This window comes from Nymphaea colorata, chromosome 10, assembly GCF_008831285.2.
Source record: "Nymphaea colorata isolate Beijing-Zhang1983 chromosome 10, ASM883128v2, whole genome shotgun sequence".
Lineage (NCBI taxonomy): Eukaryota > Viridiplantae > Streptophyta > Magnoliopsida > Nymphaeales > Nymphaeaceae > Nymphaea > Nymphaea colorata.
The window spans coordinates 1,888,469-2,019,978 of record NC_045147.1 but is presented as its reverse complement, the minus strand read 5'-3'; the positions used below and the strand labels follow the sequence as shown (position 1 = coordinate 2,019,978).

At 38.0% G+C, this 131,510-nt stretch overlaps 3 protein-coding genes across 9 annotated transcripts; 1 reads left to right on the top strand and 2 right to left on the bottom strand.

Moving 5' to 3' along the window:
* Positions 1 to 10,547: 10,547 nt before the first annotated feature.
* Positions 10,548 to 60,173, bottom strand: LOC116263141 (GPI ethanolamine phosphate transferase 2). Of its 7 annotated transcripts, none has more exons than XM_050080145.1 (17): positions 59,898 to 60,173; positions 59,725 to 59,813; positions 58,010 to 58,056; positions 57,735 to 57,902; positions 57,560 to 57,644; positions 57,372 to 57,478; positions 56,240 to 56,320; positions 55,570 to 55,622; positions 55,380 to 55,482; positions 55,073 to 55,216; positions 50,341 to 50,437; positions 28,239 to 28,455; positions 28,074 to 28,164; positions 26,940 to 27,998; positions 12,242 to 12,334; positions 11,822 to 12,102; positions 10,548 to 11,025 (listed from the first exon to the last, which is right to left on the bottom strand). In XM_050080145.1, the coding sequence occupies exons 1-17, from the start codon at positions 60,020 to 60,022 to the stop codon at positions 10,899 to 10,901; spliced, it is 2,967 nt and encodes a 988-aa protein (XP_049936102.1). In that variant the 5' UTR covers positions 60,023 to 60,173; the 3' UTR covers positions 10,548 to 10,898. The 7 variants fall into 7 exon arrangements, with proteins under 7 accessions (XP_049936102.1, XP_049936103.1, XP_049936104.1 ...); XM_050080146.1 differs by having other exon boundaries at positions 58,010 to 58,054; positions 59,670 to 59,813; positions 59,898 to 59,955; XM_050080147.1 differs by lacking the exon at positions 59,898 to 60,173 and having other exon boundaries at positions 58,010 to 58,046; positions 59,725 to 59,815.
* Positions 60,174 to 63,357: 3,184 nt separating this feature from the next.
* On the top strand, positions 63,358 to 67,255 carry LOC116263410 (mediator of RNA polymerase II transcription subunit 20a). Its single transcript, XM_031643161.2, has 5 exons — positions 63,358 to 63,514; positions 64,568 to 64,710; positions 64,811 to 64,989; positions 65,833 to 65,922; positions 66,665 to 67,255. The coding sequence occupies exons 1-5, from the start codon at positions 63,501 to 63,503 to the stop codon at positions 66,887 to 66,889; spliced, it is 651 nt and encodes a 216-aa protein (XP_031499021.1). The 5' UTR covers positions 63,358 to 63,500; the 3' UTR covers positions 66,890 to 67,255.
* A 1,936-nt stretch (positions 67,256 to 69,191) lies between these two features.
* Positions 69,192 to 88,558, bottom strand: LOC116262227 (kinesin-like protein KIN-14A). Its single transcript, XM_031641380.2, has 23 exons — positions 88,180 to 88,558; positions 85,209 to 85,332; positions 84,835 to 84,921; positions 84,435 to 84,605; positions 84,170 to 84,276; positions 83,774 to 83,905; positions 83,488 to 83,666; positions 83,096 to 83,257; positions 80,990 to 81,081; positions 80,082 to 80,233; positions 79,830 to 80,003; positions 79,545 to 79,691; positions 78,835 to 79,026; positions 77,793 to 77,864; positions 76,375 to 76,430; positions 76,031 to 76,247; positions 74,858 to 75,049; positions 74,552 to 74,767; positions 73,989 to 74,339; positions 72,534 to 72,632; positions 70,937 to 71,077; positions 70,688 to 70,846; positions 69,192 to 70,021 (listed from the first exon to the last, which is right to left on the bottom strand). Exons 1-23 carry the CDS (start codon positions 88,384 to 88,386, stop codon positions 69,557 to 69,559), a joined length of 3,894 nt encoding a protein of 1,297 aa, XP_031497240.1. The 5' UTR covers positions 88,387 to 88,558; the 3' UTR covers positions 69,192 to 69,556.
* Positions 88,559 to 131,510: the final 42,952 nt, after the last annotated feature.

The window sequence follows — 131,510 nt, the reverse complement described above, 5'->3', positions numbered from 1 at the left end:
AGATATGGGCATTACGAATTCAGGGTCATGCCTTTGGGTTTGACCAATGCTCCCGCAGCGTTCATGGACCTCATGAATCGGATTTTCCAAGAGTTCTTGGATCGATTTGTTATTGTTTTTGTTGATGATATTCTGGTGTACTCAGAGAGTGAGGCAGAGCATAGAGACCACTTGAGAAGAGTGTTGCTTTTTTGCGCAAGTATAAGCTTTATGCCAAATACTCAAAATGTGAATTTTGGCTAGAGAAGGTAAACTTTCTGGGTCATGTGATCTCGAAGGATGGAGTATCCGTCGATCCGGCTAAGGTGTCAGCTATACAGGATTGGAGGACACCTTGTAGTGTGACTGAGGTTAGAAGCTTTTTGGGTTTGGCAGGATATTATCGTAGATTCATACAAGACTTTTCGAAAATAACTACACCAATGACTAAGCTATTGAGAAAAGGAGTGAAGTTTGTTTGGAATGAAGAGTGTCAGAAGAGTTTTCAAACTCTGAAGGACAAACTTACTACTACCCCTATTTTGACGCTTCCATCGGGTCATTCTGGTTTTGTGGTGTATACAGATGCTTCGGGGATCGGATATGGTGGTGTGTTGATGCAGCATGGCCGTGTAGTGGCTTATGCATCTAGGCAGTTGAAGGCCCATGAGCAACATTATCTCACTCATGATTTGGAATTGGGAGCAGTTGTGTTCGCATTGAGGATGTGGAGACACTATCTCTATGGTGCAACATTCGAGGTGTTTACAGATCACAAGTCCTTGAAGTATATATTCTCTCAAAAGGATCTCAACTTGAGGCAAAGAAGTTGGATAGAATACTTAAAGGATTATGATTTCACCATATCGTATCATCCAGGCAAGGCAAATGTGGTGGCAGATGCGTTGAGCAAACATGCCAAGACGACAATGTGTAGTATGTTGACTCGTTCCTGGACATTATTGCAAGATGTGATAGCTTGGCAGCCTTACATTTGTGATGAGAACAAGGCAATGATGACGGCCTTGATTCTGCATCCTTTGATGGAAGAATTTGTTATGAAGCAAAAAGAAGATCCAGAGTTTGCTAAGAACATGGAAGAAAGCAAAAAGACGGATTCTCTTTGGCATCAAGATGAAGATGGTTGATTGCGGTTTCAGCAGAGATTATGGGTTCCTAGAGATGAAGGGGTGAAGCGTCAGTTGCTTGATGAAGCTCACAAATCTAAGTTTTCTATTCACCCTGGCAGTACAAAGATGTTTCAAGATATGAGAAGAAATTTTTGGTGGCCTGAAATGAAGCATGAAATTGCAGAATATGTGGCAAAGTACTTAGTTTGCCAACAAGTCAAAGCAGAACATCAATGGCCAGGAGGCTTGTTGCAAAGAATAGATATCCCAGTGTGGAAGTGGGAAGACATTACAATGGATTTTGTGGTTGGGTTGCCTCACATCAGAAGACAACATGATGCCATATGGGTGATTGTTGATCGACTTACGAAGTCTGCCCATTTTCTGCCAATCAGAATCAGTCAGTCCTTGGAAAGTCTCGCAGAGTTGTATATTGGCGAGATAGTGAGATTGCATGGAGTGCCAAAGTCTATCATCTCGGATCGAGATCCGCGTTTTACCTCTAGGTTTTGGGGGCAATTACAGAGGGCTTTGAGTACCAAGCTTAAGATGAGCACAGCATTCCACCCCCAAACTGATGGCAATCAGAGAGGACTATTCAGACCTTAGAGGACATGTTGCATGCATGTGTCTTAAAGTGGAAAGGAGAATGGGACAAACATGTGAAATTGACATAATTTGCTTATAATAACAGTTACCACTCTAGTATTGGGATGGCACCGTTTGAAGCTTTGTATGGAAGGCCGTGCAGATCGCTAGCTTGTTGGACCGAATTGGGTGATGGTAAGATCGAAAACCCTTTAGTATTGCAACACTACACCGACCAAGTGCAATTGATAAGGAAAATGTTGTTGACTGTTCAGAGTAGACAGAAAAGTTATGCCGACATTCGTCGTAGAGAGTTGGTTTTTGAGGTAGGCAATCATGTGTTCTTAAAGATTTCACCTACTAAAGGCATTTTTCGATTTGGTAAGAAGGGAAAGTTGAGCCCGAGGTTCGTAGGACCTTTTGAGATATTAGAGAAGATTGGAGAGGTGGCTTACAAATTGGCGCTACCACCAGATTTGAGTCATGTTCATGACGTCTTCCATGTTTCCATGCTTCGAAAATATGTACCAGATCCGACACATGTGATTGATTTTCAAGGTATTCTAGTGCAAGATGATTTGACAATGAAAGAAAAGCCTATTAGAATTGTGGATCAGCGAGAGCAAGTGCTTTGCACTAAGAGAATTCCTTTAGTGAAAGTGGAATGGCAGTACCATGGATTGAAGGAAAGTACATAGGAACATGAGAAGGACATGCGGAAGAGATATCCACACTTGTTCTTGCATTGAGGTATGATCTAAATTTTGAGGACGAATTTTTTTTTTTAAGAGGGAAGGATGTAACGCTCGTCTTGCGCAGGTGAGCCGGATCGGGTCCTGACCCGGACTCGAACCTGTTGGTGTGAAGAAGCCCGACGCGAGGGCCCTCCTCCCTTGACTTTTCTTGTTCTCCTTCGTTGTGCTCCTAGGGTTATCCGTGCCAGCGCAAAGAAGAAGTGGCGGTGGGTGGTGGCGGTGGCTGGACCGGCAGCGGCGACAGCAACGACGGCGGTGGCGATGGCGGCTGCGTGGGTAAGCTGCCTCTCCCACCCTCTCTGTCTGCTTCTTCTCTTCCTTCCCACGCTGCCTCTCCCACCCCCCCCCCCAACCCTGCCGCATGTTCTCTTCCTCTCCCTCTCTGCTAAAGCTCCCTCCTCACCCCGTCTGTCTCCCCTTCACCATTTCTCCCATTGCCCCGCTCGATTTCCCTTCCCTCTGCCGTTTTACTTTTTACCCGAACCCTCCCTCTTTCGTTGTCTCCCCTCCCTGTCAGCGCCCTTTTCCCTCTTTTGTTTTAGCTCTTCCCACTACTACCGTGGGTCTCTCCTACTGGCACATTCTGTTTTTGAACTTCTTTTGGTCGATTGTTGACTCACGTATGGCTTTTGGGTCGGTTTGCAGCTAGGGGACTTGTCTTTCCCCTCATAACAGTGAATAGGAGACTTGGGAGGTGTTGACGACAGTTGATTTTTTTTTGCTGTTTGAAGATCGACTGAACGCTTGAGGTGGCTGTCGAAGGCGTTACAGCAGTTTGGACGCCTGTTTTGGGGTGAGCGATACCTAATCAAGCTCAAATTAATGGATATTATCTACTAAAGCATGTATAATTATTGTTTGAGCATGCTAAGAGCTTAGTATTGATTATTTGGAACGCATGTTAGTGATTTTGTTTTTGGGGGAAAGCTTAGGACTATTTTGGAAAGCGAAGATTCATACATTTGATGATCATTTAAGCATGATGGATTAATTTTCGAAGCATTAGGGAAGCATGGTAGAGATTGTGAGGTTGTGGGGAAGATTTAGAACAGTCTTAGGGTGCACGTAGCGCATGTTTTTGTGAACGGGTGTGTCATGAAGTTAATTGGGGAAAATATACGTATTTGGATGTGACTTTGGGGTTGATGTCTTAATTAAAGAACGTTATTGAGGAAGGTGTTAGTGATGGATTGATTGATGGTTGTGGGTTTTGATATTTTGTGCCAACGTCAAGATGTAAGGAGGAGGCCTAATGGAGAGCTTGTTGGTTGATACTACCCGTCGACCCCCTCTTGAGGCGATGACACGTGCCTTAATGATTCTGTTTGTATTTGTTTGAATTGTTTAGGTATCTAGTAGGAATCTTACCTTTGGTTTATGTTTACAGGTACACCGGGCACGTCCCGTCGACCTTGAGTTCGAAGCTCGAGGAGTTTTGAAGAATTTGGTGAGCGCGCCACAGGTATGGCGGCATTCCAGGCAAATCCCTGCCTGAGGCCAATGTGTGATTGTGTGTTCCTAGGATCAGGGGATCCTACGATTGTGATGTTAATTGATTGATTGCCTTGTGAATGAGTATATGTATGTTGCTTATATGATATGAATGGTTTAGAAAGGCTAATAGTCGTTTGTTTTGAAAATGTTACGCATTTGCATGTGCATGCTAGAATTGATAACCGTTTAGGACAGATGAGGCGGGGTATCGAGTCGAGTGTCTCCTCGACCCCAATTGTGCATTAGAAAGCATCATAGAATGATAACTGCATAGGACAGCTACGAGCCAACCGCAGATCGAGACTACTCTCTGTGGTTTGGCTAAGTCTTCAAAAGATGTGATTGATGTGATTGATAAGATGATCGTTATGAATGTGTATGTTGTTGCATATACATTGCCATGGGCAATGATGCAAATGGATGATTTGGAGGGTAGTTGTACCCATATGGTATGATGGCCAGCAATGACTGTTACTGTATGTATAGACCTCATGTGGAGGTAATTGGAGGTATGGGTGCACTCGTGAAGTGTACTAACCTCATGTGCTAGTCAGTCATCTTGTGAATGTGTAACTATAATGATAAGAATGAATGAATAAGAGATGAGAGGCCAGTGGGATGTGGCTATGTGTTTGGGAGTTGTCCTGCTTTTGCCACTGGTCTCGCCTGTTCGGAGCGCAGGCGGTGCAAGGCCCCAGGGTTCTGTTGTGTGATGTGCTTAGAGTGTAGGCTCCCGCCTTCTCAACCTGGGTGTCCTAGGGAAGACTGAGTGTCTCTCCTTGGAACTCACACATCCATGGATGAGTGCTCTACCGTTGCAGCGGATGGATGGATCCATACTATTTTAGGCGACCACGGGGGTTGTCTCCCTGCTGTAGGCCAGCCACGGTGTGCATGTGCCTGTGTTTGCACCCATAGGAACTGTTAATACACTGAAGTTAATGAAAATGTGATGTATATGATGGAATGCATGTAACTGATGTGTATGTGAATTATCTGAATGCAAGTGTTATGTTTAAGCATTCTTCGCATGTGATTGACATTGTGTTAGTGTGGCCATCAAGTGGCCTTTACGTGTCGTACTCTGACACGACATGATGATAGATGGGTTGATATTTGTTCTCTTATTTGAGCCTTACTTGAGAAGGTTTGGCATTTTCCTGGCTTGTTGCCGTACTGAGAAGGCTGAGCCTTCATTTGCTTTCTTTTTCAGGTTTTGGCAGAGCAGGGGCAGCAGGTGGAGCAGATGGCTTCACTCACGTCCTACTTGGGAGGTTTTGGGTTTTGTTTGTATAGTGTCGGCGCGTCTTGCTTCGTTTTTATTGATGTCTTATTTTGTTAGGTATCAATGTTAGGATTTTTGGGCATTTTTGTCATGTATAGGAATGTAATTTTGTGTGAAATGACGTTGTTCTATAAATGAAAGTTCGCCTCATTGTTTTGAATTACTTGACTCATTTCTTTTGAACTGTTGTGTAGTCACACCTCGATGTTTGATGTTTAGAACAAAAAAAAAAAGGTTGAATGTCAAAAGGTCGGGGTGTGACAAAGCTATTGAGAAAAGGAGTAAAATGTTTTTGGAATAATGAGTGCAAAAAAAGTTTCCAAACTTTGAAAGGCAAGTTTACCACTGCACTTATTTTGACACTTCCATCAAGTAATTCTGGATTTGTGGTGTATACCGATGCGCAGGAATCGGTTATGGTTGTGTATTAATGCAACATGGTAGTGTAGTGGCTTATGCATCTAGACAGTTGAAGACACATGAGAAACATTATCCCACTTATGATTTGAAATTGGGAGCGGCAATTTTCGCACTGAAAATATAGACACTATTAGGGCAGTGTTTGAGGTGTTTACAGACCACAAGTCATTGAAATATATATTCTCTCAAAAGGATATCAACCTGAGGCAAAGAAGATGGATTGAGTATTTAAAATATTATGATTTTAAAATATTATATCATTCAGAAAAAGCGAATGTGTCGGTCGATGCTTTGAGTAGACATGCTAAGACAATGATATGTAGTATGTTGACTCGCTCTTGGATATTGTTACATGATGTAATAGCATAGAAGCCTCACTTATGTGACAAGAACAGAACAACAATGACTGTCTTGATACAACATCCTTTGTTGAAGAAGCTTGTCTTAAAGCAAAAGGAGGATCTTGAGTTTTCTAAAAACACGGAAGAAAGTAAGAAAGATTCTTTTTTGTATCAAAATGAAGATGGTTCACTGTGGTTTCGACAAAATTGTGGGTCCCTAGCAATAAAGGGATGAAACGTCAGTTGCCTGATGAGGCACACAAATCTAAATTTTTGATACAGTCTGGCAGTACGAAGATGTTACAGGATATGAAACGAAATTATTGGTGGTCTGGAATGAAGCGTGAAATTGCAAAATATGTGGCAAAAAGCTTAGTTTACTAGCGGGTCAAAGCAGAACATCAACGGCCATGAGGCATGTTGTAGAAGATAGACATTCAAGTGTGGAAGTGGGAGAACATTACGGTAAATTTCGTGTTTAGTTTGCCAAGCACCAGAAGACAACATGATGTCATATGGGTGATTGTTGATCTTACGAAAGTCTTGGAAAGTCTTGCAGAGTTATACATTGGCGAGATAGTGAGTGTGAAAGAGAGGGCGCTTTTGAGCTCAATCAATACCACATAGGTGATTACCTAAAACTTGACACTCAATGAAAAGTCAAAAGAAAGACAAAATTTGCTTACATGGAGTGCCAAAGTCTATTATTCTAGATCAAGATCTACGTTTTACCTCTAGGTTTTGGAAGCAATTGCAAAAGGCATTTGTACCAAGCTTAATCTAAGCATAGCGTTCCACCCCCAAACTGATGGGCAATCTGAAAGGACAATTCAGACCTTAAAGGACATGTTAAGTGCATGTGTTTTAGACTGGAAACAAGAATGAGATAAATATATTAAATTGACAGAGTTTGCATATAATAACAGTTGCCACTTTAGTATCGGGATAATACCTTTTGAGGTCTTACATGGAAGGCCATTCAGATCGTCAACTTGTTAGATTGAATTGCGTGATAGCAAGATCGAAAACTCTTTGGTATTGCAACATCATACCGACCAAGTACAATTGATAAGGAAAAAGTTGTCGACTCCTCAGAGTAGGCAGAAGAGTTATGCTAACATTCGACATAGAGAGTTAGCTTTCGATGTTGGTGATTGTGTTTTTTGAAAATTTCACCTACTAAAGGCATTTTTCGATTTGGTATTAAGGAAAAGTTGAGTCAAAAGTTCATTGGACCTTTTGAGATATTGGAGAAGGTCGAAGAAGTGGCGTACAGATTGGCACTTCTACCTAATTTGAGTCATGTTCACAACGTTTTTCATGCTTCCATGCTTCAAAAATATGTGTTGAATCCTACACATGTAATTGACTTTCAAGGCATCCAGGTACAAGATAATTTGGCAATTGAAGAAAAACCTATTAGAATTGTGGATCAAACAGAGCAAGTACTTCGCATAAGAGAATTCCCTTAGTGAAAGTGAAACGGCAATACCATGGGTTGAAGGAGAGCACATGGGAACTCGAGCATGATATGCAAAAAAAATATCTAAACATGTTCTCACGTTGAGGTATGATCTAAATTTCAAGGATGAAATTTTATTTAAGGAGGGTAGGATGTAACGATTTTCGTTTTGGGCAGGTTGGATTGGATCGGGATCCAGACCCGGACCCAAACTCCATCGCTCGAAGAGGAAGCCCGACGCGGGTTCCCCTTCCTCGTCCTCCGCTCTGTCTCCCTCTTTATTGCCCACTCATTTCACAGGTGAGCATATGATGCAGAGAAGAAGTGGAGGAAGGAGCGGTGGCGGCGGGCTGCAGTCCAGCGGCGATTAGGGTAACTAGGTTTCTCTTTGTTCCATCTGTTTCCCCTACTTTCTCACCCTGTCTCACCCAAGCCCACTCTGTTTGCACTCTCTTCCTCCCGTGCTCTTCACTCGCCCTCTCTTCGTCTCGCCTTCAGTCCCCCTCACCCTTGCTCTCCTTGTTCCCCCAAATTGTGTCGTCCCTCTTCCTCTATCCCGAGATCTCTGTTCTTCTCCCCTTCCTGTCTACACTCTCTCACTCCCGCAAGTTCTCAGGCCCTCTCTCATTCACTCTCTCCCTCCTTCGCTACACTCTCGTCTCTTGCTTGGATCTCTCTATGCATTCTCTCCCACCAGCTCTCTCCCGCACTGTCTCCCTCCTTCGCAACTCTTCCACACTCTCTCTCTCCCTACCCCCAGTCTCACTCTCTCTTTCACTCCCATCCTCTCGTGTCCTCTCTCACTCATCTTCAGCCTCTCTCAACTGAACCGCCTCCCTCATAGCTACCGTAGGCTCTCTTGTAATGGCAGACCCCTCTTTTGAACTATATTTCACTCATTTTCACCTACTTACTGTTGTTGGGTTGGAATTGCAGCTTGGGGATGCTTTTTTCCCCTCATACCAGTGAATTGGAGGCATTGGTGGCAAGGGCATTCTATGATTGTAGCCACTTGGGGATCAGTCGAGCAGTTGAGGTGGTTGTCGGGAGCACTACAGCAGTTTATACTCTAAGAGTGGGGGTGAGTGAGGCCTAATCGAGCTTAAATTATTTAATATTTTTTGTTAGTGCATGAATAATTATTATTTAAGCATGCTATGCTCAAGATTGGATGATTTAAAATGCACATTAGCGACTTTGGTATTTTGAGGAAAGTCAATGACTATTTTGAGAAGGACGAAAATCTATTTATATAATTGTTTTTTAGCATGATGGGTTGGTTATTGAAGCGGTTAGAGAGTGTGGTAGAGATTTTGATGATGTTGAAAAGGTTTAGAGCCGTTTTAGCGAAATCGTGATGTGTGCTATTGTTGATATGCATACTACGTCACTTGTTGTGAAAGATACATATTGGAGGGTTTTATAGGTCGATACTACCTGTCGGCACCTTCTTGAGGCGATGACCTACGCCTCAATGATTCTATTTCAAACTTGTATAGATTGTAAAGCCAAATGAGTAGAAATCTTATTGCTTGACTTTATTTGCAGTACACCGGGCACATCGAGCTCTTGCCTTCCCAACCTAGGTGTCCATAGGGAAGGCTGAGCAACTTTCTTTAGAATTCACACATCTATGGATGATTGCTCTACCACTGTATCGTAAACGGATTCATATCATTTCCAGCCACCACGAGGGTTGTCTCCCGATTGCAGGTCGCCTGTGGTGTGCACGTATCTGTGTTTGCACCTACATGAATTGTTAGTTCACTAAAGCTAATGTAAATGAAATTATTATAAGTAAAAAGAATGTGAATGAAGTTAATGTGCATGAAGAGTATGTGATTATTACATGTGTTAAGTGTAGTCATTGAGTGGTCCCTACATGTCATGGTATATGTGTGGGGCTACTATGACAAGGTATGTGACTTCAGGCTACTATCATGATGTAATAGTACTTATGTTTTTCGTATATGTTGCATCTCAAATTTGAGCCCTTACTTTAAAGGGTTAGGGATTTATCTGGTTTGTTTCCATACTACGAAGGCTAAGCCTTTTATTGTGTACTTTTCAGGTTTTGGCAAACCCAGGATAACAGGTTGATCAAATGGCTCAACTCACATCCTACTGAGGAGATTTTACATCTATTGTAGTGTTCACGCGTCATGTTTAACTCTCTTTAATGTCTTGTTTTTGTTAGTCATCAATGTTGTAATTTTGAAGCATTTTTGTCACGTGTTATCGAGAAATGTGAAGTAATTTTATATGAACGAAATTTATTGTATAATGAAAAGTTTACATTGCTCATTTCCTTTTGAATTGTTGTATCACCTTTGAATTGTTGTATCACCGCACCTCAATGTTTTATGTTTTAATAAAAAAAAAAGTTATTTAATAGTCAAAGTGTTGGGGTGTCACACCCATGTGGTCACCCGTGCATGTTCGTACTTAGATGTACGTTAGAGAAGCTCAGTATACTTTCATCTTCACATTTATTCACGATATCATGACTTTTGTTCAAGTTATTTGTCTTCTAATAAGAATTCATTTCATACCTCTTTTCAAAAGAAATCTTCAGAATGAGATCCAAATGGTGACAAAAAACCATTAGCTCACACGGTAGGAGAAGACATATACATAAGCTTTCAAAATTTTTAGCCAATGCAAAATTGTCATGACCCACTCTGACACTTGAAGGACTAACCGACTCTGACACTTGAAGGACTAACCGAGGCAAGATTGACCAATTAATAGAGGAAGAGTTTCTCAGGAAACCAATCTATTAGGAAAATGTTGCCACCAACCTTTAGGGGACCTGCAAAATATCAGGAAAAAGAAAGTGATTCTATAGAAAATAGCGAGTACTATGGTACTTAATCATCTCATTGCAAAGCAGAATCTTTCTCATGCAGATCGCCACATAAATTTGTGCCCTCCGGTGCTTTTTCTAGACGCCAAAAGAAAAGTTTTTCTTTTAAATAAAAGAATATATCTGTTGCCACATGTTTCATCTCATTGCAAAGCAGAATCTTTCTCATGCAGATCGCCACATAAATTTGTGCCCTCCGGTGCTTTTTCTAGACGCCAAAAGACAAGTTTTTCTTTTAAATAAAAGAACACATGTTCATTAGTGAAGAATGGCAATGTTTAAAATTCTTACATCAATGCAATTGTTAGAGCCTCAAACACTCCAATCATGCAAAATTGATGATAAACCATAAGCGTGCTCGCCAAAAGCTACATGAATTGTCTGTGCCTCAGCAAATAACATTTGCAGAATCTGGTAAGGAATTGCCATAACCTTCATCAACTGTTCACCAAAGCAAAAGGATGACCACGTATTTGCTTCAAAGTTTCATGATCAACAGTTCATCTTAGTAGTGACTGGCAGAAGTAAGATCAATATCTTTACTTTTGAGACTGACTGTTCCATGGAGAACCTTGTATTCACCTTGTGTTCAAATGTAACCGCTTTGATCTAACAAAGATGACTAAGCAAGAATAAGCTCCAGTGCCAGCAATGATTGACACCCCAACCCATACACATACAGTTGTAGCACATACATACAGGTACCTGGTGGAAAAAGAATAAGAAATGTCTCCAAATAGTTAAACAATGAAGAATGTTTGGTAGTGGAACATACTACAAAGAAGTGTATACCAGCTGCTTCTTTCATTTGACATGCGAACATTCCATTTATGAATTTGGAGACTAGATGCATGTTTATTTGGCCTGATATTCCAAGCAATCAACATTATCTATATCCGTTATTAACCAAATAAGATTTTAGTTATGAAATTAATGGTATGTTTCAGGTCCTTTCCGAATAGAATTAGGTCAAGCAGTAGGCATACTTTAGTTAATTATCAAGATACGAAACATAACTTAAGAATGAACATATATCATCACACCGCCACTTTGCTATGCCTGTGGGAGTTATAAACCAAGCTGACAGGAAAGTTCAATCCCTCCCAATCCCAAGAGTCTAAGACAAGTGGCAGAAGGAACAGGCAGCAACACACTGACTTGGCAGGCATAGCCCCCTGCTCCTCACCCGCTTCATGTAGCTAACCATGAGGATCTCAGTGTGGGTAGCATGTTCTTTCCCATGTCCATTCCTCAATGTGAAACAAAGGATCCTGGATCAAAAGAAACATGGCTGGACATTCTATATTGAATAAAAAAAAATGCTGGAAACGTTTCAGGGACTGAGAGCATAAGCTTCAAAGTTCAAACATAATTTGGCCATCTTACGAACCAGGAAACCTTCCTCCAAACAAAAGCCAAGAATGCAGCAGATAAAGATTCAAAGGCCAATATAGTTAAGACCACACTAAATCTAAAAGGAAAAAGGTTGGCAAAAAATTACTTTGGCGAGAACACACTCCAAACAAAGAGATGATTCCTCATGATCAGCAGTACAACTGTGAATGCTACCAACACAATGGAGTTCAAGCTTAGTGGCACAAGACAGGGGAGACCCATCATTGACTTCAGAAAGGAACCAAGATCCACATTCTCCAACGGCAGCATATCAATGTCTCTCAAAGATATATATATCAGCAGGCCCAGAAGAAAGAGGAGCATGGAGGCATAGGTGATCATAAACGACAAAATGCCAGTTAACACTGCTGAATAAGAAGAAAGACCCTGGCCAACAGAACCAAAGTCAATAGGGATTTGGCAATAGTAAAAGAAAAGAAGAAGGTAAGGAGTGAAAAGGGATGGGGTATAACTTATAAGTACAGGGAAAGCATAACAACCACAGAAGTTGTGCCAGAGGAATTACCATGTATGCTCCAGCAACATCAACAGTAGCAAGTGTATTAGTGTTGCCCAACCCAAAATGACCTGCCATTCCCAGAAAATACAAGGCAGAAACCTGAACCATTTGTGTAAAGTGTATGAGAATCTTAATGAAATCCACTAAGCAGCTACAGTGGATAATAATTGTACTCGTGAGCATGATACTTTGTTGCCAACTATAATTGACAATTTCTAATTAATTGTAACCAAAAAAGTTGCATAGAAATGCATCATTTATACAATACAGAAACAATGAACATTCATGACAACTCATGTTAGCAGTAAAAGAGAACTATGGGATAGGGTGAAAATAAATAAGAGTTTGGCAAGAGCACAAATTCACTAATGCAAATTTCAGCTAAATCTTTGCAAGCCAAGCAAAATGTCAGGACTTACAAACTTTTCTATACTCATCAGGCTTCAGTAATCTGGCATTTAAATACAAAAGATATATTCAATGCCTTGTGATCAAGTTTTTTGTGAAATAATAATCTTTCTACATTTTTAAGTGACATGGGATCACCATGCTTCTTAAAATCAAGGATGTTTATTGAAAATTATATCTACCAAAAATTTTCAAAATTTCTTCATGTTAGAATAATGCTAGTTTATACTCACTTAAGAGTTATGACATAACAACACAAGCACCATTAAAAGCATTTTATAGGTAACAGGGGAGATCAAGAGCAGAAGGTATTATAGGAAAATTAGCCGCCACAGCAAGCCAGGTAATAAGTGCTTAAATGTACATGTGTTGTGTAACTGTGGTGTGTAATTGAAGAATTCTCTACTCAACTTAGTATCTTTGTTTATTTGAAAGTTAAATGGTCATGTGGTGGAAAAAACATGCAATATGTGCTCATCTTCAAAAAACTATAATTTGTATATCAAGTCAAACATGCTCTTCATGTGGTATAAAACCAAATTCACACTAAAAGAAGGAACAGATTGGCTCAAAAGAAGTTGAATGAACTAGTTTTGTCCATTACAATTTATGTTTCACAGATAGACACTAAAGAAAAGTTCTCTTGATCTAATCTCTTTGAACGATATATACACTTGCAAACACCACCAGATGTATGGTTCATGGAAGGAGTTTTAGATATACATGAGGTATAAATTTATTTGACTAGTATCTACTAGTATTACATACTATATTTCTTTTATTGTGACAGTTTGTATAAATTTATTTGACTAGTGACTATTAGTATTGTCCAACTTCCCAATATTGCAGAAACACTCTAACCAACTGTAAAGACTATTTAACAAGTATTATATACTATATTTTTTTCTTGTGACATTTCTTACATTTTTCAGTTGAATGTGTTTAGTGAATGAAGGGTTTCTTAATCGAACTAGGGATACAGGTTAAAAACTGTTGAAGGTTATTGGTATACGGGTCCAGATCTGGACCCGATCCAGTATGTCCTTATTAGGGCATACTTATAGCATTGTAACCCTAATCTTTGGTGTTAATGAAATCTTAAGAGAGAGAGAGTCTAGCGGCTAGTGGGCACCGGCTCCCCCTCATCCGTGGTTTTTTTCCCTCTAGTTGAGGGTTTTTTCTACGTTACATCGTGATCGTCGTTTTCTTTCTCTCCTTGTTCGTGTTTCTACATGGTATCAGAGTCTCAGAGTCAGGAACTCCAATTTACAGATTTTTTAGACTACAGGAAAGCAGAACCTCTTACTGTTGTTGATGTGGCTGAGAAGGAGCAAGGGTGTGACGCTGGTATTGAGAAGGAAGGCAATCGTTTGTTTGGACAGGTCTACTCTAGACGAGGTGCTCGGACAGAGGATGTGACTTGTGGTGCGAGATCTACTGCCAATCCCAATGCCACTCCCTCCTTGGATGAACCAAGTCCTACTTTGAAGACTCAAGATGAGGGTGAAAAGAAAAATGAAGATCTTCCCATTGCCCTGAGAAAGGGTGTCAGGTCATGTACTCAACACCCTATTGGTAATTTTGTATCTTATTCCAGACTTGGCAAGGATTACAAGTGTTTTGTTTCTTCTCTTTCCTTGGCTGTGATTCCCAGGACCGTTGCTGAAGCTCAAAGTGATTCCAAGTGGGCTGATGCTATGGAAGAAGAAATGGAAGCCTTGAGAAGAAACATGACATGGGAAGTTGTGAAGATTCCTGAGACGGCTCACCTAGTTGGATCCAAATGGGTGTATACCATCAAGTACAAACCAGATGGAAGTGTTGAAAGATATAAAGCTCGTCTTGTGGCCAAGGGGTTTAGCCAAAAATATGGAATTGACTACTTGGAGACCTTTGCTCCTGTTGCGAAAATGAAGACAGTTAGAGTTGTTATATCCCTAGTTGTGATGAAGGAGTGGAAAATGTACCAACTAGATGTTAAGAATGTCTTCCTCAATGGTGACCTCGAAGAAGAAGTCTATATGCATATGCCTCCAGGATATGAAGAACCAAAGAAGTGTTGTAAGCTGAAAAAGGCCTTATATGGCCTCAAGCAGTCACCTAGAGCATGGTTCGAAAGATTGAGACGAGTAATGCAACATCATGGGTACAAACAAGGGAATGGAGATCACACTCTATTTGTGAAGAAAAAAGAGGGCAGGGTCACTCTTCTACTTGTTTATGTGGATGACATGATAGTCACAGAAAATGATGAGGAGGAGATCATCAAGTTAAAAGGGTTACTAGCTACGGAATTTGATCTCAAGGATCTTGGCAAGCTGAGGTATTTCCTTGGTATTGAGATTGCTAGATCTAGTACTGGCCTTGTGCTAAACCAAAGGAAATACACATTAGACCTGTTGGAAGAGACTGGTAAATTGGGGTGTAGACCTGCTTCTACCCCACTTGACACAGGACACAAGTTGAGACTTAGAGATGGAGAGCTGCTCGGTGAAGAAGCTAAGGGAAGATATCAACATCTGGTTGGGAAGTTGATCTATCTTACTCTCACGAGACCAGATATTACCTTTGTAGTGAATGTATTGAGTCAATTTATGCATGCACCTACTGATGCACATCTGAAGGCTGTGGACAGAGTTTTATGTTACTTGAAGAGAAATCCTGGCAAGGGACTCTTGTATGTGAAACAAGAGACTGTTGAGATCGAGGGGTATTCTGATGCAGACTGGGCAGGTTGTGTTGATACTAGACGGTCTACTACAGGGTACTGTGTCTACTTAGGAGGAAACCTTGTAGTATGGAGGAGTAAGAGACATGATGTATGTTCTCGGTCTAGTGCAGAGGCAGAATATAGAGCCGTTGCTATGGGAGTGTCAGAGTTACTATGGTTGAAAATATTGTTGACTGATATTGGAATAGAGATTGAAGGACCTATGAAGATGTACTGTGACAACAAGTCTGCTATCAACTTAGCCAACAACCCTGTTCTACATGACAGAACAAAGCATGTTGAAATTGATCGTCACTTCATCCGTGAAAGGATTGATGCTAAAGAGTTGATCTTACCTTACATGAAGTCTAAAGACCAAACCGCTGATGTTCTGACGAAAGCTCTATCTTCAACTTCATTTGAGAGAAATGTATCCAAGTTGGGCATGTTTGATATGTATGCCCAACTTGAGGGGGAGTGTTGAAGGTTATTGGTATACAGGTCCAGATCTGGACCCGATCCAGTATGTCCTTATTAGGGCATACTTATAGCATTGTAACCCTAATCTTTGGTGTTAATGAAATCTTAAGAGAGAGAGAGTCTGACGGCTAGTGGGCACCAGCTCCTCCTCATCCGTGGTTTTTTTCCCTCTAGTTGAGGGTTTTTTCCACGTTACATCGTGATCGTCGTTTTCTTTCTCTCCTTGTTCGTGTTTCTACAAAAACATTAAAGAAGCTAAAGTCGTTGACTTGAGCTATTTACCTATACTGCCAACTTAGGAAATGAAGTATGGCAATAGTCATTGGAGACTATGACTCAAGTTTGAAGACATTTTCAGTCTGGAATATCAATTTCGGCTTTAAGATACTACACCTTGTACATTGTTTGAAATTTGATTTTTGTATATCAATATAGCGATATACATTTTATTTTGGAATCCGTGATGATTAGCTACTAACTAGTAAGTAGTAACTACTTAATTACTTAATTCCCTGATGTGAAATGTGAATCTTCTAACAATTGGAACCTAAAAATTTAAGATCATTGTTCACTTACTAAATTTGCATACTGCAAATGAAAAGTTAACGTTGATTGGGCTCAAGCATGTTTATCTACTTATTGCGATTTTTAAAGCATTGGGTTTTACTCTCAGAAGTTTGAAAGATAATATATACACATGTTGATTTTATTAACTATTAGATAGTTGTAAATGTTAAATATATTGATTTTAATGCTTGTTCTTGTTGTTTCTCATTGATATATTGATACTTAATAGTTAATACGCAATTATGCTGAAGTATGCAATTGTAGAGTAGCAACAGAAGCTTAATGCCTTAATTGTGAGGTTTTAAATTACTGTATGAGTAAATATAACGCAGTTATCTTATCTATGTCACGTGGGTCCAGGTATGATAGGGGTATGGGTACAACGATTTTAGTGCGGCATAGTGTATATGTAAAATATATTATATATATAATAATCCACAAAAATTCTCAAAATTAAAGAAAAATGAGAAAAAAATATAGAATCTTAGTGGAAGGAAAAAATGATCTCATGCCTCTTTTCATTGTAATCTTGTACAAACCCCTGTAAACCTTTGGCAACAAGACAAGTTTTATAATGCTCAAATGATCCCATCTGGTTTATATTTGATTTTATAAACTTATCACGACTCAGCAACATTCTTATTGTAAGGGTGAGAAAGGAAGGGAAAAATGATCTCATGCCGCTTTTCATCATAATCTGGTACAAACCCCTGTGTAAAACCTTTGGCAACAAGGCAAGTGTTATAATGCTCAAATGCTCCCATCTGGTTTATATTTGATTTTATAAACTTATCACGACTCAGCAACATTCTTATTGTAAGGGTGAGAAACAATGATCTATGTTTAGAACTGATGCATCCTCTCCATCTCTTCATTCATCACTTATAACTGTTTGTTGGAAATAAAAACATACGAAAACAGTTTGGATTCAGCCTCCTTTCCAATTGGAACAAAAACAACTGAAAACCCAAGTTGAAATTCTCATAACCAACCCATCAATAGGGCATCAAACCCTCTCTAATCTTCTAGAAAGGGCAACAATAGAAGCAGAATTGGAAGAGGAACCAGCTGAGGAAAAAGGAACCTATTGTCCTCTATCTGTAATAGAAAATATGTCCCTCATGGTTCTTCTGTAAACCTGCCAAAGGTCCTGCCAATACTGGAAGTTGGCCCTATCTTTCACCTGCCTGCCTCCTACCTTAAATATCTGAATCACACCATGAACAAACATTACAGCCAGGGTTCTCGTTCCTCTTTTCCCTTCTTATTCCTTTTTCTTCTTCTAAGATAGTTTTTATCTTCTTCTGTTTTTATGCACTTTTTTTTCACTTTTTTGTTGCATTTTATTTTGCATTGAGTATATGTGGATGTCATAGCCACAAATATCATGATATTTACGATAAAAACAAGAAAAACGAAAAAAAAAAAAAAAGTTTTGGCAACCAAGTCTAAGCCCTCATGAAATTCTTGATCCATTTTTACCCACCCATCCCAAAATAAGTGAGGATTTAAATAGGCTGCAGCAACATGTATTGGACTATGCAAATTAAAGTTCCACCTTCTATCAATTATCTTCCAATAGGGCATATACTTCTTCTTTTTATCTAGCTTGCAGTCTTTATGGCTTCTTTGGCTCTATCAAATGCTTCATACAAGCTCCTTCTCCATCTACCATTTTCAATACTTTCATTAATGGCTCAACTAACATGATTATTTCTCTTCCATTTTTCCAAAATTCTTCATTTTGGATGGGACTTGTAAATTCTTTTGCATCAACTTGTTCCGCTTCTTCTACATGCCTCCATTCATTAGAGGCAACCATGAACCTTAATCCTTCTTCTTGCTTTAAAATAGAATCCAAACAAATAAAATGAGAAGCAAATCTTGTGACACCTGGCCTTCTTAATTCCTTTCCCTTCGTATGCGTTCTCATGATATCCAAAGCTTTTTGCTTATTGTATATAAACTTTACAATCCACCTCGCATTGCTCATAATGTTTGCCACATCATCTAGCAATCAATGTCTTCAAGCATTAGGTCAATGCAATGAGCAACACATACTGTAGTAAAAATATTTGAATACATTTCTCCAAGAACAATTTTTGCCCTCCTGTAGTTGCTTCCATTGTCTGTGACAATTTGCACAACATTTTGTGGTTCTATTCTTCTATAGCAGAAGATAAGAAGTCAACCATAAACTTTGCATTTTTAGGGCCTTTTTCTATATGCTTTGCCTTCCAAAAAGTCATACCTGTTGGAAAGCCTACCAATAAATTTATGTAGGGCCCCGCCTCTAGTTGTATCTTTCCATATATCAGACATAAGTGTACACCCAGCTTGCAACCACTTTTTTTTCTTGTCTTCAACATATGCTAGCACATTAATTTTTGCATCATTTAATAGCTTTGTTCATGCTGTTTCACTACTTGGTAGAAAATATCCTTGGCCGTGATTAGAAACAGCAACAACAAAATTTCTGAAATTGACTGATCTCAGTAAATGGAATGGCAAATTAATCATTGCAATAGCTCTTAATAAGAGCTTGTCGATGTGACCTTTTTCTTGTTTTCCGAACATGCCCGCAACTGTTTGTTGTTGTCCTTGCCCCATACTCAATGAACTTGAAACAAAGACATTTGCTGCTTAACTTGATGAACTTGCAGTTGCACAAAAATGTGGTCTGCTTCCACTTGAACTGTTTAGGCAACTTTGTATTTTCCCTTTGTTAAAGTTTTCTAGAGTCTATTTGAGTCTTTCTGAAATATTACAGAGAGGACAAGGGTCTACTTATTGTTTTCTTATATTTTAGTGAACTGAAATTGTAAATATGTAGTCAACGCCCTAATCTCTTTTAATATGATATTAGGGTTACGTGAATGCTATCTGAAAAGTTTCCTCTCTCTCTCTCTCTCTCTCTCTCTCTCTCTCTCTCTCTCTCTCTCTCTCTCTCGTCCCTTTCTTCCTCCAATATTGAACATGGTATCAAAGCAACGGACCTAGGGCCGTGCGATCTACGGTTTCACGCCTAAGGTTCCCTCCTTATCTCATTTCTCTTCTGTTCCTCCAAACTAGGGTTTCACGCCTATGGTTCCTGCTGTTTACAAAACAAGCAAGTTGATTGTTTGGTGGAAAGGGGCTAATCACGTTTAACATGTAGAAACGTGATCAGCACCCTTGTGTTGCTATTGCCGTGAAAGACATGGAGAAACGTTGATGAAGTTGATGTCATAGAAGAAGATGGTGGATCTGATCAGGATGTATCAAATCTGAGTTTATGTTGCCGTGGAAGAATATCTATGTTGCTCAAATCTGATTATCTGCTGCCGTGGAAGAAAACCTATGACGTTATGTATCAGATCTGCCCTAAAGAGATCTGATTTTTTTTTTTCTACCGTGGAAGACAATCTTTGACGTGATATATCAGATCTGCCCTTTTGTTGTCACTGCATAAGATCGTGTGGGGCAGAGTTAATCTGCTGGTTGTGGGTATAGTGTGACGTGAGAAGTTTTTGTGTGTGGAGTCATGTTGCTGGTTGAAGATGCAGTTTGACTTGAGAAGCAATATCAGCAAATGTGAAATCAGTAAAGTGAGGCTTTGTGAGGTGTGAGCAGTCTTTTGTCGTTGGGTGAAGAAATTTCAGTCATCAGATCTGACCTTTGTTGCCTTGGAAGAAGTTCTTGGACGTTCAGATCTGTCTAGTCGTGTGGTGCTTGGTGGATTTCCATAGGCAAAGGTATGTCGTGATAGCAGGTGCATTGTTGAAGTGAGACAATTTTTTTTTCTGCTATCAAACATGTGCTTGTTTGCTGCCTATTATCGACATCAAAAAGTGCTGCCTGCTATCAGTATGCTATTTTTGTGTTTGTGTTCAACCTGTTGCACATCATTTGGTTGTGGTCTGCGTGTTCGAGTACAATTTTTTTTATGGCTGACGGTAGTAGGTCACAAGGGTCTTCTTCATCTACTGCAACTTCGTCACAGCCTACAGATGCTATGGTTGAGTCTCCTACCTGTTCTCCTATACCTCCATCGTATTATCTCAACTTAAGCTTGGAAGAATATGATCTGGTTCTTGCTCAGAGGTCTACTCCTGCCTCAACCAGCACAGCTGCTATAGACTCGGTTCTCTTTGTTGGTGCCCCTACCAGTGACCTAGGTATGATATGGATGATTGACTCAGGAGCATCCAGACATTGTTGTAATCAGCCACAGATGTTTTTATCATTTACTAGGTTCACTACACCACAGCACGTTAGGTTGGCTGATGGCAAGTTGTCCCCTATTCTGGGCAGTGGTGATATTTATTTCACACCTTTTGGCACCATTACACATGTGCTATATGCTCCTCAATTTCCTGTTAACCTGTTATCTGTTAAGCGATTGGCTAGAGATTTACAGTGTAGAGTCATTTTTTATCCTGGTTCATGTTCTTTTCAGGACTTACAAACTAGGAAGATGATTGGTGGCAGCCATAAAAGGGAGGGGCTCTATTTCCTCTCTGTCCCTGCAGATGTTGTTGCATCCTCTTTCACGTCGAAGCCTTCTCTTTTGCAGTGGCATCTCAGACTGGGTCATCCTTCTGTGTCCAAGCTTCGTCGCATTTTTCCAGATATTCCTACGTCAGAGTCATTCTTATGTGATGCATGCCAGTTAGGCAAGCATACACGTAGTAGTTTCCCTTCAAGTCAGAGTCCATCGAGTCAAAGTCCCTTTGATCTTCTGCATGTTGATGTTTGGGGTCCAAGTCGTGTTTCCTGTCGTACACGTTTCTGGTATTACCTTGTTTTGGTTGATGATTTTACTAGAGTCAGTTGGGTATTTTTGTTACGGGACAGGTTTGAAGTCATCTACATTCTTCATAAATTTGTCAATGAAATAAAAACTCAGTTTGGTGGTGTTGTCAAAAATATTCGCACTGATAATGCTCTTGAATTTAAATATTCAGTTATACTCCAATTTTATGCCAATCATGGGATTCGGCCACAATATACATGTCCCCACACATCACAACAAAATGGTGTTGCTGAATGCAAACATCGACAACTTCTAAATGTAACTTGTACCCTCATGTTGCACACTCATATGCCTGCCTATTTTTGGGGTGATGCGATTCTTACCGCATGTTATCTCACCAACAAATTGCCCTCGTCTGCCATCCAAGAACGCATCCTCATTCAAATACTATATCCAGATCGACCATTATTTCATATACCTCTCAAAGTATTTGGATGCACTTGTTTTGCACACATTTTGGGCTCAAACAAAAACAAACTTGTTGCTCAAGTTATCAAATGTGTGTTCATTGGATATTCTGCCAATAAAAAAGGCTATCGATGTTTTGATCCACATACCAAGAAAGAGATTGTCAGTGCAGATGTTACATTCTTTGAGTCTCATCCTTATTTTTCCGCTCCAAGTACCACTGTGTCTGAGCTTCCCGTGTTTGTTCCTCTTCCTATTCCCCCAGTATCACTTGAGTCGATCCCGTCCTCTCCACCATTGTCAGGTGATCGTTTTCTTGGTCCTCCAATAGTCTATACCTGGCGTCAAGGTCCCTCTTCTAACCGCCCACCAACGTCTTCTCATGAGGTAAGTTCTAATTCTCATGAGGTAAGTTCTAATGATAAGACTGACTCAGGAAAAAATGATGACTATTCTGCAGATGATCTACCTATTGCTATTCACAAGGGCCAGCGACAGTGGACAAGGCATCTGATTTCTAACTCGGTTTCTATGGACCATTTGAGCACAAGTTTGGTGCAGTTTGATCGAGCTATAGCTAGTCATACTATTCTGACCTCTCACCACCAAGCCTTATTAGATTCACGACGGAAGCACGCTATGCAGGAAGAAATGGATGTTCTTTTTTCTAGGGAGACTTGGGACTTGGTAGACCTACCGTTGAATTGTGATGTTGTCAGCTCTAAATGGGTATTCACCATCAAATATCATTCTGATGGGTCTGTAGAGTAATTCAAAGCTCGTCTTGTGGCTAAAGGCTATACACAGACTTATGGGGTGGACTTCTTTGAGACATTTTCGCCAGTAGCACGGTTAGGTACTATTCGCCTAATTATATCTCTCGCAGTTCAGCAGGATTGACCCCTTTTTCAGCTTGATGTGAAAAATACATTTCTATATGGTGATCTCTCTGAAACAGTCTATATGCAACAACCACCTGGTTTTGAACGACAGGGGGAGTGTTCTAAGGTATGCAAACTCAAAAAGGCTATCTATGGACTTAAACAAAGTCCCCGTGCATGGTTCCATAAGTTAAGTGAGGTTGTCTCTAAATGTCGATTTCGAAGATCCCAGCTTCATCACTCGTTGATTATCAAGTGATGGACTTCTGGTATAGTGATATTGATTGTATATGTTGATGATATTGTCCTCACTGGAGAAAGTACTCAAGAGATAGCTCAAATAAAGGAGTTCTTATAGAAATACTTTGTCACAAAAGATCTTGGTCAACTTAGATATTTCCTTGGTATTGAAGTGGCTCGTAGTAGTAAAGGAATTGTGATGTCTCAAAGGAAATATGTTCTTGATCTTCTGCAAAAAACAGGGTTATTGGGAGCCAAACCTGCTACACTTCCTATGAGTCCTCGAATTCATATGCATGAAGATGAATCAAAGGTTTTTGACTCTCATTCTTATAGATCTCTGATAGGGAAACTTTTATATTTGACCATCACTCGTCCAGACATCAGCTTTGTTGTAAATAAGCTTAGTCAATTCATGGAGAAACCTCGGAAAGTTAATTGGGAGGTTGCTTTAATGGTGATAAAATACTTGAAATCAACCCCAAGAAAGGGGTTATGGTTCAAAAAAAAAGAATGTGTGGACACAGAACCATATAGTGATGCTGATTATGCAGGGTCAGTAAATGATAGGAGATCTACTACAGGTTTTTGTGTCTTTATTGGCGAGAATCTTATTTCTTGGAGGAGCAAGAAACAGAATGTGGTTGCTAGATCGAGTGTTGAGTCTGAATATAGAGCTATGGCTCAAACGGTAGCTGAAATGTCATGGGTCAAATCAGTACTTCTAGAATTGAGAATTTCAGTGAAACTTCCTATGAATATGTATTGTGATAACAGAGCAGCTACCTACATTGCAAATAACTCTGTCTTTCATGAGAAGACAAAACACATTGAAGTGGATTGTCATTATGTTCGAGACTTGGTACAATGAGTCATTAGCACGATTCACGTTTCCTCTGAAGATCAAGCAGCTGATATGTTTACTAAGGCTCTTCCCATTGGAGATTTCTTGTGAGGATATAACAAGCTGAGCATGAGTGATATATATGCTCAAGCTTGAGGGGGAGTGTTAAAAGTTTTCTAGAGTCAATTTGAGTCTTTCTGAAATATTAGAAAGTAGACAAGGTTCTACTTATTGTTTTCTTATATTTTAGTGGACTGAAATTGTAAATATGTAGTCAACACCCTAATCTCTTTTAATATGAGATTAGGGTGACGTGAACGCTATCTAAAAAGTTTCCTCTCTCTCTCTCACGTCCCTTTCTTCCTCCAATATTGAACACCCTTCTTTGTTGGCCTTTCATTAAGCTCTTTACAAGCTTTGATCACCATTTGTTTGACATTTTCTGGTACCTCTCGGCATGGAGAAACATCATGACATTGTATTCCTCCTCAATGATACTTAAATCTAGTAATTTCATCTGAATATATTTCATGGAGTACTTGCAAATCAATTTCCCCTGGATCCCTTCTTCACTTGATTCTGCAAATGACCAAAATATATCTCTCCCTCTAGACATGGTAGAAAAACTACAAAGAGCAAATTGCAGTAACTTGTATATGCTTATGCCCTTGTTATTCTTAAACTGAAATTGAAACATAATAAACAAAATAAACCAGCAGCAAATAAGAATAATAAATAATAATACTTGCTAGTCAAAGCTATGTCATATAGACTCTTCAAAAAAGGGGCTGCACCCATGTCGATACGATGCTGGTGCTGGTGCTGATACGGGTATGGCTCCAACACGCACTCCACTGCATTCTTTCTTATGCTTGTTCAGAATATTTTCTATTCTTTTTTTTTTCTTCTCTTTGTCCCTTTCTTTCTTTACGTACAGTAATCAAAGTAAAAAGAAAGGACAGATTAAGCAAAGAAACAAGTTTATATATATATATAATAAATATATTATATGTATACACCCTCGCACTCAAACTTTTTGGGATATGCCATGCCGGCACCCACATCCGCACACGCACCGGCACCTGCACCCCGCACTCATGTGACATAGTCCCTAATTACTATTCAACAAGCTGTTTTCCAAATCAGCCATAAACCTTTTATATCCTATTAGGAACTTATCAATAATTTGCTCATTAACGAATGGCAAATCATTCATTGCATAAGTCAGTCTACTTGCAAGCACAAATATGAACATAGTTAATCACTCAAAATAATGCTTGAAAAAAAACAGAACATAAATTGAAGTAGGCGTAAGATGCATAACATGGACTTGGACAACATGAAATCATGTAGACATGAACTGAAGTAGGCGTGACAAAAAAAAAAAGAAACAGAACTTGAAGGCATAAAGCTTGCTGTTTGCTGCTCCTCTATTGAATAGTTAAAAGTTTAAGCTTGGGAAGCAATTCAAAGATTCAAAGATTGATGGATTACCAGCCTTATAAAGTTATTACTTATAAGTCTATCTGGGTAGAAAACAAAGTCATAACTTACAAGTTTATAATGTATCTGCAAAGTTCTTAAATATGACACCTAGAAAAATCTCGGACATTAAGTCTTAAAACTTAAAAGATAGGACAGCAGGTGGGAGTGAAGGAAAATTTAAAAAAAAAAAAGCTACAAAAAATAAAATCTACTGCTGGACACAGGTCTTCTTCTTCTCACATCTCCAAGTTCTTTGACTCTCTCAAGAGCAGCGATGACCAAAGGCCCTAAACCCTATCGTGGAGGGAAAAGGGCTTAAAAACCCTAATCCTCTTACCTTTTTCCATTTTTTCCATTAAAAAGAAAAACAAAAGTTCAAAACTGCCCTTCTAAAATTTTTTCCGTACAAAATTACCACTTTTAAAAATGAAATGGAGCACATGCAGTTAAAGTTTTAAAATTTTTCGAAAAAATACCAAAAATGCCCCTGTTTGAGCGCAGATTTAGACAGTGACGAAAAAACGCGATATTTATCTTTTGGTGATATTTTGAAAATATTGTGATATTTTGCCGTTTTTTTGTTTTCTTTTTTTTATCGTAATATCATGATATTTTCGAAAATAACATGATATTTGTGGCTATGATATATATATATATATATATATATAAATTGAAATCAGCTGGCTAGCCGAATGGTTTTTTAAATTTTGTGTCGTTAAAAAACTGTTATAAAACATGCATTCCACCACTAAAAACTATATCCAAGCAATTGTCGTTGGCAATGCACCTTTTGCAATGGCTTTTAAAGACACTAAATTTAAAATTTTAAGGAAAAAAAAAAAAAGCCATCTGGATGCAGAAGGAACCGATTGAGTTTAATTCCTCTCCCTCAATCTTTTTTCTTGTTTATTAGAAGTTAGAACTATAATAGAAGACAATCTTACAGCAAGTAACGTTTAACATAAAAGCTATGATTATAAAGGAGTTGTGTTCCCCTTTTTTAATTAAATTATGAATTTTAGGTTTTATTGTTTTAGAAATTAGTATTAGAAAGTTAACAGTTGGCATTCAGGAAATAATACAAGTTTTGCATGCTTTATAACATTGAAAAATACTGATGTTGACTTGCGAGCTTTTTTCTTATGCCACATAACTTGTAGTACCGACTTCATTAAATTTGATGTTTCAAACTTCTAATTAAATTCATTATCATGTTATAAAATGTTCAATATGTTTTGTTATTGTGCATTTTAATTTTTTTTTCACCGTTATAAGTTGATAGTTACAGGCACTTTAATAAAAACGGTTGGGTTTCACTGTCAATTTTAGCAGTCAGTATTGCACTTTATTGGTTTTCCTTTTTCAGGAGGCGACCATTAAGTGTGCCTAGTCCTACCTGAGCTCTAGCTCATTTAATCTTAGGCAGTGCCTAATATTTTTGACAATGTAGTCTTAACATAAATATATATAGTATTACCTTAAGAATCTTTATGTGAATGTAATATGTATTGTGCTTATATGTGACTATATATATAATAAAATCAGTGTTACATTTGATTAGTTTCTATATGTTCCTTTTTTTCTTGTACCACTTAGAGTGCCCAGGCCAGCCTACCCACATTTAGTAAATTACCCTTTGAACTCTGCTCATTGCGGAGGATCCACGGTCCACCTAGCACTTTTAACAACATAGGTAATAGCCATGCATCTTTTTATGCATTAAGGGATATAAAAATCTCATTATCATTATATTCCGATTTTATACGGTTGACAGCATGTGTGATAAATCAATTGAGATTTCTTGGGAGATCTCTCATTTGCATAAAGCAAGAAAAACTTTCATTTTTCACATAATCAAGGAAGAAATTCAACAAAATGAGACATACCTCAATCCATCTTTTATTATGTGTTCCAGCCGTTGAGAAGTAGTTTATGCTTGCCAACAATTGTGAAAGCAACAACAATATTGGCCCTGAATTTTCTGGTTGTTGAAGCAACAGCTGCAGGAGGCACCAATAGATAACAAATGTGCATCCAATTGAGTAAAGACAATCTTTGGCTGCAACATGATGAAACCAAGCAGGCAGACCTGGCAAAGTAGTAGACGATGGACCCAAGGAAGTTCCTCGGTTGGCAATTGGTATGGTCCACGGTGAAACCAATGCCATGACCAGCGTAACTGAAATAACAGTTGCATAAATGACCTGTGCAATAAATGTTCCCCAGTGATGGGAGCCTATTGATGTTTGCTTCTCATAAGATGCTTTACATAATAAAACTAATAATCCAGATACATAAACTAGTAGACGAACTAAACCAAAAAAAGGTGTTCTTAGTTTAACTCTAGAATAACAAAATGAGCCCAAAATGACCAGCAAAACCATAGAGACAGTCTCAACGAGTCGAACAGCAAATGTGCTCCTTTGCTCAAGCCACTTTGAAATATCTGGAAGACTGGCCCAGTTTACACCACCTTGGTGCCAACCCCTCAAAACCCTACCAGAAATTAGTACCATTATAATAAGAAGTATCTGAAAAACCTCATTTGCATACAACCATGGCAGCAAGTGGCTCTTAAAGAACCAAGCAAAGTAGTTGTTACTGTCAAAAGTATGGCGTTGATTCTCAATAAATGGGGCAGTTCTGCCTGGGAGAAATTGGACTGCTCTATGGAGAAAGAGAATATACAAAGTCGAAGTAAGAAAATGCCAAATGTACTGTTCCTCCTCAACCATGGAGCTAGCTCCTAGAGAGAAAACATGTATCAGGATTCCAATAGCAGTGAAGCTCTCAACCAACCGCCCCTTGCAATAATCGCTTTCCTGTGAGCAACAGTTCAGCGTTTGCAGAGTGGATTCATTGCATAATTTGATTAAAAGAATGAACAGAATTGAGGACGATACAACCATTACAAAAATTCCGGAACCAAGAGTTTTGAGTGGTTTCTGCACATTGAAGCACTTGATTTCAGTAACTGTTAGTAATATACATAGACATTACATATGTAAATTTGCACTTACATCTGTTGTTTTCCTTGACAACCATTCAGATGAAACCCGTAGAAATTGAAAATATGCAGCAGAAGCATGTTGGACTCTAGAACTGTCTGCACTGCATGAGCACAAATCATTATAATCACAGATACTTCCAAATTATTGAAGTATTTAATCCAAGTGATCCCTTACGCTGATACATTTAGAGATTTCCAGGACCGATGTAGAACAGCAGCTTTTCTGAAGAGGCAACATATCTTTGCCTCAAAACTATCATCACAGTCACCAGTATCTTCTTGTATAGATTCAGAGCACAGATGACCACCACATGGCAATTTTGGAAAGTGTGTTTGCACTAATCTCAGTAACTGCCAAGAGCTCAACTCCAGTGCTCGTAACTTCTGCTCATCTGGTATCCAAAGGAAAGTAGATAGATTTTTTAATAGAAGACTAATACCCTAAGTCTAGCAGGATGTAGCCACATAAATTAAAGGCACCAGTACTGATTACTACCACCTTGGAGACTGGAACATTGTCAGGCATTAGATAACTCGGGAAAGAAAAAAAAAAAACAAGTTCATCATGTAAGTGGAACTAGGAGTGGACAATAGCCAGGTACCCATTTGAATTCTTGGTTACTCGGTAAACTATTCAAAAAAGTGCCAAAACAATCAGCAGAACTGGAGTTTGGACCAATCCTGAATGAGACCCTCATACCCATCATTTGCAGATCTATATGTCTATAATTCTGCAGCCTATCCACCAACAATCTATCACCTCAGTCATTAATTTTTGGAAAGAGATGTTTTTTTAAAAGTGGTTTTTTCCTCTAAGAAGTGACTTTTTCCTATTTGTTTTACCAACCTTCTCAGAGACTCACGTTGCAGATCTCTCTCTCTCTCTCTCTCTCTCTCTCTCTCTCTCTCTCAACGTTTTCCTTTTTCTGCTTCTACTCCCCTTCCCTTCATCTTCTTTTGTTTCATCTTGCTCATAGGGAGTAAAGACCATACTCATGATGACACTAGAGCATACTTATCATCACCAATGTTGTTAAATGCGATGAAGCGAAGTGGCGTTGAGCCTGTCATGACACAAGGCATAGGCCTCAAAGCATTGAGGTGTAGGTTCAGGACTAACATTATAAAAGATATCATATCCACAAAAATAATAAATTTTTTGAAAAACTAAACTAAAAATATATAAAAAAAAGAACAGTATAAAAACAATGCATAAAATGATTTCTTTTGTTAAATTAAGAGAGATGTGTATATATTTTAATTATTTTTAATTATAATTATGAATTCATTATTAAACCTAAAAATTTAAAAGAACAATATATGCTAAAGCCAAGGACCATTGGCAGGACCATTACTAAACCATAACCTGACTCTTCTAAATCATTCCTATTCTCACAGGTGTTCAAGAGAGAGAGAGAGAGGGCCTCGTGACCATAAAAGAGAGAGAACAATGGCAAAGACCAAAAAGAGCCACGCCAAGCCTTATGAGAACAAGGCCATTAAAGGCTTAAGCAGATGAATACTTGAGAACAAGCGTTTTGTTTTTTCAGAAAATGCTCATTCTATAAGCACTTCATTTGTTTGCCAACACAGGTCTTGTGCCCCTTAGTACTGTATTGTATGTGCCGTTTTGTGTTCAGCATATGCCTGAAACATTGTGAATGATCAGCCTATCAGACAGAGAAAGAGAGAGAAGGCTATGTCACATGGGTATGGGCACGGGTTCCAGTGCGGGTGCAGATACTGGTACAGGTAAGAACAAAATTCAAAATCACAGGTACGGCTGGCCATATATATACAGTACACAATATGGAAAATAAGCATGGAAATGTATGTAATTAATTCTATGTTGTATATTGAACAGATAATTACAGACACAACAATATATAACAGCATGTGAACACGGCAGTTGTAGTGTGACTGTGATGTATAATGGAAGGACTTAATTGTTGCCAATGAAAAGTGGGAAAAGAAGCAAGGAAAAGTTCTCCTCTGAAAATTTTTTGAAGCATATGCGTCACACCTGGACGCATATAGTTTAATTAGCACTGACCATCACTGAAATAAAAAACATGAAACTAATTATACTTCTTAGGTGGTTGTCACTAATCAATTATCAGAATTAATCAGATGCAAAGACCCTTGACATTGTTCCATTGTGAACAAACTTTACAAGGTTCAAGAAAGTTTATCAAGAATTCAGCTGAAAATAAAAGGAGTTTTGAAATTTATTTTATTGCAACCTCTACCTTTTTGGGTTATTTTTGGGCTACGACACATGAGCGCTGACTGATGGTGGAGGTGCAAGAGTTCTCTTAAGAATAATTTGGGTGTGGATGCAGCAAGATATATTATTCATACATACATTGAGTTTATTTTTGTCATTTCATAATTCAATGTTCATCATTTACCATTGAAACTGGAATAAAGAGATAGACTCAGGATAGTATTCAAAAGCTCCATCACACGGGTTCTTCATTTGGGTGAGGTTCCCATGTCGACGGGTATGACACAAGTATGGGTATGGGACACCCTTGGACACGGCTTGGACAAGACCAAACCCGTGTCGGGTGCATCAAAGCTGTCATGGCTGTATTCATCCTTTTTTTACTAGGTCAAAGTTAACCAAGCCCTTTTTTATCCACTAATTAGGTTTTCTTTTAATCCATCATATATATACAATGGAAATGAAGAGCCCTTGATAGACACTAAAGGGCTGTTCATGTTCTATGTGATCTAACTCCACCTGTTCAGTAGGATCTTCCGGCGACCAACAATTTTCCAGTGATTTTTCCAGCAACTTAATTTTTTTAATATAACTTTCTATATTGTTTTGTCCATTTAAAATCTATATATATATATATATATAGACGTGTGTGCGCGTGTGCACGTACGGCTGTATCCTCGTTTTTCTATTCTGTGTCGCAAAAGATGCATTCTGTCGCTAAAAAGCAGGGCCAAGCAGTGTCATCACAAATGCACCGTTTGTGACAGTTTTTAGCGACACAATTAGAAAAAAGACAACCTGGCTACATAGGATATTTTCAACATATTGCAGCTTTGCATGTTTTTCTCTATTTCTCATTTTTTTGCCTTTTATAGAAAAGACAATATTTGTGGCAATGATATATATATGTTTTTGTCAAGTTTCTAAAAAATAGTTTTAGTAAATTATGACAAAGTATCCTTATAAATCCAAAAGGTCTGTTTTGTAAATTATAGGTGTATTATACATCCTCCCAATACTAAGTTGTAAACTTGTATCAAGATGTTAAGGGAATTTTGGTGGTCAACCATGAAAAGGTTCATGCTCGAGTACATGTTAAGGTGTTTGGCTTGTTAACAAATCAAAGTTCAACACTAGAAAACTGGAGGTATGATGCAAGAAATACAAATATCTTGATAGTTCTCTTGTTGTCCCCGCCCCCAACCAACTAGCAGAGCAGATGGGAAATTGGTTTGCACAAAGACCTCGATCACACCAGACTCAATTGCACCAGGCAACAATGAATACCTCTGGCATCAGATATGCCAGGCCATGGTAATTGACTCTGTAGAAACACGAACGACAAGGAGAGAGCAGAGAAAGCACACACAATATACGTGGAAAACCTCAGAAAGAGGTGAAAAACCACGGGAAAGCTCTGACCTAGGGGCAAACCGCAACCCTAGGAGAGAGAAAATTATATTCACTTAACTCAACAATTACATGTAAGTGAAGAATATATAGGAGGGAGAGAAAGAGTGCCGCCTAGGGTACCGAGCCCACCTCGGTATCCGTGCCCCATAGGACCGGGTCCAGATATGGACCCGGTTCCCCATTACAATATATTCTAACACTCCCCCTCAAGCTTGGCATACATATCAAACATGCCAAGCTTGCTAACATTTTTCTCAAATTGAGATGTACATAAAGACTTAGTTAAGACATCCGCAACTTGATCTTCAGACTTCATATAGGGCAGAATCAACTCCTTTGAATCTATGCATTCCCGTATGAAGTGGCGATCGATCTCCACATGTTTGGTCCTGTCATGCATGACCGGATTATTTGCCAAGTTAATAGCAGACTTGTTGTCACAATACATCCTCATCTTCTCTTCCATTTTAACCCCAATATCTGCTAAAAGAATTTTGAGCCATAACATCTCTGTAACCCCCATAGCAACCGCCCTGTATTCAGCCTCAGCACTGGACCTGGAACAAACTTCTTGTCGTTTACTTCTCCAGACCACAAGGTTACCTCCAAGAAAGATGCAGTATCCTATGGTAGACCTCCTATTATCTGTGCATCCTGCCCAGTCGGCGTCAGAGTATCCTTCAATGCTTAGTCGATCTTGTCGAGTGTAGAGCAGTCCTTTCCCTGGGTGATTCTTTAAGTATCCCAATACTCTTTCAGCACTTTTCCAATGACAATCAGTAGGGGCATGCATAAACTGACTTAACACACCCACAGCATACGTAATATCTGGGCGAGTAAGAGTGAGATAAATAAGTTTACCAACCAGCCGCTGATACCTCCATTTTCCTTCCTCATCCAAGATAGTCCCAGATTTGATACTTATCCTTGTGCCAGACTCCATTGGGGTAAGAAAGGGCCTGCATCCCAGTTTACTTGTTTCTTTCAGAAGATCCAAAGTGTATTTTCTTTGGTTCATAACAAGCCCAGTCTCAGATCGCGCGATCTCAATTCCCAAGAAATACCTTAGTTTACCCAGATCTTTGAGATCGAATTCTGCAGCTAACGTTTCTTTCATCTTCCTTTTTTCCCTTTTGTCGTCACCTGTGACAATCATATCATCAACATATACAAGTAGAAGGCTCACCAGACCATTTCTCTGCTTGATGAAGAGGGTGTGATCACCATTTCCCTATTTATACCCATTAGTCTTCATAACAACCCTTAGTCTTTCAAACCAAGCTATAGGAGACTGCTTGAGACCATACAAAGCTTTCTTGAGATAGCAACACTTCCCGTTCCGAGCATATCCAGGCGGCATGCTCATATAGACTTCTTCCTCAAGGTGACCATTCAAGAAGGCGTTCTTGACATCCAGTTGGTCCATGCTCCACGTCTTTTGCACTGCAAGAGCTAAGATGACCCTTACGGTCTTCAGTTTCGCCACGGGAGCAAACGTCTCAAGATAGTCAATCCCATATTCATGGCTAAACCTTTTAGCAACAAGACGAGCTTTATAGCGTTCTACAGTGCCATCAGGTTTGTACTTCACATTAAACACCCACTTGGAACCAACTAAGTGAGTTCCCTTGGGGATATCAACAACCTCCCACGTATTGTTCTTTTCCAGGGCGTCCATCTCCTCTGTCATAGCCTGTAGCCATTTAGGATCCTTCCTGGCATCTTCCACTGACCTGGGAATAACAGCCATAGATAAAGAGGAAACAAAGCACTTGTAGTCTTTACTGAGTTTTGCATATGAAACAAATCTCTGAATAGGATGAGAAGTACATGACCTGGTGCCCTTGCGCAGGGCTATGGGAAGTTCTTCATTCATTGGACTTGGATCATTCGGGGAGGTCACAAGATTGGGAAGATTGGGATTGGTAACATCAACGTCTTCCATCACATCCTTCTTTCTGCTGTAAACCTGACCAAATAGGTGACCTCGAGACTGTTCTTCCACAGGGCCCCCCTCCATCTGACTGTCTCTGTCCTTACTGACAACGTCTTTCACACTTGGAGAACTAACCGTATAATCCAAGAAATCCATGAACTGAATCAACTGATGCGAAGAATACTCTTTCCATCTGTCACCTAGACACTCCCCCTGAAGAGGATTCGCAGGAAAGTATGCGTTCATGAAAGGTAACATCCCTGGAGACATATACTCTAGAAGTGCTAGGGTCAACACACTTGTATCCCTTCTGAGTGGAGGAATACCCCAAAAAGACCGCTTTGATGGACCGAGGATCAAGTTTCTTGAGAGTGGGACTATGGTCATGGACAAAGCAAACACACCCAAACACCCAATGGGTCAAAGGCCAGGGATTCTGAGTAGGGCACAAAACAGAATAAGGGGAATGACCATTCAACACACGAGTAGGCATACGGTTAATGAGATGAGCACTAGTGAGAAGTGCATCACCCCAGTACCGCTTAGGGACATGACGTTGAAACATAATGGCCCGGGTGACATTTAACAAATGACGATTCTTCCTTTCAGCCACGCCATTTTGAGGAGGTGTGTAGCTACAAGATGTTTCATGTATAATACCCTTGCTTCGCAGGAAGTCATCAAGGGAATGGGAGACATACTCTCGAGCATTGTCAGTACGAAGGGTCTGAACAGGGGTCTGGAATTGAGTTTCAACAAATGCCACAAAGTTTTTGACAATGTCGGGAACTTCACTACGTTCTTTCAACAGATACACGAACGTACATCGGGAGTAGTCATCAATAAGAGTCATGAAATAGTGAAAGCCACGACAAGTGGGTACTCCCGAAGGACCCCAAACATCAGAGTGAACCAAAGCAAAAGGACGGTTGGCTTTATTGAATGAGATAGGGTACGAGGCCCTAACATGCTTAGACAACTGACACACTTCACAGGCGAAGGTGTCCAAAGAAACAGAATGAAACATCCTAGGAAACAACTTTTTAAGCAATTGGAATGGAAGATGACCAAGTCTCTCGTGCCAACGCATAATGACGGATCTGTCCTCTACGCCAGGCAACTGTCCACTGGTGGCTGAAATCAAAGCAGAAGCAACTTGTACGGGCAGTCTATAGAGACCATCAATAACCGAACCAATCCCAATCTTCTGCCCCGTCCCCAAGTCCTGCAGGAAACAACAATCAGCAGAGAAAATTAGATTACAGTTTATCTCTTTGGTAATACTGCTGACAGATAACAAATTTACGGGAATATTGGGAACATGCAGGGCATTATGAAGACAATATTTGTTCAGTAATGATAAACTCCCTTTTCCAGCCACAGAGATAGAAGAACCATCAGCCATAGACACACGCTGCTGCCCAGAGGTCAACTTGTACTCTTGAAACATCGTAGGGTCCCCTGTCATATGATGAGTAGCCCCACTGTCAACAATCCAATCACCGAGAGAGGAATTACCTTGATCACTAGTAGCAACCAGGGCCTGGGTTAACTTAGCCCCCTCAGAAGTAGAAGCATAATCCTGGGTAGACAAACGACTAATGTATGCTTGCAACTCTCTGAGTTGATCTGAGGAGAGCTTGGATTTGGCAACATTGGACGACCCCGGACTAGGATCGGGCACAGAAGGAGCACGGCGATGAGGAGGAGGACGACCTCGGACGAGACGCTTCTCAGGATGAAGATCCCAACAAAAATCAACAGAATGACCCGCTTTGTTGCAATGGCTGCATCGTCGAGTAGGACGCTGCCCTGTCCCTAAAGTATGGCTCACAAAGGCTGCTGGAGAACTCCCCTGATGGGAGTCAATATGCATAATCTGGCGCCGTTGCTCCTCAGACTCAATACGAGCATACACCTCTTCGATTCCAGGAATCTCATCACAGTTAAGAATCTGGCTCCGAATGGTTTCAAACTCATCACGCAGGCCTCCAAGGAAGATAAAGATGCGGTCCATCCATTCCTTTTCCCAATACAGGGCATGATCAACACCACATTTCCAGTCATCATTCACATGATAATCCAGTTCCTCCCATTTGGTCTTCAGGGCGGCATAGAAGGAGGCAACAGATAAATCACCTTGTTTAAGAGCATATATGCTACGTTTGATTTGATATGCACGTAAAACACGCTTCTTACGAAAATACATACGTGCAAGAACAGTCCACATATCATACGCAGTCGATTTACGCAAGATCAAAGGCTGAATATCTGCGGAAACCGAACTAATAATCCATACTTTAACCTGACTATCTTCCAACGCCCAGGTCGGCCATTGCGAATTAGTTTTAGAAGGTGCAGGCTTCTCCCCAGTGATATAGTGCAGGCGACCACGACTAGTAATCCTGATTTCTAGGGCAGCAGACCACGAGAGATAGTTATCCTTGTTCAGCCGAATGGAGGTGACATGAACAGGCAAGTTCTCACCCTTGGTATTGCTGCCCGTGTCCAGGGCATCATCAATCTTGGAAATCACTGCGTCAGCCATTGCAATCCCCAAAGAAGGTCACAACCGGCCGGCGGCAGAACAGAAAAAGAGGGCAGTGGAAATAACCCAGTCAACGGCGGCGCTGGGACCGGCGACGGCGGCAGGGCACGGCGGCGCTGATAACGACAGCGGCGCTGGGAGCGGCGACGGCGGCAAGGCAGGACGACGCTGGGAACGACGGCAGCAAAGAAAGAAACCACACCGGCGACGGCGCTGGGAACGACGGCGGTGCCGGACGGCGGCGGCGTTCCTGGACGGCGTCAACACTGGAAACAACGACAGCAGCGGCGCTGAGAACAGTGTCAGCGGCGGTGCTGAAAACGGCAACGGAGGCGGCACGTGAACGGCGGAAAAGCACTACTTGCACACCAACGATCTCACACGCGGTGGCTCTGATACCATGTAGAAACACGAACCACAAGGAGAGAGCAGAGAAAGCACACACAATATACGTGGAAAACCTTAGAAAGAGGTGAAAAACCACGGGAAAGCTCTGACCTAGGGGCAAACCGCAACCCTAGGAGAGAGAAAATTATATTCACTTAACAATTACATGAGTTGAAGTATGTTAGATGGGTCTCGGGACCAGGTCCGGATCCGTATCCGATCCAACTTGTAGCCCTTGTTGGGCATTATTTAAGTCGTGTAACCCTAATCCTTATTGTGTGAATGAAAGACTAAGGAGAGAGAGAGTCTGGAGGCTAGTGGGCACCGGCTCCTCCTCATTCGTGGTTTTTTCCCTCTTGTTGAGGGTTTTCCACGTTACATCGTGATCGTTGTTTCTCTTCCTCTTCTTGTTCATGTTTCTACATGGTATCAGAGCCGACGAGTTTGGGAAATTTTTAGGGTTTGTGAAGTTCCAACCCTAATATCTCTCACCGCTACCATCGCCACCACTGCAGTCACCGCCGCCGCCGCTGCCGCTGCCACTGCCGCCGCTGCCGCCGCCGTTGCTGCAGCAGCCACCGCCGCCGCTGTACCCAATACCACCGTCGTTGTTTCCGCCGCCGTCGGTGTCACCCTTTGGGCCATCGCCATCGCAGCCACTCTTGCGGCGTCGCTCTTGCGCCGTCGCTCTTGTGTTGTTGACCGTCGCCGTCACCGTTGTCCCTTGCGCCACTGCCTTTTGCGCCGTAGTCTTGCTTCCCGGAGAAGAAAGAAGATATGCGTGCTTAGGCGCTTCCTAGGCTTGCCTCCCCCTATTCACGTCACTTCCTAGGGGTCTTTTGCAAATCCGGTGAAGTGCATCCGCCTCTTACCTGAAATATATGGCTTGGTTGATCTTTGATTCCATCTTCTTGTTTTTGTTTGGCGCCCACCGTGCAAGAAGAGGTGGCTGGTCCGTGACTTGGTAGAGGACGTAAAGGAGGAGAGGAGCGTAACTTGAGGATTGATTCAACGTCCGCCGGCGCTCCGGCGATCGCATCCCCCTTTCCTTACAAAAGACCGGGGTTAAATTGGTCTTACGGGTGAAGGCTTTCCTCGTCTCGAAGTTGATTTCCTATTCACTTCTATACCTTGATACTTGTTGGGTTTTGCCTCTTGGATCTTGATTCCAGCAAGGAGAACGTGTGGCGCAACCTCTACCCGTGGGAGATTGCAGCCCGAGAGAGAGAAGGCACCGCTTCCGTCGAGCGACATCGACGATCGTTTCCCCCAATCGACATTCTGTTCACTCTTGGGGCTGATTGGGAATCCGGTGAAGATATTACCTCTCTCTTTATCGTTCCTTTCTAGGTAGAACTTGATTTTTCTCTCGTTCTTGTGATTCTATCCAAGGATATTACTGCCCGTTGGTGCTCTCTGTTGTCATCGGTGCCTCTCTTGTTGTATCGCTGCTCGTGCCTCCCGTTGGACTATCTGTGATTATGGCAGCTTCTTCATCTATAGACGTTATGGCGGATTGCCGTATGGGAGAGTGGATCATTGATAGTGGCGCTACTCACCACATGACCGGCGATCCTAAGGTCTTTCATGGGTATAAGCTTTCATCAGGAAAGGATCGTGTTTCCCTTGCCGATGGTTCATCTATCTCTGTGGCTGGAAAAGGGAGTCTCCCACTTTTGAACAAGTTCTTAGTCCACAATGCTCTACATGTTCCTCATATTCCCTTGAATCTCTTGTCGGTTAGCAAGATCACGAAGGAGTTAAATTGCGAACTTATATTTTCCGTTGATCGCTGTGTTATGCAGGACTTGGTGACAGGGAAGAGGATTGGGATTGGCCTAGCTTCTGACGGGCTCTATCGTTTACCTATGTGTGCTGCTCAGGCTCTCATGACGGCAGTCAGCCAAGCCACGAAGAATAGAGAGGACTCCCTTCAGTTGCTTCTACGGTGGCATGAGCGCCTTGGACACTTGCCTTTTGGCCTTCTTAGACAGTTGTTTCCTGATATATGTTCCAGGTTAGATATGACTATGGTGTCTTGTGATGTCTGTCACCTGGCCAAACATGTTAGGGCTTCATACCCATTGTCTAGCCATCGGTCTAATGAGGTATTTTCCATGATTCATTCTGATGTGTGGGGGCCTGCAGGGATTCCTTCTTGTCATGGTTTTCAATATTTTATCACCTTTATAGATGATTATTCTCGTAACACTATTGTCTACTTGCTGAAAGACCGTAGTGAAGTTCCTACTGTCATAGAGACTTTCATTGCCTATGTGGAAACTCAATATGGAGCATCTGTTAAGACATTTCGATCTGACAATGCTCGAGAGTATATGTGCCAGTCTGTTGATAGCTTCTTTCGAAAAAAGGGAATTGTTCATGAGACTTCCTGTAGTTATACCCCTCCTCAAAATGGAGTTGCTGAACGAAAAAATCGTCAGTTATTGAATATGACTCGGGCTCTTCTTTTTCAACGTCATGTTCCAAAAAAGTATTGGGGGGATGCTGTGCTGACCAGTGCGTATCTTATAAACCGGTTGCCTAGTCGTGTGTTGAATGGGAAGACGCCTCACTCTCTGTTACCGGGGACTCGTGAACCTTTCTCTCTTCCACTCAGAGTTTTTGGTTGTGTTTGCTTTATTCACAACCATAGTCCTCACATTAAAAAGCTTGATCCAAGATCTATTAAGGGCATTTTTTTAGGGTATTCTCCCACTCAAAAAGGGTACAAGTGTCGAGACCCTTCCACTGGTCGGGCCTATGTTACCAAAGATGTCACTTTCCTTGAACATGTTTCCTATTTTGGTGAGAATCCTCTTCAGGGGGAGTACTCTATGTCACGGGAAGAGTATTCTCCGAGTCAGGAAATTCAGTTTACAGATTTTTTGGACTACAGGCGTGACTCCTTTGGTCCATCTAGTGAGGTGCATGAACAAGAGAAAAATGGTCCATCTAGTGAGGTGCATGAACAGGAGAAAAATGGAGAGTGTTCCACTGAGGCAAAAGAGAAGTGCAATCGTTTATTTGGGCAAGTTTACTCTAGGCGAAGAGTTTGTACAGATGAGATGACAGGTGGTGAGAATTCTAATCCCAATCCAATTAGTCCTTCCCTGGATGACCCAAGTCGTGCGCAGAAGCAACCTGTTGAAGAAGAGATTCAGACTGTTGCTGCTAGTGAAGAGCTTCCCATCGCCCTGCGAAAGGGTGTCAGGTCATGTACTCAACATCCTATTGGTAACTTTGTTTCATATTCTAGACTGAGCAAGGACTACAAATGCTTTGTATCTTCTCTTTTTTTGACTATGATTCCCAGGAATGTTGTTGAGGCTCAGAGTGATCCTAAGTGGACCTATGCAATGCAAGAAGAGATGGAAGCCTTGCGAAGAAACATGACATGGGAAGTTGTAAAGATTCCTGAGGCGGCTCACTTGGTTGGATCTAAGTAGGTCTACACCATCAAGTACAAACCAGATGGGAGTGTTGAAAGATACAAAGCTCGTCTTGTGGCCAAGGGGCTTAGTCAGAAATATGAGATTAATTATTTGGAGACCTTTGCTCCTGTTGCGAAGATGAAGACGGTCAGAGTCATTATCTCTTTAGCTGTGATGAAGGAGTGGAAGATGTACCAACTTGATGTCAAGAACGCATTTCTCAATGGAGACCTTGAAGAGGAAGTATATATGTGTATGCCTCCAGGATATGAGGAACCTGGAAAATGTTGCAAGCTAAGGAAAGCTTTATATGGGCTCAAGCAATCTCCTCGAGCGTGGTTTGAACGACTCAGACTTGTCATGAGACAATGTGGATACCATCAAGGGAATGGAGATCATACACTTTTTGTGAAGAGAAATAAGCAAAAGGTTACTATTCTGTTGGTATATGTTGATGATATGATTGTCACAGGTGATGATGAAGATGAAATAATGAAGTTAAAGAAACTGTTGGCGATCGAGTTTGATCTTAAGGACCTTGGTAAGTTGAAATACTTCCTTGGCATAGAAATTGCTAGGTCTGGGACTAGCCTTGTGCTAAATCAACGGAAGTACACTCTAGATTTGTTAAAGGAGACTGGGAAACTAGGGTGTAGACCAGCTTCTACTCCTCTAGATGCTGGCCATAAGCTAAGTCTTAGAGACGGGGAGCCACTCTGTGAAGAGGCAAAAAGAAGATATCAATGTCTTGTAGGGAAGTTAATTTATCTTACTCTCACTAGACCTGATATTACCTTTGCTGTGAATGTGATGAGCCAGTTCATGCATGCTCCCACGGATGCCCACTTGAAGGCTGTTGACAGGATCTTGTGCTACTTGAAGAGGAATCCTGGCAAAGGTCTCTTATATGTCAAGCAAGACACTCTTGGGATTGAAGGTTATTCAGATGCAGACTGGGCAGGCTGTATTGACACTAGGAGTGATAGAAATCTAGCACCAATATCTGTAACCAGAAAACAGCACTCACGCAGGAAGATAGAGATAGAGAGAGAGAGAGGGAGAGAGAGAATGAAAACAAGAAGAAACTGAGGAGAAGAAGCCGTAGCCAAAATGGTTTGCACGGCCTCTATTTATAATCTCATTTCCAGAATTCTAAGAGTCTCCAATCGTAGAATCCTAGGAGATTTCACAAGCTCCAAGGACATTAATTACATCATAGAAACCTAAGAGACTTCACATATTACAAGGATATTAACTACAACATAGAATCCTAAGAGACTTCCCATATAACAAGGATATTAACTACAACATAGAATCCTAGGAGACTCTTCACATGTTACAAGGACATTAAATATCTTAACACATTCTACAAGGAGGTGGAATCCTAAGAGACTCCTCTTCAACGTGCTGGTGAAGGATTTATATTTTAACACCCTCCCTCAAGTTGTGCATGGTTTTGCACCATGTACAACTTGCCTTTTAGAAACCAGAATCGTTCCTTTGTTAATCCTTTTGTAAATAAGTCTGCAACTTGTTCATCTGTACGAACATAAATAGGCTGAATCTCCTTGTCTTCCACCTTTTGTCTAACAAAGTGTTGATCAATCTCAATGTGCTTTGTTCGACCATGTTGTACGGGATTAAAGGCAATGTTAATAGCGCTTTGATTATCGCACATTAACATTGATGTTTTAATCTTTTCTCCAATGTCTTCTAGCAAATGTCTAACCCATGTAACTTCGGCAGTACCTGCAGCCATGCATCTGTATTCAGCTTCAGTGCTGGATCTTGCTACTGCCTTTTGCTTTCGACAACTCCAAGACACAAGATTACGTCCAATGAAAATACAAAAACCAGAAATGGACTTTCTTTGATCGGGATCTCCAGCCCAATCTGCATCTGTGAATGTCATAAGTTGATGTCTAGTAGTTATATTTTCACTCTTACCATAAACTAAGCCATCTCCTGCTGTCCCTTTAAGATATCTTAATATTCTTTTGACAGCATCCATGTGAGTATCTTTAGGTGCATGCATAAATTGAGATACTTGATTCACAGCATATATAATATCTGGTCTAGTAAATGTAAGATATTGAAGTGCCCTAACAATACTTCGATATTGTGTAGGGTCTTCATATAACTCCCCATCTTGAGCACTTAGTCTTTGATTTAGAACACTAGGAGTTCCAACAGGCTTACAATCAGACATACCTGACTTTTTCAGCAGATTCAACGTGTATTTCTGTTGTGTCAATGTGAGGCGATTATTGTGCCTATCAATCTCCACTCCAAGAAAGAATCGTAAATCACCAAGCTCTTTCATTTTGAAGTTTTGCATCATCAAAACTTTAGCTTCTTCTATGTGTTTTTCTGAATTGCCTGTGATAACAATATCATCAACATATATAAGAAGTAAAGTAAATATGTTTTCCTTTCGATAAATGAAAAGAGAGTGATCTAGAGGACATCTCCGAAAACCACATTCTTGAATCTTGCAAGAGAAACTGTCAAACCACGAACGTGAGGCCTGTTTAAGTCCATAAATAGATTTTCTTAGTTTGCAAACCCATGCATGAGAGTCTCCTTTCGTGTATCCTGGAGGTTGTTCCATATATACTTCCTCCCTTAAATCACCATGAAGAAAAGCATTCTTCACGTCCATTTGATGTAGTCTCCATCCATATTCAACTGCCAATGATATAATCACGCGAATTGTTCTCATTTTGATCACAGGGCTGAATGTCTCATCATAATCTTCTCCATATTGTTGTGTAAACCCTTTTGCTACTAACCTTGCTTTGTGTCTTTCTATGCTGCCGTCAGGTTTGTATTTAATTTTGTATACCCATTTGGAGCCCACTACGTTCTTTTCGTGTGGCCTCGGAACGATCTCTCATGTTCCACATTCATGCAAGGCATCCATTTCTTCTTTCATAGCCTTTCTCCAATGATGTGATTTTGATGCTTGATCAAATGAAGTAGGTTCTTCCTCCTTGCCAACTTTTGCCATGAATAACTGAAAATCAAGTGATAAAGAATCATAGCTAACCCACCTGTGAATGGGATGACGAATGCGTTGGGATCTTCTAAGGTGGGGCATGTTGTCTTCTTCACTGTGAGCATCTCTGTCCCTTAGTCGTCGACTGTAGATAAGACCCGAATACCGATGTGCATCGTTGCTCTGTTCTTCATTATTGTTTTCGTGATGACTTGATGACTGTGTTGGATCTTCTTGATTTTTACTTTGAGCCATATCCGACGGTTGTATTGCTCTCTCTGAATCTTCACTTTGAGGCACATCATTTTCTACAACAGGATCTGCATTGAATAACTGTGTACTGGTCCAGGGATCATACGATTCAATGGTCATAGGCATTTCATTTGTATTATCAAAACTATGTTCATCAAAAATGACATTTCTTGAAGTTTTGATACGTTTAGTTGTTGGATCATAGCATCGAAAACCTTTATATTCATCAGCATATCCAACGAATCTACATTGAATAGCTTTGTCTTGAAACTTGTTCCTCAAGGCAGCATCAACGTGAACATAGCATACACAACCAAAAACCTTCAAGTTCTTATAATCAGGTTGTTTGCCTAAGAGTGTAAAATATGGCGATTTAGACATCAAGAGTGTCATAGGCAAACAATTTATTATGTATACAGCAGTATGGAAGGCTTCAGTCCACAAGGAAATGGGCACATTAGTATCATGCATCATGCTCATGGCGCTTTCAACTATATGTCGATGTTTCCGCTCAACTACACCATTTTGTTGTGGTGTGTAAGGGCAGGAAATTTGTCTAGTTATCCCTTTTTCACGTAGAAATTCAATAAAATCAAGCGAGGAATATTCTCCCCCTCCATCACATTGAAAATGCACCACATTGGATGAAAATTTAGTTTGAATCATGGCATAGAAGTTTCGAAATATGTGAGGTACTTCTGATTTGTGTTTCATGAAGTAAATCCAGGTGAAACGTGAGTAAGAGTCAATGAATAAGACATAATATCTTGACCCAGACATGGAATCAATAAGGGCTGGCCCCCATACATCAGAAAAAATAGTTTCAAAAGGTTTGGAAGCCCTTTGATTTATATTATGGAAAGGTAAAACATGACTCTTACAAAGTCCACAACTTGAACATTTTTTGACACTTGAAGTAAGAGGTAAACTTGATCTTGGAATGAGACTATCTGTGACAAGTTTTTCAATGAAATGTCGACCACAGTGTCCTAGCCGACTATGCCACAAATCAGACTCCAAAAATTGGTTAGGGCCCCTTACTTTTGATTGAAAATGGCAAGAACTTGGCACTGATGACGCATTATGAGAAAGAGAAAATGTCTTCAATCCTATATCAAAAGTGGATGAATCCTTGGGTAGACATTCCTTGAGGACGTACATATTCCCTTGACGCTCCCCTCTAGCGAACATTTTCTTCGTTTGGAGGTCCTTGACATAGACAGAAGAAGGTGTGAATTCAACAGAAGAGCTTGTATCATCAATGAGTTTAGAAATGGATATGATGTTCTTTTTGATATTGGGAGCAAGAACAACATTAGACAGTGATAGAGACGAGGATGACAATGGAATATGTGCATTTCCAATATGTGTAATAGGATGAGATTTTTCATCACCTGTTATAATGCAACTTCTACCGTAATGAGGGGATAAGTTAGTCAATTTACCTGCATTTCCTGTCACATGGGTAGCTGCACCTGAATCCAAGAACCATTCTCCCTGCTCATTTTGCTTTATAGTCATCTTTGAGAATGCGGTCATCAATAGCTGTTGCATATCTTCAGCGGTGGATTTAGAACTTTGTCCTCCTTGTTTATAATTATGTCTTACCCCTTTGTTTTTATTTTGAGGATTAAACCAATATTGTGCCTTCATGTGTCCTTTCTTGTTGCACTGAAAACAAATTGGTATTTTTCTTGAAGTATCCAAAGGAGACATACCTTGGTTATGTGGTGTTGGTAGAATGCCACGACCACCATGGTTGGAGTTCCCATGGCTCTTACCAAACTTTACATTCATAGCCAACACATTTTGGGAGTTCCCTTGATCAGTCCTTTCAATGACTCTTTTCATATTCATTTCATGTTGGAAAAGTTTACCTTGTAGTTCGTTGAAGGAAGGCAGAACAGGAAGGACCTCAAGAGCTGTAATAAAAGCATGATAATCATGCCCAAGTCCATTCAAGGTTTGCTGCACCTTTTCCTTATCAGAAATGTTATTCCCTGAGGCAGCAAGTTGGTCTGCGACGGTCTTAATACGCCCCAAATAATCCATGATAGACGTTGAACCTTTGCTCAAATTCTGAAATTCTTTCTTTAAGTACATAATCCGAGCTTCTGATATTTGGGAAAAGGTATCAGCAAGGGTTTCCCATAATTCTTCTGCAGTACAATCATCAGAAACTGAAAGTAACACTTGTTGAGATAAAGTTGACAAAATATACGCAACCAGACTTTGATCACGTCTCATCCACATGGCATGTTCAGGATTGTTGTCTTCATGAACAGCAATAACTTCTCCTGCGTCATTTTTTATTTCCTGTAAGACGGATATTGGTGGAGCCTTTGTTGAACCATCGAGATGTCCAAAGAGGCCTTGACTTCTTATGAAAGGCATGATTTGCCTTTTCCAGATCAGATAACTCTCATGATTGAGTTTTTCGGTAATAAGGTGAGGAAGAAAACTTGAGGACATGCTAGAATGCGAAAGGTTTTCCATGACAGCAGAAAGGAATGGTATATAGGTAGAAGATGAGAGGGAAAGAAGACACGATATAACAAGATGTGTCCTTGGGTAAGCAAGAAGAAAAAGGAACAAGAATTGCGCAAGAAAAAAGTAAATTCAGAATAGAGACAAGATGAGAAAAGAGTTCTAACCAGATCAGACCTGTTTGGGCATTTCGTTTGGTAGAGATAACGTAACCTGGCGCTCTGATACCATGATAGAAATCTAGCACCAATATCTGTAACCAGAAAACAGCACTCACGCAGGAAGATAGAGATAGAGAGAGAGAGAGGGAGAGAGAGAGAGAGGGAGAGAGAGAATGAAAACAAGAAGAAACTGAGGAGAAGAAGCCGTAGCCAAAATGGTTTGCACGGCCTCTATTTATAATCCCATTTCCAGAATTTTAAGAGTCTCCAATCGTAGAATCCTAGGAGATTTCACAAGCTCCAATGACATTAATTACATCATAGAAACCTAAGAGACTTCACATATTACAAGGATATTAACTACAACATAGAATCCTAGGAGACTTCCCATATAACAAGGATATTAACTACAACATAGAATCCTAGGAGACTCTTCACATGTTACAAGGACATTAAATATCTTAACACATTCTACAAGGAGGTGGAATCCTAAGAGACTCCTCTTCAACGTGCTGGTGAAGGATTTATATTTTAACAAGGAGGTCCACCTCTAGCTATTGTATTTATTTGGGAGGGAATCTCATAGTGTGGAGAAGTAAAAGGCAAGATGTTTGTTCGCGTTCCAGTGCTGAAGCAGAATACAGAGCTGTTGCCATGGGAGTTTCCGAGCTTTTGTGGCTGAAAGTATTGTTGACTGATATTGGTATAAAGGTTGAAGAACCAATGAAGATGTATTGCGATAACAAGTCTGCAATTAACTTGGCCAACAACCCTGTGCTTCATGACAGAACAAAGCATGTTGAGATTGATCGGCATTTCATTCGAGAGAGAATTGATGCTAAAGAACTTGTACTTCCTTACATGAGATCTGAAGACCAAACGGCTGATGTTCTGACGAAGGCTTTATCTTCGACCTCATTTGAGAGAAATGTATCCAAGTTGGGCATGTTTGATATGTATGCGCAACTTGAGGGGGAGTGTTGAAGTATGTTAGATGGGTCTCGGGACCGGGTCCGTATCCGATCCAACTTGTAGCCCTTGTTGGGCATTATTTAAGTCGTGTAACCCTAATCCTTATTGTGTGAATGAAAGACTAAGGAGAGAGAGAGTCTGGAAGCTAGTGGGCACCGGCTCCTCCTCATTCGTGGTTTTTTCCCTCTTGTTGAGGGTTTTCCACGTTACATCGTGATCGTTGTTTCTCTTCCTCTTCTTGTTTGTGTTTCTACAACATGTAAGTGAAGACTATATAGGAGGGAGAGAAAGAGTGCCGCCTAGGGTACCGAGCCCGCCTCGATATCCGTGCCCCAAAGGACCGGGTCCAGATATGGACCCGGTTCTCCATTACAATATATTCTAACAGACTCAAATAGCTTCAAGTACCGGGACAGTTACAGAAAGTTTTTTTGGGATAAAGTTAGAACTACATACAATTTTTGACCTTCCAATTGTAAAGAACAATGATATAGATGAAAATCTCTACCAATATAACTTAGATCAACCACAAAAGAAGAGAATCTCTGAGTAAAGGCTTGATCTCACATAGCCAAGCCCTTTGTTTAATTCAGCAGAGCAGAGATTTAGAATTAGGGCTACCTGATGCCTGCTGATATTGAAGATGATCATGTTCAATGAAGAACCCAGCATATTCCAATTTTCGAGTGAAGATGGCATCAGATGGCCTAAGGGATGAGCCAGCTATGATACCATGTTGAGGTTGGATGAGAGAAATCAGAAAATCGTCATTCACTAACCCTAATATCTAGTTAAATAAAGATTAGCAAAACAATTAGATTTACGAAAAGATTAAAGAACATTACCAACTAATAAATATTGCAATCTATTACCCCAAACTTATAAATACTCCTCCCAACACTTGTAATTAGGCCTGGGCATGCCCAAAACCCGAGCCCGGGCCTGGCCGGATGCCCAAAACCTTAGCCTGGGCCCGGCCCGATTAAAATAAAAAATATCTTTTTAAATATAAAATAAACATTTTTTAATATAAAATACATTTTTAATAATATATATATTATTAATTATTAAAAATTTATCGGGCAACCCAGACCGGCCCAATACATTATCGGGCCGGCCAGGGCCGATTTTTTCGCGCCTAAACCTGGGCCCAATGCCCACCTCTACTTGTAATGGCCAATTTTTCTTTCCATTTATTTTTATATTCCTTAACTGCATTCTCTGTTCTATTTATTATGATTCTTTGGCCTTTCCACCTAAGATCTTGGTTAGGATTAGTTTGGCTCATTTTGAAAATCATCAATGAATCCCTGAAAACCTTTACCTCCTATGTGTTGCTTCATAATGGAAGCCCATGTCACATAGTTGATACTCGATAGGAGAAAGCTCAAGGAATGGTCCAAGAAAGAGGTCTTAATTGTCCTCCACTAAAAAAAAAAACTCAAAAAAGTAAGAGAACACACCAGAAATAAAGTGGAGCTAGGCTGCCAAACAAAGAGAGAAGAGCTTCCAACACACGTGTGCAAACAAGAGAGAGCGAGAGATAGTTCTAAGAAGATCCCTTGCTACCCTTATTGGAATCCAATAAAATTGGAGACAAAGTAGAAGAAAACAAGCGCAAGCCCACTCTTTGTTATGAAGTTGAGACCTAAGACTAGAGGGATAGGATGGGAAGGTAAGACAAGCACCATTTCTAGCTGCAGATAAAAGGTTTTTTTTTCCAGTGTTGTATGTATCTTACGAACGGGACCGTATCGTACGATATGTATCATATCGTTTTAAATTTACGATACGATACATCACCTGTATGGCAAACAGGTGGTGTATCACATGTGTATTTCATATATCATGCGATACATAGTCTGTATTGTACGATACAAGGGGATACACCCCGTATGACACGATACATGTCTATTTTGAAAAATATGGGGTTAAAACCACCCTTTTTCATACTAATTTTTAAAATTTGCCTCTCTTCATTTTTGAACATATCTAACAGTTGAAGAAGGGGCAGATTGTGGCAATTTTCAAAAGGAATAATCAGTTTCACCATGAAATCGTCAATTGAGGACAGATTTATGCATGGATGATTGATTCTTGTTTAGATAAAGGGGGTTTATATATTCTACGAAAGATGAAATGACAATGAGATGATAAAACGAAGCTGTTTTCATTTGTTATTTGCATTAACATTGAACAATTTTGTCTTGTGATGTGATGTATAGTGCACGTAAAACTTGGTTTTTGATGTCTTATGGATCTTATGACTTACTTATGAGTTATTATGTAGATCATCTTATAAATTATATTTCTTGATGTCTTAGTTCATGTTGTGTTGCTATATGATATTATGACCACTTATTAATGTTTGTGAAGTAACTTCATACCTATAATAAGCCTGCCATTATGTATGACATGCTTTTTCATTAAAAAACATAATTTTTATTTTTCTTGATTTATCTGATTTTTCTCTATTTTTTCTATTTTTCCTATTTTTTTAATTAAAAAAATAAATTTACGATACGCATATGATATATTACAATACTTTACGATATGACATATCTATTGGCCTGACCAATACGGCTTATGATACGCTTTTTTACAACATTGCTTTTTTCTGCATGGGTGTATCTGGGTGGAGGGGAGTTTTCAAAGCCAGACCTAAAAAGTAGCAATAACAAAATATGCAATGATTTTTTCAATATTACTAGAAACACATTTATGTTTTCACATGGTTTATCTCATTAATCCAATCTAAGTTATTGATAACCAATGGTTTGAAGAGATGTTATCTTTAATTAACAGTGGACAACCAGGCCTGTTTCTAACAATATCTAACAAATAGGCCAATTTTTATTATTGTAAATCTTTAGGTGTGTTTTGAAAATACCCTTTTTCTTCGTGTTTAGCATGTGGACATGCACAGAAAGTTAGGAACATCTTTTTGATAGGTGGAAATCAAAAACAACCTGCCCATGAATCCAGGATTTGCAAGAAACTTTATAGAAACCTACTACTTGCAGGAACAGACAGCTCCCAGAAAGCTACTTCTTTCAAAAACCAAACACCCTGAAAGTCCATGTTTTGCATGCATTCCAAGTTAAAAAATGAGTGACTTATAACACTTTTGGAAGTGATGTTTTCCAAAAGTCTTCCATGCAGACAACTGACAACCATACAGAAGTGCCAAAGCAACATAGGTGTTGGAAATGTATGGCACACAGTGTGGTGGTAGGAATGAAAGCCATAAATGGCAAATAAGGTTGGCAGCAGAGCCCAATTAAACATACTATTTATGGAAAAATTTTACTCAAGGCCAGGAATCAAAAAAGAAAAGGATGCAATACATAAACCTCAAGAGAGGAAAAGAACATGAAACTGACAATTCAAATTATGAAGAAAACAAACCTGAGTTGAAACATGTAAATTCTAAACCAAGCAACTATAAAGTCAGAAGGAAACCTGTCAAAGAGTTAAACATATCGGCAATCAAGATTCCAACATTATTTTGTGGAATAGGTACACCTAATAACAGAGCCAAAGTAGGCACCACGTCTACCTGGAAAATAGCACCACAACATTAGCTGTTGCTATGGCAAAGCATTAAAAACAAATTACTTTAAAAAGAGTAACTGAGCTAATATACTCAGAAGATACAAAACCCAGAAAAGGTACGAAGTTCAGGCATGCTTAATAGCTAAAAGAACTTTTCTTCTTCAATTATCTTTAACCAAACCGTTTGAATTTCAAAAATTTGACCCAATTACTCCAGAAATCTACTTACTAAGGCATGAAAAAAAAACCAAATGAGTGACATTCATTAAATAGTACTATTTAAGAAAGAGAACCTGGTCATCTCTAATGATAGGACAGGCATTGCTTAATACGGTTGAAAATGTCAAATATGAGACATTTGTCAGAAAGACTAAAAGGTAAAAATGAAATAAAAACTGCAAACATGTTGACAAATTTTACACTAAAATCAGCAAATCTTAGTTAAGGAATCATTGAGGAATATCTTAAAGCAGAATAGCATATACATCAATGTTGTAAAAGGCGTATCGTAATGTGCATCGGCCGAGCCAACCTACGCACTGTATCATAACATATTGTAAACATAGCGTACCGTAGCGTATCATAAATTAATTTTTTAATGCATAAAAAAAATAGAAAAAATTGGTAAAATCAGGAAAAACAAAGAAAGTTTAAGAAAAAATTTGTTCTATATAACAAACTCATCACATCATTCATAAGCCATAATATATTATCAACACACTTAGAAATGAGAAATAAGATTCATAATAACATAATACATGTCTATCACAACTTTAACTTTTAAACATTAAAGTGCTTTAGATTACATTACAAGTTGACAACATATAATATATCATAATTATCATCACTCAAGGTCTCATCGTCCCCATGGGGCCATGAGTGATGTAACGCTCGACTCGTTTTGTAGGTGGGCCGGATCGGGTCCAGACCCGGACCCGAATCCAGTAGCGTGGGAGCCCGACGTCGCCCTCTTCTCCCTCGTTTCCCCTCTTCGTCTCTCCCTTTGCTATGACCACAACGCATAGAAGAGGAAGACGGAGGTCGGTGCAGCGGCGACGGAAGTGGACGGCGGCGGCAGCGGCGCTCAGCTTGGGGATGTGTTCTTCCCCCTCATAACAGCGGCTAGAATGCGTTGGTGTGGCGGCATTGTGAGATTTTAGCCGTTTGAGGACCTCTCGAACTTGTGAGGTGGCTGCCGGGAGGACCGCAACAGTTCAGACTCTTAAATTGGGGTGAGCAAGGCCTAATCGAGCCTAGATTGTTGTATATTTGTTGTTGGAGCATGCATAATCATTAATGGAGCATGCTAGATTTAAGATTTGATGAATTAGGATGTTTGTTAACGACGTTACTATTTTGGGGAAGGTCTAGGACTCATGTGGAGGAACGATGATCCATGTCTACAATGATCTTATAAGCATGATGGGTTGATTTTCGAAGCAATTAGGAAGCATGGTAGAGATTGTATTGTTGTGGAGAACGTTAGAATCGTTTTGGTTAGCTTGGGGAAATATGCTTCTATTGAGGTGCATATACGTTGTATGTTGAGAATCTTATGGTGGGGAAAACACTTCAACTAAGGAAAACAAGTGAGAATCGTCGTACATGTGATAAGTTGAATACAAGCTTTGAGTTCTAATCGTTGGCGGCAACCTCGTGGGTTGGGTAGAGACCCTTTTTGGAGGGTTTCGTGGGTCGACACCCATTTGAGACGAAGACATGCCTCGATGACGGTATTTTCAGATTTGTATCGATGGTAAGCGAAACGAGTAGAGAACTTACCATTTTGTTATGTTTGCAGGTACACCGGGCACGTCAAGTAGGCCTTGAGCAATGTGGGTCGTAGTTCAAGGTGTTTAGTGGACGCGTGGCAGGTATGGCAGCATTCCAGGCAAATCCCTGCCTGGACAATTGTGTGAATGTGTGTTCTTAGGATCGTGGGATCCTAAGATTGTGATGTGCTTGATAGATTGTTTTGTGAATGAATGTGTGTATGCATGTACATGAATTGATATATGATATGAAGGGTTTTGAAAGGCTATTAGTGATTATTTTGAAAATGTTACGCCTTTGCATGTGCATGCTAGAATTGATAACTGCTTACGACAGATGAGGTGGGGTATCGAGTCGAGTGTCTCCTCGACCCCGATTGTGCATTAGAGAGCATCATAGAATGACAATTGCATAGGACAGATACGAGCCATCACGGATCGAGACTACTCTCCGGGATTTGGCCAAGTTTTGAAAGATCTGATTGATGTGTTTGATAAGATGTGAATTTTTATGAATGTAAATGTTGTGAATTGTTGCATATGTATTGCCGTGGGCAATAATGCAATTGATTGGAATTGGAGGGTAGTTGTACCCGTATTGTATGACGGCTAGCTATGACTGTTATTGTTATGTGTAGACCTCGTGGGGAGGCAATTGGAGGTGTGGGTGCACTCGTGAAGTGAACCAACCTCGAGCTAGCCGGTCATTCTGTAATTGTGCAATTATAATGATAAGAATGATAGAATAAGAGATGATTGCCCAGTGGGATGTGGCTATGTGTTTGGGAGTTGCCCCGCCTTCGCCACTGGTCTCGCCTGTTCGGAGCACAGGCGGTGCAAGGCCCCAGGGTACTGTTGTGTGACGTGCTTGGAGCGTGGGCTCCCGCCTTCCCAACCTGGGTGTCCTAGGGAGGGCTGAGTATCTCTCCGTGGAATTCACACATCCATGGATGAGTGCTCTACCGCTGCAGCGGATGGATGGATCCATACTGTTTTGGGCCACCACGGGGGTTGTTTCTCGGCTATGGGCCGCCCGCGGTGTGCACGTGCCTGTGTTTGCACCCACAGGAACTGTTAATTCACTAAAGCTAATGAAAATGAATGTACCTGATTGAAATGTGTGTGAACGAATGTATGTGATTGATGGGCATGTGAATGCTATGATTGAAATGAAATGTTTAAGCATGCCTTGCATGTGATTGAGATTGTGTTTCTGTGGCCCTTGAGTGGTCTTTCATGTTGTGGTATATGTTAGGGGTTTTCTTGGCAAATGATGTGCCTATGCTTTGACACGACATGACGATAGATTGTTTTATGATTGTTCTTGGATTTGAGCCCTACCTAAGAGGGTTTGAGATTTTCCTGGCTTGTTGCCATACTGCGAAGGCTAAGCCTTCAGTTATTTCTTTTTCAGGTTTTGGTGGACCCGAGGCAGCAGGTTGATCAGATAGCTTCACTCACATCCTACTGGGGAGGTTTTGGGTCTTTGGTAGTGCCGGCGCGTCATGGTTTGGTCTTTTTGATGTCTTATTTGTGTTAGGCATCAAAGTTGTGGTTTGGGGCATTTTTGTCATACACATATATGTGACTTTGTATGAATTAAAATTGTTATATAAATGAAAGTTTGCCCCATGGTTTCAAATGACCTAGCTCCATCTTTTTTTTGAAATTGTTGTGTAGTCGCACCTCAATGCTTTATGTTTATAAAGGGTCAAAAGGTTGGGGTATGACAAGTAAACCTTCTTCTCCACCACTGAGTTCTCCCCTAAATCAATGATTTATCACATAAATGGGTATTTTTTGTAGAAAAACTAGTAAAACATCCCCTCTCACAACTTTTAGACATGCTTAGAAAGAGGAAGCGGAAGGTTCTTTTGTAAAAAAATACAAAAATTCATGTTATCCCCGTATCGTACGATACAGGGCTGTATCGGCCGTATTGTACGATACAGCCCCCATATCGTGCACAAGCGATACATATTGCACGATACGGGCCCTTATCATGCAATACAAACAACGCTGATTACATACATAGTTCATAACTTCATAACATGCTTCTGCTAAGTAACTTTTACACTATTAAGTAGCTGCATTCACAGTAATAACCTTTTCAAATCCAAAGGCCAGAAGTTTGGGGTCAATTAAACTTCCAAATTTTTGACAAAGTAGAACATCCTGAATTTAGTCGAAGTCCAATATTGATGAGGACATGTTACCCATATTAATATACTTGTGCCTTCACATGTATCAGTTTTAAAATCTCAATTTTTAGGAGCATTCAGCGAGTAGAGCCAACCTGAGCTGGACTTGACTCACCTGGATAAACTGGAGTCAAGTTCAAGTGAATAAATGAACCCACTTAATGTCACCAGTCAAGCTCGAACTAGACAAGCTCGGCTCAGCTAAACTCAATTAAGCTCGTGGAAAAATAACATGCAAAAGTCACTTCACAATATTATCACAAGTGAAAAGCTATTCCAATGGGTTTCTTTTTGCTGAGCAACTTGAACGGTCAGAGTTCAAATCTGAGCATCTCCATTCATATTAAAAATAATTTTTTTACAAACAGCTCGGCTAAGCTCAAGCCAAACTTTGCCTCGAGCTCAACCAAGTGGAGCTCAATCTTCTTTAGCTTGAGCAGCCTCGAGCTTGCACTAGTCAACTCGAGCTGGACTAAAGTTGTGACTTATGGCACTAGAGCCAAGTTCAATCAGGCCTAGCTTGGCTCGTGAACAGCCTTAGTTTCAAGGTTCAGGTCATATATAAAATGTAGAAACATCACAAGACAAGATTCAGACAATAAGAAGAATGAACATACATATGAACGAGTGGCACCAGATGCACCCATATAAACAGCTCCAGCATACCTGATTAACTGTTTTATATTTGTCTGAGGCAGAAACTGCCATTTTGCCATTCAAATGAATAAACATAGCCAATGAATCAGTTTCTTCAAATGATGAACCCCCATGATTTCCGCTGCTAGTCATTCCATGATCACTAAGCACAACCTAGAATGGATCAGAAAATCAACCCTTTCAAACATAAGCTAGAATATATAAATGACTTGGTATATAAATATCACACAAACACAGAGTTCAGCTCTACATGGCAACAACCCTACAAGTTATAAAAACAAAGGAACCAATGGACAATAAGAGAGGAATGACAAACCAAAAGGGTATGCTTATTAACAGGATTCTCTTGCAAATTAGCTGACATGTGAAGCATCTTGATAATCCCATCCATCTCCTTGAGTTTCAAGTTCATCAATGTACTGAAACATATAAAAGCACCACAAATAAGCTCACAAACAACTAAGGAAGACAAGCTACCAAAATAAGCAAAAGAAAGAAGAAATGACCTATAGCGCCCAGCAATATGGCCAGCATGGTCCAGACCCAGGTAGTGTAGAATCTACATAGAAGACAGCTCAATAAGATTATAAGACCTATGCAGAAAAAAGTTTTTTATCTAGTTCCACATTGTGAGATAAAATCTCCATACTATATGCAGTAAGGATATTAGTTCTAGCCAACCTATACATGAATATGAGATAGGTGAAGCATAAAGTAGGCTACGTATAATTAAGACAAATGGAAAGAGAACACATGTGGTTTACCATAAACCATATGCGTGCAGGGCCGCAGGCATAACAAAATAAACAATCTACGAAAATTTTCCCTGGAGAAATGTTCACAGAAAACCCCATGGCAATGGACTAATTATATGTCTATACAAAAAAAAAAACACCCCAAGGACAGCAAATTAATAATTTGATATTTCAAAACAAGGACCAATACAAGACTAAAAATGAACATTAATAAACTCACTGCACAGGAAGACCTCCTGGAACATGGGACAAAAGAAAGGGATTACATCACCACCTTTCTACTGTCCAATTTGGGTAGTATTAAGGAGAAGAAAGCCAAAACCATCAGCCAAGATCATTATGGCTGCCCAGGGTCTCCAAGATGAATGGCCAGCCATTATACATTCTAAACAATTACTAACCATCATCAACTGCAGCTTACCATGAGATCCCAGTCATCTGCAACAAGCTCAACTTCTAAATGGCGAGAAACATTGTAATCCACCTCAGTTGTATCTTTAACCTATGCAGAGTAAAGATCAAGATATGAACCACTTAATTATTCACAAGATAATTTATTTTAGTTTCAAGAGGAAAAAGCTACAAACAAAAAATTTACTAAATGATATAAAGAAGTTATTGTGAAATATCAAGCAATGATCCAAAGAGGAACCTGGTACAAATCATAATGAGTTACACATGAATTATAAGATCCTCATTGGCCTTCACTTGTCTACTGCCATCCAAATCTAACACCCATTTATGCCATTTAAAAAAGGAACAGGAAAGCCAGCAGTTTCTTCATTCATGTTACAGAAGTCACATGAGAACCAGTGCACTAATGCAAATACAGAAAATACAGACATCCTTGAAAGAACAGAAAATATTTTTTCCTAGTACACTAATTGTATACTTCTATTTCGACAATCAGATATCACGTCACTTTCAATTAACCTTTAGATAATAATTTTTCTTAGTGCAGTAATGGTATGTCTTGACTGTGAGACAATTTAATTTCATATTCTTTTAGTTAAACTTTGTCCAGAAAATAGATTCTTGGTTCCCCTAGAGCTCTCATTTAAATTTCTCATATAAGAAAGTTTATCCAATATTGTAAATATCAGATTCTGAGTTGCATTGGAAATTTGGAATCTTTAAAAAACCAATGCACATTGCAGATATTCATTGGCCTGTTTCAACTGTACTGGCCATAAAAAAATTTATTAGTACGTCAGTGAATACAGGGCCATATTGGCTTATAAGAGCTGGCTTGTCTTGCATAGACCCCATATCAGCCAACATCCTAAGGGAGGAATTTTGAACCCTTAAAATTTCAATCTTCTACAGTTTGATGTGGATCTGCCAATATGAGCTCATTGGCATCGATACTGACAACATTGAGTTTTTTCAATTAACATGAGCACCCTCTGATAATTATGCCATCCACATATATGACCAGCTCAATGCTTGAGACAACGATGTGTTAGTTCATGAAATTACAGTATGACAAGATCTATGTTCCAAAATTGCAGCAAATAAACCTGAAGAGCCATTTCATTAGCATGAGTACTTACATAGAAGCTGCTAACACCATCACATCTTGTGAACAAGCCTGGAAATAACTTGATCCATGTCTCGTCACCAAACATTAAAATTTTCCAGCCAATACGGTGAAGCTGTTCTGCACAAAGCACAGGAATTTCAATAACTAAGAATAAAATGATTAACTATGCTTCAGGTAGTCTTCCATGTCCAAACTTACCAAGAAGATTATCATCTTCAAAAGCTTGAGTATTAAAATTAAACGCCACATCCAGAAATCCTGAGATAGCCCCAGAAACCAGAGCCTGCAGACATTACTTGGGCAAATCAACCAAATTTTAGAAAGAGTTGCAAAACCTCCATTGGCAACACAGTGAAGAAAAATGATTTTTTACCTTCAAGCGAGGCATAGTGACTGTTGGAGGTGCTGCTTTGGCATGGAATCCAGTAGCAATCCCATTTGAGAGCAAATAATGAGTGTAAGGCATTGCTTCTATCATAGAATACGCAGGAGGAGAACCATCTCTCCCTAGTACAAACTCTGCCGGTAAACCATCAACAACCTGAAAGGACATCACATAAGAAAAGAAAGAGCAGTGACTGAATCAAAATAAAAATATAACAATCAGATATTTTGATGAAACTATAATTGGGTGTGCAATCAACATACCATCAAAATTACACGTTCAAAGACTGGCTGTATACCTGAAATTTCCTGCAGTCAAAAAATAATCAGTTGAATCAGTTATAAATGCATTTATATAACTATGCACTGATAAACTGAACATATAAACTAGGATTAATGACTAATTGGACAGGTACACTTGAATAGAAGCACCAAAGAAGAAACCAGAATATATGCAAAAACATCCAGTTTTCCTTTTATAGTAATAGAAGTGTGCCACCGGCTCACCAGCTTATATATTCCCAATGTCAGAAAACATAAATTTCTCAATATGCTTAGGAACTGAGAGAATAGAAGTGACTTGGTAGCATTTTGATACTTGGTACTTGACACACCAAGTTTCACCATAGTTGAGTATGTAACTTTATGCCTCTTCAGGAATGTCTGTTATTACGATTGAGGCATGCCTTGATTGGTCAAAGTATTCGAGAACAGAAGCACCTAAGCAGGTGGCTGGCCAGTTGTTGTAGCAAACTTGCTGATATTGCCTTCATGCAGTAGCAAAGTTGGTAAAACTATCTTATTAGTCTTCTCGTGATTAATTAAAGAACAACTACCTTCCAACATACTATTTAACACTAATGCTTACCCTTTTATCTTCAATGATAATGATATTGCAAAGACTATTATTCAATTTAGAAACAGAGAGCAACCCAATGCTCTGTATGGAACACCTGCACTTTCTTCATTATTTGATTATCTTCTTCAACTTAAGAATAGAAGCAATATTTACATCTGTGCTAAAGTAATTACCGACCTCAATGTCTTTGTTCTAATGGAAGCTTTGAGTTCAAACTTCAAAGTATTGATCACAAACCTCCACTTTCATTACACAGTCAACTGTGAAAAGGAAGGGAAATTGTATTATGTATTAGGCATGTTGTGAACACTTGGAGTACCAGTTGTTGGATAACCGTCGCCACCACGAACACACCATGGGGTATCCAGTTTGTAACAGATTGCCTAGATGAACTTAAACAGAAACTGCCAGTTCAATACACGAAGTCTCCTGTTTAGGAAACTTTCAGGTGTCAGGTATATTAATACCCATTCTAGAAAAATCCTAAATGTCACAAACATTAAGCATGCAGGTTATGACAAATTTTAAGTGTGTGTATCCATCCCCTTGAACATGAGCGTCCGGTTTAGGACACTTAGTGGAATCCTCAACATAAAGTCACTCATTTTCCCCCCTTTCTTCTTTCTACGAACCTTTTCCGAAGTGACCTTGATAGGGAAGAAAAGAATATCAAAGCTGCAAACGACAGTTGTCCGTAGCATCTAACAGAACCAATAATAGAGTCATAAACCGTCCAAAATAACCCAAGTGGACAACGTGACCGTCTATCTAATATGATATTTAGTCTAGTCAAGTTGTTACAGTAACAACTTTTTACTATAAAACAGAAGTCCTAACAATTGGACCATGTATAATGGAGAAAAAGGCAATATGGCAATGAGGTGACTCACACCCAATTTTCTTTCGCATAACTAATCCCAAAGCAAAGCTCTCGTAATCACACTTGTGCTTAATTACAAGAAACGCACTAGTTTACATATCTCAAGACTCAAAATATCATCCTCTCGGAGATTCAATCTTTTCATGCAAACCAATCAAGCCAAGTTTCATTAGTACGGGACTTACAAAATCAAAAACGAGAAACTGAAAAAATAGAGAAGTAGGGGCGCAATGCTTTCCTTGTACAAAGATCTTAGCTCATGAGGAAGCAATCTTCCCACATCCGGACCGACAGGTCGATCACATAGAAGCCGATAACTCTCTGGGCCACTGCCAAAGCGCACATCCAATCGGTGAAAACAAAAATAAACGTTCTAAACTGCTTCTGAGGCCAAAGACGAGAGACGTGCATACCTTGAACCGGAAATCGCAGATTTCATCGGAAAAAACGCAGAGACGAACAAGAAGAGGCCAACCATCTGCAGAAGGATCGCAACAATGGTCCATACCGCCAATTTCTCGCAACTGAGAGAAGTCATAGGAAGATTCTTCCAAAAAAGACGAAGAAACCAAAAACTTCGTAACAAGAAAGACAAACCAGAAGACAGACGTCTCTCTGGATCGCAGGAAATGAGCGGGAATTTTCTATCGCCGGGGACGCGAGAAGGACGATCTTGTAGTTAACGAGAAAACGACGGACGTTATTGTCCGTTCCAAGAGTTTAAGGGAAAATACAGGAAGGATGATCTCGTAGTTGACGAAAAAAACCGGGGAAATTATTGCCCGTTTAATATTTGAAGAAAGATACAAGTCAGTCGGGACTTCCTTTTTGTCCACAGCGAGAAAACGAGCTTATATCAGCAAAGCCATGTTTACCAACATAAAATGCAACACATAATTTAAATATAATATGTTCTAAAGTAAGAGTTATTAAACAATAACATATGAAATATTGTTTCTTTCTTAAACATACCTTTAAGAAGGGTTGGCGTCGCTTTCTATGTAACAATTCGACCCATTTTTAGGCTAAGGCCGCTGGTTCAGCATATTCCAATCCGCTCCTTAGTAGTTTTGACTCCAATTCAAAAAAAACTAAGAACCAAAATAAATATCTATTTAATAACCTCATCTATAAGCCCTTAAAGATCTTTACAATCTATGACTAAGTTTTAGGGTGTTACATTTCAAGTTAGAGATGGTACAAGTAAGAATGGTTTTTCTTTCTTAGAATACACTTAAATCATAGTTGGTAAAGTAGTCGACATAGGTCGCAGGTTGCTCAAGTCATCTACGATCGTCTATTTATTGGGTCACAAGTCAAGGTTCGTCGAGTCAGCTGGGATGGTCAACTAATCACATGTTCCTTTTTACCGTACATTATGTAATTACAATGTTTGTTATTTTCTACATTGTGAATTATCATAAATTTTACTAAATATTGACAAATACTTGTATTACATGTTATTCAGTTTTAGTCGGTAAAAAACGTGAAGCCCACACAGCCTTACCTTCTTCATTATTTATAAGAAAATTGCACTATAAGAAATTGTGACCTAACCCAAGCAAGTCATTCAGTCTTGTTGAGTTGCTGACTTGGTGTCCTGTTTTTCAGCCAATCCAAGTCTGAGTCATGAGTTTACCAACTATGAACACTTTGTCCTAGACTATTTTTGTCTAGCAATTAGTGTCATAAGGCATTATACAATACCTTAAAGTTAGTAATACTTCATCATTTTCAATCATGAATACTTGGTGAAATCACAAGTCAGATATATCATACTAGTGATTTCTTCCTCTCTTGGCATATGCAATAAAATGTGTGTGCTGCCTGTTGCTCGAACAATCGTAATATAAGTGTTTATACACTAATATTAATGTCAAACCATTCATATGATGTCTAAGTATGCCATTGTAAACTAATGCAATTACATTGACGTATGGAAAACCATGGAGTGCCCTTATTTTTTGCTAGTGACTTGATTATAGTGTCTCATATGTAAAACGCAAAATATTACGTTCAAAATAGGCATAAAGTACTCACCAATGGTTATTTGAATACGTGAAAGATCACATTTGGGATCTCGAGTTCCATTGATGATGATTAAGTGTTTTGAATAATATAGCCACATGCATGTTTCTCAATTGTCCTTTGCATGCCATATGTAATAAACCTCTACTTCTCACAACTATTCAAAAGCAATGCATGGCTAGTATGATCCACACTCAATAGGTCGTTCTTTTAGTAATATGCATATATACAAACTAAGAACTTAGCTGTCTTCTTAAATATATTAAAGTCAGACATGCATGGTTTTTTCAAGTATTCAACCAAGAGTAGCACTGAAATGTGAAATGAGTTATGATTTCTCACAAAAACATGCGTACAGTTACATATCATGTCACATGCACACCACACTGTAACCAACTTTTATATGTACATTATTACATAACATGTTTTCACAAGTATATCATTACATTTTATCACACCACATAAGCAAAACCACATTATTAACAAATAACAACTATGTGATAATTAAAGACCTTGAAAAGGAATGCTAGTTGAAATACAAGAAAGACAGTTGGATGGTTATGGTTGGTGAAAACTACATTTTCTTGAGACATGTTTATTTTGTCTAGTTTTCATTTTCTAGACAAGTTATTTGCCGCGTTGTTGTCCATAAAGATTGTATCATAGTTCTTTCCACACATATATTAACATTATCCAAATAAATTTTTGTTGCCTATTACATTGGTTTTTGTTGTTTATCTTCATAAATACTTGAAAAAAGAAACTTTAAACTAATTAATGTGCATTAAAAAACTTGATCACATATTGAAAATGAGAGTTGGCCATGTTGGCTTGGAATGAGGACTTGTCACATCGGCAAGATGGCTCGTTTTTTGCTTGAAAGCAATCACCAGGAGTACACTGTGATCGTCGCACTAGCACCATGGAGGGTGGTTCATGCGTCCACTAGTATTTGAGTAAGAAAGAATGTAAATGATGAAAACTAAGAGCCTACATGACTATCATGCATGAATGATCATATATGAACCAAAGCGAAGCTGGAAAAATAACGTGTAGACCTAAATTAAAGACGTCTAAGTTGATGAGGACCCAAACTAGAATGAGTAGGCAACAGAGGGGCATTTGTTCGACAATTTATACTTCTTTCTTGAAGGATGGATTGTTGCAGGGAGATAACTCCTCAAACTGGGTATTGATGCCACAGGGAGAGATCAACTGGTTGGCATCTAGTGAAGATAGCATGCAATTGAAGCATTCATACCATAAACATTACTTATGACACTTCCATGACCATTTTTTAATAATAAATTGTTAAGTTTTAAGCGACATATGGCATCCGGTAGGATTGAATCATCCATTAAATGTGTTGATTTTAATAGTCCCATTTAGAAATCAAATGGTTCATGGGAGATTAAAAAAGTCAACTCAATACAGTACCTATCATCCAACAATTTTGGAGGAATGTTTTGCAGATGTCTATTTTATTGATAAAAGGCTGAGATTTTTACACCATAGATACACATAATATTATGCCTTCTTACATGTGTTTCTTACATATGCATCCGAATGTTTTAAGATGCTTTTCAAAAATCTAAATATGACAAATATGTTAATGTGAACATATTATAAGAATCAAAAGGTAATCTTGCAATTATGTGTATCGGATTTCATGAGCCGAAAAATAAAAAACGCTAATCTTCATGGTAAAATAATTTACATTATAAAAAAATTGAAAAACATAAATTATTGCATATATGTGTTTTATCACAAAATATGAGCAGTAAGGTTGGCCGTGCCAAACACGGTAAATCGGAGATACCTTGCAAAAAAAAAAAAAAAACCCGAGATTTAGCGAGTATTTACTCCCTGCACTCCCTCCTGAACCTGGGACGCCTGATAGGAGCGCGGCGAGAAGACGAGGTGCATCTCTTCTTCCGAGGAGTCTCTTGTACTTCTCCGCCCTTTGCTTGAGGACTCTGTTTGTCAAGATGCCCATGAAATGGTAAGCAAATTATCTCTTCTTCCGAGGAGTCTCTTGTACTTCTCCGCCCTTTGCTTGAGGACTCTGTTTGTCAAGATGTCCATGAAATGGTAAGCAAATTCATGATCTCTATGGTGAATGTCCCTTCTCTTGCAGCACACTTAGTTTGGTTTTTCTTTTTCATTAATCAATCTCCCATTTGCTTGGTCGTAGCGGATTCCATGAGTCCGTCCTATAAAATTTTCATTCTCTTTCTTCATAATCGGTGCCGCGGATACTACCTACTGCGATTCTGTTCTCAAGTGAAAATTGAACTTGTGATGTTGGGTATCGAAATGGCAGCTTTGTGTTCCTGATATTCGTAAGGTTGGTAGCTTTTGATTGGGATTTTCTTGCAGATAATCAGTAACTTGGGAATCTGGGAGTCTTTGGCGTCTGTGTGTGCCCTTGGAAGAGTAGGCACTTTAAATTAGAATTATAAGCTGTGGTTTTTTGTCTAAATTTAATTCATTTTCCTTTTTTTGCCTTTTTATTAGCCTTTTCTTTTCATTTTCTTGTATATGTTAGCCAAGTCCAGCGTTTCATTGGAGAAGATGCTTTAGTTGATTTTTTTTCAAGCTTTTTTTCGCTTCTATTGATTATGATACTTATGTTTGCAGTATTGATTTGGCGGCATATTTGACCTGGAATTTTTTGGATTTTGAGTGCAATGGTTTTCTCAAAGGTTTTGGATTTTTCAATGCATTGTTGCTCACAACAATGGGTTGTTTAGAAACTTAAATATGGTGGTTTACGTATGTCCGCGTGTTCATTTCGGTCTATAGGAGAGAAATTGTTTGATTCAAGGGGTTGCGGTTTTATAATCAATAAAAAATAAATTAGAGTTAGAGAATCTCAAAAAGTGGCGAGAATGCATGTTTGGTTGCTCTATGATATGGAAAGAAACTGGTGGGCGTCATACTTCGTATTACATGAAATTATCCTTTTTACTGTTGACTTCCAGCACTAAATTCTTTACCATTGGCAAATTGACGCTTAAGCCAAAGCCTTGATGTAAATATGTGCTGCTTTTAGGATTTTATATTGGCAGCCAAATAGTGGAACTGCCATCAACAGCCAAATCCTCACAGAAGTCTATCAATGTGTTGAAAGCATGAACGCAACCAAGGGAGGGCGATGGAAGACCTCAATCACTCTTTACAAAGTCATATTGCGAGGTTCCCTCTTTTAACTTGATAATTTTTCTTAAGATGTTATTTTTTTATGTTTTAATACATCTTAGGAGCAACGATTTGATTTTCTTCTCCATGGTTGCAGACCCAAATGCGCCTGCTGAATATGCTCGTGATTTCCTTGGAATCTCACTTAATGAACAACCTAATAAGCACTACTTCATTCTTCGTGGTTCACGAGTAGTGGTGGAGGCAGATTCAACGATTTTAACAATCATGGAGAAATTACAATCTTACAAATCCCGTTTGTCTCTTTTCTTTGAAGTAAGAACTAAAGAACTGGACTCTCAAAAACCTCTGGTTCATATAATGGCATGATTCAATTTCTTGAAGTAAATATGTGATTAGAAATTCTAAATTTTCGGTTTGGGAAAAAATTTAGTTCTGGGGATTTAGCTGTGGTCCCCTAAAGACTAACATTTATACAAATATACTCAGAGCTACACATAAAAAACGCATTGATGTTATGAATATTTAGGAGAGCTATGAGCTGCGGGTTTTGTGATCTCTTTGATCATCTGGTCATTATATGTCTCTCATGTGTACAGGCAAGATAGGTGCCAATTCACTAATTTTCACTGGTTAATTCGTGACATTTAAGTTTTTAGCAGGTGGAGGTTTGCACAGTACGAAGGATTGGATATATTTTACAATCAAAATGCTGTGAATGAATGTAGCGGCTGCAAATGAAGCCTACCTATTCTGTGTGGACAAAACTAGGATCATACCCTAACAACCTGGTTTTATTCATGTTGTATTGGACTTAGCACATGAAAGTAGTAAGCATTTGCCTCTAGAAGCATGTAATGATTATTTCTTCTGCCTTTTCTTGAATGATTTTTATTACAAGTTTACAACCAGTAGTCTGATGTGACAAGCATCATGGATCTTTACCATGTTATTACAGTAGGAGATCCACCTGTGCATGTTTGTTGAGGTTGTCTACTATCTTGCTTTGCTTTGATTCTTTATATTGCTCTTCCTTTTGGAGTTAAACAACAAATAAACTCAGTATTTATGAGACCATATAAGTAAGTTTGAGTTTATGTTTTATCCAAAATGGTCATTGTTGATTTTCTCCCCCTCTGTTGTGCTTCCCCCCCATAGGGTATCCAATATCAGATTGGTGACTTCCAACTAAGAGTAGGCAAGGTTGTTCTCTCTCACTCTGAAAACTTAAAGGGAATCGTTATGGAGGTAAGATTCATATAAGCTTTTCCATTTGTGTGAATTATCTCTATATAGATGAATCCATTATCTTTAATATATGTGTTTTTGGTAGTTTATCTCCATTTTGATTGCCACTTTTATTCCTTGTCTTGACTCTCAGGGATAAGTCTAGCTCTTTGTGGCTTATCATATCAAAGTCATCTCCTTTCCCATTTACATGTATCTTTCAAAAGTTTTAATAGGTTTTGGAGAAGAAATGTGGATGTTTGTCTCAAAAGGTTGTAGACAAAGTCGAAAAAAGGGATATTTCATATACGTTTATTGCATGTTGCCTGGTAGGGATATTTCATATACGTTTATTGCATGTTGCCTGGTATCTATAGCTGTTTGGCTTTCAAGGCAGGTGAAATTAGATATCTGTTTCAATGGAGAGGTAAAGTGGGTGGTTGAAGGTCCATTAGACTTGATGATTATGATCAGCAAATCTTGCTGATTCTGTTCTTGAGAACTCCGAAAGGTGGAGACCTGCCAACCATTTCATTTATCCTTCGTCAACCATTATTGGCTGAGGGTTTGCATTGTTACAATGCAAAGTTGAAGCTTGTTTCTCGGGTGCATTCATGCGTATTTCCAGAGTGGTACTTTTAGGTTGTTTGGAATATATAAAATCAGTCATTGATCAATTACATAATGATTAACTGAGTAGCTGAATTTTCAGAAGGTGACTTGTTCCTCTTGTTGCATGTGTTACTTTCTATTCCTGCTTCAGGTGGAATACATGCCCATTTCATCAGTAGAGAAGTCCCGACAAATCATGGAGGAGTTTTTGGACATCTGGCAGGAAACATTGTCGAAGAAATCGTTACCAGGTCATTTTGTACATAATGAGGCAAATTTCGCAGATTATGGCCTGGCAGATCACTACACGTCACAACACACAGCTGTACAGTATGTGCTTGTCATGGGCCATCTCATTGCTGCAGTGAGAGGTTAAGAATCAGACTATCGCTAGCATGTCTTAAGACAATGATTCACTGATTCGTCCCTTTCCTCAACCCTGACGCTACATTACTTTTTCTTGACCATGGTTTTCACTCCAAGTGCGTTACTCCACCAAAAATTGTTCGGTTGCAGTTGGAGATGAAATAATTCTATAATAGTTCTAAAGCAGCAAAAATTTGTTGTACAAACTTCTGCAGGAGTATCTTGGCTTATGTACAGGAAGGTTCTGCTCGTCTAGTACTTGTCAGAAACCTAAGTCAGTGTAGGCACAAATATGCAACAAGATTATGCGTCTTTCCGAAAAAATAAGCTGTGAAAACAAGTAGCTTTACTTTTACAACCCTATTATAGTTTTTCATACTATGGCCCAACTTCCCAAGTTGCAAGGTATCAAATCGAGTGTGGTCTGAGATAACGTTAAAAAAGGATGAATATTTTGTTGAAATAACAATCTACATTTGCCAACCTTGACGTTTTTTTTTTGTCCTCGAAAAAGAGACTACGGAAGCAGTGCCTCAATTTTCAATCCCGAAAAATGACTTGTGAGACTGAAAATATGAACGATTGCAACAAGAATCGCTGCAGCTTTGTAAGAATTTGGGAAACGGCTCCTTCCCTACCTTGTATCTGTTTGGCTTCAGATTTTGAAGGTGGTGAACATGTTTTCACTGCTTTGGATCATATTTACCAATGCTAGTGAAGAAGTGATTCGTGAATGGTGCGACAAGTGAAAAATGAATGTCCAAGAAAGGCCGTAATTCTCCAGTCTGAAACATTTAGTTAATACAAGGTGAAGCTATAAATAATTGAAACAAGCAGGAAAATGAATATGTTCCGGAGGCGCTTTTGACTTGGTGCTTCTTTGAAGTCTTCATGGGGCATTCAAAGCCAGAAAAAGTCTTTTAGGCTTTTAACGCCTCACTTCATGTAAATATGGGAAAAATAATCCCAGACAGTCCTTTTGATCCATTGGCCTATTTAAAGTGGAGGATTTTTATAGCTAGGAGCCTAGGATAACAAATGATCTCTTATTTTTGCTATTTTCCTTCTTTAGATAAAGAACAAAAAAAACGTATTGTTAAAAGGCAGTCATTTTCAAAAGAAATTGATATTAATGCTCGGAATGAGGGAACGTTATAAAATATTCATGTGGTAGACTTAGGCATTAATGCTTGAAAAGCATGTGAGAGTAGATTATTTCAGCTTAAGGATTTCCTCTCTAGAGAGCATTCTTCAAATCATCTGCAGTACCTTTAAGGAAATGTCATGCTTTGAAAGAGTCTCGTGGCATTTGCCCATTTAATGGTAGATATGAAGATAAAAAGTAACAAACATTTCTCTTCCAGTCCACCCTTTCCAAGTTTGTGGAATATGAAACTTTCACTACATTAAGAAAAGCCTGCAATATTAAGAGTTCTCCAAGGAAGGTGCAAGATTCAAAGGAAATCTTACGAGAGGTGTTCATTAGTTCTTCTGACTATCAAAATAGTCGTATTCCTTGATATTTCCAGATCAACAGTTGAGAGAAAGGAAGTAGAAAAAGATGACGGGTTATTTCCATCATTTAGCATTAGTTCACACCCTTTTTTTTTCTCAACTGCTGATCTGGAATGAGACTATTTCTTATCCATCTAGTGTCTAAATGTCTAGAACATATACATATATATATATTCTTTTGATAAGTCCAGTCACACAAATGAATGCTAAATAAATGCAATGGACGAGCAAAAACAGAATAACCAGTCAGAAGACTCGAGTAGATATTGTGAGTTGAGAAAGCCAATATCGGTAATGTTAAAGCTTCCACAAGTTTTAATCTTAAGACCTAATTTTATGATCGTAGATTTGAACATTATATATCTGTCTGTAAAATTAAAGTTGTGAAATACAAAAGCACGTAAAGAGCGAGGAGACAAAATGGTAAGATGAAATAGGAAGCCTGACCTATTTATCTACCTTTTCCTCCCTACATATACAAGAAAATTTTATGAAGACATGCTCAAGTTGCAATCGAATAACAAAGGCATGCTTATGCTTTGATTTCTTTGGTTTAACACCCTGATTAGACAGGAAACATGTGGTTAAATTGCATAAGTCCAAACAAACTAAGTATATTTTCGTCAGGTCACTAGACTCTTAATGTGTTTTTTAGAAGTGTGTGTATAGAGAGAGAGAGAGAGAGGGAGGAGAGAATCATGGAAATCAGCAATGGACGAAGTCAGGCTTTTGCAGTAATGCGTAATCCAAGAAAGAGCCTAGTAAATTAGTGCTAAAGACCATAAAACACACGGTAGTTGCAATAAGATACTATATTGCATACAAATGCACATTGTGATCTCATCATTTACATGTGCAAACCTTCCTCGGCACAAGGAAACATTTCTGGAGGATAGCTCAAGTTTTACAGGCCATATTCACTATAGGGACAGAAAAAAAAAAAAAAAAAAAGCCATATGACCCAAGACCCAGGGGCTTCCCTCATAGAAATGGCATGTACAACTTACAAAAGGATAGTGCCGCCAACTGCAGTCCCCTCTAATAAAATAGAGGATAACGAAGATATACTGGCAGCCGGCAGGTGATAACTCGTATTACAAGGGAACTACAGATCAGATCCTTCTGAACAAGAATGCTGGCGTATTAGCAGAAGCCATTAGTTTCACGATTTTACATCTTTTAGTGCACCACCTTTTTCAAGTTCAACAACCAAATTTCTGAGAGAGGGGACTTTCATCGCTAACGTTCTGTATAACCTAGAGTATCGAGCTCGAGTTCCATCTGCAGTTCTTGCCAAAGCCAATAAACTTATAGATTCTGGAAGTTGTTCAAACAGTTGCTTCATCTCCTCCAAACCCATATCTGTGAGCACAGATGGCCTTGGAACAACCCTAACTATCTCACTACCTTTTGCACCACCCTGAACTTTAGCATCTGCCTTGACAACCAGCTCAGAGCTGGAGTTAGCTCCACATTTGATGATGAAAGGTGTTGTTGAGCCAGTGTTGAACTGTAAGACATTCCATTGTGTCACATGGCTCTCCATACCCAAAACAGCATTTTCAGATTGATGAACATGAAATGCTTTTGCATCTCCATGCACATTATCATCTTGCTCTGTAACAGACTGCACATTTCATGACGTGAAAAATATAAGCCCAAATATCACAGAAACTAGCCAGTCACCTGATAAATCTGGACAGAAAGAGATTCTGGCTCCAAAACCCAATCCAAACGGAACCAAATATATTGAACACTTATTTTTCCTAAACAATATTTTAACAGGGATTCCAGAAAGCACTAAAACATGAAAAAATTCATTACAACCTAGTCAAACAAGTTTCACAAAACAGTCAAGGCAAAGTCCATTATGCAGAAACTCTGGCAGAAAAATAGAAGAACTACAGAAACTAAATTAACTTAAAATATTCAAACTATTAAAACATATCCTAAAAATCCAATAAAATTATAAGTATATTCTATTTACTCTTGAGAATTATCAGAAAATAAAGACTTTGAACAATTAGTACTCCTACTTAGAGAATAAAATCATAAAGAGTACTATATTTTGGAATCCAGTGGCATTCAAGAAACCACTTTTCAAAACAACTTGAGCATGTTCCTCATAGTTTCTAATTTTATGGCCATGCTTTTATAAAAACCAAATTGTAAGACATTAAATTCATGTTCTTCATGAGATCCTCCATCAGGTCATGTGAGTATGTAAAGAATATTTAGGTGTAATCTCAATTAGAGTTGATTCACAGCAGATGAAGCCACTAAGAGGATATACCTCAACAGTACTACGTGCATCTGCAATATGTCTCAAAGCACAGGATTGGTCAATGTCGAGAAGTGAAGGCATCTGCTCTGAAAGTTCATCTAAGGAGGCAAGTAATGTTCTTTTCTTGCTCTTGGTCAGTACATTTTGAGAAGCTCTACTTGTTATATCCTGTGTCAAAGAAACAGATGCATTTTATGTCTGGACAATTGCTTCAAACACAAGAAAACTTTAATTGCACAAGTATTAGAAGATAGAGACCTTCACTTGTTTCAAAATCCCATCTAGTGATATTAACGAAGCCAACCGTGCATCTTCAGCTGCAGTAGAAGGATTTCGAATAGGTGAACCACCTCCTTCTTTTGACAATAAGGCTGAGTCACTTTGCAATTGTTGCAGAATCTGACGTCAAGATAGAAACATGTCAACTAGAATAACTTTGATAACCAGTTTAACATATTTCCATCAAAAGCAGAAGAATCATATTTTTTCCTCCAACAGAAAAGAAGAGACAAATCACAAGCACACGACGCATTAGTAATCATAACTGGCAAACTTTCCAACTTGCAACTTAAACCACGAGGAATTTTGACATTTAAAACAAAAAGTACAAGCCATAAGACGACATGCCAAGGAGAACACAAAGGAGATTATAGATGGTGCTTGACAAGAAAAAAGAGGGATAATAAATAGTAGTGATGGTCACAATCACAATGAATAATAGGCTTTGCTGTTATCACTTCACCAGATCATGCTTCAGTAATGAAACTCAGTGACTGGAATATCCCGTGAAGCTCCCTATAAGGGAGACTCCATCATAACAGAGGATGAATTGACAGCATTTTAGTGAAAACAATTCAATCTGGTGTGTAGAGACATCTAAAATATGTCAACAATGGCCCCTGACTTGGTGCCATCCTATCCTGGGGGGTTGATCAAAGGACCCTAGGTTTCCCATGTTGCCATATCAAAATTCTAAAATTATATAAAAAAGTTAACAGCAAGTGCCAGATAACCTTTGCCCTAAGTTGGGAACCAAAGTGAACCATATGAGAAGTACATAAACAGCATGGGCGAGACGGGTTTCAAGGGCTGGGAAAACCGTAAAAAATACCCATGTCACATGGTAAAAAAGCAGTTGCATTTGCATTTGTTTCTCTGCTTATTCCATCCCATGTTAACTTGTATAGTAATCTAGAGATCACGCCAGCTTGAAACCCACCATGCTGCAAAGGCCAACAGTTGACCTGGTTCTCATCAGACACATATCGTGACTAACTCCAAAATTCCAAATATTGATACTGGGTCCTATGAAAAACCAAAGTACAACCAGGTTGAACATTGCAGACCATGTAACAGGACACTGAGGTTTGGCAGACTAGGGTGTGGTGCTTAGTCAAGCCACCAGTCTTAACTTTCACTGGGTACCCAGTAGACAACAACCAGCATGCTCCATGCAGTTCAATGACATCTAATACGTAGCAGACAAACTATAAAAGTGAAGGAATAATTTCGTTTGATAAATTAAAACCAATTTTTCAAATGAAAATTTTGGACATGGGACCGTAGAATAGTCAAACTCAACTACTCTTTTGGACAAAATAACTCTACAGGACAGTTTTGCACAACAGTTGGTAAATCCAAAATGAAGCATTTATTCAACAAAATAAATAGTATTTGTCAAAATTAGACAAGTAATGGCAATTTAATTCCAATCTGAGGCCCCAGGAAAAAACGCGAGATCCCCAATCTGATACCCCAGTAAAACAGGAGACCCAGATAAGTTTTGTCGAGTTCACGAAACTGGAATTGTCAAATATTGAGGAATCAATTTAACCTGCTAAGTACAAGAAATTACCTTTCGTCTCTTGTGGTCTACGGATTCAAGAGCTGATCGTAACTTATTTACTTGAGCTGAGTCTTCTGCTTCTTCTGTTGCCAGGGTGCCAGCAATATCCTAATAAAATGTATGACATTGGAAAGGAAAAATGTAAAAATCATACATTTCATAGTCAATTTAAGCAGCACTAGAATCATTCAAGTCCTTGACTATCAGCTACTGTTTCACATGGAAGAGATGGCAGGTAAAAAACGTCAAGCATACAAGCAAAATTGTCCAAAAAGGAAATTAAGAATACTGCCACAATAATGGAGCATCTAAACTTTAAACAAAATAATCACCTACCGTGTGAACATCTTTCACATATTACTTTGTGTGTCAGTACTGGAACATCATATTAATGAAGAAATCATCTCACATGAGATTTTGTATGAGAGGGCAGAGAGATAGTCCAGTATCCTCACAGACAGTGGCTTCTGACGTAGAAGTATTGGCTTATAGAATCAGGAGCTACTAACCTCAATTGCAATGTTCATCTAACATATTGGAAGTTTGGAACTGGAGAGTGGAAAGCATGAATGAGCATGAGAAAAGACCTTTCAATCTTGAGAAAGAAAAATCACCAGAGTGTTCAGTTGCTGTTGGAAGACAATTCCCATAAACATAATGTTCTCTTGAAAGGGTTTCATTCCATAAAATAATATGAAACCGAAAAAAAGAAATAACCTAACCAAGAAGATTAAGATATAAGAAAACCGAGGGTTGGAGCTATAAAACACATGCATTGCTATTACTGGCTTCCAAAGCATAGAGCTATCCTGTTCAAAAGAGACAGTAACACTTGAACAAGACTGTTCAAGTTCGCTCAAGCTCAAGCAATTTAATCTCTGGATGAGCAAAGTTTGTTTCAGGCTTGGGCATGATTGGACACCATTTGCTGGAAATGACCATAAGCACAACTGTAGGATAGACACCTATCACCTCTGGGATGTTTAAACGTGCAATGCTGTGTCTTGCTCTTTGCATCTGCAAATCGATTAACCTGTTATACTAAATCTCATCTTTGAAAAATTTCAGTACATGCAAGCATCCACAAAATTAGCCACATCTTCTTTCTAAAGGATTTCATTATATTTGCAAAAAAACCACGTGAATGAAAAAGAACATGACAGAAATTTCCATCTTCTTGCCATTTCAAATTTAATCCTACACAAACAACTTTTTATGCATTGACAAACTCAGTACACTACAATTTAGGGAAGTAGCCAGTAGTTGCTGCCATGACATGTTATGTCAAAGCACATGCTAAGCAAAGGAATGGGTTCGAGGTGTGAAAGGCCTGAAGGCAAGATTGATGACCTGAAGCAGGAGACACCAATAAGGACCAAAATCGAGATTAAAATCAAAATACCATGTCATAACCAAGAACAAGAGATTGATAGAATGAGATGGAAGAAATTTTTCCATATTTACCTTAAGATGCTGCAATTGAGATGTGTAGACCCGTTTAGTGTACTCAGACAGAAGCTGGCCCAGGGCATCAGTGCTGGGACGCTGAGCAGAACCAAGACCTGCCATCCATCCATCCATAATGGCTGTTGAAAGGAGTTCCAGCTGTCCAGAACCACCACCAATGCCGTCTCCATCTGTAACAGAAAGAAACTCAAAGTTCTCTGCAAGCCAGGTCCGTATCTGACGCTGCAGCTCACCAGCTGGCGTATGAACAAAAAGAGCAGCAAGAGCTTTGTTTCCAATTGCAAAATTTTTGGCTTCTTCAGTTATTTCCCGAAGCTTTCCACCAGTTACGTGTTGCCTCCAGGTTTCCTGAAATTCAGGTGGCAAAACAAGAACAAAGGTCTTTAAAAAGAAAATAAGAAGTCCACTACTTCCACCAATAAAACAGAAAGCTGAGAAAGGGCAAAAAATAACAGAGAGGAACCATACTGAAGTGTAGAAACTTTAAGACAAACCCTTGCTACTAATGATGACAAATAACACGATTTTGTGCAATTTGGGACAAAGCTCGGCAGAACTACCTGATCAATTCCCCGAAGCTTCAATACTATCGATGAGAACTTTGACTTCTTCTCTTGCTTTATGTTCACTTTAAAACCATGGACATGTTCATCAATAATAGAAGTCCTATAACCGGAATCATAATGAACTGGAGATCTGCCAGGACTGCTTCCCCTGCTAGAACTTCTACTCCGCCCACTGTGAGCTTTCTCTAGAAATCTCTCGACTGGAGACACCTATGGAACATAAGAAAATGTAGAGAATCTATGGATGACACATGAATTTAATTGGAACATAATCAAATTAATGAAATCCACTTTAATTACCTTGATTGACTGCAACTCAGGAGACCTTGCAAGCAGCGACCGAATATAGAGAATCCTAACACGGGAGACAAGCATTGTATCCATAACCCTTTTAGGTTCCATTTTACGAATAAAAGAGAAGACAGCATCTCTAATTTCAGCCAAGATTTCATGCTCACGAGCAGCACCTGCCTTAATGACTGCAGCCAGAACCTGAAATTTCCAAGATATAGGTCTGTCAGGCACATGCAAAGAAGATAAAAACATCACAACAAGAAAACCAAAAAAGTTTCATGCATGATGAAGAATAAGGGCATCACATAAAATATATACTCAAATACTATATGCAAATAGGATGTCAGCACCTAATAAAAAAGATCAAAGTGAAAAACAGCAACTGTGTCACTTTGACTTTAAAACATCCACTATCCTGGTTACTTACACAACCAAAATCATGTGTAACAGACTGATTATTAAGAATCACATCATGCATGCCTCTAAAGAAAAACAAAATATTTTCACGTAAAAAGACCAAAAAAATTCACTAAAATCATATGTTCTTGCATATAAGCTCTGTTCCCTTCCTCTCCCCTATATCTGAATTGTTTAAAATCTGATGTCTCATGTTATTCTCATTTTTACTTTCTCGTCTTTGATCTCCCCTTTCTACCAATAATTTTCAATGCACCATGTTGAGAAGACATTTGCATTGTGCACCTTTCTGAGGAAATCGGAAAGATAGTGATATTGTTTGCACTGTCAGATAATTTTTTTTTTTTAAATTCTAAAACAAAATTCCACATAATCCATCTTTATCAGGAATTGGAATAAACAAAATTAAATGGGAGACAAGATAAAACACAAAAGCAGGAAATTGCTCCGTTGAATTCAGAGTTTCATTATTGCACTTAATTTGCCCAGTTATATGGCTCTGTTACATATTGATTGCAAGTTATATATTTAAAAGGGGGGAATCCTTCAACGCCAAATAAAAGCAACTAGAACTTAAACAATGTATCAGGCAAGAGTTATGACAGTATGTGGTAAACAACAAAAAAAACCTCATGTCATCTTTAAATAAGACTATAGGCATGCTGCAAAATGTGACCTAACTATGCCAAGGCTACTAATAGTAGACTAGTTAAAAGGAATCCCCACAAAAAAATGAGTAGCCCATGGTGATATAAACATTACCAGCATCAAGAGCTTGTTTGCACCATCAGCAATTGTTGCAAGGCTGTCATACTGGTCAGGATCAAACTCTGTTAGAGCCGCAGTAAGATATTCTCCTGCTGGGGTACTCTTGACCTTATCAGGCCCTGATTTAACAAGTGCAACTGACCCATCAAATCTCTCAGATTCAGATCTTAATGATGCCACATCTGTTGGTAATCCTTTAGGAGCTTCCCTCCTGTAGAAAATGCAAAAAGAAAGCAAAAGGAGAAAGGCCATTTGTACCAAGGAATTATGGTTAGGAACATTAGACAAATAGAAACACCGGCGACAGATTCTAACCCAAAATAGACAAGGAAACAGACCTATTAAGGTTGTCAACTGGGTGGCCGACTAGACTTCTACTTGCTGGACTAGATACCTGTAAAGATTTTTTTTTTTTCACAAGTCAACCTTTAGATAATATGATAAGAAAGTTGCCGTGTCTGCACAAAATAAAGATTGCATGAAAACATCCATATCAATGCACGCTCCCCAGTTTGCAAATTTAAATTAGAAAGTGAACCTGAGGAAAGTAATAAATGTTTATGGTCATTCTTATATAGCATATTTCATGTAGTTCTCACATGTAAGAATGAACATTTTCAATCCATTTTTGCTGCATCTCTATTGAAGCATCGCCACAACAAAACATTATGTTTCTCAGCATTGCTTCCACATCAAGATGCTTTACACCCTTACTGAATCTCAATCTCACCTTTAATTTTTGACTACATGTGGAACCATCTCCATATTGTGAGATTCTTCTAGATGATTATGTGACAAAGAACCTACACTGTGGTCTATAGTGAAAAATGAAGCACAACCAGAATTTATAATTGCTTGTTACTTGTTAGTAACAACTTGTTTAATGCAGGCGTTATAACCCAGAGCGTGTCTCAAAATATGAAACTTCCAAGAATGATATTTTATGAACAGACCAAAACGTAGATTTAACATGGTCAACATTGTGAGCTTAATGTCATCCTCTTCATTTCATTGTCCACTTTGTTAGTTATGTAGCCTAACCATATCAAGTGAAGAGGTCTAAGTGGGGTTTTTGTCATAACCCACTAAGAGCACAAAAAACACACACATTAGTGCCATGAATGCCAGGGATATCTTGAAAATGTTACAATATTATGGCCAACATATAAGGATTTTGGGGAAAATATACGTGACACTTTCAAATTATTTCTGAACAATAAACACCCGGATTTTTCCCCCATTTTTAAAAAATCATTTCCTACATGTACTTCAAGTGTATATTTTCCAATTCCCATTGCGTTTAAAATTTTAAAAACTATTTTGAGTCTTTCAAAAATCACAATTTCATAATTTTTCCATTATTTTTGAAGGTTGATATTGCAAAGCTACTGCCAAAAGAAAAGGCTCTTTTTGGGAAAAATATCATGATAGCTTCAAGTTATTTCTAAGCAATAAACATTGTTTTGCACATGAACTTTAAGTGTACATTTTCCCAACTCTTATTTCTTTTAAATTTCAACAAGAACTATTTTGTGTGTGCATGTCGCTCTTAACAAATATGAGATGTCACAAAGAACATGTCAAATGTGATAATAATAAGTATACCTCAGTGGAACATTTTTTAGAAAAAGTGACATATGGCAAGTTAATAAATTATCATAATCAAATCTCACCAGCTAAACTTTCTGAAACAAAAATATCATTTGAAATAGCCAAAGTAACAACAAAGAGCTCAAGGAAGCATATGAATACTAACCTTTGCAGCTCCACCATATGAAGACTTTTCCGTCAGTCTGTCGAACAACTTTTCATTCTCTTCATGTAAACGCTGAAGAAGGATCCAGCTACTAATCAGTAGGGCAATATGAACATTTGGAAAAAGTGAAGGTATGACATCTTCATAAGTTATATACTAGAAGTATGAGGAAAAAAGGCAGAATTATTCATTTGTTACTAACCAAATTTTCTGTTTATTGTTAATTGCTGCATTTCCTTTTTTTTTTTTTTTTTGCCTTTTGATCTAGAAATATTATGTTATCTTTTTCCCTCTTCAAAATTGATTAGGAAATTTATCCAAAGCAGATAATTCCTTGAATCTACCTGCCACCTGCATTGCTTCAGAAACCCATTTTAATAACATTAAGTTTTACCTATGTTCATATTTCTTCCAAAAGAAAAGGGTTAACCATTGTCAACGGCCATAATTTTTCTTCTTAACCTAATGAAAATCTCTCTCTCTCTCTCTCTCTCTCTATATATATATATATATATATATATATATATATATATATATATATATATATATATATATATATATATATATATATATATATATATATATATATATATAGAGAGAGAGAGAGAGAGAGAGAGAGAGAGAGTTTTGCATATTAAGCCTTCTCAACTATCATATTTGAATCTGGGAATCTTCTTGTAAAAGAGAAAGCCATAAGAACAGGCAGAACTGTATCAGCAGATAATTTCCAAAACATCAACAGGAAGAAGACAATTCATTGCTGACTTCTTAAAGTTGCATCTGGTCCATATAAAAACTCCCATTGTATCCTCCTGCTGCCTAGTAGAGGCAAAAGATAGGGGTAGGGAGCAAATTGACACATAGAACAAAATTCGAGCAACAGAACAATAAAAAGACAATCAGCCATCGCAGATCTAGGCAAAAGAACTGATGGAACTGACCATGAATCTTCAATACAAATAATATGAACTAAAACATAAACACAAACTATAAAAAGAGCACAATCAAATCAATTAAAAGGCTGCCAGCAATGGTTACATACTTCAATGAGTTCATCCCTTTTTGATAGTTCTTCCTCAAGCTTTCTGGTCATTTCTGAGGGATCAGCAATCCCTTTTGTGTCCTTGGAGGTGGACATGGTCCCTGGGGTATCTGACTCAGAAACAGTCATGGACCTTGAGCCACTGCTTTGTAATGTTTCCTCAAGTTGGCTTTCTATGTTCTTAATTTTGGCCTACATGGAGAAGCCAAGTCAAAAAGACAGAAGACAGAAAAATTAGAAGGAATTTAAATATTCTTACTGCGTAAAATACAAGTATACAAAGCATGATCTTAAAAGCGGTCAAAACAAAATAAAAATGGCATAAATCTAGCCCATAAAGTCCTTTCGTTCTGACATTTGGGACTAACTTATTGCAGTTAGTTCCATTGCTTATATTTTCCGTTTGCCACGGACTGCTGGAATGAGGGTCGTGTTATCAATTTATAAAACAAAAATTTTCAATCATATTACAATGGGGGTTGCAAAGGAGCCTTATATTCCATTCTCTGTTTTCATCATCTTCCGTTCATTACTTTCTTTTTTTATTTCACAAATCAGAGGACATATTCTATCAAAAACTTGACAAAATAAAAATTAAAACATTGAATCATATAATCTCATGCTTAAAAGCATCATTGTCTTCTCTGACGGTCATATATTTTGCCTTATCACAGGAAAAGATTAGAGCAGAAAATAAAAATGTGCAACACCTGAAGGGTATGAACCAATGAATCTTGTTCCCGTATTTTTTTCTTTTGATCTTGCTCCAACTGCAACAGGTAGGCAACCTGGTTCCTCAGCTGAGAATTTTGCTCTTTCTCCACTTTTTGCTTATCCATAAGAATGGTGTTCTCTGTCTGCCAACAAATGCATTGATATCAAGGGAACTAAGGTTATTCTTTTAGAACAAGCAAAAAGTTCTGATTCAGCATGTTAAGATGAACCAGCTTGAAACAAAATACAAGCACCTATAAAGAATGACAAGTTAGACAAACCTTTAAATCGGCCTGCAAAGTAAAGGAAACTTTCCATGCCTTCTGCACTTCATTGAATAGTAGGAGACACTGGTCGTTGGCCTCACTAGCTGATTTCTTTAGGAACATAATCTCCTGCTTTAACTCCTGGTTTTCCCTTTCCTTTTCATATAATTCTCTGCGTGAGTCATTAGCCTGAGATGCATAGAAAATAATTAACCCATGTCATTATATATGTATATATATACATATATTCAAATTCAGATCACATACCACATCTCGCCATTTTTTAATAGTATCCCGATTTCCTAGACTTAATTCCGCGCTTCTTGACCTAGCAGAGAAGTTCAAGGATGATAATGTCTCCGATATGGTTGAATGATTAGGACAGATGTTGACAATCACTAAGGTATTTGAGCTCCCACCTGTTCACAACATCCCTGACAGTCAATACCATATGGAAAAAATCACAAAGCGATTTTGACAGACATGGCTAGACATATTTATATGACCAATAATAACAATTGTCAACAATAGCCAATAACTCAACAGTTTCTTTAGCAAAACAATTGCTCACTTGCTATCCAGAATTTCCTAATCAGCAATTTAATAAATTTATTAGTTAACAGCTATGTCACAAGAGTGCAGGATGCGTGTGCCAGTGCAACATATCTCAAAAAATTTGGGTGCGAGGGTGCGGCGAGGGTGTATATATATAATATTTATTTATATATATAAATGTATGTATTCATAATATATATAATTTTAGCTTGTTTCTTAGCTTAATCTGTCCTTTCTTTTTACTTTTATTACTATACAGTATACATAAAGAAAGAAAGGGAAGAAAAAAAAGAATGAAAAATATTTTGATCTTGCATAAGAAAGGACATGGTTGGGGTGCGTGTCGGAGCTGCACCAGCACCAGCGTCATGTTGACACGTGTGTGGCCCCTTTTTTGAAGAGTCCATGTGACATAGGTTAAAAGTTATTTTTACAAACACCACATTTCACAGCTCTACTATCAATATGTCCAATAAATAATAAATTGCAGAATATTTGACTTGACTAACTTTGGATGGTTTAATGTGCATTAATCTGACATGGTGCACCTCAGGTTGCTCTAAAAGTAAATTGCATTGCTGAAATTGTAAAAAAGAATAGGTAAAAGAAAATCACTTTACCTAGTGAATCTGAAAGTAATTCAGTAAGCTTTGAGTCCTTGTATGGCACTACATCTTTCTTTGTGGTTAAAGCGGACAAAACATCTCCAAGTCTGTGAACAAAACACAACAGATTAAAATATCAGATCAGCATTGCTTGCATGATAGACAAATGCTTAAGCTAGAAATATACAAGGTGTCTGAGAAAATCTTAGGCAAGGTAGCAAACCATGATACAACATTGTGAAGAACAACAAGATAGTCATGAACTGGCAGGCCACAAAAATCATCAAAGGGCTAAGCCATGAACCACTAGTATTTAAAGAAATAGATGCTTCAAAGTATTTTGAGTGAAAAAATGATTCAAGGAACACGTCAAAGAGGTTCAAGCATACTATTTTCAGGAAAAAAATATATACATAAATGACATGAAGAAACAAGAAAACTAAACAAATAAGAAATGGGAAATAGTAAGTTAGTAACCATAGACAAACTATGATCATTCCAAAAACCAAAAGGTTCATAAGTACTTAGTTAGTAAACACAATAATATTCAGAACAAAGGAAGAAGTTAACATTTTCTTACTATTTACTTTTAAGTTCTGAAAACTACAAACTGAAATAGTAATAACGGAGACTCTAATTCCGTTGACAAGAATAAAAATATGGGCCATCTATCATATTTAAAAGCTAAATCAACCTTTTTCTAATGCAATGTTTTGATATGAAGTATATATTTGAATAGACATGTATGCACATGTGCAAACAGCTATATTCATATTAAACATGCTATCCTAAATAATCTATTCCAAGAGACCATACAAAATAAAAGCAACTAACATATTGATGTCATTACAGGAATCTTTTATCCATTAGGTAACAGAAAGAAAATTTGAATATAAGTTTAAATAACTAATATTTAGATAAATCAATACATAGATACAAGAGTTTGAAAGATAGGACTTTTCATATTAGTCTATATTACCTGAAGGATGGAATCACTCCCAGCCTCCCGCACCGTACCGGTACGACACTAGTACGGGTACGGGTGCGGCGTTGACCGTGTCGGGTATGGTCAACGTACCCGAGGTCGAATCTGACCATTTTCGGACTCGGTCAAAGTTGATCAAGTCCAAAATGGTCCATCTTACGTTTTAAAAAACCTTTTTTTTCTCTCTCTCTTGCACGATGCCTTCACCCCTCTCATCCCTCGCCTTCTCGCCCCTCTCACCCTGTGCCCTCTCTCTCTTGCCCTGTGCACATAAGAAGAAGACGCCTCGCGAGGAAGAACACCAGATCCTTTTCATTCCCACCGCAGGTATTTTTCTTGGTCTTTTCCCTTCTTTCTAGGCCTCTGTTTTTTATCATGGGGTGTGTTTCGTCTGGCCAATCAGAGATATACTGTTGTTGGTATATATATCTACTATATCCACCACCGTCACGTTGTTTCTCTTTCTGCTCTTGACCGGCAACTTTTTCCGCAACCGGCATCAGCTGATGTTGACATTACTGAAGTTAGGGAGGAAATCCACACCGTGAACAGTTGGAACAGCATGGAACTTGGAAGTAGGCTAACAGTCCCTTGGAACTCCCAAAGGACAGATTTTTTGTCTTGGAATTCTTAGTATCTATATATTTTGCATCATGATTTGATGATTTATGAATATGCTATTTTGTTTGTATTTTATATATATATATATATATATATATATGTGTGTGTGTGTGTGTGTGTGTGTGCGTGTGTGTGTGTGTGTGCGTGTGTGTGTGTGTGTGTGTGTGTGTGTGTGCAGCCATACCTCTGCACCCAAGTTTTTGGAAAATGATTTGTACCCGTACTGCACCGGTACATGTACCTATGTGACATAGCATAATATGCAATTGAACTCCCGAAGAAATGGAGCTGGGGGATGACCCCTACTTTATTAGAAAGAATAAAAGAATACGAAAATCAAGAAAACTTATGAACAAAGACTGTACAACAACAATGAACATAACAATGCTCTATGGCTATATACATTCACATGTTCCCCTAGGAAGGAAACATATGCAATTGAAATTATGTGGCGAGAATCTCAAGTAAAATATTTCAGTTAATAGATTACCAACATAATATCCAATTTAACTTACGCAGAAAGAGATTTCATAACATGTATGAAATCTGTCACACGTTCCCCTGTAGCACCCTCATCAAGTACACCATCACTTCCAGCTAAGTCCACAAGAGAAAGTTTGCTATACATGCTTTCCCCTGTCACCAGCATGCTATTTTGTATATGAATTGTAACCACCCTGCAAATATTCCAATATATCATGTTCACTAAGTATGGAATCTTGAACAAGTTGACAGGTAAAACAAATCTTCAGCAAGATCAAAAGAAAATAATTTCACAAGACTAGTTATTGTGCCACAAAGAACGAGTTTAAACAGGTAAGGAAAAAAATATATAAATAGCATATATGTATAGACAGATAGACTTGTAGAGAGAGAGAGTTATAAAAGATTTGAAAACAAAACATACAGATGAGAAACACGGCATCTTGACACATCTGCACCACGATTATCAATCCCTGTTTTCAATATTCTAGAGAAATCAACTGGATTTTCTGCCTTCTCCTGTACTAGTTCCACAAATGAATCTGGAGATCCCATGCAAACCTTTGATTGGTGAATGTCGGATGACAAAAGCAGATCCCTAACCTAAGAAAGAAAGAGAAAAAACTCAACAACTCAATGAGAAAGCAAGAAATTTTTTTATGGCATCAATAATGAGAGCAGGGACAGGAACAAACAGTAGGCAAAATCACCTGTTCATTGTAAAGCTCGAACATGGTAACATAAAATTTATATTTGGATATAGGAGGTGAATCAGAATTGGATAAGTCAAATAGCTCCTCAAAACAGCGCATGTACAATCCACGCTCATGGTTTGATCCATCCTGCCAAAAAAAATGATGAAGTGATCCTACTGGAAATGCCTGTCGGAAGGTCATGCTCTTTCTACAAGGTTTCCATAAAGTGTACAATACATGGAGAAAATAGCAAGGACTAGAAAAAATATATTGGTAGGAAAAGAAAAGAACAATCTGTACATGAATCCGATGAAAATGTTTGATATATATCCAAAGTTTTCCATGACGGAAAAATACTGGATAAAAAAGCAAATCTACATGGAATACAGAGAAAAGAAATTATATACAAACCATTGTGTATGTCTTCCCAGACCGTGCTTGCCCATAGGCAAGCAAAGAAACATTATATCCATCAAATGCTGATCGTACGAAAGGCTGAACATCTTGAAATAGCTCACCTGCATAAAGAAACTAATATAAAGCTGCCTATAAAGGCCATCATTTGATGTCATTAAGCTAAATACTAGACAAAACCCAAGAGTCAATTCATTCACTATGTGCATGCACAATTCCAAATATAGCTGCAGATCATACCAAAAAAAGAATCATCCCAAACCTTGGCCAACATGAGGTCCATAGACCCTGTCAAATTCAAAGTCTCTCTTTGGAGTAGCAACAGTATCATTAGCGAGACTAATGCGAATAGTGTAGTCATCAGGAAACTCAGCTATGGAGGGGCCCTCATCCTCAAATTGTGGTCTTGTGCGGCAAAAGACCTTTATGTTTCCTGAAATTTGAAATTTTCCAAAGCAGTCCCATTAATGCACATAAACTCTACCATGAGTTAAATTGGCATATTATATATATATATATATATATATATATATATATATATATATATATATATATATGTTACTCCAAAGTCCAAACAAGCATAAGTTCCTGGTGGGAAGGAAAGACATGAATATTCCTACTATAGCATTTCAGGAGGTAGGCAATTGAAATAAGTGTCATACCTTTGGCTGTCAACAAGTCATTAAACAACTTCTTCTTCTCAAGGATTAGTGGTGAAATTTTTGCTTGAGTTTCAAAAGCTGCTTGATCTGCAGCAAGGCAAGCAGACAAGAAATGCAGTGAGAATTTTAAGGTGAATATGATGAGCAAAACATGGATAGAAAATTAGAAATAGAACTAATGTTGTCAGTATGAGTATTGAGGTGTACAAAATGTATAAAGAAAATCAATGCATATCAGTCAAATTAGGCTGGCAGCTGATACTGAAACAAAGGATAAAGCCCATGTATTAAGACCAAAACCTAACTAGGTCAGGACTATTTTTCTTCCTACAGCAAACATAAGCCACAAGGTTAGTTCATTATATGGAATATACCAAGTTTACGAGCTCTCTCTGCAAGAACACCCAGATAACGTGTGACACGGTCAAGCTTTGCATTGGAGTACTCCTGCAGGTCACTGGCTTCCTGCCTCAGCTCCAAGTATTCTTCTCTTGCATGCTGTGAATATACAAGTATAAAATATATGAAGTTATAAACCACAAAGCAGTAATAAAAGTTCATGGAAAATGGACATATTCTTTGAAAATTTGGTCCAAATTCCTTACAAGAAACTGGAAAGTTTCTCATGCACAGACATGAAGAGAATTGCACTAAAGGAAGAAAGTAGTCAGTACGAGATAAACTTAGGTAAAAATGGTTCCAAGATTCATTTTTCATTAGCAAAGAGAAAAAGGACGTATTATAGTTTTGTGATGCCAGTATAGACGGAATTATAGCAGGTATTTAAGGCTTATAGAAAGAGAAAAGGGAACTGACCTTTTAACAACTCTAGGACTTGTGATCTTTGTTCAGAATTATAAACATATTTTTGCAACCTGACTTCATACCTATATTGTCAAAGGCTTGCCTGGGGTTCAAACTTATACTGTCAAACGCTTGCCTGGGCTTGCGCCTAGACTTGCTTAGGCTCTCAGGCTTGGCTAATCACCTAAGCTAACTGTTTTTAGGCAACCTGCCATATGAAAATGCCTAGAATGTTGCTTAGGCGCTCAATAGATTAAGTTTGATCAATTGACAACCTAGTTTTAGTTCTCTTTTCTTTCTTCTTTTTTTTCTTTTGAAACATTTTTTTTTCTTCCTGTACTCTTCTGCAGTTTTTTCGTTTCTTTGTTGCATGTGATTTTTTTCACTAAAACAATATGTTTGTGTGCATGAGCACTAAAGATTAGTGACAATTACAATTCATACATTACAAATATTTTATGTTATTTTAAGTTTCTAACCTGCATGGCTGCATATATATATATATATATATATATATATATATATATATATATATATATATATATATATATATATATATATATATATATATATATATAATCTTCCTAATTATTTTTTCTTGCTTTTCTCGCTTATTAGAAATTTAGAATTATATGACATTGAAGATCTAATTTTCCAACTCTTTTTCGTCACCAAACTAGTAATTTTAGGCTTTGTTTTAAGATTTTTGTTACAGAACTTAGATTCTAAGAGATGTAACAGGTGGCATTTAGGAAGTGGTAAGATTTTGCATGTTCCATAACATTGGAAAACATCAACACTTGCTTGTTCCTCTTTTTGGGCTACATAACTTGTAAACATTAGTTGTTCATCTTCATTAAATTTGATTTTTCAAACTTTTATGTTTTAACTATGTTTACTGTCCATGATACATGGGTGCAGATGCAGACATCTGGGCAGCACATGTTCAACATAATGTGATTGTGTGTATTTAACTTTGAATCTTTTAACTTACTGTGGCTATGTGTATTTTTATTTGAATTAGTTTGTAACTTTGTACGAGTTCAACAATTTTTATGTGACTGCATGTAACTGTATATGTTTATATATGTGACTGTATATTTATTAGTTTCCACATATTTCTTTTGCTTAGACCACTTAAAGTGACTAGTCTAGCCTACGTGGTCCCTAGGCTGTAGGATCTACTCATTGCCTATGCTCCATCTGATGCTTTTAGAAACATAGTCTCATAGTTCATACTGAAATAGTAATGTGGTGAATGCCACTCCATGAATTAGTATAAGGCTATAATTCTTGAACCTAGAGATTCAAATCTTTCAGATCCAAAATTCTAAAAATCAAATAACTAGTTTTGTGAATCATGTGCACAGATATGTTAACAGAGTTTGCTCTTTTAATTCAACAAGGATATCTTTGGTGTACAACCCACCATATAGATGACGAAGTCTTCAGGTACACACTCCCACATCATGGATTACTAGAAAAAATTGTCCTTACAGTTGGGATCTGATTGGAATCCAATAATTACTCCAACAAGATAAAAACTTAAGGTAGAAATTATTGCTTATAAATTGCAAACTCAACAAAGCAATGTCCTTATAAACCACATTGCTTCTTTAGCAAAAACCAATAGCATATAAGATCATCCTCATGTAACAATGTACACACTACATGGAAGAATATTGCACTAAGGAGTATAAGCATCAAACATATTAAAATACCAAAACATAGAAGGTTTATTTACACAATCAATCATTAACGATTCCCTGCATTGTCCACACGATGCAAACCATCTTTTTCTGGCTATTAGATAAATACTATAAATGAGACGCACTCCACGCACCAACAAGGCAACAGTAAAAGCTATGAATGTAAAAGTTCAGTAAAAAGCCACCACCGGCATGCTTGTGCATGCATCTGAAATGTGCAAGTGAATCACCATTGTGCAGAAAAGGTTGCGGTCAGTATATATGCACAAGGATACCCTACAGAATTTGTCATCCTTTTCACTAGTACAAGTCAGATGGGTTTTCCTAATACGCAGTTGAAAGCTTTGAATTTTAACCTATTATGGTAAAATGAATACCTGAAAATGCCGAAATTAGCCATGCGCCTGGATGCTTCTGTGTGCAGCCATTTACAACAGAAGCGAGATTTAGGTACCTAGTACATCTTTTACTTTTAACTATGCATTTTTTGTTTAAGATATTAGTGCAACTGCTTCATTTGTATTGCAAATAAATTTCATATGTGCTCTTAAAGATAAGTGCTTAAGAAATAAGTTAAACTGCTGCAAATGAGATGCCCAAATGAAGGCCAATTCTCCTGAACTTCAATTAACAAATTAAGCAAAATCCATCCCTCCAGGAATCCACTTCAAGTGAAAACGGCACCCCAATAACTCAGGAAAGCCACAGCAATCAAACAGACGTTGCCCACCAAATCACCAAACCCAGGATCCACAGGAGTCCAGGGCGAAAACTAGAACCAGGAACAAATCCCGCGGCCAGAAGAACAAGAATGGACGATAAGAATGAGTACCGAGACTTGCTCCTTCAGCTTCTGGATCTTCACAGAGAGAGCGCGCCGGGGAGCGACGTCAGCGCGAGGGAGGGTGGTCGCCGAGAGCGAGTATCGGCGCGCGGGAGGCGCAGGTGGTCGATCCCTCTGCTCATCCCCGAACTCGAACGACTTCCTGGGCTCGAACCCCGGCACCTCCCAGCTCCACCTGTTCTTCGGCTCCCCCATTAACCAGAAAAACCTAAATCTTCCACAGACACACAGTCATAGAGAAGACAGAGAGAGAGTATTCTTGTCCCCGTGAGGACGGTTCCTCCGCGAGGCTTTATCCGTCGTCGACCACAAAAGAAAGAGAGAGAGAGAGAGAGAGAGAGGGCCACACAGATGGGGAGAAGTGGATGTGAATTTTTTTCTTTTTGGGCGTTTTTGATTGCATGTTTCAACATTCCTTTTTCCTTTTTTTTTCTTTTTATTTTCCTGGTAAACCTGTGACTGATGCGTTTTTGAATTTCAGTGAAATGACATAAACGTCCCTCGTACTTTTATTTCCTCTGAAACTTGTCTGTTTGAATTTGTCCTGGTTTTCGCCAAGGCGGAGGGAATCCAAGGTTCCTCCTTCCTTCTCCCTTTCCTCCTAACATCCTTTCTCTCTTCCAGCATTCCCATCATCACGGCCCCTAATTAAATTAACAATGGCCCCTAATTAAATTTTCATTTGTAAATCATCATTTTCACGTTAAAAAACTCGATATTTTTCAAAAAAAAAAAAAACTGTTTGGAAATAAGCGGCTGTTTGGTTGCAAGAGAAGGTAGAAACTTAAACAAAAGATAATTTGAGAAAAATAGTAAAGGTTTCTCGACGTTCGAACTAAAACAAAGATTTTTTCACGTGTTTTCACTTTTAACAGATCAGTTTACTTGAATTTCTAGTTACTTTGAAATTAATTTGTTGGACAATATCTTGTAATAGTTTTGTTGCAATGTGCATGCAGTTTAACTGGAAGGAATTTTAAAATGGAAAAAAGAAGAAGAATTCAAATTAAAAGATCTCCTTTTCCCTTTCCAAATTAGATTGGAAGGCCACTAAGTGTAATAGTTAACAAATTGTCAATTGGCCATTAAGCAATGACCCCGGTCTGGTGGGACTGCCATATATAACTGGAGCCAAGTCCGCCAAATTCAACATTGAATCAACGTTTCAAATAGTGGGCTCAGTGGGACACCTACCATTTTTATGGTTCTGGGTAAAAACTATTTGATTCGGGTCTCCAGCAGTATTGCATTGGATAGTTGTCTGATGGCTTGATTCCACTGGAAACCTGCCAGAGGACGACGCGTACATCATATTATTGACAAAAAAAAGTGTGATGGCTTGATTGCTAGATTTCTCTTCTTTTTTTTTTTATCTCAACATCTTGGTGTTTTATATAACATTTACTAGAAGCAATATACAGTCCTTTAGGAAGCTTATACTGTGTTAATGATACATTAAATCAATAGTGCCAAAACCCTTGGGAGTTGTGGAGGGTTTCTTGTAAGTTTGAAGTGTTAGCTACTGTCAAGGCTCTCTCTCTCTCTTTCTCTTTCTCTCCCCACCCTTCAATTTATTTCTACAATAATAAAATGGGATAAGATTTTTGGCCTGATATACTCTTTTGGATTCTTTCACTTGAAAATGAGGGTGAAACAGTGATGGAGCCACATGGTGGATGGTGTGGGCAGTTGCCCGCATCAGCCTCACAAAGTATGTTTATTTTTATATTAATACTTTGATATATTTTACTATATATATATATATATATATATATATATATTCCTGGCTCCACTAATGGGGTGAAAGTTATCGTAAACTCATTGACTGAGATTATGGTCGATAAAACCAAAACTAATTTGCATGGACTATAGCTCAGAAAGGAGCTGGTTTTATATGAGCAGAGCCAATCTCTTGTTAATAAAGAAAATAAGTTGAAATAGCTGAATTGGTGTCCTTTTGAAAATTTTGGGGATAGGCAAGTTAATTGGGATTCCACTAACAAACTATGCGAAGAGAGACTTTGATCTAATGAACTACTACTGATCGTCAATGTGAAGGCTTGTAAGTGCCATCACCTAATCAGGTGGATTCTTCTTCTCGAGATGAGGTGTTCCCTTGTGAATCATTATAAGTAGTTAGTTTTGAATTAACACAAAGAAATCCTACGCTCGGCAGCTAAGACAAAGTAGAGATGATGAGAGATTCTTGAGTGTAAAATTGTGATGAAATTAATTAGGAGAACTTAACATCACATAAGAAACGTGCTTTTCACTAATGAGAAATGGGTTGTTTCTTTCTCTAATAAGAAAGTGGAGAGAACCTTAATATTATATTTTTAACATTATTACTCATTTTTTACATTATTTTTTGTTGATATTATGTAGTTGACAATTTTTGTCCTAAAACTTACGCTTCATTAAGTATTGCTTGGTTTCGCCTCATTTCACAAGCTGAGCACTTTGCTTACCTGATGGCACTTAACAACACTGTTTGTAGGTCATAGTGTAGCTAAATATTCTAAATTATTACAATAGGAATGACATCTTACAGACATATGAACTAAAATGATAACATCAAATTATTTCACAAATAATGATACTAGAAACTATTAGTATTTTTTTACCTTGGCAGTTCTCAAATATGACAACATCTATATGTAAGTCATTATAATGGCAGCATGGCCTAGCGATGATGTCAACTAAAATAATAGTTGAATATTTACATATAGATGATGCTATATGAATGATAATGCTTTATAACGATAACTTTAAATTTGCACACACTTTGCTAATAAATTTGTACACATTTTGCTAATAACTTGTAAAGTCTTTAATAACTAAACATGGCATAAACATGTGTCATTACAATGGTTATAGAACCGTAACATATATACAACATGCACATAGCATTTTACAGTTACTCATATTCGATGAAACATGTGGTAAAACAATAGGGCATCAAATAGTATGCTACAAGTCATTTGTTCTAAAATGATCATGTATTCGTGTATGGCTCTGAGTAGAATATGACATAATGGAAAACAAACCCTAATGATATATGGAAGTAGCAACTATAAACTTATTGTCTATTTCATTTTCCACAAGGATCTAACCTAAAATGATAGTGTCATTGTAGATGGCGCTTGAGCACAAGAGGACATAAACTAGTACAACAAACCCCAACAATCTATGGAAGTAATGATATAGAAGCAAAAGTGGTGACACCAACTTCAAACCTGTTGTATCTTTCATGGGCTGCAATCTTGACCAATCAACCACTGCTCATGTTAATCTAGTTGAACAAAATCTTCGTCAATTTCCATTCCTCAAATGGGTCACTTACACTAGGTAATAAGTGACATAAGTACTCACTATCATATATAGAGCTAGTAAATTTCTACCAAATATATTTAACATTGCATCTTCATTTATAGGAAAATGTCATGGAGCATTCATTTAAATGCTTCAAGGGGAGGGAAATGAGCAATATTAGCAACAACGGAGAGAGAGAGAGAGAGAGAGAGAGTAGCAACAACAGAGTTGTTCTTTACACATTTGTAGAAATAAAAGAGCAAGATGATTTGTTGAAATAAAAGGGGACATCTCCAAAAATGAGGGCATTTGCTTAAGTTAATAAACTTTGAATTCATTTCCGTTGCAGAAATGAATTAGTGCCCATTGTTGAAAATCAATGAAGGGCATACCCGAAATATGTGTTTTTTGTTGTGAAGATGAAACAATAGCCTCTTTGGAATGTCATTTTAGTTTTTGCGGGCAAAGTTGAACATTAAGCTCAATGTAAGGCACCTCACATTGAATTTGAACCTTCAATAGAGGTCAAATTCAAGGCAATTGTTCTGAACTAGGTTCAAAGGCGCCACAGAAACCCTACATGACACAACGGCCTCATTTCATTTTTATGGTGCATTTCATGTAGGTAGTAAATTACTTACTTGAGTCATGCTGCAATCTTTTGGTATTAACCTAGCAAACAAATGTTTATTGCACTGTGACAAACCAGAATCTGCATCTCATTTATTTCCCAACCGCAATATTGCAAGGAAAATATATTACTTTCTTGGAAAAAGAAATTGAACTCCTATATGACATTTGGTCAATCTGTGATGCATGTAGACTTGGAAATGGTGGTGGAGGAGAAAGTTCACATTAAAATGGATGATCAAAGCATGGAGAATGGCGTTCCCATTAATTGTTTGCAGAATTTGGCTTCTCAGAAATACTTTAATTCATGAAGGAGGACAAATGCTATGGCTAAATTCGGGTATTAAAGTTTGGCAGGACATTAAGAGTGTTCTGTTAAACTCTCAATGGTATTTCAAGTGCAGGACTGAAATGCCCACTTCGGTCAGTCCGCCGTCATGATGCTGTAGACCGTCTGTTTTGAGGATGGAACAGTTCAAAAAGTTGCCTTCATTATTAAAGCCATATGCATTACTTCTTGGAATAGATGTCTGCGGATCGCTGTTCAAGTTTACGCATAGAAATAAACTGATATGACACTTATTGCTTCCTGTCATGATGCGCAATGAGAAGAATGAAGATCGACAATCTCCTCAGCGAATGGCCACCACTATCGATGAACACAGACGCAGAATGCTGAAGGTGAGCAGGGATCGATCCTTAGAAATTTTCCAATTACTATAGACTGCTCTCCTCATGGGGTATAAATAGGAAACAAGGGTCACCTTAAATGGGAGTGAAGTGAAAAAGTGCAGGTGCTGGAACGATGGGTCACAGCCGATGGACCCTTCAACACACGTTCTCCAACATTTAGCACTAGATTTTTTGCACCTGACTATTAGTGTGTAGGTAGAAGTTAGATTGGTGCTAGGCAGGGGCGGAGCCAGGGGGCTCGCATGGGCGTTCGCTCCACCTTTTTTATGTAAATTTTTAAAAAATTTACTTATCCTATGTAAAAATTTTGAAAAATGATATTTCAATTCGTGTCAAAATTTAGAAACTTTAATTCAGTTCCTCTCATGAAAAATTTTTAGCTCCACCCCTGGTGCTGGGGTTTGAAAAATGGTAATGACTAAATTAAAAAGCCATCTTGTACAGCAGCCAGGGTGAGCTCCTTGATCTGGTTAATTCGTCAAATACAACAGTTGACTGGCATTGCATCCCAGCAGTCGGTTGTTAAGTTTTCCGACTGCCCTTTAACTGCATGTCGTATTTTGGCTTTTTGTCATTTTCTTTTATTCTCATTCCGTTCTCATTTTTTTTAGTAATGTAAGCTTTGTGGAGAGCCTTCTTCCTAAAAAATCACATTTTTTGTGGAGAGTTTTTTAATTTGACATTTCTGCCGTCGCAGGGGCACTCCCTGACAAATCATCAGCTCTTCAATTCATCCGTTGATGATTTCATAAATGAAGGAAGGTTGTTTAAGGAATGAAATGAGGGTAAATATATATTTTTGCATGGCCAGGTGGGTCCTAATGACAAAGCCTGGCTGAAGCCATGGCTGAAGCCATGTGTCTATAAGTAGGGTGGGGCATCGAGCCAGATCAGCCCTGGCCAACCTTATTTGGAGTCAAGTCAGGCTCGGGCCGATTTATTTACATATATATATATATATATAATACATATAATTATAAGTAAAATAATTTATAAAAATTCAGACCTGACTGGCTTGACCCGATTCAACCTGGACCCGACCAGCTCTGCCCAGTTCAACCCGGACCTGTGTCCGAGCCCAGCCCGGTTCAACATGAGCCCAAGCTTGCAAGAGGCCATTTTCTTGGCACAGTTGTCTATATAACCTCTCCTCTCTTGTCGTCGGACGTGGAGCTCCGTCTCGTGTTCGATCGTTGTTATGTTGCCGTGGAAAGTTCAAAAATATGAACCACAATTTTCAAAAGTGTTGTAAAAGGCGGCCGTTTTAATTGAACGTGTACCTAATTCTTTTGTTGTCCGCACACTCCTCCAACGGCCTTGCGAGGCTGAACTGAACCCCTCTTGGTTTTGTCCCCACAGAGCCAACGGGCTGTGGTGGCCTTATTCCATCAATAATAACAATAACAATATAATAATAAATTATTTTAATAAAACCTCTCATTAATATAACAACAACAACAACGATACTAATAATAAGAAAATGGCCCCATTTTGTTCACTTTTTTTCACAATGCACATACCTAACAAAGGCAAGAGAAATTCACTTGCTCACAGTATTGATTGTCGAGCGTTGAACAAATTAACCCTTTTGTAACTTGAATCTAACTGAGCGGTTTAACATTTTTTTTTTCCATTTTCTACTTTGAAATCATTAATGCCATTTAATGAATCGGAAAACAATTTTCAATGACAAATTTAATGTCAAAGACCAATTGAAATGGTTAACTAGAACAAATGGATTGAATGCCATCAGTTTCCAGCTCCAACCCTGCTGGGCTAGTCCCAAAACTTTATTGCCAAAAAATTAGGACAATTTGTCATAGGACATTTCTCTCTCTCCCTTCCTCACTTGTTCTTCCTTATTATCAACTATATCAGCAGGGATGGTCCTTTGGGGAGACGAGAGGAATGGTGGCGGCTTCTACTCTCAGCTGAGTGGTAGGATGAAATACTCTTCCATCTCACGTGAAATTCTGAAACGTGTAGGGAAATTTCATTTTTTAGACAATATTTTGCACTTATTTTAACATCCACAAACATAAATTTTGCTGAAAGGAGAAGCTGCTTTCACTTTTTGGTGTATGGTTTTGTTTCTTAGTTTATGTTTTCATATTCTTATGGTACAAAGTATAAAGGTTCAACCAACATTGGCGAAAGAATGTCGTAATCTAAACTTTGTTTCAAGACAAAAGCTTCATTTCTACCTGCAAGAGCTTGGTCCGCTTGCCTAGGGATGAGGTTAAGGACCTTAAAAGAAGATTTTGAGAGTTCAATACTATGTAAAGATAATATAGCAAGATCTACCTATCTCTGGCTTGCCTATTCCAAAAAGATAAATAATATTCATGGGTGGAGGCTTGGCTGTCAATTGCCGCAAGGGGCATGACATAACTGGTTGGGTCGATGGACCGTTGGGAGCCTGGTCGTTCATTCGATGCCTGTGAGTGCTATTCTTCTAGACTGCAAGTAGTGACTGTGAGACACTTTAGTTGACGAGTGTACTGTAGGTCTATGCAAGTTCTCTAGACTGCAAGTAGTAACCGTTAGACACTCTAGTTGACGAGTGTACTGTAGGTCTACGCAAGTCCTAAAACTGCTCTACACCCCAAAGGTAAAAAGAAGAGGAAATAGCTTTGGTCTTTCTTCGAGCAGATTCCAATCACCTAAAGGCTTGGCTGTCAATTAACTGCGAAGCATATCGTGCGTTTGGCACTCGAACACAGTGGATGTGTTTGGGTGTCCAAATTTACAAAAACGATCATGTTCATTGGTTGGAACATGGGAAATTTTGATTTAATTTGTGAAGGCAGATGTTATATGCACCATCTCAGCATAGGCTTTTTGGTGCATTGAAGCATAAAATGACCAGGATACCCTTAATCTATCAAATACAAAGTTCCCTTGTAAGTCCATAAGATAGAAAGTGGAAAAGATGAAATCTCAAAAATATCTTTTTTCGAGAATGACTAAAATACCCCTAATTTCTCTTTGGTGCAAATATGTGCATGCACACTAGAGCGGCCTAGTTTTAAATAGTAAAGAAGTTTGGGTGAGGGCCAGAACATGGGCTCCAGTGTTCAACATTCTTTTTTTTCTAAAATGGTTTTTTTTTTTGTATAAAGGAAATTTCAATCAGTTTGGGTCTAAAAAACACACTCCAATGTTCGTACCCGAACACACATATATATATATATATCACCTTCCTATACGATAGGTAAACCAGAAATTAAAATAAAAAGGCACCTATAATATGACACGGCCTGAAAGCAACGTGAGCAGCAATAGCATCTTTATTAAAGTAGTGTCCTGTTTGATCACAATTTCACATATCATTATAATCCCCCTAACGTAAAGCAAACACAACCCCATTATTTCCAAATTACATACTTGTTGTCATCTTTCCTCGATTGAATAAAAGCCATGTGTCCAAACATTATTATGAATTTTTATGCACATTTGACTAATTTGGTTGGCTTAGAAATTAAACACATTGATCAAGTGGACTTGTCGACCATAAGGTTTTATTGCAACTTTCACAAGGGTTTGCCCATTACGAGCCCGAGCCTAGTGGGGTTCAAAGTCTTTATTCTATCCTAGATACATAGGGGGGCTGGTGTGGGTAGTGGCCCGCACTGGCTAATAGTTTCTTTAAAAACACTTGAAATTACATTATAATAATTCAAAAATTATATGGAGGCACCCACACCAGACTTAAGTTAGTGACTCGAAGCTAGTGACTCGAGTACCCATCAGTAAAAAAATCTTAGCTACACCAGACTTAAGTTAGTGACTCGAAGGTAGTGACTCAAGTACCCATCAGTAAAAAAATCTTAGCTCCACCGCCGTTACGCATATATAACCTCGTCAAAGTGTGACAGAATTTGATGGATATGATCTACGTAGTTTCTTAGAAAACTTTCAAGTAGCATCATTGTGATGTGTGAGAAGGGCCATTAAGTGCCATGGACGATCGCGATCTTATTACAAAAATAAACTTTCCAATAAGATATTGACTTACAAAAGAACTTTTTTCAAACTTTTTATTACAAAACAAACTTTTTAGTTTTTTAGTTTTGGCTTGAAGCACATAAGGCAAACAAGGTAAGTGGTTCATTCCACCGCTCTTAAGAGATGTCATTGTCCCTCTCTTTCTTTGCCCACTCCCTTGGATCCACAAAGCATGTTTTAGGATCGTTTATGGTGCAGAGGTAGAGCGAATACGGAAGCGTGATAGTGACCATTTCAAGATTCAAACACGAGTCTTTAAAAGAGTGAGACCATCTGGCCGCTTAGTACGCTACTACCCCTTGGGGTAAAGGCAATACTATTTACTTTCATAAATGACATATATGCGTGTTCATATTCTTTAAAGCGTCACTAAGAAATTTATTTGTTGAGGTCAAAGTACAAATTGTCATTCATTATTTGAAATATAATTTTATATGTCACACCTTGAAACTTATCAATAAAACCGATTGACCGACTGGTAATCGGTGTAAATAGCTTCCATTTTTCTCAGTCTGATCAATTTACATGTTCAAAACCCTCTCTCACTCAGCTACCCATGTAGCATCAAGGGCAGAGCTAGAAATTTTGTCTTGGGGCTAATGATCTATGAACCTATCTGAAAATTACTATAAGAGTTTATATATATATAAATAACATGTACATTTTAAATTTTCAAAATCTGGAAGGGGATGTTGGCCATGGCGCGACCCTGCGGGGCCTGCGGCCTGCTCCTATTTCTTGGCTGGACAAGGTGAGAGAGAGAGAGAGAGAGAGAGAGAGAGAGAGAGAGAATGGGTATCCGATGGTTTTGTCCCATAAAAACTCCACAGTTTTTCTTAAACCAGAAAAAGAAAAACAGGAAAAAGACAATGACTACTCCATTATTTGTTCCTCCTCGCAGCTGTGTCAGTGTTCATGTTACTGATAAGTCGTAGGCTTCGCATATATATGGTTGGAGGGTTGCGCAGTGAGGTTTAATTCAGGGCATATTGAAGCTGCCATACAAAAGGATCCAACCAACTGGTTGGTGCATGTCCTCAAGGCAGCAGACCCCTTCTTCCTAAAAACATAAATAAACAGCAGATACTTCACAATTATCAGCAACATCTAGACCCACCTTGCCCTGCGGTCATGAACTCATGATGCTAAAGTTTAAATAGGAAGAATAGCAGGCATTATTTTGAAATCCCGTCCATTTGAAAATCGAATATAACAAAAGCTCAGAAAAAAACCTTCTGACGGTGTTGGTCTTTGCTATTTAACCAGACCATCTTTTTTTGACGACTGAATCGGCCTGTATATGATATCATATTTGGTCATTGTTGAATCGCAGATTGTGCAAATAAGCATACCATTTGCAGGTATTGTACTAGTACTAGAATAAGAGGTTAGTTCTTTTTTCTATTTCGGATCATATTGGAATAGGGATGTCAACGGATCGGATTTGGATTGAATATATCTTTAATCATATCTATTTTTTTGGATATTCACATATTCAGATTCAAATTCAGATTCGAATTTGGATAAAAAAAAAGTCATATCCGAATCCGAATTTTGAACCGGATTTTGCCAATTTTCAAAATTTAATAGCATTAGATACATAATATTTGTTTAAAAATGAATCCGTATCCGAATTTGATCGGATATTTATGTATATCCAAATATGATCGGATGCCATTATTAAATCCGAATCTGATCTGATTTCTTAATCGAATATTTTTTTTTTTTTTCATATCTGATTTTTTTGGATCGGATCGGATCGGTTAGATATGCGATTCAAATCAGATATATTGACATCCCTATATTGAAAAGGTATGATGAATCTATTTATTCGCCTCTTTATCAATAAATAAAGAATAATCTTGGAGAATAACGGAATATATGAAATCCCGGTCACCATTGGATATGACTCGCTTAGATGATAGATCATGCGGCATAATCAGAAACTTTTAGCCCTTTTCTCGCCGGGTTTGTTAATTTTATATATTTATTCTCCCTTGAAAATTTAAAATTTCAGTACTAGTTCCTATCAACCAGATTTTTCAGGTTCTGCCACCACTAGAATGGTTAAAAATTTGTGATACTAGAGCCGTTATTTGGGCATTCTTCAAGTTCACGCACGACTAGCTGTGGCATTTGTAGTTCTCCAACAAGTTCATGCTTTCGTTAATTTAACACTATATAAGGGGAGCTCTTCATGAACTCACCGAAATGGTTTTGTGCCCAGTTTGGAAAGAACTTGTACAGTAAAATCAATTATTATTTTCTTTTTCATCAGTATAGACCCAGCTGGTGTCAGTTAATATCATAGTCACAAAAAATGCATTTTTTTCAAAAACAAATGCGACAAATTAAATTACCGTTTAAAACTTTAAAAAATGTGTTTTTGAAAAAAAAACATAAAAAATAAAATAAAAAACACGTTTTTGAGTTTTTTCATTTTTTTAATGGCAAACAATTTTTTTTATTTTTTATTTTTTATTTATTATAAATGTACTGATCTTTTGATGTTTGTGTTATTAGTTTCTCAATTATTTTATTTTTTTCTCAAATTATTTTTAAAAATTTACCATATTTTTCTCTTTTTTTTATCATTTTTTTCAAGCTCGCCATATTATACCGGAGAAAAACATCGCTGTTTAAACTTCAGAACGTTATTTGTAACTATGGTTGATATATGCATCAAGAGTGATTTGGAACAGTTAAGCAGAATGCACGAATGCATAAGTACACGAGTGTATCAATTTTGTTATAAGTACTCAAGGATGAATTTCACAATCCTAATTATTTAAGCAGCTTTAAGATAGTGTTTGATAGCCCTGAATCTCAGATCTATTGTAAATCCTCAGTTTGAACAAACTGAGTATCTTAATCGTGTGGATCTTAGATTAATCCACGTTACAGTATATATACAAAACCGTGAGTTGAAGGTTGCATTTTGAGGGTGTGGGGATGACCAAATTAATGTTAAGGAAATCCACACCTTGTTTCCTGGTGATCTCACATCGCTACGAACATGTGCAGTCTTCCCTCATGAATATCCATCAAGTTGTTGAACTTACTTATTTTCACCATATCAAGAAGGTAAGTACTAACTACAACTGCTATCCAAATTCATTAAAAATTTGGTTGTTTCGACCCCTTGACAAGGACTTCGATGATGAGGTAAAAATGATTTCCATTGTAATTGCAAGTGATTGAAAGCAAAAATCTAAAGTATATTCATTTTAATGACTGGGCAAAGGTTTTCATGTAACAATCAATCTCACAGGTTTGGATGAAACCTTTATTGAGTAGTCCAGTGTTGTACCGTTCAATTGGTCAATCACTGCTACATCTGTTTATCCTTTTCTTCTTTTAGAAGAGAGCAAAGTTTTCATGTGTACTTGAATATTTCTATGAAGAGTCTCGTGCATTCTTTTTGGGTCAATTGAAGATATAACATTCAATAAAGCTGCATTTCGTAGGAGACACAATTTTCAATGTGGTGTTGCTTAGAATCCTAGGTGACAAAATTTTGAAGTCTACTTCGAGGGTCTTCTAGGACGATTAAATTTTTTGGTAGCAGCTTTCATTTTCTACATTCTCTTGAACATTAGAAGTGACATATAATGAGTTCTCAAGAAATATAAAAATATCATTGAAACATAGATCAACAATTGAAGATTCAAAACTATCAAATGTGTCTTCAATAAAAAATACATCTCTGCAAACAAATAAAAAAAATAGCATCATATCAAATGTGGATTTAAAAAAAAAATCACTAATAGCTTAAGAAAACACAATTAATCAGTTGAGCACTAAACTTGTCTTTAGCTTTATGGACTTCGAGAAAAACATCGTAACAAGAAACATCTGAAGATGACATAAATCACTACAAGAATGAAGCTAAGTAGACACTGTACCCAAACCGAGGTTATCAATAGGAATGGCTCACCTTTTGCTGGACATGTTCCTAGAAATTATGCTTTGAAATCTAGCTTTTCCCCTCCCATTGTCTTCTGATGTGAAAATATTTTAGTTCATTCTCCATACATATTCCTCTTGTCAGCAGGAACAATGAAGTCTCGGCCAGCGGTACTATTGCGCACCGGCACTTTTCACTGAATTGACGTAGGGAAGAAGCTCCTTGATGATGCATGAAATGCATCACATTCTTAGCATCAAATGCATTCATTCACTGATATTTTAAGGATTAAATCCTATGCTTAATTCCAATCAGAATTCTACTAAAAACAAAACCCAAATTGGAGAGATGGATGAATTTTAATGTTTTGGATTGATTTTAAAAAGGCAATCAGATCCAAATTCGACATGGCGAAGCCACGATGAATCATGGACCATATCCAGCTCTAAGTCCAAGCACCAAAACCCGTATCCGAAAAGGAGTTAGTGAAGAATTTGTAAAGGCAACAGATCTTGGTGGAGTTGATAATCATGGAGATTCCATCGTTGACAATAATTATGGAGCTGCCAAAGATTAAAAAAAAAAAAGAATTAGTTAGATGTATAACTTAAGGGATTTTTTTTATTGCTTGGAAATAAGTCCATTGTAACTTATTTGTCAAGTATTTTTAATTTCATGCTGTAAATTGTACCGGCATGTATCTCTCGCTAGATTTGTTGTAACTAAAAAACATGTTAAATATAAAGGAATTTTGTGGCTCACGATAGATATATGAGCCCTTCCAAAAATTGTGCGCAAGATACCAGATCTATCATGGTATCAGGGCTATAGTCCTCTTGCTGTCTTTTTTGCTTCTCATGTTCTCTCTTCAGTCTATTCTCTTCTCTCTTACTTGTGGTGGTTCAAAATAATGGTGTCATCAAACTCTCATTTAGCTCAATGGAATGCAGCTGCGAGTCTAGTATCAAGGAAACTAAACAAAATCAACTATTTGTTATGGCGAAGACAGCAGCAGTTTGTATGCATTCTCAAGGATTAATGAAGTTTGTAGATGGTTCAAGTGAAGCTCCACCAACTAAAATCACAAGAAAACAGTCGGGAAGAAGACAATCCGGTGCTCATCGAATGGGAGCGCTCGGATCAGTTAGTGTTCGGCCGGATTCATGCGATTACTACTGAACCAGTCTTGGGCCAAATTCCGGATGCTCAAACCGCTTGTGAGGCATGAGTGGATCTCAAGAAATCCTAGAGATTCCAATCTTCTCTTCCCATATTGTTGTTAAAGAAAGAGCTAAATTTCATGATAAAAAATGTTGTTATGGTGACTTACTTGAAATTAATTAAGACTTTTGGCTAATACCTTTTCATCAGTTGGTCACCCTCTTGCTGCGTTACATCTGGTGTAAATCATGCTCAATGGCCTTTCTAAGGCAGGAGAACTCGAACTATGCTATGTGAGTTTCAACCGTAGGTGAAGGAAGCTTTGCTAGCCAATATATCTCAAAGCCCGCATCATTTGGAGTATGGCATCAAAGACTAGGGCAAGTGAATAAAAAGGTTCTTAGTTTTTTAGATTACAAGCAGTTCATTTCAATGGACAATAGAAGAGATTATTTCTGTGAGAGTTGTCTTATTTGGAAAGCTCATAAATTAATATTTAAGGCAGCTGTTCATAGAGCTGTCAAACCTCTTGATTTATTCAGAGTGATGTATGGGGTCCGTCTCTTGTACAATCAAGAGAAGGATTTGCTTATTTTCTATTGTTTGTAGATGATTATACAAGATTTGTGTGCATGCTTCCTTTGAAATTTAATGTGAAGTGTTTGATCGTTTGATTGAATTTAAATCAATTGTTGAGAATCAATGGGGCAAAAGATTAAAACTCTTCAAACTAACAACCGTGGAGAGTTGTCTAGTGACTGATTGTTTTTTTTTTTGTTTTGATCAATCAAGGAGTGTACCATTGTTTTTCCTACCCCCACACACTTGAGCAAAAATATATTAGTAGAACAGAAACTTAGAAATGGTGTGGGAATGAGATTGTCCATGTTTAATGTTGCCAAATTACCTCGACAGTTCTAGTTGAATGCATTTAGAACAACAACGGCACATGCAATAAATTAGCTTCCAACAAAAATATGAACCAATGCTCTCCACATGAATTGAAGCTCCATTGAAAGCCTGATTATTCATTCTTTAAATTTTTTCAATGTTCTTGAAAACCAATATTGATGAATTATAACAAAAACAAATTTGATGCCAAAACCAAGCAATGCATTTCATTGTGTATGAAGTTAAGCACAAAGCTACTTATGTTTTGAACTTCAAATGAAAAATATATATGTCGGTCGTCATGCTTTCTCAATAAAGAAAATATTGGTTTTCCAAAATGAGAAAAAATATGAATTTCTTCCAATGAGTATGTCCGCACTTCCAGTCCCTTCTTGTCTCAAACTAGCTAAGATGTTAATACCATCACTGATTTCTTCCTAAATTTTCAAGTTGTTCTCCAGCCTAGACAAGTATGTAAGATTATGTTGCATATATTAGCTATCATTATATGATGATTCTAGTCAAAGCTATTCAAACATGCAATAATCCAACATAGGTAGGACTAATGTTTTTGTTGGTTTTAGTGCTCTCAATTGGTCCCCCAATGGGTCATTTGAGAAATATTTTTGGTAAAACGTTTCTATTTTTCTATTTGTGAGATTTTAGCTGCATGTTCAAATACCCTTTTGAGTATTATATGTGTTATATTATAGTCTTTGATTGAATAATTCATGTTTTAGTCTAATTGTATGGGGTTTGAATTGCATGTTTAAATGCCATTGTAGTTGATGGGTTTGCCTAGTTAATTTAGTTGTTTAGGCTGACTTTGCTGATTTATTTACTATTCTTCAACGTGCTTTGTTGATTGAGTTAAGTTTTAGACATTTTTTAGATCATGTATGGAAATTTAGTAGTTTAGACTGCTCAACAATGCTAGACTAGAAGTTGCTGGATTCTTGAAAAAAGTATTTCAAGGTTCTAGACATGATACCACGTGAAATATCAGTGTCTATTCTTCATTTGTTCTTATCATAGGTCTTGTACATTTAATGTGATGCCTTTGTGTGTCTTAGGGCTGTTTGTGACAGTAACATTTTGTTATTGTACCATGAACCTACCCCAAAAGATGGGGCAAATCTAACGAATATCATCACAATTGTTCTATGAATATGTTCTATTTTTTTGGGTAGATTCATGGGACAATAGCAATGCGTTACTGTTGCCAAACGTCCCCTTGAAGATTAATTCATATGGGTAATTTCATACGACATTGAGCATATAGAGAATTTACACATTATTTTGTTTTAGCAAAATTTCATGTAGAGTTGCATATATACAAGTAGGATGTGTACTTTTTACATTTCTTTGCGCTCTTGTCTCTCCTTTTCTCTTCTCAATGCCCCTACTATTTCTTCTGCTTCTCTCTCTCTCTCTCTCTCTCTCTTTTTTCTCCCTCCCTCTCTCTTAGCAATCTTATGGGTGCCACATTAGTGTCACTTTTGGATTTTGCTCCATAGTTTAACCACCAACGTAGTTGACCTCTTCAAATTTAGGTATTTAGTGTACTAGAATTTATCCCAGTAACTATTTCTACCCTTAGTAATTAACTTAGCTACTTTACTTTTAGTTAACCTTAATGGTCCCCCATGAATTATGCATCATTTAGACCCACCTAGGTCCACACCATCCATGGCATTAGGTTTGCCAACTCATTCATCTGCTTCATCTAATCTCCTATGCCCTCTATTAGTCTTCTTAGTTGGGAAAAAATCATCATGCGTGCATCCTAGTTAGGTCTTTGAGCAATTCATTCATCATATAACTTAAGAACATGTTTTTGTCATTAATCAAAGGCTTAGGATTTTCTGACATGCATAGCCCTAGGTGTTGACTTGTATTAGTTATTCAATGTAGATATCTTATTATGTTTTTAGAACTAGCAGCTAGGTTTGGTTTATTTCCGTTTTAATTATTGCATGTTCCCTAGCATATCTAGTTTGTTTTCTAGTTTTGACATGCTTATGATAGTTTTACAAGTTTAATTGGACTATTTTTAGGTTAGAATTGCTTTATATGTCAGAAGTAAGTAACTCTAAGATTAATGAAGACCAAATTGTAGCATATTTGAAGTCACGTTCTATGCACTACCACCTCTACCCAGCTGAAAAATGGTGAAATAGACTTCACCCTCTTCAATTTTTTTTATTATTGTTAGCACAATATAACAAAAACCTTCAATAAAATTTTTACCTTTAAATGTAAGAATGATAATAAAAAATTAAAGAGTTTGAAGTCTATTTCAACATTTTTCTCATCTTCAAGGATGCACAAGAGGATATGCTTCCTCCTCAATTTCAGATTTCCACAAAAGCATTTGGCCCTTCTCATACTTCAAAGAGATGCTCGAATTGAATGCATTATGCAAATTAAGGAATGACTCTCATCATTATCTAAATCATTAAAAAATATGGGTCTCTTCACTAAATTACAAGTGCTTATTAATCAAACAGAGTCTCATTGTGTTGTCAGTTGTCACTAACTATGGATGAAAATGTCAGCACACTATTCTATGATGAAAGCATTAGTCATGGCCGTATTGATGATTTGTTACCAACATAAAATGAATTACTAATAATAAAAAAAACATCAAAGGGATGACAATTCTTGTAGTGACTAAGGGAGGTCTGCTCACACATGTACACTGCATGTTCTTATGCTAAAAGCTTGGATAGCCTTCATCTGCACCTACGTTTATGTATCTATTGGATGCATATATCAACACTAATATTGTTGGCACCATGAATCACTTCTTTTCCTTGTCGATTAAGGTTCAATTTAATTACAGTTGATCATGAAAGTGGTTTTTCTTATAGTTTTCTGTGCTTGTATCACTAGAGAACATTGAGAGGATGGCTTCCGTTATAGGTCTTGAATATTGAATAGGACAAAGCTCCCCTTGGTAGGTCACTCAATACCATATGCTAAAAATACAAGTCATAGAATGGCATAGGCCAATAGAACTTTCGTACATTTTCATGAATCCATGAATAGAGGGGCTTATGAGGCACGCCACAGTAAAATAGACTAAAATGTCTCAAACATTAGCACAAAAAGTTTTGGGCATAATAGGATAACTTTATGGGTTTATAGACAATGACATTGTCTAGGAAATGATTTAAGGAGAGAATTTATTTGTAATTGCAAAATCTCTAGCAACCCTTTCTAGAACTTTTATTGGGAGCCATAGGCATGAGAGAGTTTACGCATTTGGAAAAAATGGAAGTGCCAATAAAATGGATTTAAAGGTAGGGAAAATTATAATGATAGCTGTTCTGATTTAAAAAATTGGAGTAAATGTTTTTTCTACTCAGTTGGCAAGTTGGAGAAAGACATAATTTTACTAGATTATGCCAACATATAGGTATCCTGTGATCGAACGCTTAACTTTTTCCATCTTGAAGGACTTAAACCTAACCCCTTAGCCAAGAGTTTGGATCAACTTTAATTGGCTGTTGATGCACTTGAAAGTCAATCTATTTGTTCCTTTGTATTTGTAAAGATGAAATATGAATTTAGTGCTTACGACTTCCAGTAAAGCTGGCAACTACCAAATACGGTGTTGTCAACATGCAACTCCAATCTCTAGCTGCAACACATATAATACAGAGTGGAAAGAACAAAAGGAAAGACAAGTATGCATGTTATTCGACCGGCATATGGCTCATACCCATGATAAAGCACCAAAAACTCTGATTTTATTTCATATTTATTGTTGTTATATGACATATAAATGCATACGAGGCTTCTTCATTGTGATAGGAAAAACACAATGAATAGAGCTAGACAAAAAGGAAAAACCTATAAAATTATAAAGGGCAGCAAAGAACAAACGACTGTGCACCATTTTCGACAACGATATGTTTCATAAAATAAGAAATGATAAAAATGGAAAACTATATCAATGACATCAATGGTTTCAAAAACACTTCAGTTTGATGGAGATGATCATTACTTAATACTCCCCCTTGAGTTGAGGGAGAGGTCATATATCCCCAGCTTGCTGAGTGAGATTTGAAATAGTTCCTTAATGACAAAGGTATGTACCAATTGTTTGTGGCTTGTGGTGAAGGTGATACCATTTCTTTTAGTTTGCACCTTATCCTTTAAAGAGTGATAGTCAATCTTAATGTGCTTCGTCCGTTTGTGGTACATGAGATTGGCCACAATAAATATAGTTGTTTTATTATTGCAATACATTGTCATAGGAACTTTAAGCCTCAATTTTCCAATTAATGCTCTAAACCATGATAACTTACAAGCCAAGTGGCCACTGCTCCGTACTTATCTTTGACTCTTGATCGAGACACAACCTTTTGTTTTTTACTCTTCCAAGCAACTAAATTATCACCAATGACTATGCAGTATCTTGTGGTACATTTTTTAAGAATATCCCTTCTAGTCCAATTTGCTTCACTCTAACTGTATTACAGTGTTATTCCCTGGTCTTTTCCTTTTAAAGCCCAATCCATAACCAAATGCTTTATTATTGAAACAAATAATCCTTCATTTTATAAGAACTGGGTTATCTTCTTCTTCTATATGCCAAAATCAAAGAAAAATAATTATCAACGTTATAGAATAAATATCACCTTTCAGGACTATGCATAAATTTGCCCACCTCGGTGACTATGCAAGTAAGGACTAGTCTAGTAACAGTAAGATATATTAGCTTCCAACAAGTCTTTATATTGCTGAACTTCTTCTAAAGGTTCATCATTTGTTGTTTCAAGTATGTGATTCACTTCTATAGAAGTTTCAACAGCTTTAGCTCTCATTTTTCTTGTATCTTTCAACAAATCCAAAGCATACTTCCATTGTGAGAGATGCATACCTTTAGTATAATATTGTACTTCAATCCAAAAAAGTACTTTAATTTTCTTAGGTTTTTTATTTGAAAGACTTTGTACAAATATTCTTTAACTTCTGATATTTCTTCTTTGCACTTGCTATAAAAGCTATATCAACTACATAAAAGAGGACATTAGTTGTATTTTGATTGTTTCTTTTGATAAATAGTGAATTATCATATATGCACCTTTTGAATACCTTACCTTGTGGTGAACCACTGAGTTTGGAGTATCACACCAGAGGTGACTGCTTAAGACCATATTGCCTTCTCCAGAACATGGGTGTCCAAGGGGAATCTCAATAGGGACATCTTCAGTTTCACCTTACATAAAAGCATTGTTCACATCAACTTGGGGAGCTCACATCCAAAATTGCACACTATAGACAGCTTGATCCTAAACATGGTTATCTTAGCAACTGGCATGAATGTCTTTCTCTAGTCGTTTCTTGTTGTTTCAAGTGGCCCTTAGTGATGAGTTGAACTTTTAAATGCTCTACAGTCCTATCACTCTTGTATTTCACCGTATACACTTGCTTACACCCAATAATATACTGATTTGGGGGTCCCCTTACAATTTCCCATGTATAGTTCTTCTCTGGAGCATTTAACTTTTCTTTCATGGCATTGACCCAACCTTGATTTTTACATGCTTCTTCATATTGTGTCTTCTCATGTATGACATCAAATTTAGTAAGAAAAGCTTCATAATGATTCCCTTGTATTGTACTTGATTCTCAATAGGATGAGTAACTGCCTTATGTGTGATGAAGTCTTTGGTGATGCCTTGGTCTTCTAATGGTCCTTTGAGTTCAGTGAATGGGTTCAACATCCATGCTTTCAACATGGCCAGCATTGTTGGCGTAACTTTCATTGTTGTAAACATATCTTCTTGAGATATATTAAGAAAAATGTGATTCATTTCATTAATCAGATTTCCTATAAAATAAAAACATGAATAAGGTCATAATTGTCTTCATAATTATAAAAAAGGTGTTTCTTCTTCAAACTTAACCGAGTCAAATTTCCCATTCTTCACATTATAACATTTATAAGCTTTATTTTCTATGGTGAATAGCCGATGAACATAAATTTAGTTGCCATACGCTCTATCTTATTTCTTCGTTGGGAAATGCTATCAAACCTAAACTATGCATAGATAATATGTTCACTTCTCCTCAAACATGTATGACAGCCTCATAATTGAGAATTTCAGTAGGTAATTTGTGATATTTTTAGCAGTGCTTACCACTTCTTCGCAAGAACAACTAGAGACATCCATTAGTATTAAGTTTGCTTTAGTCACTTCAAGTAAATGATGGTTCTTTCTTTTTGAGACATTGTTTGGCTGAGGTGTCCTAACATGTGTTACATGTTCCACATTATGTTGAAATTTGAAATTTGTTAACTTCCCATTTACCTATTCTAACCTATTATTCATTTTCAACATTTTTACTTTACACTTAATTGAGTATGCATAGACCATATTGTAGAAAATCAAAAATTTGTCAAAGACTTCAGTTGTGTTTGCATGACACCTTGAAAAAAAAAAAGTTTTTGTTGGAAACATGATCTTTTGAAACCCATTTTTTAATGAGTTTTCAAAAAACTGGTTTGTGTTTGACATGCATCATATCATCTTGGGCATACCGAGTAATCAAATACCTCTCAACTGTGGGAAAAAGTGGTAAAAGTCCACCACTTGACGACTAAAGGCTGTATTACTTTAGATATGAAATCCAAGGTGACCTCGAAGGACCTGAGGTCTGACCTTGCTCCCTTGTCAATCTTGGTTTTTATTAAGTTAGATAGATCTAAAATCCATGGTTAATTTAAATAGTGGGTCTCAAAATCATAGCCTTCGTACTAAGATAGGATTTGAGATAACTGAGGAACTCATATTTGAGATCCAAGGGATGGAACAGCCAAGTGCGTATCCTTAAGTCTCAAATTAAATAATATAGAAAATATCACAAGAAAACCATCTGATGGGGTAAGTTTAATTATTTAAAAAATTTGAAAATGTAGTGAAACACAAACTGAGTAAGTGAAAAAGGATGGGGGTATGACAAAATAAAAGTTCACATATTAATCAACATGAAAAAAAACAAATAAGCTTAGCTGTTTAATTTCCATGTTTTCTCGTAAAGATTAATATGGAAACCCACATTTTTTCTGCCGCATTGTGTAACCAAACACACCCTTCATCCTCTTCAGAAAATAAACCGATGTGGCCTTAAAACATGGTTAATGAACAAAGATAATACTTGGTGCAATCATAAACATCATGGGCGATGGGCCCCAAACTCAAATAATTTTTCAGATTTTTGTTCAGATTCAAAAAAATCCAGTCTAGTCATTTAGGCGAATCTCCAAATGTCAGACATTATAGTCAATATCTAAACCAAGTTTCAACATATTGAAAGTGAGATCAGACGAATGCCCTAACCTTACATGTCATGTACTTGCATCACTTTTAAGTTGTTCAACAAGCGAAGTCTTGTTCTCTAAGCTGAGACTGTAGAGCACTCCAAGCTTGATCCATCTACCAACTGTCCTACTGGTTATCTGGTTCTAAAATTATACCTCAATTGGAGTGAAAACCACATCATAATTCAAATTTTTAGTTACTTCGCTGACAAATACCAAGTTTGACGTTAGTGCTGGCGTATAATTAAGTACATCCTCATTTTTTCCATATCGAGGAAAACTCACCTTCTTTCTGTCACATTCATCTTATTGCCAATGGCCGCAGTAATAAATTTAATACTAGAGCAACTATAAGTATTCTCTAAACACAGTTTGTGTCCAGCTATATGCTTAAATGCTCCGGAGTCTATAATGCATACATTCACAATTATTTGAATTTAAAACAAAATAAGAACATGATTACTCCTTCCACCTGTGGCTAAGGCAGCCTTGTGTTTTTAGCAAGCTCCTTCAGATTGTGCATCAACTAATTCTTCATGGTAATTACAAGTACATCTTTAGAATCGGATTGAATGGAGTTGGCTGTCATGCATTTCTCCTTTCCATAGCTGTTATTTCCCTTGCATGTTTCATTTCGTCGGTTAAGTTTCCAGCACTTATTTCTGGTGTGATTTTCATGCAATAAGTACACAATGTCTTCTCCCCTTTATTTCTTTTTTTTTACAATTAGTTCCACAGTTACTTGAAACATGTTGTTTCATTTCTTTTCAACTATAAGGGCAGTTTGGCTGCTGTTGGCCTCATCCACCATGCTTCCACCAATGTTTGTGGCCTTGCAATGTGATTCTTTACACACAATTGTCGAACACACCAAATTGAGAGAAGGCACTTTCGATACCATCAGAGTTTGACTGTGAAGTTGTTCATAGACATCGCAAGTCAAGCTGACGACTGAAAGCATAGTTGGTCAATTCCCTGAGTTGGCTCGAGAATCGCTTGAGTCAGCTCGGATTGCTAGAAAACCTGGTCAAGAGCCAACATTGGCCCGGCTTCCCCCTGACTCACCCGATTCACGTTATTTTACAACTCAACCGAGGCGATGAGTCAACTTGCTGACCCAGTGACCCGGTCATCAATAGATTCGAGTCTGAACCACAAGTTTGTCAACTATGATTGAAAGACCTTTCTGTTCACGCCAATTCTGGAAAGAAACAGAATCAGTAATAGGTGGAATGTAAAAGTGAATTCATCCCATAAACCTTTGATACAGCCCAAGTCTTCAATAATTGCCCAATTTTCCTTCTTCAAGTCTTAAAGTACTTATGTCAAGTGGAAACGTCTTCCTCCATTATATTGTTCTGCATATATACGACTCCCTAATAACAACATCCTAAATAGCTTTTTACATGTCAACGAACATAAAGCCATTTGCTACATGAGGTTGCATGGACTTAATCAACCAGGTCATGGACATATGATCACCTGCCTATCATTTGTCAAGTTTAGGGTCATTAGCATTTGGTTTAGGCTTTCTGCTAGTAATGTAACCAAGCTTCGACTTCCCACTTGGAAATAAGGTACCATATTTGACCAAGCAAGATAATTGGGACCATTAAAAGGTGTCACAATTATATATCTGGAGTGACGGGTTAACTTGGACTTGGTAGACCTGTATGACAACGGAGTCAATGGATATGATGTTTCCCTGCATGAACCACCTCCAAGAGCTTTATTTTCTTCACATGCGCCATGACTGGGAAAAGAAGCACAATCTGAACCACAAAGCATATATTAGCTTTGTTAACATACAAACTGCTGATAGTTACAGCTGTCCACTGGATGAAGGAAATTGTGGACATCATGCCAGTTCAACAAATGAAGAAAATCATAACAAATCCAGCAAAAAGGCAACTGTACCCGCTAGATTGGAAGAAATCAATCAAGATCACAAGGCGATTGAAGAAAATCATCAAGATCGTGACAAATCCAGCAAAAAGGCAACTATACTTGTTAAATTTGAAGAAATCAATCAAGATCACAAAGGCAAGAATCTAGGCAAGAAAAGTGGCAACGAATTCTCATCAAAAGAGAAGGAAAGTGACAACGTCCCTGTATCAAAAGAGAAAGAAAGGATTATAGAAACAAAAAAATCAAGGAAGGATTGTTTTGAATTTGTAACAATCTCTTCAACAATTCATGTATAAATTCTCTCATTAAGGGAACCTCATATCAGTCGCCTAATTGGTGTGAGAGACAGTGGACGTAGGATTTTATTCCGAACCACTTAAAAAACTTTGTCTTGCATCTTTTCTTTCATGGTATCAGAGCCATCTCCGTGAGGATTATCATTTTTTTATGGCTTCCAGTGCATCCTCTTCGACCGGAGCATCTCCTTTGCTTATCATGGCAGCTAAGTATCCATATCCTTCCAACGTTAATGTTGCAAATTTTGTCTCTATCAGACTCTCCCACAAGAATTACTTGCTTTGGAAGACCCAAATGCTTGGACTCATTGAAAGCCAAGACATGATGGGATTTATAGAAGGACAAATCTCCAAACCGACCTCCACCATTGAAATTGTTGAACATGGTGAGGCCCGTTCTGTGCCAAATCCAGAATTTCTTGCCTGGAAAAAATCAGACCGACTCCTTAGAGGGTGGATCACTGGATCTCTGAAGAAGTGCTAGGTCTTGTGGTCGGACTCCAATCTTCTTCCGAAGTCTGGACTGCTCTTTTAAAGGTCCTTGCTAGAGAATCCAAAGACCGAGAATTTCTGTTAAACAGAAAATTACAGACGTTTCAAAAGCAAGAAAAAACTGTTACTGAGTATGTAACAGGTTTCAAAAACATATGTGATGAATTGGCAGCCATTGGAAAACCTCTGTCAGATCAAGACAAAGTTTATTGGCTCATAAATGGGCTTGGATCAGGTTATGAATCGTTTATGATGTCGATACTTCGGCCTCCTATTCCTACATATATTGATGTTGTCTCTCTGCTTGAAAGCCATGACAACATCAAAAACATCCATGAGTTTCAACTTAATCCAAATGATGTGTTCATAAGCCAGCAAGTTCCAGCTCAACCCTCTTACTCTCACAACTACAGAGGATGTCCTCAGTATACCAGGAAAAACAACAAACCTCGGTTCAATTCGCGAGGACATGGTTTTCCACTTGCTTCTCAATCTCCTCCCACCAAAACTCCAGCCAACGCCGATCGAAGTACCACTCAGCCTTCAGTTAAAACAGCATGTCAAATTTGTGGACTGAGTAATCACACCGTATTCAAATGCTACCACAGATTCAATCAGGCGTATCAACCCAAAGATCTTCCACAAATTTTTTCCACTATTCAAGTTGCTGATCCTAATAATGCTGACTGGTATCCAGACACTGGCGCAACTTCTCATGTTACAGATGATCCAGGTACTCTCAAACATCTCATTAAATATCATGGAACTGATTCAGTTATGGTGGGAAACGGGCAGCATTTACCAATAACTCATATTGGTTCTACTAATCTTGATCTTGGAAATACGACTCTTCCTCTTGATAATGTGCTGGTTGTTCCTGTTATAAAGAAAAATCTTATTTTCGTGAGTCAGCTTACATCATCTATGCCCTATGTCTTTGAGTTTACATCTGATTCTTTTGTGATTAAGGACAAGGAAACCAATCAGACGATTGTCAAGGGAGCTAGAAAGGGAGATTTGTATGCGCTCAAGACCAGACCAAAGGCAGTATTTTTTTCTGATCGTTTCAGGACAACAACTTCAGAGATTTGGCACAGTCGATTTGGGCATCCATCAGCTAAGATCATTGACTTTTTGTCATCCAAGGGTAGAATAAATTTAGCAGCAAAAATGTCTATGTTTTCTATTTGTCAAAGTTGTCAATTGGGCAAAGCAACACGCTTGCCGTTTCTTCCATTAGATGATGAATATAATGAACCCTTTGAAAAAACTCATTGTGATCTCTGGGAACCAGCTCCGATTGATTCATGTCAAAAGTTACGATATTATGCGCTCTTTGTTGATCATCATTCTCGCTACTCTTGGATCTACCCATTAAAGTCTAAGTCTGATTTTTTTGCAAAGTTTATGGAGTTTCATAAGATGCTGAGTACGCAATTTGGAAGATCTGTTAAAATTTTTCAAAGTGATGAAGGTGGTGAATTTAATAGCAATGCTTTTCTCTCTTATCTAAGAGAATATGGAATCAAACATCTCAAGGCCTGTCCAAAAACACCTGAACAGAATGGGTTGGTGAAACGAAAACACAGGTCAGTTACTGAACTTGGATTAACTCTACTTTTTCATAGTAATGTTCTAGCAAAACATCGGGTGGAAGCCTTTACTACTACTGTGTGGCTCATAAATCGGTTGCCGATGTCCACGCTCCAAATGCTAAGTCCATATGAAAGCTTATTTCATAAACCTCACGACTATTCTTGCCTAAGGACTTTTGGGTGTAGATGTTTTCCCTACATCAAAAGCTACAACAAACACAAATTTGAACCCAAATCCTTACCATGTGTCTTCATAGGATATAGTGACCAACACAAAGGTTATCGCTGCCCTTATCCATTGACAAATCGGGTATATATTTCAAGACACGTAATGTTTGATGAAAAATGTTTTCCCTTCAATCAAGGTTTAGCTAGCACACAACTGAATTACAATTTTGCTCATGATCTAGTGTCCTTCTCTCTGGTCACTATTCAACCTAATCAGCCTGCTCTCATTGAAGTGAACCCTCATGATGCTGCCAGACTTCACAATAGTGAACCAGAACCTTCCCTTTGTACTTCTACTCTACCATCACCAGCCATTTCTCCCTTACCTCCGTCACCACCAGAGTTGCAGGCCCTTACTTCACCATAGCCACCTAGCTCGCTACCTCCTCCTTCACCATTGCCACCTAGCTCGCCACCTCTTCCTTCACCATCGCCAATCCCATCTAATGCCTTACCCAATACCATGCCCAGACCGTCTCACCCTATGGTCACACGTTCTCAACATGGTATTGTCAAACCTAATCCCAAATACATATTAACTACCCTCGCTCCCGTTGAACCTAAACATTTCTCCATTGCTCTTAAACATCCTGACTGCAGGCATGCTATGGAAGATGAAATGGCAGCTTTGATTGCAAATGATACTTGGACCTTGGTACCTCGTGATCCCTCCATGCATATTATTGGCGGCCGATGGGTTTACAAAACCAAATTGAATAGTGAAGACCACATTGACAGACTTAAGGTAAGGCTGGTGGCACAGGGCTATACTCAAATTGAAGGTGTGGATTTTCTTGAAACCTTCTCACCAGTTGTTGAACCAGCAACTATTCGGATCATTCTTTTTGTTGCTCTCATGAATGGCTGGCCTCTTAAACAAGTAGATGTCAAAAATGCATTTTTGAATGGATATTTGACTGAAACTGTGTTTATTGAGCAGCCTCCAGGTTTCCAAGATGCTCAGTTTCCTCACCATGTTTCCAAATTGAATCGTGTTCTATATGGCCTCAAACAGGCCCCATGAGCTTGGTATGATCGCTTTGCTCAATTTTTATTCTCTCACAATTTTCAAGCCAGCTCTGCAAATCCATCGTTATTTGTGAGACTCCAACAATCGACTGTAACCATTCTTCTCTTATATGTGGATGACATCATTCTCACTGGCAGCAGTCCAACTTTTTTTGCATCCTTTCAAAATGAAGTATCTCGTACTTTTGCTATGACTGATCTTGGGGACTTACATTACTTCTTAGGCATTCAAGTCCAACACATTGCTTTCGGCATGTTTCTCAATCAGCAACGCTATGCTACGGACATCCTAGAACGTGCTCAGATGCAATCATGCCGATCAACTACTACGCCCATAGTTACTAATGTCTATAATAACAACACCGTAGAAGATGAAGCATATCTCAATGCTACGATGTATTGTAGTCTTGTTGGAGCTCTGCAATATCTTACTTTCACCCGACCAGACATTACTTATGCTGTTAATTATGTGTTACAGTTTATGCACGTTCCTTCTCTGCGACATTTTCAATTGCTAAAATGCATTCTTCACTATATTCAGGGTACTATCTCTCTTGGAATGCAATTCTTTAAGCCCAGAAAATTATCAATCCGAGCTTATTATGATGCAGATTGGGCTGGCTGCCCCTCCACTCGTTGTTCTACCACTGGCTACTGCATTTTTCTAGGCCCCAATTGTATTTCTTGGTTATCTAAAAAGCAACAAAGTGTTGCAAGATCTTCTTGTGAAGCTGAATACCGTGCCCATGCAATGGCAGCAGCAAAGCTCACTTGGATCACATTTATTCTTAGAGATCTTGGACTGTTTCTTTCCCAACCTCCCTTGTTGTTATGTGACAATCTTTCCGCCCTGCAATCCACCATCAAAACGACATATCACTTGTGGATGAAACATATTGAGCTTGATTTTCATTTCGTACGAGAAAAGGTGGCTCTTGGATCATTAGTTACTCAATATATTTCATCCACCCATCAGTTAGCTGATATGTTTACAAAGCCACTTCCCCATCATCGGTTGACAGCTCTAGGCCACAATCTCGGTCTTCGCTACAATCTACGCTCGAGATTGAAGGGGGATGTTAACGTACAAACTGCTGATAGTTACAGCTGTCCACCGGATGAAGGAAATTGTGGAGATCATGCCAGTTCAACAAATGAAGAAAATCATGACAAATCCAGCAAAAAGGCAATTGTACCCGCTAGATTGGAAGAAATCAATCAAGATCACAAGGCGATTGAAGAAAATCATGAAGATCGTGACAAATCCAGCAAAAAGGCAACTATACTTGTTAAATCTAAAGAAATCAATCAAGATCACAAAGGCAAGAATCTAGGCAAAAAAAGTGGTAACGAATTCTCATCAAAAGAGAAGGAAAGTGACAACGTTCCTGTATCAAAAGAGAAAGAAAGGATTATAGAAACAAAAAATCAAGGAAGGATTGTTTTGAATATGTAACAATCTCTTCAACAAATCATGTATAAATTCTCTCATTAAGGGAACCTCGTATCAATCGCCTAATTGGTGTGAGAGACAGTGGACGTAGGATTTTATTCCGAACCACTTAAAAAACTTTGTCTTGCATCTTTTCTTTCAAGCTTGACTTCATTACCATATTATGAATTCAAGACAGGAAAAGACCCATCGAAGGCAAGAAAGGCCAAACTTTCATGCACCATTTTCGACAGTGACAGGTTTCAGAAAAGAGGAAATTATAAAGTGGGAAACCATATATATCAACTATATCAATAGTTTCCTAAACACTCGAGTTCTTGAATCCCCCATATGCAGCTCTAAGTGCATGTTTAAGCTGTTTCCTACAAATATTTTATCATCGCCAAGGCCCTATTTGGGAGGTCTGATCTTGATGGGAATATGGTTTCTATGCATTGGGAAAGAATGCATCTCCAATTTTCTAAAGCCTCAAACCCCCAAGCTGTTTGAAGATCAAGTTGGCTTTCAGGTAATTTTGACCTTCATAACTATTCCTACTCTGTTGGCCTAAATTATTGAAGCCAACACCAAAGCATTATGGTACTGTCAACACTAATTTCCTGTCAGATTAGCGGTACAGAGATATCGTTTTCATGATGGAGTTGTACAATTCCATCTACAATGCAGTGTTTTGACAACACAAGCGTTCAAAACAAAAAGGTTCTGAAAACATAAAGGCATTTCCTATTCCCTATAGCAATCTATTTTCAAACAGTGCCTATAACACCCTGACCTATTCCCAAACAGTGCCTTGGCCGTGAATCTCTCTCTCTCTCTCTCGTGTTGGTGTATATGTAGATTCAGGCATGCCCTATTAGGGACCAAAAATTTAAATTCTCAGTTCCACGACTAGTAGAATGGAGGAGACCAGTCACCACCACCACAACCACCGGTGAGCAGGTGATATATAGCCCCAAGCTTACCACTCTTCCTTGTAAAGCTCAGACCGGAGCCTACTTTCATTCGCTAGGTTTAAGGCAAGCAAATTCATGTTGCTGTATGTGCAGACGATGTAAAACCTAAGCAGGATTGTGCATTGAGGGATTTTGTGGCAGCTTCTCAATGGATACGCTTTCTGTATATATCTATCATGGATCAGAGAAGGTAGCTAGACAAGGTGCATGGGATAGAGTCCGACCTAAAGCATCGTAATCTAACATCCAATTCATTAGATCCATGACCAATGATGCCTTACCATTATTCTAAAAAGATCAGGTGAATTTATTGGAGTAATGGTGATGGGAGATCAAAGTGATCCCGTGTCCCACGGAGTTCATCATCAATAAGAACTTGAAATGCCAAAGCCAAACAAGTTCTGCCAACCATAAGATCTTTTCGTTACTAATGAAGAATTGGATCTAGTAACATCTTTACTGACATTTTCTTATGAACATCACTTAAAGTAGTGCCACTGATACAATTGTCAAGATCTAGGTATTCGGGAGATGTTGGTGACCCGTAATTTTCTACATCATTTACTTAACATGCTACATGAACATAGCGTGGCCACAGGTGGGAGAACCTCTATAGAAACCTCTGATTCAATTGATAAATTTCCACTTCTCTTCAGATACATACTAGTTATTACCAGTCAATCAATAAGGGAAGTTTAAGGCTTGTTGAGGAAATCTTCTGCTTGACAGCAATGGGAAGTTTTTGCTCCTGCGGAGAAAAACCGAAACTACCTGTGAACGATCATGACTGCATGGCTTTTTCAGATTGTGGTTGTCGGTTTCAAGCTCGGTTCACCTAAAAGTCCACTGATATCTTAAATTTCAAAAAAGTATTGTGTGAGAAAATGTATAACTGCAGACAAATACATCTTGGCCAATGTATTAGCTATCATGGATCCGAAATATATGCGCTTTCAAGCTCATACCCAAAAGTTTTAACTTTTAAGAATTACGTGCATAATAATTTTCCTTTCTTTTTTCCCTTAATGTGTCGTATGTGGTTGCTCATTGCTCTGTGGCTGAGATGAGGAATCACAGAACCTACAAAACTTTGGGAACCAATACAAGTTTAACATGCTCTCTTAATAGTGGACTTAAAAAGTGTATATAGATTTCCCTGTATATATGTGTGTGTGTGTATGTGTATATATATCTTTGGCACAATAACTTTTGGACCCACAATATATATTTAGATACATTGAGCAGAATGCATTTGTCTGCAGCTGTACATAATTTGGTCACAGTTTACCTTTTGGAAGTATGAAACATTTTGGAGCCACGCCTCAAAGGGATTTTGATTATCTACCGTTCAAATGACAAAACCCCCGAGCCATACACTCCTATTCAAACACAGTGGTGGACGTCTTGTAACATCCTAGCTCCACCATACCGTTAAAATAATGCCACAAAAATTACTAGACGGAGCATTAGTCTGATACAATATTCTCCTTTGTGCTGTCATCAAACACGTCCCAAGTGTCCCCCGTTATCCAATGGAACAAAACAAGCCTCGAAGTGCTCCTTTCCTTTGGCACTAAGGATATTTGTTTATGAATCTGCCCACAATTCTACACATCTGTGAGGCAGATTAAAAAAAAAACTCACAACAATTATCTCGATGCCAACAACCCGTATCATACAAAATGGCATCAAATATCCGGTCCTCATATCCTAGCTTTTAGTTGAGCTACCGATTGATCATCCTCAAGGCAACTGCGGGGTCACTACAAAGTACATCATTAATGTATAATGGCGGCTGTCCATCATCAAACTGGACGGTAGAGATCCTAGATCTCTAAAAAAAATGAGATTTGACATATGATGTGGCGCTGCGCACAGTGCGACGAGGTATACATCCGAAAGCAGATGCATATTCAGCTTCTCACACTAGGAAAAAATAGTTTATTATATATATATATATATATCAGATGGTTAGATCAAAGACAAAAACCAGACACTTTAAATTATTACTAGAAAGATATTTTAAATAAATAAAAAGACTTATCATGTTTATAATTAAAACTAATTTGACGTAAAACATGTTTTGGTTTAAGTTGTTTTTTCAAAAAATGAGGATCTCTCCATGGTCATAATTTTTATGTTATATGAGCAATTTAATTTTACCTTTTATCAAATTATAACTAAATTAGAAAAATGATGAAATTAGTATATGTTTCCCATCAACTTATTCTTGAGATCATAACTGTAAGGTTAGAAAAAAAACCACCTTAATCATTTCATTTAAAGAGTCAATTTTTTGTGTGTGTCTATATATATATATATATATATATATATATATATATATATATATATATATATATATATATATATATATATATATATATATATATATATATATATATATATATCTGTGTGTGTGTGTTGTGGCCTTAAGACGGCAGAAATGCCTTAGCTACCAAGCTTGTAAATGTATCCCTTCCGCTTATGTCATCAGGACAACAGGTCCATCCATGGACAGCAGTAGTTAGGCCATGATTTGAAGCAACATGCTTTTGCACGGAGATTAAACAGAAGGTAGAGAGACAACGCATACTGTGGCAAGGTGGACTGCCACTTAAAATCTTAGCACCTAGAAATGGCTTTGAAAATGGTGAAAAATTTAGGGGCTTCCCTGGTGTGTTTGAATGCACCACCCAATACAATACATTGGGTGGTGTCCTGTAAGAGATCTACCAAAGGATTTTACTGTCCAAACTTGGATGTGGAAATCTACAATTCCTGTATATATAATCGGAACACTTCGAGACTGAACCTTCAAACATTAAACTTTTCATTTTCTCAAATAGTACTCAAGAAGATTAGTGGCTACAGTAGGAAGAAAAGCGAATCCAACTCCCATTAAATAACAGAACTGTGAGTCACGTAGCTGCGGCACATCAGAGAAGGTAAACGGATATATATGAATTAAGCTTTATTAATTGTCGTTAGGGCTGACGTTGAAGTTCCATATATATACGTAGTTTGAAATCAAGACATAGATTTCACGCAAATTAAAAAGTTGGGATGCTGAGAATCAAATGGATCCTAGATGAGAAGTCTAACATAACAAAACTCTCTCTCTCTTCGGGACCTGATCCATTGATCAGTTAGAGAGAAACAAAAAGAAATGGTGTATCATTTGAAGAATTTGGCTGTTTACATTTTGGTGGGTCATTTGGAACTCCAAGAACCATTTTATTTATAGAAATGAGGTTGTCTCAGTTCAGTGCATGGCATCCTCCATTTTCTATGATGTCTAGTTAATTTCCAGTAACCTTTGGGGAAATGGTGGTACCTTCAACTTCTTACAATGTAATCTTTTTTTCAAGTTCAACTTTTTGTTGGACTTGTGTTAATGATATTTTCCTTCTCTCTCTCTCTCTCTTTTTCTGGATTCTAGCTATTGGGCTAGATGTTCATAACTTCATCTCCTTGTACACCCTTGAAAAGCTCCAAATTTGGAGAAATCATTTTCACTTCTTGCCGGATATGCATGTTTACATATGTGTGTGTGTGTGTGTGTGAGAGAGAGAGAGAGAGAGTGTGTGTGAGAGAGAGAGAGAGAGAGCTTGTCCTGCTGCTCATATTAAATAGCCTTCGAACACAAGCTATTACTTTGTCCTAGCTCCTTGGTTTGTCCCTTTGTCTTTCGCGTGCAATTTGTGCACGTACAAATCGTCTCAGAACCCGAATGAATTGCTTTTTTGTAGAATACATAAGGAGAAAAAATAGTATTCGGAGGGAGGAAATTAAGCAAAATTCAGTTTGAGAATGTTGCTGTGGTCGACATATGGAAGAATGGTTTTTCATCGCACGTTTGATCCTACTGAATTTGGGCTTTAGCTTTTGGACAATTCCCAACCGCGTTAAAGTTGGCGTAAGGCATCTTCCTTCTGCTTTCTTATTGAACATACTTACTTCCATTTTTGGCATGTGAATTACAGTAGCTAGGCTCCATGCACCGGCGGAGAGAAATTAAGAGCGAGAGAGATCAGTAATGCCCGTGGATGTGAAGAACAGTTACAAGCAAATAAAAGCCGTGAAAGTAATATATTCGTAAACAGAGGAATGTAACTGGAAGTTGAAAGCAAATCAAGGTAGGGAATGAAATCTAAAGTGCGAATTAAGAGAGGGAACCAATGGCCTTCCTGGTAAAACTAGTAGCAGTCGACGTAAGGGGTCAGGGGAAATGCGTCGACTTGTACACTTCATATGGGCCACCCCTACTAAGTAGAGAGAAAGTTACTGCATCGGGCGCACCATCCGCAGTAACTCTCTGATTTCAATTTTGTGACCAGTAGTTGATGAGGGTATAGCATTGCAAGGTGGGTGTTTATCCAAGCCGGAGACAAGATTTGGAAGGAGACGCCGATGGATAGGTAGTCCTTTGGGTGCATAATAAGTCAGAAGATTTTGACATCAACAAGAAGGTAGCATCTGGGAAGTATAGATAAAAGGACTTAGAGAGAAAGTTACTGCATGGGGCGCACCATCCGCAGTAAAGGAGGAAAGAATATCTTCGCAATTTCATAGGCTTTTTTACTTTTTTTACTTTTTAATTTTGTCTATATTTTTTTCATGTGAAGTAATGTGAAGTAAGAGTATTTTAGTCATTGCACACGAGAAATGTTGTAGTCTAATGCATATAACCAAGTTCGTAGTAAGCATCGTCTGGCAAGGTTAGATTTTTTTTTTTTTTTTTAATTGAAGAGCACTCAAGCCACCAGCCCAAGTATAATTTGGAGGGCTTATATAATTTTTAAGTTATCATAATGTCATTTTAGATTCTTATAATGAAATTTTTGATGGGCTGGTGCAGCCCATCCGTGAATCTCTGCCACTAGTTGCAAAGCAAAGAGAGAAAGAGAGAAAAAAAAAATTGACCTAATTGGGTATAGGGAGGAGACTGGTTGATATATAAGTAAATTAGCACGTACATTTGGTTGGTTCATTGGTTCATATATATATATATATATATATATATATATAACAGAGTTGGCTAAAAGTATATTTGATTCGAATCGATCGACATCCCCAATAAAAAATACGAGGGAAAATTTCATGTTGGTGGTATGTGGTTTCTTATTGTCTTTATATTGACCGTCTTCCCTTTTGCATATGACTGCCAAAATAGAAGAGCCGTTTCGTGATGAATTTGTTCAATTAAAAACATTGTGCTTCTTCGTGTTGTCTTTTCAAAGATAATTGCAGCGAAGTCTAGCTACATAAGAATTTGAGGACTTCAAAAATTCTCAATTTAACATTGTAAGAGAAAATCAAAGTAGTAAAGAAAAGCGAACGAAAGAAGCTAGTTTGGAAAAGCAAAACTATCGTTAATTTTCATAGTTGAAGTCATTATCCAAATTCGAATGGTACAATTACCTCTTCATTTGACTGTTTCCAGCAAAGAAAGGGACTATGGGATATACGTATATATAAAAAGTCAGTCGTACGATTAGAGAAATTTTTTATCAAGGGATTGAATTATAATTTCAATTTTTTGACAGAACATGATTTTTAAAATTTTTTATATAAGATAAATAATTTTTTTAATTTACATATAAATTTTTAAAAGCAATCTTTTGAAGGAAGGCCAGGGCCCTCCCTTGGTACCAGTTGTGGGTCCTACTTCAGAATAATTAATTTTTTGAAATGAGATTTACCAAGGGTGGTAACAAAAATTAAAAAATAAAGAGAATGAAAAATGCGTGCAACAGTTAGAGAGAGAAAGAAAAGTACTGAAAGACCCTTTGACAAAATGGGACTAGCTAGTTAAACTCATTAATTATGTATAAAAAAAAATTCTCGGCTTCCAGCTTACTTTTAATTTATAAAAAAATTGTGATTTTCCTAATAAAAGCCGCACTTTTCATGAAAACCGTTTAATAGGCAAAGCCTTGAAGAACAGAAAATGTATGTTGTACATTTTTTAAAAAAACTTTACACTTGATCACAAAATTTATATTCTTCGTCTTTCAAGTGACGTCAAAAATGGGTAAAAAGTAAAAAAGAATAAGATTGATATAAGTTAGTATTTAGAAAATAATGAGAGAAAAGGTCGCACTTAACGTTTCTGTTTAATTTCCAAGTTAATAGAAGTTTATTTGAAGCGCTTATTTGGCAGTTTTTATGAAATTATACGATTTCTTATTAAAAATGGTCACAAAGACGATCTTCATTTCTCTATAAAATTCCTTGTAACTTTCAGCCATTGATCAATTTGTAGCCGATCAGATAAAAATTAACTTTCCATTAGACCAACCCAAATAATTAAATTAATTGTAAGATTGCATTTATAAACAAACATGAATTAAAAGATAAAAGAAAGTGCAAAGGAGACTAGATGCATGTATTGTCTATAGGAAATATAGAACATATGCAAAATTGTTTAATACATCTAAAGTCGTAATTTTGTTCTTATAATTCATTTACATAAAGTCAGTCAGACCTATAGCACCATTGAAAATCGAATTAAGAATGTGCTTCCATGCACGTCAACTCAACCAAACCAGCCATAGCTTTTTAGTCGCAGTCTGCTGGCTGATCAACTCAACTAGCGATAGCTTTTTAGTCGCAGTCTGCTGGCTGATTGGTGGCAGCTAGCAGCAGGCCGGCAACAGTCCGGCCGCCGCTCTCGTCTCCGAACCTTCTGTTGGTTGGCTTTTCTCGTCCGGTTGGAAAGGACATTCTCTCTCTAATTCTGAACGGGAAATGACATCATCGGCACTCTCCTCCGGTCCTTTACCGGCAAAGTTGCTAATCCACCATTTAAAAAAGCCTGTTAGTTCGCATCCAATGGTCTGACAATATTCACGAGACTCGTGACTCAATTTATGCGATATTTATGTGCGTACGGGGAAAATAAAACTATAATTACCTGCAGAGGGAAAACCATAATTAGCAGTAGTAGAAGCCAATTTTAGTTTACGCTCTTACATAGTAACTAGATCCTCGCAGCAACCTGCTCATCTTTTTTCTTTCTCTTCGTCAAGCATTCATCAAAGCAAGTTCTTGAATCTCGCGCATGCCAGATGCGGTCCGATGGGTAAAAATTAAATCATGTCCACAAGAAACAGCAAATAACAAGCGCAGTATTTATAGTACAGCAATAATAATCCATGGTGCTTTTAGTAACTGTTTGCTGGTACTCTAAACAACTGTTTTTTAGTTTTTAGTGTGTGTGTGTGTATATATATATATATACGTGGGTAAGGAACAGAAACTAGACTTACTAAAATTAATTATTAAAAATATTTTTTACACATCCAACCTTATACATACGATCTTAAGAATGATTTGGTGAGACTTAGATATTAAGTTACCCATTTTTTACTTTAATAGAACAATCAACTGATTTTACAATATCAAAATTTTGATAGGAGCAAAAGATCAATTGTTTTTACAAAAAATAACTTGAAAAAAAACATGATTTATATAAAATTAGTATTTATGAACAAGTTAGGAGGTTTACATTTTGTAATGCAAATTTAATAAGTCTATATAGTTTTTATTCCTTCATTAACTGGTCTGGTATTTACCATATATATATATATATATATATATAAAGAAGAGTCAATTAAGTCTTTGATATTTGTGAATGAGAAGAGTACAAACAAATGGTTATCCAATTCATGAGCAAACAAGATAAGGTTCTTGGTCTAGCTGTGTGGCATGAAAGAGGAAAAGGTAGGGGTGGAATCAAAGTTAGATTTGGAATGGAGACTTCGACCGGAAACTCCAACTAACATTATCTAGACTTGAAATTTTGAACAAGGTTCGGCACACGTTCTCCATGTTCTAAGCATAAGCCGCAAGGTTGCAAATGATACAGACGTCTAGTTATTATTCGTTCAACCATGTGCAATTTTGATCAAGCTCGGCCTAACATATTTAGCAGTGGCAGAGTCACATGTGGGCCAGTGTAGGCAATTGCATGGCGTTCATGAACCGATAATTAATGAGGTTGGCAAACGTCCAGCCATATGAGCTGCCCATACTAAACTCATGCTCGTTCATGCCCTGGAGTTTTCATTCAATTATGAATCGGTGGGAAGTCTCATAACCAGTGCCTTCGGCCGTACACAGTAACTAATGCCTCGTGAATATGCTTCAAAATTGAAATATATTCCTAGGACATTGTTTAAGTGTCTCTACTGCTTTAAGTTATCTCTTAACTATTCTTAGCTAAAAATTTTTAGTTAGGGAATTGTCTTGGAAGTCTTTTCATGTATCATTAACTTTCTATGCTGCAAAAAAAGCAATACTGATAGAAGGGGCCTTGACTTTTACTGGGGCGATGTGATTTGTTTCCGCTCACCCGAGTTCTTCTTATTATTTTTTTTGAACCACAAATTGATGGGGTTGGTGGAGTGACCATAATCATCACAGCCCGTTTGTGCCCACTTCCATGATTGTTGTTTGGAGGAATGGGACTCGTGGTCCCTTTGTTCCTTTTAGCACACGATCCTCAGTAGTCAAAACTCTTTGCACACGGGTGATCTTCGTCATGATTGAAAAGTGAGACGGCAGAATTACAGTGGTGGGGATAAGATTTTTCTGATTGAGAGGCAAATTGAATCACCAAACCCGGGCCTCTCCGGCTAAGTCTGGTATGGACATTTTATGTTGGAGCAAAGGGCAAGCCGAAATAAAGTTTATAAATTTTGACTTGGATAAAACATTATTTTTCAAAATTTTTATACTAAACAAGTGAAATTTTTTAAAATTTACATGTAAATTTAAAAAAAAATTGAGGTGGGGCCAAGACCCCACCCCCTGATTCCATGTGAATCTAAGTTTGCTATATTGAGGTTCCGATAGTCACTCAAAATCCTTATTTTGTTGATGGAATAACCCCTTGAACGATCAAACACATGGATGGATGATGCATTTCTTTGCATTGAATTCCTTGAGTTTTGCCATTTCCAATGAAAAATATACTGTGTTCATATGTATCGCTGCTTTATTGTTTTCATAGTGACAAGGAATAGTGATTATAATAACATGAGGCCATAGGAAAGAAGTCTCTCCATAGGGAAGAATTCTCTCCTAGTCGAGTTCGAGGTCTTTTAACTCATGTAAGTATTTGCTTGCTCATTTAACTCAACTTGTGTAAGCATTAACTCGTATAAATCAAGTAAGTATTAACTCGTGTAACTCATTTAATTCATATAACATTGTGAAAATTTGTTTTTACCATAAAAGTTGAAACTGGTGATTTGGTGAAACAATTTTGATAATATTATATGGAGTATCGACTTGCAAGTTGAGTCGAGTTTTTGAAACTCGAACTCGACTCATTCTTCGTTTTGAGCACCTTTGAATTGAGGTCAAGCCAAGTTTTTTAAAGCGAATCCAAGGCTGGTTGTGCAGCTCTACTCGTCAACTTCTAGTTAGTTAAGATCAAGGGTCATAACCGATAGAGAGTTTCCGGCTTGCTCGGTCGCTCGTTAAAAAAACATATGTTTTTGAAAAACGTGTGTCCAAAACCCGTGTTCCAAGGAACATTATGTGTTTGTCTAAAATGTGATACCTTAGAATTAAGGACAACTTTGACCCTGCCACGGGACAGGCGACACCAATCGGCATATATATATATATAATATTATTTATTTATTTATATAAAGAGAGAGAGAGAAGATCAGAAGGTAGAGGACTCTTAGGGGCTTAAAAGCGTTGTTTATTTTTTTTTATTTTGAGGTGAAATTTTATGAGTAGATCGTAAAGGATAGAAGAGTTGAAATTTCACCTCACCTTAAAACAAGTTGTGTTTGATAAACTTTAAAAAATTTATCCAAAAAAAATTATTGGCGTTTGATGATTAAATGTGAGAGAATGAGAGAAAAAACAGCTAAATAACTGTTTAGAACAGTTGATCATAACGTAATAAAATTATCAAGCAACCATTAATAATGAAGACTGCCTTTGCATTGCCACAAGATCCAACAACAAGCAAAATTGCCTTTGTTTATTATAGTATTCAAATGCCCTGAAGCAATCCAATACGAATCTGAGTATTCTTGAGTTCATTGGAGAGAGAGTAAGTTTGACAAGAAAGGATGAAGGTGGAGAAGAGAAGTCTCGAAGGCAGTTCACTCGACACAGATGTGTGGCTTTTTGGTGGAAAAGTTTCGTGAAAGACATGAATTTTTGCTGTTTACTGAATCAGGAACAATACTGTTCTTCACGGTTTTCTTGCCTCATTCAACCAGATGCATGCCTCTTGTAGAGTATATGTCTCATTCATTTTTCGGACACTGATACCAAACGTTGCAATTTCATTCCACCACCGAAACAGATGCAAATGCTAGAAATGAATAATGGGCAGAGCATACCATTAACGCATCCTAAATTCAATGTTCTTCAATGTTTCACTGTTATAGTAAAAAAGACATGATAAAATTGGAACGATACAGCAACAAGTACGTGGAAAGCTGGAGAGTGGACACACACAGTAATTCTCAAGAAGCGTGGGATATGATTGCTACAACGAATGCCAAGAGCAGAAGGGGCGAAGTGAAGGGGAGGCCCACATGGGCATCGCTCCATCTCAAAAAAAAATAAAAAAAAATGCAAAATTTAGTAAAAGTCACCAAAAATTTTGAACAGTGATACGATTAGAAACTTTAATTCGGCCCCTATCATATAAATTTTTTATGCCTTTAGTCCTAGTCGGCTTCTCCTAGATCAAACAGCAATTCAAACTGTTATTTGAAAAGAAAGCCAAGAAGTGGTGATGCCATATGTGGGCAGTTGCCTACACAGTCCCTCAAAATCTATTTATTTGCTAATTGTTGGCTCCAGCCGTTTTATTTATATATATATATATATATATATATATTAGTGTCTTCCATCATTCACTAATTGTTTATATATGGTGCCCCTCAATCATTTAATTATGTGTTTAAGGGTTTTTGAATCCGGGACTCTAGCTATGCCAATGTTAGGACTCAAGCTTGTCCAAGACACCAACATTTTATCCTGTCAAATAAGGTTTAACGGCTTGTTTGTCAAACAGAACAATATGTAATTGTTTCATAAATATGATTTAAAAAATGAAAAAGATTCATTATACATCTTAAAAAATGTTTTATAAATCTTGAAGTAGATTCATGTAACGATTATAAATTGTTCTGTTTACCAAACGGATTCAAAAGACGATATTGATCCTCAAAAAACACCCAACTAGCCTACCATTGATTGGGGACTTCTAGATAGAAGATTTATTGTAGCTTTAAATACGATGAGGTTTGTGGTCCATTCTCGTGATCTTAGGAGATCCAATGTGGGAATGCATGTCGGCATCCTGGCTTCGCAAGTTTAATCATGTTTACGTTCCGGTTCTGCACGTTGGTCGACGTGATGCATGGAAATCACGCGCAGGGGCTAGCCACTCACCTTGCAAAATAAAATTATACGATGCTGGGAATGCATAGATAGAGGTTAGGTGCAGATGGGGATCAAGCATGAGCTTATCATTTTTACATTTATTTTATCATCAGATACGGGTGGAGCGAGAAATTTTTTTATGATGGGACCAATTAAAGTTTGTAAATTTTGACAAGAGCTAAACTATCATTTTTCAAAAATTTTATATAAGACAAATGAAATTTTTTAAAATTTATATGTAATTTAAAAAAAAAAATACTAAGGTGGGGCCAAGGCTCCTCCGATGTTTAAAATTCATATAATTTATTTACAAAAGATGGATTGTTTAAAATTGTAAGTGAACTTCGGTCAGCGTACCGACACTTTGCTATAATAGAACCTGTGGTCATGAAAGTTTTTTTTTTAAAAAAAAAAAACGGGAAGATATCCAAGGAATTGAAACTCCGCCCTTCAAAGAGTGTATTAATTTAGCATAGAGTGTCTTATAAATCTACATTAAAGAAGGTCATTAGTGTAGAGTGTTTCGTGAACCTAGCCTACCTAAAGAGAGTATCGTTGTTAATAAGTAATTCTGTTGGCACACTTCAACTTAGTCATGCATCCCAGGACAATACTTCCATGCACGGGCAGAGCCAAGGGGTGGCATTCGAAATTTCAAAAACAAAACTTTTACATATAATTTTTCAAAAATTTTAATTGGTCTACATAAAAATTTTGAGAAATTATATTTCAGTTTTTGTTAAAATTTTAAAAACATAATTTTGACTTTTTTAGTGAAAAATTTCTTGTTGTGCCTCTGCTTTTATTTAATCAAAATCAAAACAACTCACGGTTCAAAAAAACAACTAGCTGCCTATATCCCTTGTGACAAGCAAAAAGACTAGGGTTGTGCACCGCCTACTTAAACTCTACTCGATGTAGATAACTCAAGCTTCAACTCGACTCAACAATATGACGTCGAGCTCAAACTCAACTGTTTAAATCATTTATGTTATTTTAACTTGTATTAATTTGTTTAGTTGCTACTTGTTTAACTATTTTTTTGTTATAATTTAACATTGATTAAGTAGTTGAGTCAAATTTAAACGAGTCGAGTCTAAAGGAGTCGTCGACTTAATCGACAACCAATAAATAACCGATTGGAATGAAGCAAAAGGGGAAAAGAAGGTCGGCGAGAGGAGGAACTAGCGGGGTTAGGGAAACCAGAAAGGCTCCAGTTTTACGAAGCGGCTTTCCGTGCGGTGGACCCCCACATATTAATTGTGCCCAAAAATGTGCAGATCGCAAGAGAGAGAGAGGGGCAGAAGAGTGCGTGATTGGGGGGCATGTGAGATTGGACGTGCTTTGAAGGGCTCGAGGCATTCTAGAAACTTGTCTTCTTCCTCCACACATTGCTCCAAAGAAAAACAATTCAGAAAAAGAAACGAGTCGCCAGACGATCCCACCCTGTCGCCTTCTCTGCTCTTTTTTTCCTTCCCTTCTTTCTCTCCTCTTATCTCATCTCAGATTTCATGCTTTAGATCTCTCCTCTGCATCCGCATCTTCTTCTCAGTTCTCTGCCGCCATGGCAGCGACCTGTCCAGAGAAAGAGAAGGAAGCAGAAAGCAGAAAGCCAGGAGGGAAGGTCGGGGTCCCTTCCCCTTCCTCGATGGCAGGCAGGGGCAGAGCAGAGGTCCTTCCTTCTTTCTGACTCCATTCTGAACCCACCAACTCAGCGCTCCCTTCCCCCCTCCGCCCAATACTTCGCCCCTCCTTCTTCGCCTTTTTCACGCAACTGTCCCCCCCGGCCGTACGATGTCTGTGGCTGACGTCACCGGCGGTAACTGTAAAAAAATGTGGCTTTAAATGGTAAAAAAACGTCGGCAGCTTAAAATGCCGCGAGAACTTGGAAAAGGCTCCATATCCTTGTCCGCATTGCGTCGAAACTAAAGCAACGGACCGGAAGAAAAGGAGACGCAAGATTTGGCTGCACTCGGAAATTAACGTCCCGCACCACTTTA

What these genes read in the sequence shown, in the direction of transcription:
- LOC116262227 (XM_031641380.2), bottom strand. Translation starts at nt 88,386, where the DNA reads ATGGGGGAGCCGAAGAACAGGTGGAGCTGGGAGGTGCCGGGGTTCGAG. An exon ending in CATTGGTTCATACCCTTCAG is followed by an intron (nt 79,027 to 79,544) that starts GTGTTGCACATT and finishes TTCTCCATGTAG; the next exon opens with GCCAAAATTAAGAACATAGA. An exon ending in GGATTTTGAAACAAGTGAAG is followed by an intron (nt 70,847 to 70,936) that starts GTCTCTATCTTC and finishes TCTTTGACACAG; the next exon opens with GATATAACAAGTAGAGCTTC.
- LOC116263410 (XM_031643161.2), top strand. An exon ending in TTACAAAGTCATATTGCGAG is followed by an intron (nt 64,711 to 64,810) that starts GTTCCCTCTTTT and finishes CCATGGTTGCAG; the next exon opens with ACCCAAATGCGCCTGCTGAA. An exon ending in TAAAGGGAATCGTTATGGAG is followed by an intron (nt 65,923 to 66,664) that starts GTAAGATTCATA and finishes TTCCTGCTTCAG; the next exon opens with GTGGAATACATGCCCATTTC.
- LOC116263141 (XM_050080145.1), bottom strand. Translation starts at nt 60,022, where the DNA reads ATGACTTCTCTCAGTTGCGAGAAATTGGCGGTATGGACCATTGTTGCG. An exon ending in TTGAACGTGTAATTTTGATG is followed by an intron (nt 57,903 to 58,009) that starts GTATGTTGATTG and finishes ATGTCCTTTCAG; the next exon opens with GTTGTTGATGGTTTACCGGC. An exon ending in CAGATGACTGGGATCTCATG is followed by an intron (nt 55,623 to 56,239) that starts GTAAGCTGCAGT and finishes TCTTCTATGTAG; the next exon opens with ATTCTACACTACCTGGGTCT.